The 144179-nt window shown below is 35.4% G+C and overlaps 7 protein-coding genes and 2 pseudogenes across 8 annotated transcripts in view; 3 read left to right on the forward strand and 6 right to left on the reverse strand.

Moving 5' to 3' along the window:
• Positions 1-1194: 1194 nt before the first annotated feature.
• On the forward strand, positions 1195-45938 carry LOC105143989 (hypothetical protein). Its single transcript, XM_087408090.1, has 5 exons — positions 1195-1285; positions 1358-2172; positions 27309-27474; positions 27941-28200; positions 31950-45938. Exons 2-5 carry the CDS (start codon positions 2150-2152, stop codon positions 32050-32052), a joined length of 552 nt encoding a protein of 183 aa, XP_087264216.1. The 5' UTR covers positions 1195-1285; positions 1358-2149; the 3' UTR covers positions 32053-45938.
• A 281-nt stretch (positions 45939-46219) lies between these two features.
• Positions 46220-58828, reverse strand: LOC105144013 (uncharacterized; annotated as a pseudogene). The gene is made up of 7 exons (XR_015545679.1): positions 55779-58828; positions 55287-55582; positions 54448-54507; positions 53557-53838; positions 53238-53475; positions 52225-52715; positions 46220-52125 (listed from the first exon to the last, which is right to left on the reverse strand). The product of XR_015545679.1 is annotated as an uncharacterized LOC105144013 (transcript).
• A 4370-nt stretch (positions 58829-63198) lies between these two features.
• LOC147908922 (uncharacterized) lies at positions 63199-64085 on the forward strand (annotated as a pseudogene).
• A 2977-nt stretch (positions 64086-67062) lies between these two features.
• On the reverse strand, positions 67063-67560 carry LOC147908923 (uncharacterized). Its single transcript, XM_087407807.1, has one exon. It carries the CDS (start codon positions 67558-67560, stop codon positions 67063-67065), a length of 498 nt encoding a protein of 165 aa, XP_087263933.1.
• A 16-nt stretch (positions 67561-67576) lies between these two features.
• Positions 67577-68728, reverse strand: LOC147908924 (uncharacterized). The gene has a single exon (XM_087407808.1). It carries the CDS (start codon positions 68726-68728, stop codon positions 67577-67579), a length of 1152 nt encoding a protein of 383 aa, XP_087263934.1.
• Positions 68729-69256: 528 nt separating this feature from the next.
• Positions 69257-70120, reverse strand: LOC147908925 (uncharacterized). Its single transcript, XM_087407809.1, has one exon. It carries the CDS (start codon positions 70118-70120, stop codon positions 69257-69259), a length of 864 nt encoding a protein of 287 aa, XP_087263935.1.
• Positions 70121-71515: 1395 nt separating this feature from the next.
• On the reverse strand, positions 71516-72106 carry LOC147908926 (uncharacterized). Its single transcript, XM_087407810.1, has one exon. It carries the CDS (start codon positions 72104-72106, stop codon positions 71516-71518), a length of 591 nt encoding a protein of 196 aa, XP_087263936.1.
• A 38401-nt stretch (positions 72107-110507) lies between these two features.
• Positions 110508-117895, reverse strand: LOC147908927 (histone-lysine N-methyltransferase SETMAR-like). The gene is made up of 2 exons (XM_087407811.1): positions 117249-117895; positions 110508-110643 (listed from the first exon to the last, which is right to left on the reverse strand). Exons 1-2 carry the CDS (start codon positions 117893-117895, stop codon positions 110508-110510), a joined length of 783 nt encoding a protein of 260 aa, XP_087263937.1.
• Positions 117896-140441: 22546 nt separating this feature from the next.
• The window catches only part of LOC147908928 (uncharacterized), a 6315-nt gene continuing 2577 nt past the window's right edge, over positions 140442-144179 (forward strand). Inside the window, exon 1 of the mRNA XM_087407896.1 lies at positions 140442-144179. This exon is cut by the window's right edge and continues 1250 nt beyond it. The gene's annotated coding sequence lies outside the window, so the exon portion shown is untranslated.

A 144179-nucleotide genomic window follows, 5' to 3' on the forward strand; every position in this document is an offset into this window, starting at 1 on the left:
GAATTTTTCATCTGTCATTTCTGCAGCTTTTAAAAATTCAGCAATAGGATGAATGCAGTTTCCTCAGGATATGCACGATAACCAATCATCACTAGGGATTACTGTTTTTGTTTTATAGTTCAATTGTGGATATTTATACTGAAATTGATGGGCCACGTAAATTAGAGCTTGTGATTCGATATCTTGTCTGCGATGATAGTCTTTAATTTATCCAATAACTCCAATTCAACATCAGTTGCAGAATAGTATTTTATTTGTAGTGCTACAAAAATAGTAATATATGTATACATATGAAAGGTTTAATTAAAGGATTAACGCCGAAAGAAATCAAAATCGAGTTGGATAATGTTCATAGCACATCTGCACCAGCGTTTGCGACTATATACAATTGGATGAATGAATTTAAATGTGATCGTCATCCACATGTGATACATCTCATTCGGGATGTCCAATTGAGGCTGCTATGCCAGAAATCATCGATAAAGTCCATGATATTGTTTTGATTGATCGACGAGTGAAAGTGCGCGAGCTTGTTGAGGCCACAGGCATATCACATGGTATAGTGATTTTAATTTTGCATGAATAATTGGGTATGAAAAAGCTATCGGCAAGATGGATGCCGTGTTTGCTCACTATGGACCATAAGCGCGACCATGTGACGATTTCAAAACAATGTTTAGAGATGTTTCAACGTAAGATGAATTTCTGCGTCGATTCATTACTGTGGACAAAACATGGATCCATTACTTCACACCCGAGAGAAGGAACAGTCAAAACAATGGACTTCACCGAGTGAACCAGCTTCGAAGAAGGCGAAGACCGTGAAGTCGGCCGGAAAGGTGATGGCCACAGTTTTTTGGGATGCGGTATAATTCATATCGATTACCTTCCGTTGAAGCAAATGATCAATGACAATTACTATGCGGCCTTATTAGATCTTTCAACAACATTTTAAAGAAAAAACGTTCTCATTTAGCGAAGAAGAACGTGCTCTTTCATCAAGACAATGCACTGGTTCACACGTGCCCGGCACCGATGGCCAAATTCAATGAATTCCGCTACGAATTGTTTTCCCTCAGTATATTAGCCAGATTTAGCCTCCTGTGACTATTTTCTGTTTCCAAATCTGAAGAAATGGTTCAGTGGAAAGAGATTCACCACCAGAGAGCAGCTCATCGCCGAAACAGAGGCTTATTTTGGACAAATCATATTATTCGGACCGCTTGAAAAAGTTGGAGAATCGTTGGATCAAGTATATCGAACTGAAAAGAGATTATGTTGAGAAGTAAAAATAAATCGATCAAAAAAAATGTGTTTTATTATGTTTTTCTAAAAACTTATTGACTTGCCCTCGTAGCGTAAACACAAGGCTATAGACAAAGATGGTGAAGATTTAGAGAAAGATACCAACTGAGCATATCATGGCAGGTATTCATAGATGGCTATTTAATCTTAAGTATAGTCTTTTTGGCTATTTAATCTTAAGATGTCATGAACTAATCAGAAGGCCGCATTAGCGACTTGAGACATTACTTAAAGTTCTTCTACATTAGTTGCAAGCTGATCGCAAGTTTGTTGCGACAGCCAATCTCAAGCTTGGATTTTGAAATCAACGTTTCATATTGGCTGTCGCAACAGAGAATCGGCTTAAAATGGTTAAAATAAAAAGCGACTATGAATATCGGCCTATGAGAGAGTGACAAATTGCATCATGTGAATGACAGCGTTCAATCAGAATGAGATCACATGATTCGTTTTCTTCAATCTCTTCCACTTCCATGCCTATGGAGCTGATAACCGCGCCCAATCAGAGGATCAGAGGAGACGGATCACGTGATGCAGTTTTCTACTCTCTCCCTTTAAGATTCTCTATTTGCCATACTCTTTAGGGGCTCCGCACAATAAAAAGAACAGGGAACAGAGAATAAGAATTTCAACCTATCAGAAAACTATGTATTCCATAATACATGATTTCATATTCTCTGTTCTCTGCTCCCTGTTCCTTTTATTATGCGGAGCTCCTTATTCTCCACTCTCTCGTGTTTCTCGTGAACGGCAATTGAGTTTTTGAATTTTTAGATTTTGGAAAGTGACCGGCTTCAAACGCGCAATTACAATAATAAGTATATTATATAATAAACTTGCAGCGATGCTGCAAGTTAACCAAGAGATGTAAGTATATATTTATTTATACAAACTTATCTTTTTAAAAAAGATAAAACCGCTGAGCGTGCGTGCTTTTCGTAAAGAATCATTTGGCTGGTTCATCATGTTTAGTAAAATTGACCATTTATGGTTAATAGTTAATCACCGATTCGACTTAATCAAGTTGGTGAAATCGGTCTTTTGTACATAATATTAAGTATCCAACCCATTTAATAGTAGTTCTAATTTTTTTCAAGGATATTCTTATTGAAGATTTTCTTATTCCAATCCAAGTAATGGCAACTTTAATTCTTTGTCAAAAATTATTATTCTTCGAAAAAAAATTAATGTATCAAATGAAAAATTAAAACCCAGATGCTACAATCTTAAACCAAGTTAAATTCTATCAAATTAAAAAATAAAACACAAATGATACTTGTTCCAGAATGATCGTTAATTTGAATATCTTCTCGGCGATAGTAAGCAAACAGCTCATAGACACCGAGCAGTCATCGTTCAAAACATGCGGATATCACTCCTGCTCTAATCACGCTATCTATCTCAGATGGCACACAACCCCCTTGCACGACATCCGAAAAGATGACGATCGCGCATACGTTCCGCGTGTGAACGTTCAGTTTGCTTCCCGATCCCGATCAATACGGATCATCTATTGATAGTCATTCGTAACGCTTCTTAATCTGAATCTGAAGAGCGAACCACATCAAAGTTCCATCATGTATTATCGCTGCATTTTGTTATCTAACGTTCTCAATATACGCGTACCACGAGGGCAGTCAGTACGTGAGAATTACGTGAATCTCCAGCAAGATTTGCCGGTCTCGTTGCTGCTCGCAATACACTTTCTTTTGAATGGCTGTAAGAAATTACTCGACGTCGTACCAAGTGCGAATTATCTGCACGCATCGAACTGAACCCATTAAGTATCGGTTTACAAGCATCGCTTACCACCCGCTTCAAACAAATCTTAATTCAAGTCAAACAATAAATTTCGAATTGTTACAACAAAGAAAATCGTCGTTATTTACACCTTAGTGAGCAAGCCTTCTATACAAGGTGACACCAGCGTCACAAACACATCTAATACTATCACACAAACAATACTATCTCTTATTATTTACTTAACTCTATGTATCATTCATATAAAAGATTTGATATCAACAAAATTGGCACCAAGTCAAATTCCTAAAAATTTTGTGTATTATTCATTAAAAAAGATTTGATATCAATAATTGGTGCCAAATTAAATTTCATGTAATTCGGATACCAAATTAAATAAATAACATTAACTTTAATGATATGTATCATTCCTATAAAGGATTTGATCAAGAACTAGTGCCAAATCAAATCTCATTTCTTTATACCATGCTAAATTAAATAAATAATGAATATTATTATTAACTTAATGATATATATCATTTATATAAAAAATTTGGTATCAATAACTGTGGCGCTAAATTAAATTCTACTATCAAAATAAAAAATAAAACCCAAGTGATAATATTTTTATTATTTACTTAAAAAATCCAAATGGTATTATCTTTAATTTTTATACAATGAAATATAAGTATACGTATATATCTTATTGAAGGATTTTTCTATTCTAATACAAATGGTTTAAATTCCTCTTAAATGAAATTATTATACCACAATTCATTCAAAGACATTTTCTTTTCCAACTAAAGTAGTGATTATTTAAGGCTCCTGACTAGTCGCGGCGACCATGTTGAAATCGTGACGTATCAGAAGCGAGGAATGACACGTTAATTTATTTCGTTATTATTTACCTAATTGTGAAAATGTGACTTTTCTCGTACTTATCAAAGTCGTAATTATCGATGAAAACTAAAATTATCTTGGAATTTTATATGTAAAAGCGTATATTTTACTCATTTCAACAGCTGTCAAACCGTGTATTTTTGTCCGAATATAGGCTCACTTTACGTGGCTTTTACGACCATTTACTAACTGTCAAAAGAGGAAAAGACAGTTTTCATCAATTTTTACAAGTGTTTTAAAGTGATCTCGTTTCATCCAAATTGTCTTTATTTAAACATAGCACGCAACATAAATTTCGTCGTCAAAACGTTACTTTTCCACGCCTATAAGTTTCATTTAACATGATGCGGCGTTGTAACACACAAACAAGCACGAGCCCATGTCCGTGTGCTCACCTGCGGCGCGCTGAGAACAGTGAGACAGTGAGCTCCTTCTCCCACTAGTAGCTTGTTTCAAGCGACCGAAAATGCTTTCTCGGCAATCTCGGCCGCTCGAGGGCTCTAAGCATCAATAACAGACGAGGAGCATTCTAAATAACATTTATAAGTTTTAATAAATTGTAGTAATAGTATATCCCTCCTATTAATCCAGAATAATATAAATCATGTTAAAACGCAACAGTTTATGATATTTAATTGTTTACGATTTTTCATGCGCTTATATAGTATATCAGTAGGTATACTAGGCGGGTTCTAACCCATGGGCTAGAGGGGAATGCGGGGTGCGGGGAAGTACTTGTAGGCGCGGGGGATACCTAACGCGGGCGAAAGAGGGGGAAAGGTCTAGGCTCCTACACAATAGGGCTCCTACACAATAGGACTCCTTTTTTTGTTATCAAAATTTGACCATGTTTTTCTTTAAATGTTTGTTTGGTTTTGTTTGTTTTTGATGAATCGGTGAGTAATAACTGTATTGACCATAAAGTCAATTCTACTAAACAGCAACACGAAACTGATCAAATAATTCTTTATGTAAAGATAAAAAAGCACGCACACTTAGCGCTTTTTTTACCTTTTTTTAAAAAGGTAAGCAAAGACCATAACTGTTATAATCAAAATGAAAAAAAGTCATAGTATGACCATTATATTTTTCTAAAATAATTTTGATTACCGATTAATCATTATAAATGACTAAAATTTTTTTTGGTGACCAATAACTGTTATAGACAGCAAAAATTGTTTTTGATTATGAATAATCACTATCAATAATAGAAATTGTTTTCGATTACGAATAACGATTACCGATGATAGAAATTGTTTTCGATTGCGAATAACCATTATCGACGATAGAAATTGTTTTCGGTTATGAATAACGATTATCGGTGATAAGAATTTTATTTTGGTTATTTTTTTATTATAATCAATATTGACTGTTAGTATTTGGTCTATTTACTTTTTTCTATCGTCACTTTTTATTATCATTACTAATTTACTAAAATGCAGATTTGTATAAAAATGTTTTCATAAAAACTTATTTTAAAAAGTTCAACGTACATAAAATTTTTTCCAGCCTATAAACTTCCTTATAATTTTTACTTTACTTTAGTGATTTTTTAGATTTTTGGACATTGCGTACATATTACGCACACACAGACACACACGCGCGCGCGAGCGCACATTAATGGAATTTTTGATCAGCCTATGTATTTTTATTATACCCAGTATAGTGTCCATTTCGACGGAAAATAAAATTAATTATATAACTTATATATCTTAAAAAGCAATGTAAGATACAAGTATTTAATAAAAGAGAGTAAAATAAAAAATGCCGTATTTTAATATGTTTAATGTTTAACAAACATATGTGTTAATGTACAATTAATTTACATTTACTTTTACAAACATAAGCTTTTCTTAATTTTGCTGATTTACATTATATCTTTTATCATCCAGCATTAGTTCCAGAGCTGAAAAAGCTCTTTCCACACTAACCAGTGTAGCTGGCACAGCTTGTATAATTGTAGTTAATTTAATTAGCTGTGGTAAAATGTACTTTTTTTCTTTCCAATATGACATTATATCTGCATCAATATCAACTCGTTTTTCTTTATAATTGTCAATTTCATTAAATATTTTTTACAGTTTCTCTGCGAAAAACATATCTTCTGCCTCATTATCCCTGTAGAAGATTCTATTTCCATGCCTTTTGAATTTTTTAACAGAGATAAATTACAGAGTACTTGTACTTGGAATCGCGTCAGTCGTTGGATTTTCTTCATGAGTGACTTCCTCTTCAATTATATTAATAGTATTATTAATTTTGGCATCGCTCTAAAAATTGAAAAAATTAATGAAAAAATTACCCTGTTGAGAGAATTAACTAAGCGATACCGTTGTGCAACACGTATTTGTTTCAATAATATCATTCAATAATATCAATAATATCAGTTGCGATATTTTTTAAATGTTTTTTGGCTTTGTCCTTTTGCTCTGAAGTTAAAATGCGTTTAAGATGCGGTTCTAAAAAAATTAATTGCTTAAAATTGTTTAAAATCTGCTCTCTATTATCCAAACGTAAAAGTACTTAGCTGCATCTGAATTACTTACTTTTACTTGCAGCTTAAGATTTAGCCACAATTTGTAAAAGTTTATCAAAAGCAATTGATTTTTTGTAGCTTCGTATAATGGGCACAGAATTTTTACCAAGTCCTGGATGGTAAACCACTTGTGTTCCGATAGAGTCATCATTGTCTTTAAATTATCATTACAAAATCGTTTATATTCAAGTAGTCTGCAACATATCATAAGTAGAGTTCCAGCGAGTTGGAACATCTAACTGTGGTTTTTTTCAGCTTTAAAAATTGAAGAGAATATCTGGAAAAATATACATATTACCAGAGAATGGAAAGTTTTTAAAAGTAATAAGTTATAATTACTTGTTACCTACCAAAAAAGTTAAAAACATAATAATTTCGTAATCCTGAATCCTATAAAATATAACCTGTAAAATTTAATGTATATATATAAATTCATTTTAACATATTATTACGCACGAAGAGCTGGGATCAAAATTTCTCTTTTTAAAAACAATAAGTATTATTTTAAATTTAATAATAAATAAACTAATCACAAAAGCATATTAATATTTTAAAACATTAAAACGGTCTTGAAATCAGTCACAGATTATGAATATTATCTAGAAATTAAAGATTGAATAAACAAAAATTATATCATAAATAGGTTCAAAATACAAAAGGTAACAATAAAAATAATTATAAAATTTATTATAATGAAATAGAATGTTAGTGCTATAATAATTTACTTCAATGTTGGACTTCTTAAAGTTTTTACTACTTATCGTGCACGACCTATGATGTCAATATTGGTTGTTCGAAAAAATCTTTTACTGCGAGTTGCAGCATATGTGCCGCACATTTCACAAATATAATATTTTGTTCTTCGAAATACAGATTTTCTACTACAATTTCAGCCAATTGTTCACAGTCGATAGTTTCATCATTTTTTTCCAACTCATCTATATTTTCATTACAAAATATTACTACTGCTTTTAGCAAGTTTTTTCCGTTGTCTGCTGTAATTGAGTAAATTTGATTTTTTTAATTTAAAATTTTTCCAAAACATTCTCGAATTCGTTTTTTAAATTAGCTGCTGTATATTTTCCTTTGAGCTCTTTCATTGCTAATGTGTATATGCGAATTTCATTTTTTTCAATAAATTGAACGTTAATGCTTAATACTGCGACCTTGTCCATTTTCAATGAAAGCATTCGGTCTACATTCATCGAATTTATTGTAGGTATGTTAAGTCTTGTAAAAATTCGTCCCGTAAGGACTTTAAAAGTATTGCAATCGAATAATATATCGATTTTTTCGTAACAAATGTGACACATGCATTTATCACTTCTTCTGCATTCAATTGCATCGAAAGTTTACTTCTTAATTCGCAAACTTTAGTATTTTCTTCCTGTTTCTCTATTTGTTCCATTTTCTTCCTTATAAATTTCCAAATGAATTGTAATCATATACCGTTTCAAATTGATAGCGTGTGATCCTTTAAATTTCGATTCACAAGCTTTGCATATTGATACATTTTGGATCACCAAATTGAAAAAAATTCTTTTATAAATATATTTCATTTTCGACCCATAATGCAAGTTTTCAGCTAAACTATAAACAGTAATACTAATACTAAATTAAACATATACAAGAGATAAACTGACAATAACTAGTAATTTACCAAAAATAATAAGTATAAGGTTCACTATTTATTGCACTACACATATAATGTCTAGAACTTGGAACCAATAGTCTATCGCGATTGCACATATATACTACAATGATGTACAACACTGATGGTGAGGTAGGAGAGGCAGGCTGCTCACGTATAAATACGTGCGGTTGCGTGTCTCCTCTAGTAATGATAATGAAAAGTGATGATAGGCAAAAGTAAGCAGACAAAAATGCTAACTGATATTGATTATAACCAAAAAATAATTAAAATAAAATTCTGATCATCGATGATCATTATTCATAACCGAAAACAATTTCTATCATCGATAATGTTATTCGCAATCGAAAACAATTTCTATCATTGATAATCGTTATTCGTAATCAAAAACAATTTCTATCATTGATAGTGATTATTCATAATCAAAAACAATTTTTGCTGTCTATAACAGTTATTGGTCACCAAAAAAAATTTTAGTCATTTATAATGCTTAATCGGTAATCAAAATTATTTTAGAAAAATATAATTAGCATTAAAAATTCATACAGGGTGGGCCATCTATTGGTACGTTTTTAAAAATGCGATCAAATGAGCATACATTGATATTTTTTATTAATTTTTTTTTTGTTGTGAAGCTAAAAGTATCCGCGTCAAGAATGAAAAACGATTTCGTTCATGTGGCTCCCTCTACTGGCCTTACAGTATGCCATTCGGTCACCCCAATTATTAATGACATTTTGGACTACCTCGGCGCCAATTTCACTCAAAACAGTCGTAATATAATGTCATCCACTAACATCCCTTTCTCACGAACTTTCCTCACCAATTTGCGTATAGCTCCTTCGGTGGGTGCTCTATCACGACCCATATTTCTTTTCAAAATTCGTACAGTTTCGGCGACACAGCACTGACTTTGAAAATAAGTTTTTAAAATTTCAAAACGCTCTTCAAGAGAAAACATGTTGTTTCGTGCCGCGGACGGTATGACTAATAAACTGTCAAAATTTCGGGTCTGTAGCTCGTTCGGTGTTGCCATACGACGAAATTCAAAAACGTACCAATAGATGGCCCACCCTAAACAATTACAATTAACAACGTTTCGATTCCAATCGAGTCATTTTCAATGTAGTCTTAATATATCAATATCGTTCTAAACCAAAAATGTACATGGTATTACAATACTATTATAATTTTTAATATCGTATTTTTCATTCCGTGTAGTACGTTGCGAGTTATTTTTATCAAGAATCAAAGTAGTCATAAAAAAATTCTGGAAAAGTGAACAAAAATAATTAATATTAACTACATACAAATTAGTAATATTGACATTAACAGATATCTATGCCGTAGGTATACACTTTAATATTTAGATTTGTAATTTTCTTATTAGAAATTTTAAATAATAATAGTTTAAAGATATGAATATCATTTGTTTTTATTATATCACTTTTATTATATCATTGACAAAAATCCAGAAACTGAGGTATCCACTCAAACCGTGATCAGACTGCATTGGAAATTGAGATTGAGATTAAGATTGAGATTAAAATAGAAGATTGCACTATTAATTGTATCCAACAGCAATTAAGATTGAGATTAATAAGAATATCGGATAGAATCCACGCATAACAAAAAATATTGAATACGTATTTAATTGCACTTACACGTTTTAATTGTGATGTGTTTGTACTTCTTATAACCCTTTATAACTTATTATTTTGTACATACACGATACATTTGATGAGGTTAGTCACGTGAGGTTAGTCAGTGACTTAAATACTGGAAGCTTATTGGTTGAGATTGAAATTGAAGATTGAAAAAATAGACGGAGCCCTATATTTCAATCTGCAATCTCAATTTCGACTTGCTCTGTTCTCATTGGTCGAACGTCAATCTTAATCTCAATCTCAATCTCTAATACATAGTCTGATCACGATTTTTAGAATCATTGTATCATCTATAAATAGTCCTTTATTAAACTGGAAGAAATTGCAATTGGAAGATTGCCTTGTCGGTTGTTATTTTATTTTCGATATGTGGATGACATTATTTTGCCTATTCTATCTGAGAGTGTAGATGATATTTTAGGAATTTTTAACTCTTTACACATTAGACTATAGTTTAGTGGAAGTTGGTATAGATAATAGAATAAGTTTTTTAGACACGTTATTAATTGTTGAAGAAAGAAAATTTGTTTTTGGCGGATATCGTAAAACAACCTTCTCTTGCAGAGAAGGTTGCTTCTTCCTCAATTTAATTCACATCCTGTTCCTTGTCATAAAAGAGGTGTTATCTATGAATTTGTAGACAAAATTGTCCTCGGTTCCATACAAATAATTTAATTAACGTTATTAATATTTTTTTGAATAATGGATATCCATTACAACTTATTTTTTCAACGATCCATAATAGAATTAAATTTTACATTCACAATAAGATTACTACTAATATTAATAAAGTTAAAGAAAAGTTTTTTTTTGTTTTATATGTCAATTCCATTTCGGAAAAATTTTCACCGCTTGTAAATATGTTCAATTGCAAATTAGCTTATACTATTCCGAATACATTGAAAAGTTTAATAAAAAAGGATAAAGATCGATTGGACCCATTATATAATCAAAATGTTGTCTACAAGATTTCATGTGATGATTATGATGTTAGTTACGTAGATCAAACTAAGAGGCAGTTAAAAATGCAATTACATGAGCATGTTTTCAACATTAATAAAATAACTAAGTCTCCATCGGTTATCTCTAATCACTACATAAAGGAAAACCATAATTTTAAATGAGACAATGTAAAAATCTTGGACATAGAACCTTCCTATAATAAAAGATTAATTTCAGAAATGGTACATATTAAAAGGCAAAAGCATGGAATTAATAAAACGACGGATTCGTTGCCTGAATTATATTCTAACATCATACAGTCTCTTTTCCCCTCTTAGTCCTTTATTATTATTATTCTTCCAGTCGACACCTTCCTTTGTCTATTAATCTCCTTTTATTATTGTGTTGCGATACACGTTTGAGTTACATCGTTTTTGGTTGAGACGCTACGTAGTCTTTGGCATATCTTTTTTTCTCGTTGCAATTGCTCCAATATAAGATGGGATTCTATAAGTGACTGTTACTTTTTATTCTTTTAATGAGATTTAAACTCTTCACTTAAGAAGGTACTTATATAATATTTTGCTAATTTCATTTTACAGTTGCATAATTGTGTGAACTCGGATTGTTACGGTTACTTTTTGGAGTTTCTTTATAGATTTTTTTATGTTAACGTCTACATTGCTGGAATGCTTTCAAAGTTTTATGATTACTATGAGAATTTTACCTTTGGACTTAACATTATAAAACAGGAGAACTTTTACAAGAACACACACAAAATGTTCTTACTATTCGTTTTTGGATTATTAAGAAGGACTAAAGGATTGATTACATCGTTGCAAGTATTTCAGTAATTAACACGTATTTATTATATTATACACGTATTAAGTGATAGATAATTTATATATTGTTTCCGTTTGTAATAATTTAACATTTATAAAAATTTTTTTTGTCAACATAGAGAATGACCCAATCGGTGTCGAAATGTTTGTTTTGTTGTATTTTCATATTTATAATTTTATAATATATTTTCTTTGTTTTGTATCTCTGGCTTTGCAGCCCTTAAAAAATTTTTGATTTTATTTATTATTATCGAGTTTTATTATCTTTTTTTTTTTACAGTTTTATTAGTTTTTTCTGTTGAGGAGGGATCGCGACGCAGGGAATGCTTGAACTGTTCCTTGTCGAATCAAGCACGCGGAAGATGAACGTGCCGGTGGTAGAAGCGCCATCTGTGGTCAGCGATAGCGTATCGTTAAAGCGATTTCCCAATACTTCCCCTCGATACGCGATCGAACCAAAAGAAAAACTATTACTCATGTTTCTCCGAGGCCGATCAGACTCCGGCACTTGTCGTGCTTAGGTCTCGGTAAACCTTTCGTTAGGACGTCTGCAGCCATTTCTTCCGTTGAGACGTGACGCAGCTGAAAGGATCCGTTATTTATAGCTTCACGAACAAAATGGTGTCGTATGTCGATATGCTTTGTTCTAGCGTGGAAGACCGGATTCTCGGCTAGTTTCAGTGCTCCTTGATTGTCACTGAAAACGATGACCTCTGGCGGGTCCTCTGAATTGAGAAATTTCAGTAGTCCTTTTAAATGAATGGCCTCTTTAGAGGCTTCGGTGAGAGCCATATATTCGGCTTCTGTCGAGGATAAAGCCACTGTCCTTTGCTTCCTCGATTCCCAGGATACAGCACCTCCGTTGTACATGAATATGTATCCGGTGTACGACCGTCTGTCTGTGAGGCAGTTTCCCCAGTCAGAATCCGAGAAACCGATGATTGAGCTTCCGCCATATCCGTAGGTAATCCCGATGTCCGGTGTCCCTCTCAAGTAACGCAAAACGCGTTTTGCAGCGGTCCAGTGTTCTTGTCTGTAGTTGGTTAGAAACTGGCTCAGAAAAACTCACGGCATGTGCAATATCGGGTCTCGTTGCAGTGGCCAAATACATCAAAGCACCCACCAATTCACGGTAGGGCAACTCGGCATACTTCTTCTCCATGGCGCCCTCAGGGCGGGTCAGTTTAACCCCAATGTCCATAGGCGTTGACACAGATTTCGAGTCGGCCATCCCGAATTTTTCAGGACGTCTAAGATGTAACCCTTCTGTCGAATCGAGATACCTCCGTTATCTCGATTGAACTCCAGTCCTATGCAGTACCCAATCTCATCTTGATCCTTGATGTCGAACTTCTGAGCCAAAAATTGTTTGAGGTTACGGATCTCCTTGATGCTGTCGGAGGCGATCACGATGTCGTCGACATATAGGGCAATTAAAAGTGTGATTCCCCCTCGATTTACTCGGAATATGCAAGGATCGGCGTCGGTAGGAATGCCTCCGTACTCCTTGATGGCTTCACTAATTTTATTGTTCCAGCTTCGTGCAGCTTGGCGCAGGCCGTAAAGGGATTTCCTTAGGCGGTACACCATGTCGCCAGTCCTGATCTGGTCTAGCATCTTCTTGACCTTATCCTCGATTCTTCTTATGCCATGCCAGAACCACTCGCTGCATGGTTTCTTCCAGAAATTCCGGTAGCTCCATGAAGATTTCTTCGTCAATGTCTCCATTCAAATAGGCCGTCGTCACATCGATCTGATGCATCGACATCTGATGTTTCGCCGCCACCGCGGTTAGAGCACGAATCGAACTCAAACGCGCTACTGGCGCAAACGTTTCGTGAAAGTCCACTCCTGGCTTTTGGGAGAAACCTTTTGCGACCAATCGAGCTTTGCGGCGTTCAACGACTCCGTTGGCGTCGTACTTATTCCTTAAGACGAACCTGCTTCCAATCACGTCGCGGTTTGTCGGTCTTTGTTCGAGTTCCCACGTGTCATTTTTGACGATAGAGATCACTTCTTCCGCCATGGCGCGGAACCATTCATCCGCATCAGAGCAATCCATGGCCTGACGTATGAGGATCTCCACCGAGAAGGCGTGTTCCATTTCTTCGCTGGCGATACGAGCTTCATGATACCTTTTGGGGGGTCTTCCCCTCAGTCCAGTGCGCACTATGGTAGGCCTGCCTCGGCCCCTTTTTGCCTGCGAGTCTCTCTGTGCAACGATGTCCCGCTGATTCGCCGCCGATTGCCTGTCGTCGAAGTTTTCCTCTGTCTCGTCTTCTGGTACGGTTTCGTTAATTATTGGTGGGGGCGTTAGCTCGATGTCCACTTCATGTGGCCCGTCTATTGGATCGTCGGCCTGCTTCTCACTGAACGTTCCCGGCACAGATTCAATACGGGTAGAATCTTTTGCGTTATTCTCCATGAATCTGACATCTCTGGATATCACGACTTTCTTTTCCTCCGGTAGCCAGACTCTGTAGGCTCTTGACGAATCAGAATAGCCGATGAATACTCGTTTCGTAGATCGAGATTCGAGCTTCCCCTTGCCGGGTGTCCTATCCAGGACATAGACTTCGCATCCGAAGTCTCTGAGATGGCTGACGTTCGGTGTGCGTCCTCTCCATTTTTCGAACGGTGTCCTCCCCTTCAGACTACGTGTGGGGCACCGATTTCGCAAATAGTTTGCCGTGGCGATGGCCTCGCCCCAAAATGATGTGGCTAATCCAGATTGCGTCAGAAGGCACCTCGCCATCTCCACTAACGTGCGATTTTTCCTTTCCGCCATTCCATTCTGTTTCGGGTTGTAGGGTGCAGTGAGTCGCCGCTTCCGTTCGCTTTCAGAAATTCATAGAACTCCGTATTCACGTATTCCAGATCGTTATCCGTTTGAAGATATTTTATCTTCTTTCCGGTAGAATTTTCTGCGAAGGCCTTGAATTCTACGAAGCAATTGAATACGTCGCTCTTCCTTTTGATCATCCTCACGTGACACCACTTCGAATTGTCGTCTATGAAGGTCACGAAATACCGGACCCCGCCGTTCGTTTCCACTCGCATGGGCCCGCAAATGTCTGAATGAATGAGCTCCAACAATTCCGTTTTTCTATTTGAGTTCTTCGGGAAAGGAAGCCTAGTCATTTTTGCTCGGGTGCAGATTTCACATTCAAGCGGTCCATGGAATTTATCCAAGCGCAGTCCTCGCACTCTATTCTCGCGATCGCACTTCACTAAGTCTTTCAGATTCAGGTGTCCTAGGCGCCGATGCCATTTCACGATCTCAGAATCCGTTGATATTCCGGTTTGGATCTTGCGGTGCAAAGTCAGTCTACACTCCGGTCGCGCATTTCTCTCGAGATAATAAAGTCCGTCGATACGTTTTGCGATGAATTTCGCATTTCCGCTGCGGTTCGCTACAGTCGCGCCTTCGGCGTCCCTCGGGAAACTTCGGACGCTGTCGCCGAGTGGCCCCGCTCGCGGCGGTCTGCACTCTCCGTCCTCGGCGATCGCTCGGGAAACTTCGCCTTCGGTTATCTCCGCGAGTCTTCGGCGCGTCTCGTGCGCTTCGTCCGTTTCGGATGCAGCAATGGCTTCGTCGCGAGCGTCGCAAAAAATCCTATATCTTCGGCCGTTTTGGCTAATTGTTTGTCTCGATGCCAGCAGTCGGCCGCCTTGTGCTCAGTTTTTCCGCAACTGTGGCATTTAAGCTTAGACTTTTCCTTGTCCACCTCGTTTTTCGGTGCCTTCTTTTTGTTCTTCCAATTTTTGTTTGCGTAAGGCTTGACCGCCATGGCGTTTTGCACAAGAACATTGTTGTCCTTTTTTCGAGCGTCGCTCTCTTCAATTATTTTAATTCGTAGTGCTTCCGGTGCAGGTAATTCATCGCGCGACTCGATGGCACATCGGAAGTTTTCATATTGCGATGGTAGGCTATAATAATAAAATCGCGAGCAGATCGGGATTTATGATCACTTTCGTTTCGGTCAGTTTATCCACTGCGTCGAAGAATGTGCGAATGTGTTCGCGCACGTCTTCCCCGTCCGCCATTTTTTGTAATGCGAGGCGCTTCAGCAGCGTTGCCTTTCGGGCGGGACCTTTGGATTGATATATCCCTTCCAATCTCAACCAAATTTCTCGAAATGATGTGCATCCTTTGATCTGCTTCAATTCGCTCGAGTGAATTGAAAGGATGAGATCCGACATCGCCTTGCTATCGTTGTCGTCCCATTCCGCACGAGCTTGGGCAGATATCCCGTCGTCGTCGGCAACTAGTTTCGTTTTCACGTTCGTTCCATTCACATATTTCCATGCGTTGTTCTTCACCAATATTGCTTGCATCTGCATTTTCCAGGTGTCGTAGTTGTCTTTATTGAGCGTTTCAATGCGGCTCATAGCGGACACGTTCATCGTGAGTGTCGTTTTCTTTTACGCACTTGATCACCGAGAACCTCTCTCGCTTTGTCACTTTAACACGAACACTTATCGCGAATCTTTGCCTGGGCCCATGTTGAGGAGGGATCGCGACGCAGGGAATGCTTGAACTGTTCCTTGTCGAATCAAGCACGCGGAAGATGAACGTGCCGGTGGTAGAAGCGCCATCTGTGGTCAGCGATAGCGTATCGTTAAAGCGATTTCCCAATATTTTCAAATATAGAATTAGCTACAATTAATACATAATTTTTCTACATTAATCCAATGTGAAAAATTATATTGTATTATTTTTCAAAAGTATATGATTTTTTTAAATTTTCTAATAATTAAAGTAGTAATATATAATTTGTATAAATTTCTATATTTATATAATTGCACTTATTACATCGCAATGTTACGTTTACTAATATTTTTTTTACTAATATTTAATTACACTTTATCAACCGAATTATTAATAAGATCTTTAATAAACTCACCAGCAATCTTGTTGAATATTTTCAAAATATCGATCATCAAATATCAATCTATGCACTGCATTTTATATTCAAAACTTCATTAGAGACATAAGAGTCGATTAACTTTCTAAATGCATTTATACGTTTAAGACAAAGTAATATTCTTCTGAGAATATAAGAATTGAATATACATACATTGAATATACCTGTACATACATTGAAGCATTAGCATAACACACGATTATCATTATTTGGAAATCTTCTTACCATGAATTTGATTCACAATTTCTTTATCATTAATTATTTAACATTTAGAAATATTTTTTTGTAAATCGTGTCCAAAGTAAATCGTGCACTTTTATATTATTCCGAAATATTAATATTTATAAAATTTGGTCTGTACTGCGTTCGTAATCTATTGTATTCCATTATAGATAATTCATTTATTTTTATAGAGAAATATCAATATTTCTTCTAATCATTATACGCACTCCTGATTTTACAATTATAAGTTGTGCTAATCCAGCTGTTCGAGAACTATCCGCATCATCATACTCTAATATCTTTGAAACTTTTCTTTCTAAATATGATTTTCTTTTTAAATAATACATAATTAGTTGTATCTTCCCGGTAAAAATTTTTCTCATAATTTTTGTACGTATATTGAAACATTTTTCAGAAATACTCAAAAATATTTGAAAAGTTTATATTTTGTCTTAGAACTTCTCATACAATTCTGAAATATTCTGAAATTTCTCATCTTATATTATTATAATTTTTTAAAAAGTATTTTTTAATTTTTTAGATTTTGTAACATTTCATCAAAAATTATACTTACAAAAAATCTTAAAAATCTTAAGATATTTCATAATTAACATATACAGGTATGAAAAATTCTGAGAAAAGATGTAGATTTTCTGAGAAATGTTCCAATCCAATGTATAAAAAAATGTGAGAAAATTATAAAATTATTTGAAAAATTCTGAGAAAAATTTTCACCAGAATTGAGCAATAAGTTCCATTTTGTCTGAAGAAATACGGTTTAACATAGCAGTATTTAAAGTGTCATATAATGCAAGTTAAAAGTAGTCAAACTGTATCCTCTGGCAAATTTTGCAAATAATTACATAATTCTTGTAACCGGCCATCACAAATAGTTTCCATAAATTTTATTTTCCTTCTTTCTGGAAAAAACAGTAGTATCTAAAATTGTCACTCCTATTCGAATTCTAGATAATGTCTCGATAAAAATTATCATCTTGCTGCCGTACATTAATTTGCAATTTATCATAACTAAATAAAAACCACGTATTTATCAATTTTTGCTTTTGTCAATTCAATAAAAGATCCTTATATACACGTGAAAGCTGCAAATCTCCGAAAAAAATTTTATATGTTTTCAAATCAAATCATCCGTTATCATAATCTTCAGTATTAAATACCTCTGTTAATCGAAGGTGTATATTCATTAAAGTAACATTTGATATCATTGAAATTTCATCAATAATTATTAATATACAACATTCTTAAGTTTCTCTCGTATAGTTTTAAGGACTACATCAGAAAGTTGTTTATATTTAGCAGTATATTCTATTGGTAACTGAAATAATCTATGGATAGTAAACTCATCGATATTAAAAGCTGCTATGCCAGTGCAACTACTGCTGTATTTTTTCCAATATTTCTCTTTAATCCAATATCAATTAACTTTTATTAAAACACTCTTTCTAGTGCCACCTTCACCGCTAACATAAAATCTAAGAATTTTATTATTAGACAATATATTATTAGAAACTCTATTAAAGATTCTGGTAATGAACTGTTTGACTTTTACAAGACATCACTTTACAAAAAAGGGGTTAATATCTTATATTTTTAAAAAAATTATACTTAATTTAAATATTAAATAAATATATATATAATTAATATTTAATATTTTCTACATTTTTTATAATAAATATTAAATATAGAAAACAAATATTTATTTGATTTTAAAAAAATATTTAAATTGAATAAATATTTATTTTCTGTAAAAAAATAATAATAATGTCAAATAATCACATTGGTACTATCTCAACAAATATTTATTCAAATTTTGTAAATTTTTTTTACAGTAACACAATCAATACTAAAAATTTAAAATGCTTATTACGATCGAAGTTGGATCTTCATTACTTTAAATAATTCAATCTTGAATTACTAATATACACTATATATGTATTTGCATATATTGCAGTTTTTTTGAACTTCGCGCCGAATTGTTTTTTTCGGACTATAAACGCAATTAAAACTAGTAGTCGCGAATTAAATTGACAAGCAATTGTAATAATTTGAAGTTAACATCAAACATCAAACATATTGTAAAGATGTTAATATGTTGAAACTGTTAATAAATTTATTACGAAAAATAATAATATTTTAGCAGAAACCGAACAAAGTCCTGCATAACTTGACGGCAGATTGAGAGCAGATTGAGTGCAGTACCTGATTCAAGCAAACTTTTGATTTCTGCCACCAATCTGCTGGCATAGCCTGTCAACAAACTTTGTCAACAAATCCATAATCAAATGCGGACGTAAACCATAATCTATAATCCATAATCAGATAGCTATGGTTTTGTAGTCAAATCTGATCGAATTTGCTGCCAATTTGGCCTCAAATTGTTAACATTTTGCTATCAGGGTAGGATAACTCCGATTTATATGCCTAACAAAAACTGAATTTATTAAGTATTAGGTGTTGGAATTAATTCGTAGCGTTTTACAAGAGATGGCACAAGCAGTACACTATTTCGTTGTTACCTATAGTTCTGTATACATTGTAAACATCTATCATAGGACGTCATTTGCCGTACATAACCTTTCTTGAAATCATAAATAACAATACTGTATAATTCATTGAATATGTCAAAATTTGTGCCAGATAAAGTGTTTTTGCGGGGAGTTTTGCTTCATTACTTTAATATGAACAAAAGTGCAGCTGAAGCTCATCGTATTTTAGTGGATGTGTATAGTGAACATGCTCTGGCTGAGCAAACGTGTAGGAAGTGGTTTGCACGTTTTAAAGCTGGTGATTTCGACTTGGATGACAAGGAGCGACCTGGTCAGCCGAAAAAATTTGAAGATAACGATTTGCAGGCACTGCTCAATGAAAACTCATGTCAAACACTTAAAGAATTATCTACGTCATTGGAAGTTGACTTCTCAACAATAGGAAAACGTCTTAAAAGTTTGGGCATGATCCAGAAGGAAGGACATTGGGTCCCATATGAATTGAAACCAAGGGATATTGAGAGACGTTTTCTCACGTGCGAACTGCTGCTTCAACGGCAGAAAAGAAAAGGTTTTTTGCATCGGATTGTTACCGGTGACGAAAAGTGGATCCATTATGACAATCCAAAGCGCAGAAAGTCATGGGTTAAGCCCGGCGAACCATCAACATCATTGGCAAAGCCCAATATCCATGGCTCAAAGCTCCTGCTCTGTATCTGGTGGGATCAGAAGGGTGTCATATACTACGAACTGCTAAAACCGCATGAAACCGTTACTGGAGATCTCTACCGACGGCAACTGATGCGCTTGAGCCGTGCATTGAAGCAAAAACGGTCGGAATACTTCGAAAGACACGATAAAGTCATCTTGCTGCACGACAATGCTCGCCCACACGTTGCAAAACCGGTAAAAACATACCTGGAAACACTTAAATGGGAAGTGCTACCGCACCCGCCGTATTCTCCTGATATTGCACCTAGCGACTACCACTTGTTTCGATCATTAGCTCATAGCTTGTGCGAGCAGAAGTTCACATCTTACGAAGATTGTACAAAATGGTTCGATTCCTGGATTTCATCTAAAGATGAACAGTTCTTCCGACGCGGTATTCATTCACTGCCCGAAAGATGGTCAAAAGTAGTAGAAAGTGATGGGAAGTACTTTCATTAATGTATTTTTTAATGCTCATGTGAAATAAATAACATTCTTTCATTAAAAAACGCTACGAATTAATTCCAACACCTAATATAATTTACTATTTTTAAGATAAATGAACTATATCAGTAAAAACAAACTTACAATCTTCCTAAATGTATTACAAATGTTATTACATGAGGTACATATTTTATGTACATAATGTTTATTATATTTAGTGCACTGAATTCAATATGAGCTTTGTATGCTTTGGGCATAAATCCTGCCCGCTAAAAATATATCATAAACAAGTGGAATATATAAAATAACAAACTGAACAAAAAATACAAAAGCAAAGCAGTTGTATTTCGCTATGCAACATGCTTTACTATTCCTGTATTACACTTATATATCACGAAATAACCATTAAATCTTTTACGCACCCTGCAGTAATCATTTTATGTAGATTATAATTTATGATGACACTACTTATTACACTGATAAATCGATTTAACTGACAATAATTTCATTAATATTGACAGTAAGAAACTGAAATCATAACACAATACTAACATAATATAAAGGCATGTAACAGAGTAATTGTGGAAAAATTATCCCCATTCCTATTTTTCTGACTTCTGCGGCGTAAATTCCACGGCATATTTGCCGGAGTTATCTTAATTAACAACACACTTTATTGCTAACATTGCTATTGTATTGTTAGTATTATTTTTCTATGTATTGCCATCTATTGCGCAAAATATTGTTAATGTATTGCTATGTATTGCTAGCATATTGTTAACGTATTGCTAGTAGCTATCAAGCTATTAGCTCTAGATACAATATGAGACAACAGTGACAAAAACAGCGATAGAAATAGCATAGAAATAAGCGATATATAATTATCGCCTCTCGTTGCACAATGCCGTGAAAGAAATAAAAATGTCAACCAATTTAATCTTATATATTGACTGCAGTATATTCTTCCATCTGCGCGCGCGCTTTAAGATATATAGCATATAAACAAAATGTAAAATCTGAACGCTGATAGGTGAGCTATAAGGCAATATAGACACAGAATTCCAATTCGTCGGAAATTTATCACTATTGCTTTATTCTGTGTTCCTATGTATATTGATATACAGGATGATTTTAATATATTTCGTCACTTATCATGAGCAAAGTGAATCGAATTGAGTCGAAAAATCCTTTCCCATTTTGCAATTTTCGCAACAGTTAAAAATTAATTACTAAAAATTGCCAAATATTGATCTTGAATAATTTTTTATTCAAATACTATCAACTTTATAGAAAAACTGCAAGAGATAAAAATCATTAATTTTCTTCTCATAAAGTTCTGAGAATTTTTTCAAAATTTTTTAATACCGTATTTTCTCATGTTTGTAAAAATAAGAAAATGCAGTACTAAAAAAATTGATAAAAAATTCTGAAAAAATTTTTAGAGTTCTATGAGAAAAAAATTAATGATTTTTGTCTCTTGCAGTTTTTCTATAATGTTGATTTGAGTAAAAAATTAGTATTTGAGTAAAAAATTATTTAAGACTAATATTTGGCAATTTTTAATAATTAATATTTCGTTAACTATTGCGTAAACTGCAAAATGGTAGATGACTTTTCGACTCAATTCGATTCACTCTACCTGTTCATGATGGGTGACGAAATAGAGAAGACCGGGGCTAATAGACTTATTTTTCAGTTTCGAATTTTTACAAACAAAATTAAGAGACTTATCGAAAAAATAAATTCTATACCAGTTACTACATACATTTGACTACCTAATATTTTAATAATAAAAGGAAACTGATAATATGAACAAAAATGCATTTTTCTAATCCATTCCATCTGATTCAACTAACCCCGAGATAGCAATAATTCGAGAAAAATTATTAAAATAAAAATTAATGTATTTTAAGCTACATCTTTGGCTACATATTGGGTCATTTATAAAGTATCCGCGGTTTTTTGTTCAATTTTTGAATGAAATTTTTCTTTATTGAAAATCAATTTTAATCAAATATATTGGCCATTATTATCTATAACCTTTTGCCATTTTTCGGGTAATTTCATAATTCCATCCGTGTAGAACTTTTGTGGTTTATCGGCGAAAAACTTTTTGTGATTTTCGGCAGCTCTTTTGTCGGCCAATGTTTTTCCATCAAGAGAATTCTGCAGAGATTGAAACAAATGGTAGTCAGACGGTGCAAGGTCCGGGCTATACGATGGATGCATCAAAACTTCCCAACCAAGCTCCCTCAATTTTTGGCGCGTCATCAAAGATGTGTGTGGTCTGGCGTTGTCATGATGGAAGACAACACCTTTTCTGTTAATCAACTCTGGTCGTTTTTCCTTAATCGCTTCCTGTAATCTATCCAGTTGTGAACAGTAGAACTCTGAATTAATCGTTAGACCATGTGGTAACACCTCATGATGGACGACTCCCTTCCAATCCCACCATACACACAGCATCACCTTATTTGCCATCAATCCAGGCTTTGAAGTCGTTTGTGGTGGTTCGCCGCGCTTATTTCATGATCTTTTACGAATAATATTCTTGTATTTCACTCATTTTTCATCGCCTGTGATGATTTGCTTCAGAAATGGGTCGATTTCGTTGCGTTTTAGTAGTGTTTCGCTGATGGAAATTCGATCAATCAAATTTCTTTGTGTTAATTCATGTGGCACCCAAACATCGAGTTTCTTTGCGTAGCCAGCCTTTTTCAAATGATTCCAAACTGTCATATGGTTGATTCTTAGTGCATTGGCTATCTCCTGATAGCTCACATGCCGGTCTTGCTTGACCAGTTGCAAAATTTCATCGACTTTTTCAGTGACTGGCCGACCAGAGCGAGGTCGATCTTTGACATCAAAATTTCCAGAACGAAATCGAACAAACCACTCCTGCGTCTTGCGTTCACTTACAGCATCCGCGCCGTAAACTTCACAAATTTGTCTGCATGTTTGTGCTGCGTTTTTGCCTTTTTATAGTAAAAAAGCATCACATAGCATATTTCTTCAGATATTTCACTCATTTCCAAACCAATATAACTTTTGACACGATTGATGAATCACCAAACTTTGTTTACAAAAAAAATGTAACCTAAAATGTCATCTTTCAGACGCGCGTTCGTTTGACACAATTGGATTAGTGTTGCCCGATATATGACCATCAATACCATCTAGTGACAAAAAATCGCGGATACTTTTTAAATGACCCAATATTAATAAAACTTTTATAAAAATATATTTTAAACACAAACATTTGTTTCGCAGGGCAAATAATACTTCTTTTTGCAAAATTTGTTCATTTCGTGCAAAAACACGTCGAATAAGCCTAGTTTTTGAGATTGGACATGAGAGAACTAAACTTATAACATTTACCACTGAGAAAAATCTCTTTAAAGGAATAAAATTTTGAGTAAGTATTATAAGAGTCGTCACTAAATGAGTCATACAGTTCCATGCTGTGGTTAGTCTACTATCTCCATCTGTTCATTTTTTAAAAACATTAACAATATATGATAACAGAGACACATAAACAAAAAAAATCTGTTGGACTTTATTAAGTAAGAACTACACTTATTATAAATAGAAATCAAATATCAGACAATCATAATGTTCGAGAGCGAGTCAGAGTGAGAGCGCTGACGTGAAATTTTAAAGTGACACGGCGTTTATCTAAAAATATTTCTTGCAAATCACATTCGGCGGTTTTCTAGCGGCGGAGCGTCTCCTTGGCGGTGCACTAATAGCGATGCGTTGACTTAGAACGGCGGAAAACTGAGAGCGGCGGAAAACTAATAATTGCGGAGAACTAAGAGTTGCGGAGAACTAAGAGTTGCGGAGAACTAAGAGTTGCGGAGAACTAAGAGCGTTAAGAGCTTTAAGAGTTTCGAAAAACTAAGAGCGGTATTGCTAATCGGTTTTGCCTTTTATACTCTTTGAGAACAAAGGCTTTCTTTTTGCATTCACCTATGAGATTTTTACACATTGAAAATTTTGAGATGATCCTCTGTGTCGGGACGATTGGCGATTTCGCGCGCAACGGCCAAGCGGCACGCTATTGTCATGCGCGCCCGTTGAATCTGGATTCTTGATTGGAATGAACGCGTATTACGCGTTTTGCGTCACGCGATCGCGCGTGCGCGACGACCGATCCGAATTGGTTAGCCGTTATAGCGGTTGAAGTTTGCGTACGTGCGACGTGCGGTTTGGCTTGTTGTTTTTTGACTTTATCGACGAGATGATAGCCGAGTTTATGTTTTGGAAACTTCTAAGGACTTCTTGAGACCCTTCTAGAAGCTTTCGATCCGTATGTCGCACGAACGCCAAATATGGAAATTATGTACATGTTGGCCGTATCTCGAACACATAGGATAGTAAAATAAAAACTTTAAGAATAAAAATATTTACTTAGGTATACGATTAAAGATACGACACTCTTTGAGGCTGCCAGGACAAGCCGAGTTGCTCGCTGCAATCATTTTTTAAATTGTGGCATAATTTCTATCATAGATGTGTTCGCAACAAGATGTTACAATAGACTTAGCAGCAGTCATTGCTGCGTGCTCAGATATGTTTACGCATGTCTCGCGTGTTTTGTTTTTAATGTAGCCTCGATTATTCTATTCTATTATTATTATTCTATTCTATTATTATTTATTCTATTATTCTACTTACCCCTATATTCAACTGACCCCGGTCTCCCTTACGTTAAAATCAGCCTGTATACAGGGTGCGTCATCGAAATCCGGACAAATTTCAATTTAAATTTTCCGCTATATTGTGCCTTCGCCAGAAGTTGTTGTTGGCGTCCGAGAAAGCCTGATGCTTCGAGTAAACAGTCATATTCTCAAAATGGCCGCGATGTTGAAACCAAGTGCGGAGTATAATCGAAAAGCCATGATCATCGAAGGCCTTCGCGCTGGGCGCTCAACAACGGAAATAATTCGGTTCTTTGGATACCCGAGTATATGTATCAATCGTTTATAACGTTGTGGCAAAATATACAGCTTTAGAACAGTTCAACGAAAGTTCCAGTATGCGAGGAAGAGTCACTCGGAAGAACGCACCGCGAGGACCCCCGCAGTCATTAAAAGGACTCAAGCGCTAATTTCAGATGACTCAGGGCAATCGTTGTGAAAATTAGCATCGATTATTAATGTAAGTGAGCCAACAATGTGTCGAATTGCCGAGGAGGACCTTCGATACAAATCGTACACGTTAAAGACTAGGTGCTCTTTGAGGCTACCAAGACAAGCCGAGTTGCTCGCTGCAATTTGCTATTGTGTTCTTTGAAAAACGAAACGGGACGAACCAGATTCTTTTGTGACGAAAAAATGTTGATGAAAATTTATTGTTGATGCCAAAATCAACCGGAGGAATGACCGATGGCTTGCCTACAATCTTGAGAATGTCCTTGTTGTTGCCAGAACGAAATTTCCGATCAATGTTCACGTGCTAGGTGTTGTGTCCAGTGAGGGTGATTATGCCATTATATTTCTATAAAAAAGAGAAAACTGTCACAAAAGAAATATATTTGCGCGCTTTGACGGATGTAATGAAGCCGTGGATGCAAACTATGTCCGGAAAGCCATATGTTTTTCAGCAGGACGGTACACTGGCTCATACGAGTCATTTGATTCAAAATTGGCTCTCGGACAACGTCGATATGTTTTGGTCCAAGAAATTCTGACCTCCCAACAGCCCAGATTTAAATCCCTTGGATTACTACGTACGGAGCGTAGTTGAAAGGGTCACAAACAAGTCTCGGCATCCCAATGTGACGTCATTAAGGATCGCTATTGCATTCGTCGGCATGGATACCGCTACATTACGCGTGCGTGCGAACGCTTCAAACTCCGAAAATAAAGGCCGTCATTCAAGCTAATGAGGGATATATCGAATAATTGTGCTCTACAAGGATCTCCCAAGGTCATGTAAAAGGATTTTGTAATATTTAATTTTTCATTAAAAACATTTTGTTTAAAGAAATTGTTCGATTTGTCCAGATTTTGGTGACACACGCTGTACATTCCCAAATGTTGAATACTTCTATTTCTATATACAATAACTGTTGTGTGTTTCGCGGGTTTTCTCCGTGTCTAGCTCCATTCTTGGAATGCCAACGTTTCGTGAACCTTGCAGTCCACTTCATCAGGGCAAGGAGCAGCCTGATACTGAGCTGTTCCTCGAGGTCCTTCCTTTTTTATATTACGCTGCTTGTTGGAGTGGGAATAGATGGGAAGAGAAGAGGGGGGAGAAGAGGTGGTGGAATTTGATTGGTCTTCAATAATCGGGAGAACCTCTATTTCTATCGCTATTGCTATTGCTATCGTTATTTCTATCGCTGTCGCTGTTGTCTCGCATTGTGTTTAGAAGTTTATTGCTAGTATTGCCTGTTTTATTATTGTATATAATGCCGCTATATATTTCTAAAAAAATGTACACTTATTGGTGCTATAGTGTTGATCCTTCGCCAGATTCTTTTTTTAGTGTACGATAAGGAACCTATTGGAAAAACTATCGTATCTAATAAAGCAATAATAGTTTCGGGATTTTGTGAGATTAGAATGGCTCGGTATTGTTTATTTTAACAAATAAACATTAACACGGAGAACCAAATATCTTATCTCAATGTAGATTGTTGGACCTTATAAAGGGGACAAAATATAACAAATGAAAATATAATGTATCCACTTATTTAATATGATAAATATTCGAAGTACATAAATTTAGTTCAAACTCGCAGCATATTGGAATGTCGCGAAGACAGATGCATCTTTTTACAACAGTTGGCACTACTATTATCAACCGTTGTAAAAATATAAAGGGTACTCATATTATCCTAGTCTAATTCGATCGTTGCATCGATCGTTTCTGCAACTTTTCATGTTTTCACATAATCTCGTTTCAGAATGATCACGGCGCTACCAGTACCTTCGGTGAAGGTCTTTCACAAAACTTATTATCAGGAAAAAAGTTCGCGGATAGGAAATAGTCAGCCGGGTAGTCCATTGGCGGAAAGCGAGGCAGTACTAACAATAGATAAGGAACCCCCAGAGTATTATTTCTGCGGACAGGTAAGAAACTTTGTCTCACTTTGCAATTCCTCACTATTGTTCGCTTGTTGTTAGGGGAGACGCAAATCGAACAATAACATGTTTTTCAATTGTTTAAGACTTCTTAACATAAACGTATACAGGAATGCGCAAAGTGCAGCATTGGAACAGAATATGTATACCTACGTTATGCAATTTCGATAGAATTCTATCCAATTTGGATAGAATTAAATTGTCTAAATGTAACTTGTTTCATCTTATTGAATGAAAAAGAAACAAAAGTATCGACCACTCAACATCCTCCAATCTCATTTATAGTCGCGATTAGTAATATTATCACTAAAAAACACAAGCTTATATGTATAGTCAATTAAAAGCTCTCGAGCTGTGTAGCGTCGATTATCGCAATTGGAATGCAATTTGTGTCGGCGTGTGCACAAAAATATCTAGAGATTTTATAATTAGAAAGCACCTGATATTACTCTAGGTCAATTCGCTGTACGTCGTCGTCGGTTCGTTACTGATGGGAGCGGTGGTGCTAGTCGTTGGTTTGGTACAACTCGCACCGGGTGCAGAGGCTGCTCAGAACTCAGCAGCTTTGATCGCCACAGGAAGCAGTCTTTTAGTAATAGGAGCATTCCTCGCACCGTTGCGAGCGATTTGTATCAAAAGGCAAAACATGGCTCAAAAGGAAAATACTCATCAGCGCAGCGTTACCAGTATAGACATGTTGCTGGCCCAGCATAGGTAAAGTGGTCAATCGGTGAATTGTTCTTTGACTTTTTATTTCACGAAAGTATACAAATCTCTTTCCATTCCTTTTTCTTTTCTCAAAAAGATATCGATCTTTAGCCTGTCAAACAGAAAACCTCTCATTAATTCACAGTCTTCGAACATCGCTACCTACATTAGGTACGTCGAAAATGTAGAAAAAAAATGTTTTACAGCTTTATTTGAACTCATAGGTTAAAAAAACGAACATACTCACTCACCCATCCATCCGCATGCACGCATGCAATTCAAATTTTATTTTATAAATATATGAAGATCAACCGACCTGAATTAAAAAAAAGTTATAGATTGTTTAAAGACTATTATGAATCATAGATAATCATAGAGAGATAATCATAAGAGATTTTTTAAAAACACATTTGTAAAATAGAACTCTGTAAAATATTACATCAAAAGTTGAGTAGTAATCCAGCAATAATCTATGAATATGAGTAGGTAATTAATTATCTATAAAATTTCTCGATCAAAGTTTAAAAATACACAAGTCTACAAAATTATAAGGGTCCTAAAAGATACAAAAATTAGAGTAATGACTTCCTAATTTTGATCGCTGAATCCGTCGGCGAAAAATGTTTACCATGTCAGATTTTTGAGATAAATAAGGTAATATGGGCTAAAAACAGCGAATTTTCCCATTTTTAAGGCGTTATTATGACTGATCAAATTATGTTTTTAACATTCTCTCAGCGATATCCTAAAACGCTATTTTTTGTCTTGAAATTGCGATTTTTTTTATTCCTGTACAATTTTTTTTTTTAGTTATGAGGAGTTATGAGGATTTGGAGATGGAAACTTTTCGATGATAAGACTATGTACTGCCAAAATGATGAAAAATCGACAACTCGGTAAATTATTAAGTAAATATTTTGAAAATTGATGTTCATGGGTTATTAACGTCAGAATTATAAAATTCAAAATAGTGAATTAAAAACAATTCCTGCCTAACCAAACCTAACTTAGCCAAATCAGCAGGTTATTTGTCAACGACAAAAATTACGTAGTAATAGGAAGTCACTGCTGTGTTTCTTTGTAGACCCTTGTAGGTCTGTGCTATTCAACTATGCATTTTACCGTGAGAGAATTCCATTTCGCTGCTTGAGGAATAAAAAAAGAAAAAAAAATTGAGAATTATCTATTAAAATATTAAAAATATTAAGTACAATATTAATGTGAAGTGTTATGTAATTATCATTTTGAAATTTTGAGATTGATCGCAGATCGTCAAAACGCAAAAGTCAGTCTCTACCTGAAAAAATATGGCTATTTTTGGACATTTTTCAGCAAAAGGCACAGATCCCTTTTATACCGAGCACTTGATACGCATATAGTATTAACTACAGTAATTTCATTTCTATTAAATTATTTTAATTTCAGCAATGTATTTGAAGAATATATTAAGAATGTATTGATACATTATGCATCAAAATATTATTAGGTGTACAAATGAGTTTCCGCCGTTTTTAATCAAAAATTAAGCATTTATTGTGAAAGAACGATACATAATGTTTTATTGAAAGTATTGTCGCTAGCCACTACTTTTTGCGTTTGGCACGAATCTTCATTCAATAATGCTTCCAATTCCGCGTCTTCGTACACTTTCGGCCTTCCGCTACATTCTTTGTCTTCGACGTCAAATTCACCGTTCTTAAATTTTTGAAACCATTCACAACAACTTCTCTCACTTAAGGCAGCCTCACCATATGCTTCTACAAGCAATCGATGAGCCTCAGCTGCAGATTTCTTCAAATTAAAGAAGTAAATCAAAAGTTCCCGCAAATGACACTTATTCGGCTCAAAACTTGGCATTTTCGCATAAAAAAAAATATATGATGCTGATACAAAATCGCTAGTATTTCAAGATTATGTTGTTGACAGATGTCCAACCTTACGATATAATGTTTTACATCAGACAATTTTAACCTAGCTTGCTAGTGGCGCCATCTTTTGTCAAACGGCGGAAACTTATTTGTACACCTAATAATTAAATACGCATATCATGTATATGTTTATATATATTGCGAAATTAACATAATTTAATAGAATGTTATTAATTAGTACTTTTACTAAGTGCACGCATATTAAAGATGATCGGTTCTTAGGGAAGTTCGCGTGACTGTTAAAATTTAAATGATTAAGGCTCGATTGTACTAACATTACTTTAAGAGAGACTTAAAACTCTCTGTCTGTCTCTTTTTCGGCTTAAAACGAAACGTTTTAAATACGAGTTTTAGGATTACATTGAAAGGATTACATGGTGCAGTTCGGCCAAACCACGTCTACTTTTGCTCCTCATCGTCAATAGTGCGGAAGGACTATCAACTATAAAACGCAAAATATGGGGTAATATTCATAGTTCGTTCTTATTTTAAAACCGTCTTAAAATGCTAATATGGTCCTCGGATTGACTTATGACATCTTAAGACTTAGGATAGTCTTAAATGTAAGAATCGATTATGGATACCGGCCTGTTTTGTATCATGAAATTCCTTATGCAAGGAAAGGTTCAGTACTAATTTCATGACGCAAACAGACCTATTCATAGTCAAATCTTACACTTAAGAGTCTTAAGATGTCATAAGTCAATCCGAAGAATATTAGCATCTTAAAGCATTATTTAAGACGGTTTTAGAATAAAAACGGATTATGAATAATCCGTTGTTTTTTTCGCGTTTCACAGTTGGTAGCCTTCTGCACTATGAAATCCATAAACGGAGAGAGCAGAGATTTAGAAAGAGACATTGTCCAACTGCACACACCATGTTATCCCTTCCACCGTGGTTTTAAATTTCGTTTAAAGTCAAAGTAACATTGGTACATAAAGCCCATTCTACAATGGTAGTAAGCAGTAGAAAGTAAGAAGTTCTTGCGCGCCTTATTATGCCTTTTTCGCGCCTTATCATAATAAATTTTGATTGGTTGGCAGTAAAGTAATAAGGCGTACGAAATGGGAATAACCCATTTCGCTAACTCCCGGTCTTAATGCTTTACGCCCATATTTTACTCCCTCTTACGACAGTTTTATTACTGCATTATAGAATGGACTTAAGAGTAAGAAACTGATAATACGGTATTAATTTCTCATGATTTATTAGTTTCATGGCATGTATATCATGGCATTTAAAACTTAATAATACTTGATTTTTATTTAAAACTGATTTTAATGTTATCATTCAAGTTGAATTATTAATAGAGATGACAACTGAAGAGAAAAATTGTAATTTTTCGACAATATATAAGATATTATAGTATTAAAATTATGCGTACTTATTTATACTTATAGCATTTACATAATAAAACATCACGAACTTAATAATAATATACAATCGAAATATTTATGTTAATCGCAAATTTTTATTAATTGTCGATAATATCATCATTTTTTATTTTCGAGCCCTCGGGGCTCCATAGATAGTCATGAAAATTTGCCCAAGATCGACATTTTTAATATCTTGTCGATGACGATGTAAATTAGATCATAGTTGACACAATGTAATACAGTGAATCATTTTATTCTTATTGTTTGATAATATTAAACAAAAATGAAATGATTTACTGTATCATTAGTGTTTCTTATTGCAAAACATTTTTTAAAAAGTCCATTTCGAAGTTTTATTTCGCAATGATGATCATGCTTTCTCACTCATGTGCTATAAATGTGATTCCCTGCGATGTGATTCATCACCGTGATCTTATTGTATCGGCAGGGACTTCACGGTCCTGACGCCCGATGAGCTCGAAGACCTTGTGAGCCGGCCGGTGTCCAATAATATGGAGAACAAGATGCATAAGCAGGATTACAACACCTAGGTACTAATTGCTTCGAGGAGGGCATTACCTTCCGCGTTGTCATCATTTTCGTGCTCGAACACCACTACATCACCATCGTCCGTCGTGTTGCCAGGACCAAGCTCCTCCATTTTATACACACATCATTACGATACGCGCGAGTATAGTTTGGTTTAATTGATGTGCATTCATACCGCCGTCATCGTTAGCGTCGGACCACAAGGAGCCTCCATACGTATTTTTTCTAACACGTGCATCGCGCAGCTGTGAGACCCGCAAGCGAAACGCGGAACTTTCGATATATTTCGGTATATTTTACTTACTTGCCAACACGAGCGAGAAGATAGCCGATGCATGGCACATAAATTTTATCGTTTCCCAAAATATTCTGGTGACGATCAGAGAAGTTTTGTCGATTCATTCTGCCATCGAGATGAATCAGTCGTGCGAAATGGTTTCTACACATATGTACGAATTCGAAATCTCATAAGCGTTTTTGTAAAACATATGTTTTTTATTTTATGTATGGCCACAATCGTTTATACTTGTATTTTTTATTCGATTGCGAAAGTTTTCGAAGAAAATTAGTTTCTTTCGAATCACACGCTTTTGATTATCTAAAACACGATTATTATTGTGGATATTTGTGTGATATATATTATTATATTATATCATTATATATTATATATCATTGTAGACGCTTTGCTTCGATTTAATTATTGCTGAAATTTTATTGATATTTTTACACTACAGGAAAACCTGCATCTTAATGTCTTCAAAATACGATTTCTTACTAAAGTTGTAAAGGGTGTTATTTCTACAAAGACTAAATTGTGTTCAATTTACGAGTAAATGAAGTATGATAGCGATTAACTTTGTCGTGAATTTCCATACCTCCTTAGGATAGAATTTGGAAATTTTCACGATTTGTTCAATAAGGCGCTAAAGAAAAACGATATCACACGCGTATAGATGTTCTCACAATATCTTGCGGTTAATTAATTGTTCGTTAATTTAAGAATGTGCTTGTCGCAAACGTTTTACAGAGATTTGCGCGATGTGTGTAGCCTTATGTCGATAGACTGTGCATAATATCAAGATTGTTTGTTCAGACGAAAGATAAAACGACATAATGAGCTAGGAATGAATGAGTAACGATGACTCAGGAGTAATGAAATATACCGAGATCGATATATACTTAGAGTGCAAGTATAGAAGAAGCAGGTCTTTTGCTTTTTGTACAATCAACGTTGATCGGTGCCGATCGATATCAAGAAATATATATGTTATCTTATGACATCGCACACAGTAAAAGCAGATTTAGACTTGTCCGCACATATATCGGCGCGAATGAATTAATCGGAACGAATTTTTAGTTTTCTCGATTGTATATAAATGGTTAAATCTTCAAACACTAAAATGGACAATGATAATTTAATTTTGGCAACTTTATAAGATCTCTCATTGGGATAAATAACATAAAAATCATTTCAACAGATAAATTCTTTAAAAATATTGGAAAATAGTAGCAAAGAATTTAAAACTCTTATGACGTATTGTGTGACTTAATATTTAAATTCAATATTAAATTATTAATTATGTTAAATTAAGTTTATAAATAGTAAAAAGGAATAGTAATTTGTCAGAAACATAATTAATTAATTACAAGACATCGATTCAGAAAGTTTAATAGGCATTTACTGTGTCCATCTTAAACCGATAGCTCGCGTCGATTCAGAAAACAGAAAATCTGCTTTCTTTGTGCTGATATCCTTATATAGAATGATGTGCAAAAAATAGAAAGTATCAGTAGAACGGACGTATGCATTATGTGTATGTGTGCGCGTCTAACCCATTGAGTTTCAAAGTTTCCAGCAAAAATTTGTGTCAGGTGCAATTATAACTCTCACCTTCTAAATTTCTGAGTTTCTAATTGCTCGTCTGGGATTTGGGATTTTGATTTATAAATTCTCAAAATGATGTCAATACGAGGTTGCGAAAATACTCGAAAATACCGATTTTTATTTTTTATGTGAATTATCAGATGTGGATGGTTAAAGGACAGATATCAAATGGCAAATCTTATTAGGAAACTAAGAAAGAATTTCACCCATTTTAAGCCATCCGCATCCGATCATTAATAGTCCGGTCATATATGATTTTGTAGATAATAATGGTAGTATTCAAGAAAAAGTAAGTTTAACTTCTCAACTCTTCGCCGAAAGTAGTTCTGTATTGTTCATTCTGTATCGTTCATTCTGGTTTTCATTTTGTTATCTATACTTTCACGATGCTTTCATGCCTTCAATCATCTAAGATTTTTTATTCTACAGTTAAATGTCACTTCTAGAATTTTTATTTTTATTATTATCTTCTAAAGGTTTTTTCTTTGCGTCGTGATATAGGAGCTGATAATCTCGCTAATTATAATATTGATATTGTTAATCCAACATTTCTTAAAGCTCGAATACAGTTCAGGCATGTTAATAAAACATGATACTATGTCTATAACTGTAGCAGAACATAATAGTGAAGGAAAAGATGCTATTAAAGAATGTTACTGAAGATGTAAGAATGGTGCTCGTAACGCATTCGTACACATCTGTAAAGCAGACTGCTTTGCTCATGTTATGTCAATTATTTGGTACTTAGGATACGCTAAATGCTTTCCCAATGACATACGAATATCTTCTGAGCATACCAATGACAAATTTGTAGTATTGGACAATTCGAATGATAAGCCATCGATCAAATAAAATGACATCATTAAGAAGTCAGAACTACTTTCAGCAGGGATTAAAGATCTAAATTTATTTTTTCTTAAATACTACTATTATTATCTACAAAATTATATATAATCGATGACTGGACACGGATGATCCTTACAAAATTGGGTGGAAATTGGTTCTTTTGACATTTATCCTCGCAATTTATCGATTCTTTATCGATTCATTTATGATGGAAATAATATTTCCACCATGGATTCACCTTTGACAAAATCTCCAGTTTGGGAGCAAGGAACTCCTATTCCGTGGGGGCTGCGAAAGAGAAAGCACGCAGACAGAAATGATATCATAGAAATATAAAATCATAAATATCAAAACATTGTAGGAGACTAAAAATAAGATTCCGATCGCATTTATTTATTTTGTATATTATAAAGAGAAGTTGTTTAGATTTATAAACTGTCCGCAAATATTTCGTAAGGTTATTATAAAAAACACAAAATTTTAACATATATGTTTATTGCGTTTATAGATTAAACACAATCTTATCAAATTCATTGTTTAATATAGAATTGATAAATTGACACACAACAAAATACACACTAATGATACGTCGACAGAATTTACAATAAAATATTGATTGAATTTTTGTTATTGCGATAGTCTCTTTTTACGTAAGAATATTTATTTCAAGTGAGGATGAATGCAATTTCGAGGAGAAAACATATCTACCGACTCATATGAGTTATACGCGAGTAAAGATATATTTTTATTGTCATTCTATATAGCGACTGCACATAACGATTATGAATGAAAATTATTATCCATGTTGTTGAGCTAAACAAGATTCGCATAAGGATGCCATAAGGATGTGTTGACACCTTGAGGGAAAAGCAGAAAGCGAAAAAGTAATGACTGATCAGAATTCGTGCTGATAGTAAGTAATACAAGAAGCCGAAATTGTAAACTACCAGCTCGAGTTCATTGGTTGCTGCTTTTCCACTTTCTACTTTTCCGTCAAGGTATGAACGCGCTCTAAGATTCCTATTGAATGTTTACCTTAATTTCAGAGATTAGAAGTTAATAAATCGTAAATTTTTTATTAATTTATTATTAATACGTTAAACACGCAGCTAATTTTGTTTTAATTTCCGTTTAAGTGAGGGGAAATGCTCAACCAATGCGTAAGTTTAAGAAATATAAACAAGAGTGGTAAAAAGATGATTTACCAAGTCATCTAGAGACCATTGCACGTAAAAGTTTTAATCGTAACCGTAAGTCCATAAGAAGATAAATTGATTGCTACCGCATCCTTATGAATCGACGCTATTTAAACGGAAAGTTCAACATCAGTCCTCAGAAACAGACATCGCGTTTAACGTATTAATAATAAATTCTATTTGCAGAGAAATTCTAGTCACGGACGCAGAAAGACGCGTTTGATTATATTTTAAAGTTACTCTTAAATTCGTCGCGTATATTTTCGATCACCGTTTAAGAAAAACTAAGAGAAACCTAACTTTCTGCAAGGAAATCTGCAAGCGAAATCACCACTCTGTTCTCGCCGGAATATATCATTTTGCTGCGGTAGGATCCGAAATATACCGCGATTTTGTAGGATAAAGTACAACAGGGAAATATATATATGAATGCGCAGATATCGCCGCACCAGGATCAATCAAGAACAATAAAATATTAAAGATCCATTCTACCTTGTGGCCCGAAAAAAGGCGATTTTTTTGGAATTTTTTTCGGAAAAAGTAATGAAGATACATACTTCATTGGGTGCTTTCCGAGTTACGCATAAAGCGCATGATGTATCGTTTTTTCCTTCTTTATTATTTGGAGAACAACAAGAACAATGACACATCATGCGCTTCATTCTGAACGGACCTATTGTTTTTACATGTTATTTGTTATATTCAGTGAGAAATGATAATGGAATCGACATCGATTTATTGTCATTTCTCACTGAATACTTTTCTTTTTAATTTTAAATTTTATAAAGTCAATTTGTTGAATTATTTTATGAATCTACATAAAATTTCGGGGAAGAAGCCTCTCCGATTTGAACATAGCGCCAAAATGAAAATACTGCAACCCCTGTATTTTGTAACTTTATGACAGTAAGGATATTGCTATATTTCGTTGCGCAACGACAATATAACAATATTGTTACTGTCACAAGGAGTTACAGAATACAAGGGCAGTCGCACCAGTCATTTCAAAAGAATTCAAAAAACGATTTTTCTATTTAGAAGGAATGTGTCTACTGAATAGATTATGATAATTGATTTTGAAAAAAAAATTAATAAAACGGAAACTATTTGAAAGAAAAGTTCGATTTTTTAATCTTAAATTGTGCTCTTGTTTTTGCGATAGAAAAAGTATTATTAATATTGATATAATTGTAGCCTATCCAGTAGAAAAAACATTGCTTTATAATTGTAAAAATTTTGAAAACAATACTGTTACGCTCGATTTACGAAGTCGCACTCGCAGACGCACACATTTCCGAACCGCCAAAACAACACGAATGTTAAGAAGAAGAACAAAAAGCATTTATTAATGTAGAATACAGAACAGAACACAACGAAAGATGTTAGATAGAGTAATCAAGAGATATGCCCGTACGCGCCGACTACTCACATTCAAATCTGACGATTTTGTTGTTAGACAGACGAATACCTAATCGTCTCGGCAACGCGTGCTCTTCGCTACACTACGGGCGTCGGCAAAACAGGTATAACAGTACAATAGCTTTTGCTCCATCAGTTCATTCCGTTAGATCGAAAAATGTTGTTTCGAGAAAAATGCGTTTAAAGTTTCAAGATTATTTGCCATATTGTTTACGCCTATATTTTATTATTTACAGTTAATCAGCTAGTCCAGGCTACATAATAACCTCTGATAAAAAAAACTTAAAATAAATACCTAAACTCATTTTGAGTTAAATTTTGCATTACAATGACAAATAACTTCCATAGCACTCACGTCACAATAGAATCACAATAATCAAGAAGAAAATATCATTGTGAAATTGTCATAACGAAATAACACATGTTACAAAGCATTCGCATATCATCATGACATTGCTGTAACATCACATTTATGATAAAGCGGACATTCGCACGTCACTATGACATAATCATGATGTTGTAATGTAACTATGACGTTTTTTTGCTATGGGGAAGTCTATTGTAAACCGTCCATTACATCTATGGCGCGCGTTTGTTATGTATAAAGTAAATCGGAAGAAGGTGGCACAAGGGAGAAAATGCCACTTTATTAATATTTTTATATATAGAACATATATTGGCTCTATTCTGACTGCAGAAATATGTAGTAAAAGTACATAGACAATGGTGTAATTTAAAAAATTTCATGTCAATTGACATTGAAAAATATTTAATAAAGTACGAAAAGATAGGTCATGAAATGCTCTTTATAATATTTGATATGCTAATAGCTAAAGTTTGTGCTTCGATGCTTATTGTAAAATCGAACAAATGATATACAACAAATGATATACGATAAATAATAGGTTTTGATCAGTGTTTTCTGACATGTGGCTTATATAAATTATAATTTGTAATATTTTTATACGCGTAAAAGTTGCAATTGAATATTCCTATTACACTTGGGGATAAGATGACAGTAAATACAAAATACAATTTTTCCTGCTTAAAACCGACATTAAAACGATTTTGTGAATTAAAATGTTGGATATTTATATAATTCGAAATATTTTAAGTTCATGTTGTTTAAATAAAGTAAACAGTTAAAAAAAAACAAGTTAAATAAAGTAAACAGTTAAAATAAAGTAAACAGTTAAAAATATGTCCAACTTATTTCCTAAATTACTCTCTTTTATATTTCCTTAATTTATGTTTTATTATACTTTTATGCATTTTTATAGCTTAAACTTTTAATTAGGGATTGTAAGTAAGTAAAATATGCAAGTTTATATTGCATTACATTATTTAATTGCTTCTCCCGTAGGGAGTAGCATCTTATCCATGCATATATATAAGGGGAAGATGCAATTTTTGCAGGGTATAACCAGTTTTTTGGAATATCAATAATCTTAATAATATGGAATATCAAAAGTTTAATTCGTATAAATAAAAAAAGTTTCTAGAATGTAAATAATATTTTTTGTAGTTTAATTCAATAACATTAAGAAGTTATACGAGAATAAAGCTTAAGTGACATCTTCCTCCGATTTACCTTATATCTGCTTGTGTATGATCTCTTTAATGCTTCGTAATTTTTTTGTCTCTCGGAATTCCCCATTAAGACTTCAACACAATATTCAATACACTTGAGGCTATCAAACTATGCAAAAAAAATTTCAATTTTTTGAACCCAACAAGATAGAATGGACCCTTAAACATCAAGAAAAGAACTCAGAAATCATTTTACTGAGTGATCCTACACTTCGAACAATTATATAGATGGTTTCTTGTTGTAAAAAAAAAGAAGAGAGAGAGAGAGAGAGAGAGAGAGAGAGAGGAAGAAAAAAGGAGATGAGGGGAGCGGAGAAAGAGAGAGAAGTCGGACATAATTTTAAGAGATTTAACGCACAGAATTAGTCGTAAGCATTTTTATAAAGGTGTTTATAATGTACTGTATTAATATTATTGTTAATATTATACTATTACCCATCACGCATACACACACACGCATATCTACTTAACAAAGGAAGACTCGGAAATGTATTTCATGGATTTTGCTTTAGCGTGATTATTCTTGGGCACCAAACAATAATCCCTATAAAACCGTAAATTGTACCTTCATATATTTTTCGAAAAAATTGTGATTATAGATCACGGTAACGGATCGCTTTCAAATATAGCGGAATCAATAGATATTAAAAAAACAATCAATTTTTATTTATATATTTTTATGAATACATTTCAAGTCCGAAAACTGTTAGTTTTTAAAAAAATTAACATTCTTTGATTTTAATCAAAGCTTGAAATACTTCGCGAAATGAAATACGGTTGCCACTATTGGAAAACGTTCAATGTCTGATTGTCATAAGTTTTGGCAGAAATACTTTAAATGACGTCAAATAAATGCCCTTAAATGAATTTTTCACCGATCAAAAAGTTTAATGTCAAATATGTTTGAATAAAGTTATACAGGGTGGTCCACTTAAATCGATCATCTGAAATATCTCGCTTATTTTTAATGATATAAACAAATGTTTCAAATTAAAGTGGAAGAGGGAAATATATTTTAGTCATGTTTTTTTTTAGGTAAAAAGATGTCAAAAAGATATGAAGGTTACTTTCACTTTTTTAAATGGAATTGTATGATTTTTTTACACAATATGATATTCCTCTAATTATTCTGTATATAAAAGTATTAAGGTAGCGATATAAAAAACTAATAGCTGATGAGATTTACACTTTATTCTTATTGACATAAAATGTTAAATAACTCGTTAACTCTTAACTTTCAATAATACCTTTCATGAACAGAATAAGATGAGATGAATCAGTTAATGGGAAGAAAACATAATTGCTTACGAGTTATTTAACATTTTATATAAATATGTGCCAGAATAAAGTGTAAAATATTGGGTAGGGGAAAAAGTTGTATTTCTTCGTATTTAAAAAAAATTTTTCACATTTTTTACAAAAGTTTTTTATTTGTTTCGAAATTTTCGTTATATTATATAAGATTATATAAGAATCTGTTTTTTAAATTGCGGTATGATGATTTTTATCGAAGTTATCAAAGTCAGAATGCTTCTTTACTTAACTCGCGAATAACTCAAGAACAAAAAATCATAGGAACATTTTTTTTTAATGATTTTGTAGAGAAAACTAAGTAATGATAGTCGAAAATTTTTGTAAATTTTTTTTGGACACGTAAGAGACCTCTAAAGTGAAAAGAAAATTTTTTTATCTTTTTTAGCTCGTAGTTTTTTAAATGTAAAAATTACCAAACTCACAGAAACTCAAAAAATATAGTAACTTTTCGAAAGTAGAGATTTCAAACTTTAAAAGCCTTTTCTTAAATTTAAATTTCGTTTATTTTTCATAAAGATGTTGTATATAAAATTTTTAATTAAAAAATACGAAGAAACTTTTTCCCCGACCAAATATCTCGTCAGCTATTGGTTTTTTAATTGATGTTACTATCTTAATACTTTTATGTGTAGAATAATTAGAGAAATATATCATATTGTGTAAAAAAAATCGTAAATTCGATTTAAAAAAAATGTACGTAATCTTCATATCTTTTTGACGCCTTCACTTAGAAAAAGAATATGACTAAAATATATCCCTTCGAAATCCTTCTATTTTCATTTAAAACATTCTTTTATATCATTAAAAATAAGCGAGATATCTCGGATGATCAATTTAAGTGGACCACTGTATACTGCTGAAATAGAGTTCTAAAAACAATATATTATACGTCCAATTTCAATGAAACGTTGCAAAATGCTTTGTAAAACATTTCTAGACGTAAAGGAGGTGAAATTAGACCTCGCTTCGCATGAAAGTTGTGCGTTTCTAAGAGGGGGGAGATAGGATGGACCAAGGTAGACCTCGCTTTACATGGAAAATTGGATGCTCCTAGACAAGTGGAGTAGACTTCATTTTGTAGAAAGTCGGATCATAAATAGATAGACCTCGCTTCGCTGCGATTTATAACTTTATTTAAACATTTTTGGTATTAACATTTTTTATCGATGAATATCCATTTAAGGGTATTCATTTGATATCATTTGAAGTATTTTTGCCAAAATTCATAACACTCGGACGTTGGACATTTTCGAAAGTTTACTCTTATAATAAAATAAATCATATACTTTCAGTAAAGTAAATCATACTTACAGTAAAGTAAATCGTATTATTTTCAAGACTGATGAACACAAACAAAAGAGTCTGAAGACTCTTTTTACATATATATATTTTTTACTACGCAGTAAAGTAAATTTTATCAATGCTAAGGAAAAAAATACTCATTCGTAAAATAAATTCTATTGAGATGTATGATAATTTATAAATTTATTTTATTAAACGTAAAGAGTATCTTATAATATAGCTATGTCGTACAGGTGTATACAATGGTCCTGCCAATTTCATTCAAAATTTACTAGAAACAATTTTTAGCATATTATTTTACATTGTTTTTCGTATAAAAAGAAATTTACTAGAATTCTAACGTATATTACTTTTCGATATTCCTTCGTACAAAACAAATTCGCGTAACGAGTTGAATAACAATCAAATGCCAAATTGTCTACAAGGGTGCGATTGTAATTTAACGTTAACGTGTTATTATCTAAAGATCTTAAGTTAAAAATCTTAAGTTCGAATTTCGTCGATATATGGAGGAAAATATAAAGTAATATATGCTAGAATTCTAGTAAACTATATGAATATTGTAATAAATTAGTATATATGTAGGAACAGGCGTTCACTTATATAAAGTTTACTTTACTTTTTTATTAACTGAGCAATCATCGTACAGTTATACTGTAAAATACTTTTTACATTTCATAAAGTATAGATTTATTAGATAGGATATCTGGAGGTACGGGTAATGTCTCGGCGCTAAGCTACGCGCAGCGACGCTATCGTGGCTACTTTACGCGAGCCGGTGAATTACGCCAGATCGAGATTATTAGATCTCAATAAGGGAACATAGAACATAGAACTTGAACCGATCAAGTTCTAAGTGTGCTCAATCAATTGCAACCGGGATATAATGAAAGTGTTTTAATTTTTTCTCTACGAGCGGAGATATTACGACGCAAAATACGAATCTGAAACTTTTGTTAAGAAAAAATTAAGAAACGTCATCGTCGTCGTCGCCGCTACGAAGTGGGTATTACTTTACATTATTCTCTGTGTAAAATGAAATTCATTATAATAGAATTCTTTTAAAGTAGATTTACGAAATATAAAAGGTACTTTACAAAATCTAAAAAGTACTTTACGGTATTACGACTGTAATCGAAGATCACTCATTTACCAGAAATAAAAAGAAAATTGTACATGAATGAGCGCTTGTCCTTTTAACGGATCTGCCAATTCTATACAATTCTACTATACAAAACTAGAATTTGAGTATATATTATCTTTTTTTTTTTTCGTTCTTTTGCTTAGTTTATAAGCAAGAAACATAGACTCGCGTCACAAACACAATACATAAAAAATAAATCAATCAAGTTCTTCATTTCCTTCCTTTTCATGAAATAAAGAATTATAATTGGTTGATTTTCTTATGCCTTATATGTTAAGCGTTTTGCAAAAATCCTTGTTTCTCGCTTACATATTCGCGCTCACTAGAAATGTATTTTTCTAATTTTCCTAACTTTTTTTTTCTTGTAAATTTATTCTGATTTTCAAGCTAACGTTCTTTTCAACTAAGCTATCTATTTATAAATGAGGAGTATAATTGAGAGAAAAAGTAAATATCTTTTTTTTTAAATTTTCAATTACAATAAAATCGATTTTATAATATCATACAGCATCGATTATTGCATAAAATTTTCAGAAATGTTTCAATCTTTCACATCTCATAGGCAACAGTTTTGAAAGGATTCTATCATATAAAATGTTAACAAAAGTGTTTCTAAAATCTATCGTATGCAATAAATTGAAAAACATTATGATGTTAAAATTCAATAAATAATAACGGTTCCAATAATTAAATAAATTAAACAATACAATATAGAGCTAAGAACCAACTCAGGATAATATATGAGTAACAATATTATTGTAAACAATATAAAAACGTACAGACGTTTCAACCCCTATCCTTCTCAATGTTAAAAATTTGAATGTAGCGATAACTACACAAGATGTTCATCAATATATATAAAAAACGTATGTGTACTCGCATGTTGGAAATAATAATTATGGCATGATACAGCCTAGATTCAATCGGTTTCCCATCAGAACTTGTTGTTAGTCCATTCCAGAAGTCACATAATCGTATTAAGTCTAATATTGTAAGCTTCCTCTCAAATTTACAATAGGTTGGTCCAGTGAAAATTAATTTTTTCATAATTTTGTTATCATTTTGAAAATATATATAAAACATTCTTAATTGCGAAAAACTTTTATATATGAATGATTTGTTCTGCTTTAATTGCGAAAAGTTTTTGTATATGAATAATGATTGTGCTGAAACTGCAGGTGTGATTTTTTTAATAGTGATTATGTATATGTGCTTTTATACATATAATATGATTAATTAATCAAAATAATTGATGATATAATAATTATTTTTGAGAAATGCTTTAAGTTTATTTCAATAAGTTTTGTAATTTGTAAACAAATCAATCTTAATAAATTTTAAGTATTTTAGAAATGATATTTAAATACATGTTTAATTAATAATTAAACAATATTTAAATTTATTATGTTGACATAATAAATTTAAATATTGTTTAATGATTTTTTTGTCTACGATAATTTTTCACTGAGTTACGATGTTCTGAATATTATGCTATTTTGAGTGTGTTCTAAAGTGTTCCCTATTTTTTGTTACTTCGTTGGAAAATTACAAATATGAAATTATTCAGTTAAACTTAATAACTTAGCTTGAAAATCATCAGTGTAAGTTTGCAGTAAAAAAAAAAAGAGAAATTAGAAAAATGAGAAAAGTATATATCCGATGGGCATGAACGTATAAGCATATATTTCGAGTATGGACTCTGTAACGTTCTACCATGTGCGCCGACTCCTACCGTTTTACGAATAGTAATCGTTTGCGAGGTATTTCAAGTTTTAGTTGAAATCAAAGAATGTTAAACAATCCTAAAAATCTTACTGGACTGTGCATTTGGAAATTCAACAATAGAGAATAGAAGTAATGACTGTAACGGTTAAAACTAGAACTTTAATGATTAAATAATTAAATCTGAATTGCTACATACTATATAGAGGAAAGTCGCCGATACTGACATAAGTCTCTTAAAGTGACACCTCCTTATTTCTCTGAAACTAACTATTGCACTTTATTAATACTAATAAAATAACGATCTGTTTAGCTAATTAAAGAAATACAAACTCATAATTCGTGTGTTTGTGGCTCGTTTTATACCAAATCAGTTAAAAACGAATTCTACGAATGCGAAAATAAAATTCTTACGATTTTCTTTTGTAAATTGTGTAGTTTAAATAATAGTGATTATATTATTGATAATATTACGACATTTTAAATAATTTCATTAATTAATTTTATTTATATTATTTTTTTCTTAGTTTTTTCATAATACGATTTTAAATTTAAAATTGAGGTATAAAGCGCCACACCTGTTTGTGAAACAGATCATGTGCTAACTTAATCTTTATAATATTAGATATATTACTTTAAATACGAAGCGCCACTACAGTCTGAATGTTAAGATGTTGAACTATTATATATATTCATTTAAATGAATTAATTTCAGAAATTATAATTGCGTGCCGATATGGTTGTCAGACTTTTAACGCAATCAATCTGAAATATTAATAATCCCCCAACTTTCCCAAATTTAATCTTAAAAAACTTATTATAAAAAATATTGCCTCAGCCGGGAGTTAAAGTAATATATCTAACATAAATGGTCTTATTTTCAATCTTATTATTGTTTATACACGCTCGCCTACAATGAGTAACTCTCTACGTATCGGTTATTGCGAGAAATATTACTAAGGTCTCGATAGTCTAAAGACTTAGGCGCTCGCACTGAATGCAAGAGATCCGAGTTCGAAGATTAAATTTGGGAAATTTGGAGGGATTAATAATATTTCAGATTGATTGCATTGAAAGTCCGACAATCATATCGCAATTATAATTTCTGAAATTAATTCATTTAAATAAATATATATAATAATTCGACATCTTAACATTCAGACCGTAGTGGAGCTTCGTATTTAAAATAATGTATCTAACATAAACGGTCTTATTTCCAATCTTATTAGTCTTTATAATATTGCTTTATAGTGTGAAATGTCTATTGGAGTTGAAGACAATCATGCATATATGGAAAAACTCTTGAAAAATTATCATGTTACATATTTGTATCTTGCAAAATAGCGTAAAGTAAATATGCATATAATTTTAATAAAAATATTTTAAAACGAAGTGAAAATATTCTGGAATATCTTATATACATTCACTTGTAGGTACTTTATACAAATAATTCTTGTAAAAGAAAAAGAATAGGAATACTGTCCACTGTATCAATTTGGACCCATTTTATCAGACGCTCATTTTTGCTTACTTCATGAAAAAATTAATTATTGCAAATAATATTATAAAAACTATACTATTGGAAGACACTTTTTAGTTTGTATTTATGTTTTTAAAGTTTTATTTTGACTTTTTTTAAAGAAATATTGTCTAAAAATAAAGTGATATGTCGGTATCGGTGACTTTCCTCTATGTACACAAGCTCGGCAACTATATATAGTGTGGAATCGTGGAGCACTTCATACTTTCAAAATTTAGTTTAGTATGGAAATCCACACCAAAGGAATCCAAGAATTGGATTAAAAATCAACTGTGAACGGTTTAAAAGGAGCAGATGTCGACCGATATTTGTAATGGCAGTACAACTGCGCGTAGCAGAGATTCAACTTTTAGAGATCATTTATACTGACCGTAATCGTATGCTATTATCTGTAAGAATCAACTAATCACAGTCGAGCATTCCTCTTTTACAATTGAATGAAAGGTGAATACTCGAATGTGATTAATCAATTCTTACAAATTACGACATATGGTTATGTCCAATATAAATGATCCCTTACCGACTATTAGACAAATTCGCAATTGTAAAAAAAGAGTCGGTAACAAAAAGCACAAAATAAATTAAAAATAAAAAAAAAGTTGTTATTTTATACTCCTTCCTTCCTTTCCTCTCCTTTTGTCAGTCAAAAATTCCACACCCATAGGCGAGGTAAGTTGCCAGCCCTGTACATACATACGTACCATATTTATTATATAGTCATTTACACTGCGTGCCAAATTAGTTTTTCGGACTTATAAACACAATTAAACTACTGTAGTAACATCACTAATTAAATTGACAAGCTATTTTAATAATTTGATACTCAATCATTCTGTTAAAAAGATGTTAATATGTTGAAAAACTATAAATAAATTTATTGCAAAAAATATTATCTCGGCCGGGAGTCGAACCCGGATTTCTTGAATTTCGTACAAACGTCCTAAGCCTTTAAATTACCGAGGCCTTAGTAATATTCTTCGTGATAATCGTATGTATGGAAACAACGTCTTTCTTTCAGACGACGTAATATAAACAATAAGATTGGACTGCATTTGAAAATTCAACAATAAAGAATAACGTAAAGAGTAACTGCCTTAATGGTCAAAACTAGATCTTTAATGCTTAAATAATTCAATTTGAATTACTATATCTGGAGACACGGTAGTGTCTCGGCGCTAAGACATGACACGAAACACTGACGTGCCTCCTTTACGCGAGCTGGCGAGTTGCACCAGATTATCGAATCTCACAAGGGAACAACCAAGTGAAACCAATCTTTTCGATTTTAATGAACTTTTAATATGAAAAAAATAGAATACGTATTTTCTTATAGGTGAAAAGGCTGAAATCCTCTCTTGAAAAAAGTCGATTTTTTTCAAGGGAGGGATTTTTCACCCTCTTAACGTGCGACTCAGCATGTATAAGAAAATATGTATCTTCTATTTTTTTCCATATTAAAAGCATATTTAAATTGGAGAGATTTATTTGATTGTGTTCCCTTGTCAACTATCCCGAGTTTTAAGTACACTTGATCGATAGCTTACACTCAGATTATACAATATTATACGTGCTTTTATTTTTTCTCTTCATAGCCCTATTAGCGGAAATATTGCGATGCAAAGTTTGGATCTGTCACTTTTCAGATTCAGATACGTCGTCATCGTCGACCACATGTCACGCATTTCTTTGGTGTCCATTTGACATTTTTTACGCAAGGAACACTAGTGGTATATATAATCAGCGAGCGCTGCGATCTGTACTACGATAATGTCTCGATCGATTCAAAACATCAGGATCGGTAAAGTTGGTCTAAGTGTTTCAGTAATAATAAATAGGTAATTGTTGAGTTTAGCCTCCTCTGATGATAAAATTGGGCTCGTTTTTACATGAAACGAATGAATCTGACAAAAAATTGCTCTGCTCCGTGGATCGAGGTATTAATCGTTAAAATCGACGTCTATTCAGGTTAGGAAATTTGTCATCGATGGCATAAAGGGACATAAGAACATGTAAGGCTACAATAAATATTTTCTGCTTCAATTACACACAAATTTTGTACTTTAAAACACATTCTTTGCTTCATGAATACAAAATATTTTCTGTTATAATTTTTGTTTTTACAGCAGAGAATTTGTTTTGGTATCTATTTGCTTTAAAAAACACAAATTCTCTGCTTTGAAAACAAAGTTTCTATTGTAAAAACAAAAATTATATAGAAAATAACTTGTCTTTTAATAAGAAGACGTCAAATCCAACATACATTGTCTGCCAAAAATATTTCAAATTACTTTTCTCTACTAATGTTTTTTATAGGTTTGTATATTTCTAAAAGCATTCTTTCTTATTTAAATCATATAAAATTATATATATAATTCAAACGAGGTAACAAAGAAATGGCTTCTTTACATACATGATGAGAATGTTGAGATGGATGAATATTATGTCAGTAATCAAGCAATTATTAAGTAATGGGGTTGCTATATGGATTTGTTAATTTATAATTACATCGCATTACTAAATGTGTAAATTATGTTGGATTGATATAATATTAATTGAATCAACTAAATACGAAACTACGATAAAAATTAGATGTTTAGAGTAATACATCAATATGTATTTTAAATGCAATTATCTCAGAACTATGATTGCGTGCCACTTACTTTTGGATTAGTATGTCATTTATGCTAATAAAATCTGAGATGCTAATAAAATTCCTCAAAATTAAATTAAAATCTGTAAAGAATTTATTGCAAAAAATGCAATATTACCTAGGCAGGGAATTGAATTCGGATTTTACGTATACCATGCAAGCTCAGTTGTCCTCAGAGACTAGCGTTCTCACAGATAAAAATATTTTTTGCAATAAATTCTTTACATATTTTGATTTAATTTGAGGAAGATTACTAGTATCTCAGATTGTTGCAAATTCAAATATAATCGGCATATAATCAAAGTTCTGATAAATGTATATTTTTTATATATAAAGGAATATTTCAACTGAGTCAAAACCCATCTAGTAACTTATCTATATAACTACACGTTTGTTGGAGTATAACCCATCGGTTACTCCCTAAGTGGTTTTGAACAGAGTGCTCTTGTTTTTGACAAGAGTTCTCTTGAGTCTTCTTATTATGCTCGTTCCGTCTAAAAAGCAACGAATCCCAGCTCTGTCACTGTAATCGTTCCCCATGTTTTACATACTTTTTTATTACATCGTTAATGTATTTTATTCTTAGATCTCTATGTATAATAAGTTGTCGTTTCTTATATATTATAGGGCATCTACCTCATTCCTAAGAAAAACTTTATTCTGAAATCTCTAGATACTATCTGTATTCGTCTTTTTGGCGCAACTCCAGAGTTGAACACTATACGTCCACACCGATTTCAGGATCTATCGATATAATAACAGTTTATTGCTCAACTTCTTCGAGTTCTTTCCCCATAGTAAGTACATGGTTCTGTATCTGATGTTTAATTCTTTTGTTTTTTTTTTAACATGCTCTTTCCATTTAAGTTCAACCTATTCAAACATCATGCCTAAGTATTTGACAATATTCGCATAAGGTATTTTCTGCGAGTTAATTTCAATCAATATCCTAGTAACTTCACGATTTGTAAAATTTATATGTCGATTTCGCTTCATTTAATTTGATTCGCCATTTATCCAATTATTTACGGCATTGATAGTTCTTTGTAATTTGTAGATTCCTCCACGTAATCACCAGTTTCTAGAATTGCTGTATCGTCAGCAAATATAGCTGTTCTTACTTCTCTCAGATTTGGTATATCATTTGTGTAGAAGAAAAAGGACGGGTCCCAAAATATTGCCCTGTGATACTCCTGCTGGTATTTTCATTAACTCAGAATATTTTTCTTCGCACTTAAAATATCTATCTGCGATATAGGGTCTTAATATCTGATAGTATTGTTATGATAGATCTCGTCATAGTTTATACTCCAATCCTCGATGCCACACTCTATCGAACGCCTTGGCAACATCCAGAAAGATGCAAGCATATCTTTTTATTTTCTAGTGCATTTTTAGTCACATTGGTTATTTTGTGCACCTGATCTATAGTGAAATGCTTCTCTGAATCCAATGCGAGGGAATAAAGTTCTTTTCCTTTATTATCAGCTTAAGCCTTTTCATAAATAGTTTTCCGAAAAATTTTGAGATTATGGAAGCAGTGATCTGTACGATTTTTTATCATTTTTTTTTATTGAGTGATTTGCCTGGTTTAGGGATCATTGTTATTTCTGCCACCTTTGACTACCTTGGGACATATTTTAACTTAAATGCCGCATTTATTAAGCTGTTACAGCTTCCTTATCCTTTTTTCAGGCAACTTCTTAATTATTTTTTCTGTAATAGAATTATACCCTTTTTTAATACTTAGGTTATTCTTAATTTCTCTCTTTAATTCCCTCAGAGTTATCGATTGTATTTCTTGCTCACCCTTTTTTATTACTTGTATTACATATGTTTTTATCCTGTTTACTTAGGAAGAGATTAGAATGTTTCCTAAGATTTTACAAATATGTCAGCGTTTTATTTTGCACTTCTTGTCCATGCATTATTGTCTTTTTTAATCAACGATATTTGCTTTTTAGATCTTTGGTCGCCTGTTAGAATGAATAATCTCTTTTCCGACTGTCAGGTTCTGTAAGTTTCTAAACAATTAATTGTCTCATTCTTAATTTTTTAAATATTTTTTAATATTTTAAGCTCATTTAGCTGAATTTTGTTTTCTGCAGTACGATCTTTTCCTCTGCTTTTGTTTTCTACTAAGCAGTTCCCTTACTTCTAATGAAATGATAATATCTTTGCTTATTTTCTTTTGTCCAGCAGGAATGCTCCCCCACGTCGCCTATTGTATCTTTTGCATTAGCAGATGTGTTTCGTCTTCCAGTTGTTGTGGTTCTTAATAGACTTTTAGAGTTCAACGTTATCTTCAATTATCTGTCAAAACTTATTCCATTCAGTTTTGCTATTTGTTAATTTTGGATTCTCCTTCTCAATTATGTCATTACTGATCGTCATAATTACTGATGAGTGATCTGAGATGAGTTCTTGAGCATTCTTAGTGTTACGTCCAGATTCTACAGTTCTTTTCTTCGATTAGAATTTTCATCATCACCATAAAAGTTATTAACAAGTAACACCGGTAGAACATCAGTTTCTACTTCCCATAGAGAGGACAATAGTGAGCCGAATAACATTCGCCTTTTTAAGACTAATAATCCACTCTAATTATCCACTCGAAGTTACACACATTGTATAAACATAAAATAGGATATAGCATAAAGAAAACTACTACATTTTTATGATTTAAGATTTGTTTCTACCAAATGACATTTTTTTCAGAAATTTAATACTAAATATTGATTTCATCATAAAATGTATATTATAATATTTGGCGCTTTCAAGTCAACAAAGTAGAGCAATTAAATTTGATTAATTGAATCCTATGATAGGATTTAAAAACCAATCACATTTACTTGCTCGACAAGCGTGCTTTTAGTCACTTTGTCGACTTGAACTCGCCTACCTATTGATACCGACAAGTCGATTGCTGTCTGATTTTATACTATACGTCATAAAATTTTTATTCATTTGTGTTCGATGAGTCATTTTTTACGGATTCGATCGGCTCTGCTATGATAATCAGATTGCTCCTCCTTGTGCAGAGCTATCATTATTTTTTGCTCAGTGGAAGATTGACTGTCAGATGAGCCTTCCTGCGTCGAAGTGGCAGCTTCCTGAAATTCAGTAAGTGATAATGCATCGCGTGCGATGCGTTTCGAATTTGCGTTACTTACGTGCTCCGTATCTTCGTATGCGTTTTGATATGTTTCGTTAGGTGATCCGATCGCATAAATTTCTTTGTACATTCTGGATATTGAAAAGGTTTTTCACCCGTATGAGTTCTACGATGCCTTTGGAGTTCATCGGATCTAGTGAACTTTTTACCACAAAATATCCAAGTATAGATGAAAGGACGTTCACCAGTGTGCCAGCGTAAATGAGCACGTAGATGGCTCGTTTTTCCATATACTTTATTACATCCAGCAATATGACATACATGTTGCCGTTTCCTGATTATATCCCTATTTCTAAAGAGAAATATGGGGACATATATATCAATGCAACATACGACTATTATTCATTAGTGACACAAATATTTGATATAGTTGAAAGAAGTTATTGCTCACCTGTTGCCATCGCCGCAATTGGGACATGTACATGCGACTCTTCTACGGTGCTGCTTATTAGGATCGTCACTGGTAGGGGTAATGGCCAGGTTCGATATTTGTTGTTGATGAGATACAGGTGTAGCGGATGTTGTCAAGGTCCCGTGCTGAAGAGTTTGAAGAATCTGCCATTTGGTAGAATCATTTGAGTCGAATTACATGGTTAGTGTTGTCGCAATGATAGGTGTGGTCGCGGTGGTTTGAACAGTGGCCGGCAATGTTTGAACTGTAACCGGCTGCAATGCGCTCGCCGGTATTACTTGCACATTGCCTAAGCCTGGGATATTTTGCACGGGTATCGATTGTAAGAAACTATTGGTCGTATTCAGTCCGGGGGTTGGCTGAATTTGTATTATACTTCCATTGCTCACATTCCTCATCATGTTACCTTGTTGCGTGATCAAATTTGCTAATGCGGACGCAGGAATAAGCTAACTGTTGTCCTTGCGTTCCTGTATAAGGATTATTTACAACATTAATTGTTTGCAAAATTAAAAATTATGAAGAAATGTATCAGAAAATGTATAAATTAAAAGTAATAATCTTTCAATATTCGGGAGACAAAATCTATAATACAATTAAACAGGAGATGATTTCTTGTACAAAAATGAATTGAAAGTGCAGAATAAACTTTTTTTATTCTTTACTGTAAGCAATTTCTCTCTTAATGAAATAAATAAAATTTAACTATTTGTCACATTTTCTTTAATCTTGCCACTCGTAAAGTTGTTATGTAAATATGATAACGTTTTCTTTAATGTCTTTCTACAAATCAAATGTTCGTTAAGTGTACACGTACTTCGTGATTTTCAAATTTGATTTCCTTGGAAAAAGGCTTCGAACAAAAAAAAATTATTCTGCACTTTTGATTTATTTTTGTATAAGGAATCGCTTACCTTCGTCTGTTTGTACTTTAAATTTATTCTTGTGCTCGTCTTGTGCTTATTATTGTGCACACATAACAATTCCCTTACCTGTAATCGTAATAGGTTGTACTGTAGGTTGAGCCGATCGTGTAGCAGGGATACGTATTACTTGTCCACTAGTTAATTGGCTCGCATCGATATTAGTTACTTTGATATCACCTTCTACCGTTTCGGGCGGTCTCGTCAAACTAGATAACGTCTGCACATCGATTTTCTGGCTATCTTTTATAGTAATAACGTTAGTATTTCCCGTTATGTTTCTTCCTAACGTACCTATCCCAAGTATCTAAGAAACGTATAGCATATCACTTAGAATAACTTTATGTAAATATTATTAATATGTTAATATTGAAATTTAGTATATTACTTGAACATTGCTGGGAGATGCAACTGTTGTGCTCCAAGTCGCTACTGTCGATGATGGAGTGGAGGACTGTTGCATCTGCTGCTGTTGCAACTGCTGCTGCTGCTGCTGGGACGATGCTGGTTGTTGTTGTATCACCTGCTGTACCACTTGTTGCACTTGCTGCTGTTGTTGTACTTGGGCTTGGGCGACTTGTTGCTGTTGCAACGACTGTACTATTTGAGTTTGTTGTTGGATGATTTGTTGTTGTGCTTGTTGATGTGCAACTTGCGTTACTTGCTGACTCTGTAATAAAACGTTAAATGTTTATCTAATAAGATCATGAAAAAATAATGTTGAAAGAATAACTAATAGTTCCTTGCGAAAGCGACCGATTTGTAGTCGGCAAATCCTGAGTTCGATTTCGATCTCTCTAGGTCCATATATTTTATAGGAAAGTATTGATAACCGATTCGTAACATAAACAATTTTATAACATAACAAGTATTTTACGTAATCAATCAAATGGACAAGATTCGATGCCTATATAATTGATGTAAAGACGTTATTAATTTGTAAATTGCGATAATAACATTTTGGTGATAGGAAAATTTTTTATATATGTATATACTGAAGATGGCCTAATTAAGTGTTGAAACGTTTATATTTATATTATACATAATTACGATTTAAAATTAATAAATTTAAATATTATTCGCTTCCAATATCTTGTGTAGTGGTATATGCCCTTTAAAATATTGTTTTGAATAATAATACATTCCAGATTTTCATTTATTGTTGAATTTGATTTATATTAGGTGTAATAAAAAGAAATCCATTATTTTTCCAATAGATAGATTTCTTTTTACTACACCTAATATTTATCTGAAGGTTTTGTAATTGCGGTAAACTAACAATTTGCACTTGCTGAATTTGACCGCTCGGCATGATAATCTGCGCCACTTGAGGTATTTGCTAAAATTAAAATAATTAGAATGTAATTTCATATTATTATAATTTACAATATTTGTCACATATAAAAATTATTAATTGGTATTTCAATTGTTATATAATATTGATTATGATGAGACGATCTCTTGCGTGAGACTTTGTCATACCTACTGAATTACTTACTGAATTACTAAAAATAAAATACATACATATAGAAAATATATATCACTGATATATATTTTCTATATGTGTACTTTATTTCTTCAAATGTTTCCTATATTATACGCAAAATTATAAATAGAATTCTGTTTTGAATTTGATCACAAATTATAGATTATCTAAAGTAGGCTTTAAAGAATAACGAATTTCAAAACATGCACTGAGAAGAAAAATTAATCATTTAATTATATTAATTTAGTTCGTCATTTATTTCTTTCATTGGAGATTGTATACGTATTTAATGAAAAATTCGATTGAAAGCACTGGTGCATATTAAAGTCGTTGTACACTGATTTAATTTGAATATAAAAATGAAATGCAAATATTTCGAATTATAAAATATATATTTTACCTAATAGTATATTTAAAAAAATGTATTGAGTACTTTACGATTTAATTGATTTCTATGTTTATTTATAAACATATCTTTACGTTATTTTGTGTACGACTTTAATGTACATCAGTTCATACTGAGTGCATCCAATCAAATTCGCTATAAATTAAATATAATATATCAAATGTATAATTTTTTTTTCAGTACGATTAACTGTTTTTTTAATATAAATAATTATGTCTTCTCATACTTGCAAGAATTGATGAGCGATTGGACAGAGATTGCTTGCGTTCTCTGCTGTTCATGTTGCGGCTGTTGAGTTTGTAAAGGCACAAAGTTTTGCAGGGTAATAACTTGTGGCTGTTGCTGTTGCTGTTGCTGAGCTTGCTGAACATCTTGCTATTGCTGCAATTGCTGCAACACATTAGCGCTTAGAAAACGAATCTGCGGCTGGACAGTTTGCTGCTGTTGCTCTAACTGTTGTTGATCTGCATCATCTTGCTGTTGCTGTTGAGATTGCAAAGGATCCTGTTCTTCAATTTCTTTCTACAAATAATTATATCATTTATTTTCTTATCTTGTGGATTTTTTATAGTATAATAACATATATTTTAAGTTAATTACTGTGTATAAATATTGTATGTATCATATTTATATACAAAATATCATTTATCAACATCAATTTCAAGAAATAATATTAGTAAAATAAAAGTAAAGAACTAGTAATACATAATAATCTTACCTGTGAAAGATTCCTGCCGTCTATGCTCCGTTTCATGATGAATAATTTCGTTTTGCACTCTATACAATTTATAACAACGAATCTAATGTTATTTCATGTCGAGTGCTAGGAATTTATAATGTAACAATCATACATTGGCAATCTTCTTAAAGCTACAAGAAACGAATTGTCCACAGAAATGCTGGCTCTCCTACAAAGAAATATTATTTTTAGAGAATTGTGTCTATTATACAATAGTAACTAACTCTATAAAGCTTATATTATAGGGAATTATAATAATTAAAACAATTGCAACAATTTTGCAGTTGTTCTCGTTGCTTCCGTCTCTGGTCGGGACTGCAGGCTGCTGTCACTCTTCTGCGAGACCGTGCTGCTCTTCCGCTGCCGGGTTGCTGCTACTGCGACTGGGCGGCGCCTCTGCTGTTGGGTAGCTATAACTCTTCGGCCGGTAGGCACCTTCAATCGTCTCGGGATGCGTTCCAGCTTGGTTAAATATGTGCCACACTGGTTATACACGTGCTCGGAAGTGCAAGTGAGCGTGTCTTCCTTCGTTCCGGTGAATTTTATATCTCCCTCCGGGCGAATCTCGAGCGCGGGTTTTTGTTAGGTGCGCCAGTCCTCTGGGGACTGAGCTGCGGTACTCGCGCTTCGTTGCGCGTGCGTGCTGTGTATAACTGTGCGGATGGCGGGCTTGTGAGGCATAAGGAACCGCCCCCCCCCTTGATAGTAGCGGAACCATCACGTACTGTTGAATCTGACTGGAGGCTTGCTCTGACGTCCGCTCTTGATTGCTGTTGGCGCCTTGCTAGTTGTGTCCTCTAGGGTGTACGCTGGCTTTAATCTGTCTATCGAGATGTTAAGTGACTTGTCGTGTACTCGTATTTTGTACATTTTTCGCCTCACTAGAGTACTTTGTATGGTCCGTTGTACTGTGTTTGCAGTGCGCCGGTCGATGCATCGTGTCAGACAAAGACCTTCGGCATAATTTCGAAGTCCCTGAATTCGAAGATGGACGATATTTTATTAGCTGCGCCTCCTGAATTTCTGAATTCCATCACCAATTGTTTTAACTCGATACATGAACGATTAAAGTTCATCGAAGTTAGTAGTAATAATAGAACTTTCTAGACGTGACTATCATCGTTCACAATGACATTATCATTTTTTTGATAGCTACGACCTACATGTTCCAGTAGATTTCTGAATTTTCATTCATATCCCCCGTGTCAAGAATGATGTAATAATTAATCTTATTGATCACTAGCTACTCCCCCATAGGACGAAACCCGCTCGAGCATGCCCCCGTCTTCATGAAGGGAATGCCAGGATTCTCTTGCCTCTTCTCTTGAGGTCTTGCGCTCTTGGTTCTTCTGTTTTCGGAAAGGAGGGGGGGACAAAAAAATGATGTACTGTAGTATTTCCGCCTCCAATTCCTACCTCGGCATTCGTCTTCCGTTCCACGGAAAAACCACGGTTCAAAAACCGCCGGCGAGGCGGTCTTCTAAAAAAAAATAGGGCCGGTTGAAGCGTGTTCGTTGTTGACTTCTGATTTCGTGGAAGATGAGCCTGCTGGACTGACTGTAAGGCGTCCAAAATGTTTTCATTAAAGCTCCCGGGAAGATCCTTTCCGTCCGAATCCGCATTATGTGCCGCGCGAACGTGAACTCTGCAACTAAGAAAGAAAAATAACTCGCGTAGCTTACATAATAAGATTACAATTCTTTTCAAGTGATAAGGTTTCGATTTGTTAACTCGTTTCTCTTAAACATCTTTCTAAATATGATGCCAGCCTATCCGAATGTACAATTATATTTTTATGTTTGTTCAACTTGTAGATACAGTATCGCTAAGTTTCTTAATTACAAAATATAGTCTTTCCCAATTGCTCTGCAACTTAGGAGTTCTCTCCTTCTTTCTTCGAGGATTATATTAGGTGTTGGAATTAATTCGTAGCGTTTTACAAGTGATGGGAAGTACTTTCATTAATGTATTTTTTAATGCTCATGTGAAATAAATAACATTCTTTCATTAAAAAACGCTACGAATTAATTCCAACACCTAATATAATCACACTTTCTGTCCCTCCTCAAAATAGATTTGTCTGGCTTTAAGATCATACCAGGTTTTTGTTTATGAAGATTTGATATCTATTGGTTTCCTTCATGAATTTCTTCCTTTTTCCAAGTAATCTTCCGGAGAACTAACCTCCTCAGTTTTTGATAGATTACCACGTAACAAATCAGTCGATAGACAGAGATCTTGAGCAAAATAAACCTCCGCTGAAGTCATTCCAGTTCTGTGTTTGGATGATTTTTACGCCAACAGATATAATGGAATCTACCGATCCCAGTCTTTTTGATTTTCGGAGATGAATTTTGTCAAATAGTTCAAGATGTTGACGTTCTACCTGTCCGAATGTAGGTGCAAAACAGTTGTCCTCGTTTTCTTTATCCCTAGTAAGCGTGATAGTTCGCGAAAAATTCTCGACTCGAAGTTCTTCCCCTGGTCAATATGAACTTCTAGAGGTACTCCATACCTGGAAATAATTTTATTTGAAAAGGTTTCTGCTATAGTTTTAGATCTGACATTTTTTAACGGGAAAGCTTCTACCCACTTAGTAAAACAGCGACGAGCAAATACCTATTTCCAGCAGAAGCATCACCAAATTAGACGGAATTCTAGCAACCGCAATACTTTCTACTCGAGCGCATTCAATATCAGAAACTGATCCCAGAAAAATGCAATCAAAAATATTTTTTAAATTAAGTAATTTAAGAAAATCGACACCCAAAGTACAATTATTATTTATTTTGGCTATTAACATTGATATCTCAACACAGTATTTTACTACAAGTCGAACTTTGGTTTTGTATCTGATTGGAACTTGTTCCCCGTGGGATATTTAACATTTGTCGATTATAATTTTCGGTTTACACGATTCAACTAAATTATTATTGTTACATCCTACAGACGCCACGATTTATTTTTCTCTTCGCCGCGACTATGGTTGGCGTCTACAAGACCCGAGCGGGGCCTTCTGATAACGGATTGATAAAATTGAAAAAGGACCGGACAGGCGCCGCAAAAACTCGTAAACGTCAATCAACCTAAAAAGAATAATAACCTTAATGTAGGCTCAAAAAGAGACAAGATTGCTAAGACATTATAAATGTACCGAAGTCACGCAATAGTAAAAATCTAGGCTTTATCATCCGAGACTGATAATTTTATCTTCTTAAAAAAAAAACAGGCGCCATATCGCACTTAAAAAAGAAAAAAAAACATAAATGCATAGAATAACTTCCAACAAGAACGTTATCTGAAACCAGACTCGGACAACTGACAATGATGGCATGGTAACCATCTGCTTATCTAGTCACATTTTCCGCGAGAGTAACAGAATTCATCATCCGTCTCGGAGCAATCTTGGCTTTTTAAAAAAAGAAAAAACTATAAATCACTTTCTCTTCTTCTCAAAACTACTCTATGTACTTTAGATCAACTACGATAAAACATTATAAAAAATCGTAAATCTCGCGTGATATTTACAACTAACTTTAGCATCCTAGACAAAGGCTCAACACCCTTTTTTCGGGATATAAATACAGGTCCCACGGAAGCACAGAGTCAGTACCAAATTTTGAAGCACTCGGTTCACGTCAGTACAGAATTTTACTCATTGTCTCGGGCAGTCCGAAAAATTACTATAACGCGCTAATCACGCCAGTTCGCGATCCCGTCCGAGTGCGAACTTGTAATCAAATCGCAACTGAAGATACCAGCCTTACGCCACGGCAACTGCTCATCGGACGCTCTTCGCGGACGCCGGATCTCGTTGGGCTCGCACATAGACTCTCTACTCGATATCTTGGGACAGCTAAATAGTAAGTTATAATTATTTATAGTTCACCTCGCGTTTCCCCGCATGGAAAGCCTCAATTATTGAGCATTAATATACATACGCGTATTCCAATTTTAATTCGTCGGTTCATAGTACGAATCAGCAAGAAACGCGGACGACTCCCTTATAACGGAAGGAGCAGGCGGAACCGCTCCCCAGGCTCACCCACAATCGCGTCGACAATCAACTGTCGAACAATCGACAGAAATCTCATACTCACCAACAGAAACGTTGGACCTCACCTCTTCTCTCGTAATAGACTTCGATATCCAAGAAATCCTTGATTATTCCTCTCCTCCTCTCGAGGAACGATTCCCTCCTCCTCCTCCTTACGAACAACGATTCCCTCCTCCTCCTCCTTTCGAGGAACGATTTCCTCCCCCTCCTCCTCTCGAACAACGATTTCCTCTTTTTCCTCTCGAGGAACGCTTCCCCCCTCTCTCCTTTACGAACAACGATTCCCATTCCCTCTCCCTCTTTCAGATCAACTCCCGCCCCTCCCATTTCGGCTAAGTTCAGAGCCGATCAACAGGAATCGGATGTTCTACCCGCCCCCCTCCCACGAAGGGGACAGACTAGTAACAGTGTATACCCCCGGAAATCCCGCACCTTACACCGTATTGTTTAAACACCTCACCCTGATGTGCTCCCGTAATATGCTCCTCGCCGCCCGTACTCTCTAAGCCTTTCTCATCCACACACACACACACACACACACACACACACACACACACACACACACACACACACACATATACGCATTCACAATGTATGTAAAAGACAAGCTAATGTACAAAACCTTTTTATTTTGTTAATAAATGTAACGTAAGGTATTCTTCTGTTTTTATTAAAAATCACCCCTCGTATTCACTTCCCTCGAATACTTGAGATCGCACGAGGTTCAGTCCCGGGTCAAAGGGATTAAATTCCTTGACCGAAAAGATAGGACCGACGTTCGCACTGTCCAGTGGAACAGGTGTCATAGCGTCCCTTCGGACGTTGGCCTACATTCCGGGACTTAAAAGGTGCGTACGACTCACAGGTATTCGCCTCCGTGCGTATAGTATCTGTGAGATTGAGTCTGACCGTCCTTCCATATCCTCTCCATTCTCTCTCATTATCTCCTTGACCAAATTATCAAGGGTTTGGACGTAATACTATTTATAATTGAAATATCGAAGCCTGTATCAATTCTAAGAAGACAAAGTTTGTCATTAATTTTGCCTTCACAACAAAAATCTTTCACGTTATTCTCAATTCTATTTTTCCTGAAAGAATATTGGTTAATATAACAGTTATAAGGACAAAAATTAATACATCGGTTATTAAAACATTGTTTATTTTTAGTAGAATAAGAATATTTTCTGAAAAAATGTTGATGCAGCAAAGAATGTTAGCACAACAATTATCACAACAAATATATGGCTTATCTTTAATATCATCAAAGCATAAGCCATTCAGGTGATGAATATTTTTTGGGAATTCTTTTATTTTAATCGAGTCTTCCCCGTAAATGTCGACTATTCCTTGTTCCCCACTTTGTCAGGACACTCAGAACGGAAATGTCCGTTCTTTCCATATATTCCCAACGTTCTTTATTATTTCTATTCCTCTCAAAATTTTTATTCTTTGGAAATTTTTTATTTCCATTTGATTTGTTCCCTTCTCTCTCTCCATTTTTTTCTTCAGTTTGACTCTTTTCCTTTTTGATAAAATCATTTTCTTGTTTTCTTTCGAAATTTAAATTATTCTCTTTTTTATGTTGAAAATTATTTTCTTGAATCAATTTAATTGCATTCCCTCTTTCGATTGTTATCCTTAACGATGTTATTCCCTCCATTTGGAGAGCCCTTTTCACAAATCCGTCGGAAAGAGCGGAAACAAATTGTGCATGCGATTTTATCGCGAACCGAATCGGGACATGCTAATTGTGATAATTTTTCTATGTCAGAACCCAAAGAAGCGATATTTTCTCCGAATTTCTATTAGATTGAATTGCACGAAAAATTCGCGCAAGGGCGCACTTCCGTCGTAAACGTCTGGTTTCAGTTTTATGCATGCCCCTCCGCGAAGCAGCGCAGGCGGATCGAAATGATCGACACTCTTGACCGAATGCGCGAACAATTCACGATGATTCACAATATTAGAACGGCGACATTTACATCGGAGTTAATAAAGTTGGCAGCGCTCGCGACCGGATGCGTGCGATTGACAATACTCTCGACGGAATCAGGAAAATTGCCAACACTCGCGACAGGATTGACATGCACAACATCATTCGCGGCAACAACGCAACGACCACACTGCAAATCTAAATGTTTTATTTTAAAACATTTAAAATATTTAAACCCTTGTAGTTTTTAATTGTTTAGAATTTTTTTATCTCTTTAGAACACTTTTTAATTGTTTAGAAGCATTTTAAGTTCTAAAAACATATAAAGCGCTTTTTTTAAAACACTTTATATGTATTATTTTAACGGGAATTTGAAGCATTTAAAAAGTTTTAAATATTCAAGCATTTCAAACGCATTAATATATTATTAAAAATAAAGTGTTAATTTTAAAAACTTATAGTGGACTTCCTGGGACATGCAGGAAATTAACATTTTTTTGTACAAAAATTTTAATTTTAACATTTTTGCGTCTCGGAAAGTCCATTCTAAATTTTTTAAGTTACAATTAAAATTTTACTTTTAACAGTGTAGGATGTTATACACTTCACATGTTTGATATATGTAAAATAATAAATTTATTTTCGAATGTGAATTTTTATTTGAATATTATAAAAACTTATGTATATGTATATCCAATATCTAAAATATAAATGTATCTTACTTATAAAAATATATTTTGAAACTTTATATTATAAATGTTAGTCTTAATTCTTAATAATTCAATTGCAGAAGTAAAAAAATAAAAGCTTTTTTGAACTATCAAACTTTTTTAAAACAAAAAAAATTGACTATGTTTCTTTAGTTTTTTGTGTTGTCAATATTTAAAAATACTTCAATTTTTGTCAGAAGTGATCTTCTATTCGCATTTTTCTCCATCTCTGTGTCGCATAAACTTTAGCAAAACTTGATTGTTTTTAATTGGAGTTTCAATCATTTCGTAATCTAAATATTCCAATATTTTGCGGTAAGGCTTAAAAAATACAATATGCCATAGTATGCAACTAGCAAACAAGTAATCACTTTTTTCATAGAAGGATTATCGATTTTTATATTAATCTATATACATCTTGATCTCGGCCGATATTCGCCTGCGAGACAGAAAAGGCCAAGAGATCCGCTTACTACAGGTGTGTAAATCAATCCCGAGTATTCTGTATTTGCAGAACAAGTGATAAGACGACACAACCTTTTCCGATAAATCGAAATAACCCTTCTTCTGGTACAGATTTAGATAAGTAGCGAAAGCGAAATTTCCTCTACGCCTCCGCCAGTCAAAGAGGTCATGGTGGCGGTTCCTCCCGTGTCTATCTCACAGAACGAAGGTTTAGATACCTTATCTAACTAATTATTTAGTATTGAATCGGAAGATTTAGATGAACACTCTTGGAACGATCGAGTTATCGCCAAGTGGCGTGAACTCTCGAGCAAGGGTACGCAGGCAGAGGAACGAATTTTCCTGAAAAAGAAATACGCTTCTTCCGAGACTCTCGCCTTTTTTAAAAGCTCCTAGATTAAATCCTGAAAAACAAATCAGCTCTAAAAAGTAACATCATCGTTAAAAGAGACGAGTACAACGTATACCAACGTAGACCAAGACCAGGTAGGCATTGGCCTATGCGCTCTCAGAGAAGCTATCTCCGACTTCTTCAAGCCAGAAGTTCAGTATTCGTTGGGCTCTGAAGCATGATCGACAGTAGCAAAGGTCAATGAAAGGACAAAGATCTTTTTTATGGTCTGTCATTGTCAAGAAGAGCGCAGATTAAACCTGCCTTTAACCTTTTGACGAAGACAGTAGATCCTGGCGGATAGCTTGCTATTCGGCACCTCGTTTGGTGAGGAAATCAAGAAGGCGTCAGCAATAGAGAAATCTTCAAAGGATATCGTTAAGACGCCTCTAGTAGTAAAAGGTGTTGCAGCCAATTAAGCTTTAATCTGACCAGGTCAGATAACTTCCTCTAAGATGGGAAAAACTCCCGCGCTCCTGCACCGAGAACAGGACCAGCGAGGAGGGCAGAGGCACCGAGCAGCAATCGCAGGTCATCTCACCGTTCCAGATTTCGTTCGAGGAGACATTGAATGTTGACCAGGTAAAGTCCGCCGACAGACTGGCCTTTTTTTTCTTTCACAAATGGAAAGAAATTACTTCGAGCTCAGTATCCTAGAAACTATTTCAGGATACAAGCTTCCATTTAGAGAGTTTCCGCTTCCCCAGGAGAATGAATTGTCAACAGTTCTGAGTTAAAAGAAAATATTTGTTATCGAAAAATTATTAATCTTACTGAAAAAGGAGCGATTGAGCTTGTGTCAAATTCCGGAAATCAATTTTTGTCATCATATTTTGTAATTAATAAACCCTCAGAAAGTTGGAGGTTTATCTTAAACCTTAAGCGTCTCAATGAATATATTATGGCACCGCATTTTAAAATAAAGGATTGGAGGACGGTTATCAATCTTCTGTCGCCAGATGATCTGCTTGTCACCACTGAAGGACGCGTATTCTCTGCTATTCATCAGAAGACAGAAAATTTCTGCGATTTTGTTTCCGATCTCAAATTTTTCAGTTCAGAGCTCTACCATTTAGCGTCAGCTCCCTATATTTTTTCAAAAATATAGTTTTTCATACTCTTAGAGAAAAAAGCTTCTTCTCAGTAGCTTATTTAGACGATTTTTTAATGATCGGTTTTTCTTACGGCCAATGTCGAGAGAACGTTAGGGAACGGTAAAGCTTTTAACTTCTTTAGGTTTCGTCATTAATTGGCATAAAAATAAACTTATTCCAACAAAATCTGCCCGGTTTTAGGCTTCATTTCTAACACAGAAGATTTTTTAATTGCAATTCCACAAGATAAGAGAGATAAATGCCACCTTGTTTATGTTAAACAAAGAGTCGAGATATAAGATTCGAATCTTTGAAAGTCTTATTAGTTCGTTAATCTCGGTCTGCCCAGCATTACACACTAAGATAAAAAAATTCTAGCCCTCTTAGCAGCAAATAAGAATTTCGAGGCCCGAATGGTTCTATCTAAGTCAATCAGAGAAGATGATGGAAAAACATCGTTATGGACTTCTCAACGCAATAAAATTAAACCATCTATTTTTGATCTAGAAATTTTCTCAGATGCATCATTGACAGGATAGGGAGCGGTTTGTGATGAGTCGCGAATCCATGGGTTTTGGTCACTGATGGTAAAGCATATTACCTACCTCGAGCTTTTGCCAGTTTTTCACGCCTTGAGATGCTTCGCTTCCCATTTAAGAAGCTGCAACATCTTATTAAAAGTCGACAACGTAACAGCTTTATCTTAGTTAACTGCATGGGTTCGGGGAAGTTTCCAGTTTTTATCGGATCTCGAGAAATATGGAATTGGTGTGTAGAGCGAGATTTATTCATCTACGCCTCGTACATTCCTTTTAATATCGAGGCGAATGCGGAATCTCGCGTTATTTCAAAAGAAATGGAATGGTCTTTGGGTCAGAATTACTGTTTTTTTTTTAATTGAAGCTTCTGTCGGTCGTTTTGATATAGATCTGTTTACCACATCAATTAATGTTGAATTTCGATACATAGGTGTACACATTTTATTAAATTTCGATATGCTTGTACGTCTATTTCGTTATGTCGAGTACGGTTCGAGTACAGCTTGAGTACGGCTCGAATACGATTGTTTCGTTACGTCACGTAATTATCTTCAGAGGTAAAGACATTCCCGCTGTTTGTAAAGAAATACATATCGCGAAAAGTTTATGCCCAGTTTGTGCCCATTGTGAAATCTTTGTAAAATATGAATTTTACAAATAAAATATATTATGACATGCTGACATTGTACGGAGAATGCAGAAACAAAACAACTGTAATTGTTCGAGAGCGAGTCAGAGCGAGAGCGCTGACGTGAAATTTTAAAGTGATACGGCGTTTAGTTGTATTTCGCTTCAATCCAAAAATATTCTTTGCGAATCAAACTCGGCGGTTTTCTTTGCGAATCAAACGCGGCGGTTTTCTAGCGGCGGAGCGTCTCCTTGGCGGTGCACTGATAGCGATGCGTTGACTCAGAACGGCGGAAAAACTAAGAGAGTCGGAAAACTAAGAGCGGCGGAAAACTGAGAGAGTCGGAAAATTAAGAACGGCGGAAAACTAAGAGAGTTATTGCTTCTCGGTTTTGCCTTTTATGCTCTTTTGAGAACAAAGGCTTCCCTTTGCATTCGCCTATGAGATTTTTACACATTGAAAAATTTGAGGTGATCCTCTGTTTCGGGTGGCGATTGGCGATTTCGAGCGCAACGGCCAAGCGGCACGCTATTGCCATGCACGCCCGTTAAATCTGGATTCTTGATTGGGATGAACGCATATTACGCGTTTTGCGTCACGCGATCGCGCGTGCGCTGTGACCGATCCGAATTGGTTCGCCGTTATAGCGGTTGAAATTTGCGTACGTGCGACGTGCGGCTTAGCTTGTTGTTTTTTGACTTTATCGACGAGGTGATAGCCGAGTTTATATTTTGGAAACTTCTAAGGACGCTTGAGATCCTTCTAGAAGCTTTCGATCCGTATGTCGCACGAACGCCAAATATGGAAATTATGTACATGTTGGCCGTATCTCGAACATTCCGCCCGCCTTGTCACGCAGTGATGATCACGCTTGGCAAGTATGCAGATGTCGCGAGTTCTGTGGTTACTTGGGAGATCGCGGCGTTTCAGATGGCGCAGGCTGATGATGTGTGCGCGTTCCGTGCACGATATCGGCAGCCTATGCGTGCACCTGATCGGATGCGCTCTGAGTTTAAATTAAGAAAAAGGTATTTAGGAGATGGAATGGCGCAGACGCGGTCATGTAATTTAGCTACGACATCGATCAAAGTGAATTAGTCGTCGATCGCGATTGCAAGGCGAAGGTTGCGCAATGGTTGCGAAAATAGAACGTAGTCAGCATATTTTCGAAACGAAACGGCGAAAATGTAACAGAATGACACATTGGATAGTACATTGCATCGAACGGTAAACGTGCTATTTTCAAAAAGGAGAATAGGAAAATTCGCATCCTCGAAGAGTGCGAAAGGTAAACAAAGCAAACGCGAACGTTACAACGATTGCAGGCGCTTTAACCGACGCAATTACATTGACGAAGATCGCGCGGTTCTTCACAATGAGCGGTATACTATTCTTGCGAGTCCGCGTGTAGAGTTGGCGAGGCAGCAGGTCCAGGCAGCATCACTAATTTGACGATGGGTCGGATGACGCTGTGCGGACTGTTGCCACTCGGGTCACCCCGTCCTCTCCTAGGTGCAGCTTGGTGATGCGAGCAAGAGGCCATTTACTTGGCGGTGATGTCTCCGAAGCAATAAGGCATAATGAGCCAATCTTAGGCGCGGCGCTGACCTTGCACCACTTCAGGCGTGAGGTCAAGGAATGCAAGTACTCTCGCGACCACCTTTCCCAAAAGTGGTCACGCATTGCCTGAAGGTGCTGCCAACGAGAGAGTGAGCTCGTTGCCGTCTCTGCGAGCGACCGCTCTGGGATGGCTAGTAGCGGAGCTCCGATGAGCAGGAGTCCTGGCGTGAGCGCTGAGAGGTCGTCGGGATCGTCGGATAACGCCAGCAATGGCCGAGAGTTCAGGCAAGCTTCAACTTGAGCCAGAAGAGTACTCATCTCCTCAAAGGTGAGCGTGGTGTCGCCGATCACTCGTTGAAGATGGTACTTTGTTGACTTCATCGCTGCTTCCCAGAGGTCACCGAAGTGAGGTGCGGAAGGTGGATTGAAGTGCCACCGGATTCCCTCTGTGGCCGCAGCATCCGCGATGTGGCTGTCGTTGGTGGAAGATTTGCGAACAAGCTCCCGTATCTGGGATACGGCGTCGGTTGGCGCCCACGAAGTTCGTGCCACAGTCGGAGTAAATGTCCGAGCAGATTCCTCTCCTTGATGTGAACTGACGAAGCGCGGCCAGGAAAGTGTCCGTCGTGTAGTCGGACACGACCTCCAGATGCGTTGCCTTGGAACAGAGACACACGAAAATTGCAACAAAGGCCTTGTGGGACCGGTGCCCGCGCCCTCGGCTCGTGCGAATGAAAATTGGCCCGACGTAGTCGACACCGGTTCTGAGGAATGGACGTGCAGGAGTTACGCGTCCTTGAGGGAGGTTGCCCATCGGCGGCTGTGGCTCTCTCCATCTAATGCAAGTGACGCACCGATGCAACCAGTGTTTCGTTGTGGCTCGTCCTCGAGGAATCCAGTACCGCAGTCGCAGCAGTTCTAGAGTCAATTGCACCCTTCCATGGAGTGCTCGGCGGTGACACGAAATTATTAAGAGGCGTGCGAGGTGTGAGTGCGGCGGAATGACTGTTGGATCCGGAGAGAGAATCGCGTGCTTTAGGCGACCTCCGACTCTCAGCACTCCTTGCTCGTCGATGAACGGACTCAAGGTCCGCAACTGACTGCGAGGTGGTACCGGGCGTTGATCCCTTGCAGCAGTGACCTCGCGTGGATAATGCAGTGCCTGAACCGCTCGGATCCATCGTCCGAGTGCCGTGTTGATTTCGTCGGGTGTCAAGGTCGACCTCAGACTCTCTTTTGTTGCTGGCGGTCTCCTTTGGTACCGCCAACGCAAGCACCACGCTGTGACCCTCAGGAGCCGGTGAAGTGAGGAGAATCGGAGAAGGAGCTCCGGCTCCGTGACCACCCTTGACGTGATGGTGTAAGCGTGGGTGCGTTGCTCGAATACTTCCTCCGATGGAGTTTCAGGCTGAGCGTTAGGCCAAGTCGAGTCGTCCGTGAGCAGCCAAGGGGGGCCTGACCACCAGAGCGGGTGACCTATGAGCTCTCCTGTGTTATTCCCCGAGAAGCGCAGTCGGCAGGGTTGTCCTTCCCAGGGACATGACGCCATCGTCCTTCTGGAAGCGCTTCTTGGATCATGGACACACGGTTGGCCACGTACGTCTTCCAACGAGAGGCGTGACCCTGGATCCAGTAGAGTGTGACCTTCGAATCGGACCAAAGAGTGACTGGAGCTGTGGACAGGCTTAAAACGGTACGTGTGTGCGCGACTAATTTTGTGAGCAAGGCGGCAGCGCACAGTTCCAGTCGCGGCAAGGACACCGGCTTGATTGGAGCGATCTTACTCTTTGCTGCCAGCAAGAGAACTCTGACCTCGTCAGTGCTGATGACACGAAGGTACACCACGACCGCGTACCCTCGTTCGGATGCGTCGGCGAATCCGTGCAGTTCGATCTTAGCGTCCTTGGCGCCCGTGTTCAACCAGCGGTTGATTCTGAGCTGTTCAAGCCTTGGGAATTTCCTTCAGAAAACGGCTCCACTGGCAGGCGTCTGCTTGCGGGAGCGGGGTGTCCCAGTCCAGCTTCTGCAACCACACTGATTGCAGCAAGATTTTTGCTCGAATCATTACTGGTGTCAATCATCCGAGCGGGTCAAACAAGCGCGCGGTCTCCGAGAGAACTTTCCTCTTGGTGAAACTCTCAATGGTGCAGCCTTGAATTGAGAATGCGAAGGTATCGTCCACCGGGTACCACTGCAAGCCCAGTGTTGCATGATCCTCGTGTTCCCACGACCGCGAATCCGCGAGACAATGATCCGACGGAATGCCGACGAGAATTTCCGGATGATTGGCTGCCCATTTTCTCAGCGGGAACCCGCCCGCCATGCACAGCTGACGGAGCTCGGATTGCTTCGCGATCGCCTCTTCTCTCGTGTGTGCTCCGGTCACAATGTCGTCGACGTAGCAGTCGTGTCTCAATACGGCGGAACCTCGCGGAAATTTCGCGTTTTCGTTATCGGCGAGCTGGCGAAGAGTACGGATTGCAAGAAACGGCGCGCACGACAGATCATATGTCACCGTGTTCAATCGGTACTCGCAAACCGGATCGTTGAGTGAGTGACGCCAGAGAATGCGTTGATAATCTCTGTCTTCAGGTGCTACGAGGATTTGGCGGTACATTTTCTCGACGTCCGTCACGATCGCGTATCGGTGCCATTGCCATCGGGTTAGCACATCGGCGAGCGATGGCAACAAGTTAGCACCGATCAATAGTTGAGAGTTCAGTGACTTACCGGATCTTGTACTCTGAGATCCGTTGAACACCACTCTGAGTTTGGTCGATGAGCTCGATTCTCGGAGCACTCCATGGTAAGGCAGGTAACATCTTGCCTGAGATTCCGATGACCTTGGTACTGCCTCCATGTGATGCAACTCCTTGTATTCCTTCAAAAAGGCGCGGTACAGACTTCCTAATCGAGCATTGCGGTCGCATCGTCGCTCCATGGCGGTGAGCAGTCGCTCGGGTGTCGCCGAGTGCTGCCGGCGGCGCGGCAAATGACAGTCGCACAATGTACCTTCCTGCAGCGGTGCGGCTGTGCGTCTGAGCAAAGAATTCGTCGCATCATTGCTCGTCTGGCGTGATGGACACTGAAGCGGAAGGTTCCTTCTCTTGTTCCCAAAAACGTTGCACGAGCGCAGTCAGCTCGTGGTCGGCGGTGCACTGGAAAGAGCGGTGTGGAGTCGCTGGGAGATTCTCGCCGCAGCCTCCCGAGAGAATCCATCCGAGCAGAGTATGCTGAGCGACGGGAGTGTGCGGACCGCCTTTTCGCAGGCCCTCTTGCAGAATGATGGAGCACACTTCCGCGCCGAGCAGCATCTCGATGGGATCGGCGGCCGAGAATTGCGGATCGGCTAACTGGAGACCTTCGATGTGAGGCCATGTAGTCTTATATGTCGTGGCCGCTCCTTGATATAACGAGAGACGTGGCAGGATGAAAGCAACAGCGGTGACTCGAGCTCCATTGATTCTGGAGGTGAAATTGAGAGACACCTTCCCGCGACAGGAACCCGAGGATGAGCCGCCGATGCCAAAGATTGAGATTGCCGCGCGAGATCGCGGCAGGCGCAAGCGCTGGACTAGCGCCTCGGAGATCAAGGACACTTCCGATCCTTGATCGATCAGGACTCTAACCGGGTGTGGACGGGGTGACGATCGTCGATGGTGATTCTCGCGGTAGCAAGCAGGATGGCCTTGCACTCGTTGTCTTGGCGCACAGCGGTCAACACACTGGCGTCGGCGGATTTCACAGCGATTTACGCTTCGTGCAAGAGTGTGTGATGTCTCGCCTTGCACGAGAAGCACGTCTTCGTTGACTGGCATTTCGCGACAGGATGTGAACCGAGGCAATTGTAGCACAGTCGATGTGTCTCGGCGACGGACTTTCGCTCGAGCACGGATTTCTTAAATTGTTCGCACACCATTACGTTATGCCGACCTTTGCACAGGACGCAACCGGGAGCGTCAGCCACTCGTTTGATGACGTGCGACTTCGCGGTTCGCAGCGAATCTCCAAGGACTTTAGTAACCCTTGGTTTGGCGGCCTTGAGAATCAGCGTTCTCCTTGTGATGAAGTCCAACAACGTGTCGTGGTTTGGCAAGTTCGTGGAATCGCTCGTGTGCGATTCACACTCGAGACGCGTTTTCGAGTCGAAAAGCTCGATGACTAGGTGATTCAAAAGGTCGAATCCATGTGAATCAATTGGTCTCCCTATGCTTTCTTGGCCGTTCACTGATCGCGGCGTTGTAGATGCGACTAAGTTCCTCGGCGATATCGCTTTTCATTTTTTGCACTGAGGTGAACGTGCAAAAATTGAAGCGCGACAACTCCCGTTTATTCTCTAATGCTTGCAGAGCAGCGCCCACGCGCGCGAATAGTTGTTTCCGGTTACGGCCAGCGGGCGTATCAACGCCTCCGTGGATCCTTCCAAGCAATGTTTTAAGTGGTGAAATCTCTCTACGTTTGAGATAGACGGATTGTTGCCAACGATGGACAAGAATATATTCCGAAACGATGGCCAGTCTTCAAACGCGCCCGAAAACGATCGGATTTTTAAACGCGGCAGCGCCGTCTTGGTAGAACAATCGGTTCCCGATTCACTCGGAGGAGCTGTATTTGATTTCTCAGCCTTGAGCTTTGTCCGGTAATCGTTCAGCATGCTGCGCTGCTGCACGTACGTGATTTCGGCGGAATCGGCAAATTGAGACGTATTGTACTCACTCTGATCGAAGGCTTCCTTGTAATGTGCTCGAATAAGCTCGTGTTGTTTTTCAAATTTCGTCCACAGCTGGTCGAGAAGCGCTGAGCGGGTTTCGACAGCGTGGAGGGTGATGTTGGCCATCCCCATTTTCTTCAAATTGGTCACTGACCTGGCCATGCGACCGTGGATGTCACTCTGGGCGGTCAGCAAGGCGGTTATTTCGTCACTCATGATTTCACTTGCGAATTCTTCTCTCTCTGATTCTCTGGATAATGTTCCCGAACGAACAATAAATTCGGCGAAGGCGAATCCGGCTCGAAGGATCAACAATGTTCGAGAGCGAGTCAGAGCGAGAGCGCTGACGTGAAATTTTAAAGTGATACGGCGTTTAGTTGTATTTCTCTTCAATCCAAAAATATTCTTTGCGAATCAAACGCGGCGGTTTTCTAGCGGCGGAGCGTCTCCTTGGCGGTGCACTGATAGCGATACGTTGACTCAGAACGGCGGAAAAACTAAGAGCGGCGGAAAACTAAGAGAGGCGGAAAACTAAGAGAGGCGGAAAACTAAGAGCGGCGGAAAACTAAGAGAGTCGGAAAACTAAGAGCGGCGGAAAACTAAGAGAGTTATTGCTTCTCGGTTTTGCCTTTTGCTGCTCTTTTGAGAACAAAGGCTTCCCTTTGTATTCGCCTATGAGATTTTTACACATTGAAAAATTTGAGGTGATCCTCTGTTTCGGATAGCGATTGGCGATTTCGAGCGCAACGGCCAAGCGGCACGCTATTGCCATGCGCGCCCGTTAAATCTGGATTCTTGATTGGGATGAACGCATATTACGCGTTTTGCGTCACGCGATCGCGCGTGCGCTGCGACCGATCCGAATTGATTCGCCGTTGTAGCAGTTGAAATTTACGTGCGACGTGCGGCTTAGCTTGTTGTTTTTTGACTTTATCGACGAGGTGATAGCCGAGTTTATGTTTTGGAAACTTCTAAGGACGCTTGAGATCCTTCTAGAAGCTTTCGATCTGTATGTCGCACGAACGCCAAATATGGAAATTATGTACATGTTGGCCGTATCTCGAACAGTAATAAACATGTAGTTCGGTTTCCTCGCCGTCAACGTCCAAATAGAAATGTAATTTTAAGACTTATAAATCGCACAAGACATACAGGTCACATGTCGGTAATACAACCGCACTCACGAGCGTGGCGCAACTTCGTCGCACATTCATAGCTAAGGTTCTCGTAGGCGATCGGATGACGAGTGGCGTTAAACGAAACTTGACCGAAATGCGTCTTCCCGCGACCGCTCTTAAGGGCGGCACATAATCACAAAACAATAGTTGGGCACCAGGCACGAGCGAGCGTGCCACTCTTTCCAGAAATTACGCGATTTCTTTATGCCATCTTTAATGAGCTGCGAATGTCGACGGGCTCTCAACCGGTAGCTCAGCCTCGGAAATGGCAGAGGGGGCGGTTCGCGGTCGAGAATAGCAGATCGTTTGGAGGAGCAAATAGGGGCGAGAATAAAGTACACACGAATTAACAATAACAAAAGTAACAAATATATTAAGTAAGTCTTCGACTCTCATTCACATCTGGCGATACAATCGAGACAATAAACTCTACTTGAGCGCAATAACTGATTTACATAGTCTCCGCGGTTTTACGCTAGGCGTATCAACTTCGTTAAATTCCCGCAACACGAGCTCCGCTAATCGCGGGAACCGCGTCATGCCTGTCGCAAGTCCTGGCGCGCGAAATTCGAGAGTTCGCGGGAGTCTTTTTCAGGCCGCCTCGTGGCCTCGTAGCGCCTATCCGGGGCTCTCGCCATCTTTGGGGCGTAGAGTGGCCTTCCCCGTCATGCCGTACCGGCTCTCGATCCGCTTTGCTCCTGGAAGAGGGTGCAATAAAGAATGCTTTGCGATAATCAAAAGGGCGTGACAATGAAGGAAGGATATCACCTGCGTGCGACTCGGGGGTCACGTGTCGTGCGCCCCCAGCGGGTCTGTCATCAGCGATCGTCTCTTGATTCCCAATCCTGGTCTTTCTTCCTCCTCTTCTCTCCGGTGAGGTGGCGTCACTCCGCCAAGGTCGCGGGAGTCGCCGGCCTCTGTAACCCTCGGTACGGGAACACACAGAAACGGGAAAACGAAAACGACAGCGCGGAACGCGTAAGGTACGCAAACGACGACGTGGGAAAAGCGCAGGTGGGTCCGCCCCCAAAATATGAAAGGACCCAGGACGCTATACTGCACTGTTCGGTCAGGCCATGCGGCCCTTGTGACGGACGGAAAACGTCACAGTAAATAGAAAAGATGTCGGTGGTGTTGGATTACTGAAAATCAGAGAAATCAAGAAATTATTCTTCGAGCATTCGACAATAATCCAAAAATGAGTATAAGAAATAAATTTTGTATGGTTAATTCAACAACACCAAAATAATCCTGATTTTATAAATAAAATATTATTTATGGATAAAGCAAATTTTTCGAGGGAAGGAACATTTAATGCACATAATTATCATTTTTGGGGAGAAGAAAACCCTTATGTTATTGGTAAAAGAGATTTCCAAATGAAATTAAGCTATAATGTATGGGCTGATATTCTTGGTGATTCCTTGGTAATTATTTGTTCATGTTTGCTTTTTGGAAAATATTTTAAGTAAATTACACTTATACGTATTAATTACAATACATAAAGTTGTAAGAGTATCAATTATTTTTATTTTTAGATTGGATCAGTTGAATTACCTTCTCGTTTAAATGGCAGACATTATGTAAGTTTTTGGAAAATGATCTATCAGAATTTATGAAAGACATACTTAGGTATACGCAGGGATATGTTTGACCAAAATGATGGTGCTCCAATACATTTTTCCATGTTAGCACATTTTAAATGAAAAATTTCCTAATTCGTGGATAGGCCATTGTAGACCTGTAAACTGTCTAACTAGATCGCCTGATTTAAATTCCATGGATTATATTTTGTGTGGGGAAAAAATGACATGAAAGAATTTGTATACCACGAGCCTATCAATAATTATATTAAATTACTAGCAAAATTAATTGAATCATTAGAATTAATTACACCACGAATGATATAAAGAACCTATCGAAACTTAATAAAACGTACACATCTATGTATCAAAGTTCAAGATGGGCACTTTGAACACATACTATAATTTTATGTTCCTTATTTTATTTCAAGTTATTTAGTTTAATAGAAATCAAGAATGTTGAATTTAATTTAATCAATTTAAATAATGTTTAATAAATGACTTCTTAAACATTAAATGATTATTATGTATTTATGTATTTATTATAACAAAACGATTTCAATATTAATAAACAATTTACAGCATTTTTTAACATATTTAGTATTTTTAAATTGCAGATTACAGTAATAACTTAAAACTTTTAAAGCAATTTTAAGGTATTTTATATAATTTTTCGATTTTTAAAGTAATAAAAAGAATTATAAGCTTTTGTAACAATTTTTAACTTTGTAAACCATTTTAAAATATTTTAAGCAATTGTTAATTTTTAAAAGTATGGTATTTTAATCAATTTTCAGATTTTTGTGGCAATGATAAGATTTCGTAAACAATTTTAAGATTGTACTGAATATTTTTAGGATTTTTAAAACAAAGCATGCAGAATTTTGAAACACTTTTACATTTTTAAAGCAATTATGAGTTATTTAAAATTTTTGTATTTTTGAAGCAATAATAAACTTTTTAAAATAATTATAATATTGCTTACATAATTTTAATAATACTTTTTTAATATTCGTTAAACAATATTAACATTGTTTTTGTTTTTAAATAATTTGTGAATATCTTAAATAATTTTCAAATTTTTGAAACAAATTGATGCATTTTAAACAATTTTACAATAACTAATTAGTTAAATTAAATGCTAAGAGAAATACACGTTGACACAATGCAAGTGTCTGAAGGACCCCGCGCTAGTCTCGGTTGTGCCGACCCTGACCGCGCGAATTCCACGCGCGCCCATTCGTCATCTTTAATATCTCATCATTCAAATTCTACTTATCGTATTGCTTTTTTAGTACAGAACTTTTCGTCTTAAAATTTCACGGAGAATAAATTGATAACTGATCGTACGGGAGTTTTGGTACACCCTGCATAATATCAGAAACTAAATTATATCCACTTACTGCACTCTATCTCTCCATTGCCTAGTGGCGCGCGACTTTCCATGCAAACACAAGTTTACTACTTTAGCAAAAAATTTGGATAAATATGTAATTTAGGGGAAAGTTATTTTTGTTCTTAGAACAGAAAATTTTTTCCTGCTTTACTCTACATACATGGTTTACGATACATGTTAGGTTATTATACACCCATAGGTATACAGGGTGTTCCGGAAAGTGCCGAGACACCTAAATAACTTTTGAACGGATAAAGATAATTGAATAAAACTTGCAGGAAACTTATTACATCAGAAAGGCTATCTTTTAACATAAGGAATAACCCCTCTCCCTCTAGAGATGAGAAACACGTTCAAAAATCTTAAATGGGATAAGGGGTCAAATAATGGCTCGTATAAAAGCTCTCGAGAAGACCTTTCCAATAAGATCTCTTGCGAGACCCCCCGCCCTCCTTCCCCTCAGAGATGCAGGATAAAACACATTCAAAAATCCTAAATAACATAAGGGATCAAGTGACTTTTGAATAACCTCGGAAAGAACTGTTGAATGAGACATAGCGTAACACGGTACTGTAGTTATCAGCACCTTTTATTAAAATTATGCGCATGTTTCCGTTCTACTCTTAACGTAACCCAAAATCAACGACGTGGACGATGCAGATAACTGACCTCTTTTGGGGTGCTTGATTATTGTAAATCCTCTCGCCTCTCACGTTTGGGGTGCTTGTTTACAACAAATGTTCAAAATGCTCCTCCTAAACGGCCAGACAATGAGCTAATCGGTTGTAAAAATTTGAAACCGCCTTCTTATTGTGTATCCTGTGATATGTATCTCGGTTCATCAACTATTCGGCGACACAAATCATCATTAGGTTTAGTGATGTAGACCTTATTTTTTAAATATCCCCCAAAAGAAATAGCCAAGAGGCGCCAAATCAGGTGACTAGGATGGCCACTCAATCGGACCTCTTCTTCCTATCCATCTATTGAGGAAAAATTCAAACATCGTCGTGCTTGTAAAGCGTAGTGAGCCGCTGCCCCATCATGTTGGAACCAAACATCATTAAAGTTTGAACTAATGATCTATATTGCCGACACAATCTCATCTTGAAGCATATTTTTATGTTTTTGAGCTGAGAGGTTGCCATCAATAAAGAAAGGCCCAAGTACTTCATCTAATACACTTCATCTAACAATCCAGTCCATACATTGAGTTTTTGCGGATGTTGCGAATGCGCTTCAACCATCCAATGAAGATTTTCATTATTCCAGTATCTGCAATTATGTTGATTTACCTTATCAGTCAGCGTAAAAGTCGCCTTATCCGAAAAAACAATTGCTTGAAAATTGAAGATCTCTGATAATTCTGTCTATCATCAAATCGCAAAATTCTATGCGACGATCGAAATCGTCGTCAGATAATTCCTGATCAAGGAGAATTTTATACGGGTGAAATTTATTTTTTTTTCGTCGTTTTACATATTGACGTTAAATCGATTGTTTTGTTGTGCTACATCGCGAATAGAACTGTGCGGATTTTCGACAACACAACCTCTAACGCTTTATCAGAATTTGTTGCTGTAGCAAGCCTATCTGATTTTGTATGATTCTTAACTACCTGTTTGCTCAAAGCAATATATAGTACGCTCCACTGTAGATCTAGAAATGCTGATTTGCCCATCGAAAAGTTTCATTAAATAAGAGAGCCACTTCCTTATAAAATCTTTGGTCACCCCATCCACGCATCATTAAAAGAGATATTCGTTCACGCTCATTAAGTTCTTGCAATTGTAGATAAATCGTATGCAAGCCATTTATCATTAACCGCCTCAGCCTGAGCCTCTGCTCCCCAGTTAGATCAGTAAAAACTGCGCTGCCATAATCGAAGATGGGAAAAATTAGTGATGTAACAAGTTGAAATATTGAGACTTTTCTTATAGTATTTCAATCGCCAAAGGACCCTGTTGACTCGATTTGAAAACCAACCTAACCTTTTCCGCCCAGTTTTATTAGTTAGCTGGACTTCAAGGTTGGTAACCTTAATTGACATGCCATTTAATTTAAGCTTGATGTCGCGAGTTAAGTCCACATTATTAAGGTACCTAACAGTGCCCAGCAGAATGGCTTGAGTTTTGCTAGGATTAAATTGTTAGAAGCCCAGAGTTCTATAGATGCTATGTCTTCTGTTATCTTATTCAAGATTTCCTCAAGGTCTTGAGTGGGAAATGGATATAGATCTGGAAATCGTGGCATTTCACCAGGGAGCACCCAAGTCGTGGAGTATATACTCCCACCTTCATGGTCCGATATACTACTTAAAGCTATTTTTCACGGCTCTAATGTCGACGTATTCCGAAATCAATGATTTATTAGAACTCGAATTGAAGCACGTAACTTCTTGTTCAAATACCAATATATAATTACAATGTAATTACTCTGGAGAAGAGTTTTTTGCTAATATTACCTCTACAGTCAACATTAAAAAGGAAAGAAGGTGTCACTCTGTAAACTTTGATTGATTTATTAGGTGTTGGAATTAATTCGTAGCGTTTTTTAATGAAAGAATGTTATTTATTTCACATGATGATTAAAAAATACATTAATGAAAGTACTTCCCATCACTTGTAAAACGCTACGAATTAATTCCAACACCTAATAGAATTTTCGAAATGGGAAATGGCATTGTAACGAATGTAAGGGTACCGTTCTGAAAAGAAAACAGTAATCGAATCGACTTTATTCGTCTTAGTAGTATAGCTCAATTTATACACTTTTCTAAACGGTGCTTCTAAAAAAATTATCGACAATTGGATTAACGCCGTACCGACGAGTACTGTCATGATTAATAAAAAAAGTACAAAGTAATAAGCGTTATATTTCATGAGGGCGAAGAAATGAATCGTGTATGTTGAGAAAAAGTTGTGTTACTCTAATGATTTACAAGTTATCAAGAAGAAATGGCCCAAAGGAACACAAGGGACATTCATGTTGTTCTTCGAGCAGATTAGGTAAATTTGGAAATAACGTTTACATATAATGACACTATCTTGTAATAGAACGGATTCTTCTGGTACGTTTATGTGAACCTTAATAAACTATTGAGGTTTATAAATTTTATTTTCAGAATATTGAAACAATTAATCAGCGTAGAGAATATGACAACAGTGTTTTATGGAAAACTGAAGGTCATTGATAAATAGGATAAACAATAGAGACCCAAGGAGGATTAGAGCCCTGCGGCACATCCTCTGTAACAGCAGTTACAGAGGACAGTCCAGGACGAAAAAGTGTATCATGTCCTGATCTTGTACATGTTGAAATCTATCTTGGAGATAAGATTTAATCTATCATAAAACAGAATGGGAAATAAAGAAGAAAGATAGTTTGCGGAGAAATAAGGCATGACTAATTGTATCAAAAGCTTTGGTAAAATCAAAAAAGAGCTATAGAGCACTAGCAATGTGAGCATCTTGTTATCAATTGCATGTCAAATATCGTCAGTCGCCTTTATCAGTGCAGATTGAATGCTGTTGCCTCTCCAGAAACCTGTTTGGAAAGAATCAAGAAGTAGAGAACGGTCAAGATAAGAGGAAAATTGATCAACGACAATAAGCTCAAGGACTTTAGAGAGGAAACATAGTATGGAAATAGGACAATAATCAACAGGAGACTGAGGATTTTTTTTATTTAGGGAGAGGGATGACGTTGAAAAATTTTCAAGAGAAAGGGAAGGTAGAGGAATTAAATGAAAAGTTAAAAAGGTCAAAGGTGATAAGAAAAATAACGGGTAAGCTATCGATGATAAGACGGCGATTAAGGCCGTCAGGGCCAGTGGAATTAGGAGAGGAATTTCATTGGGCGATAGTGAAGGCTATCATGCATTCTCCCAAAGCGTGGTCCGTTTTTGCGGATTTTAGCGAGGCGGTTATGCGGCGGAAGGAGGAGGATAAGCGTGTTCGCGAATATGAATTTGCTTCACCTCGGGGTGCTCTCCTCCGATTCTGCGTAGATCCGATGAGGAGCTATAGCGACTCGGCGCCGCTAACGCATTTGTATACGTTTGTATATTTTTGTATATAAATTTGTATATAGTTTATGCGCGATGAGTGAGTCGCCTATATGCTATGTATTCGCTTGGAGTATGCTGTTATTCTCTTTACTCTGCGGATAGGCAGTATTATAATGCATTATTGTACTTAGATAATCCGTTTGGCGGTAGAGATCCTAGTAGCTCTAAAGACTGGGGGGAAGGTACCCTGACAATATGCAAGAATGCGGTTCCGTGGTGCCTTCCTTTGTCTGTGTTGTAGTACGCAAAAGGAGGGAGTTTTTAGTCGATAAGCGGCCGCTCCGGTGTATCCCTCGTGATCACGGGGCGCTTGAATCCGGCACATCCAGTGGTGCGGGCCGCTGGGCGTCTTCCCTCCCCGATGGGTGTCCCTTTGGGGTCCCCTCGGGTGAGGGCTTGTAAAGATTTTCTCCTCCCTCGTAAAACAAAAAAAAAAGGAGAAGACCTTCGAAGGACTTTATGTAGTATCTTTGCAGAGATACATTGAAAGAAAAAAGAGTTTGGATAAAAAATATGATAGGGAGGAGGAAAAACAGAGGTGAAAGATGAGGAAGTATAAGAAGAGCTAAACGGTAAGGGATTAGGTACGATGGGGAAACAGAGAGAGCAGAGTCAGAAGAAGGTTATGAGGGAAAGGATGAGGTAAAGAAGGAATTAAGATCGTCGAGAGGAAATCTAAAAGATGTATTAAAAGACTTAGATTTTGCTAGGCCCAGGGATCTAAGTTCAGACTACAGGCGAGCAGAACTAGTAATGAACTCCAAACGACCTCTCAAACAGTGACTTTTGGCCTCGCCATTGCGAGAATTAACTAAATATCGAAGAGAGAAAGATTTCCCGATGGCTTTAGGAGGGAAAGGAACGATAGGCTCTCTTCGCGGCGTCACGAGAATGCATAAGAGCTTTAATCGAATCATTGAGCCAGGGTGCGGGAGGTCTTTTGGTTATAAATGAGCAAACCGATAGATGACGATCACGTGCGTCGATTAGGCTGGTTAAGAATTGACAGCTTTTCATCAAGAGAAATAGAAGAATATAGGATGGATCAGTCAAGAAAGTCGGAAGTCAAAGAAGCGGAGAAAGAACTCAAGATTAAAAATAGAGGATCTCTAAAGATAACCACTCTGGGGAGCAAACGATGCACGAGATCCAGGATGACCTCGAGCATATCATGCATCAACAGAAAAGAGAGGGTTTGCTGACGATAAACCAAGAATTAATCACTGATTAGTGGTCGATCCGAGAGTAAGAAGTTAAAGTAAAGTAAGTATTCCCAAAAGGGACGAGGAAGAAATAATGGCAGGAGTGAAAATTGAGCAAAAAGCTGGCGTCAAAAAAAGAGCGGTCAAGATCAATATTGAAATTATCAATCACAATAGCAGCAGAGAAAGAGAGAAGGAGAGCTTCGAAATCGGCACAAAAAACGATAGATTAGGGGGGCGACAGATCACGGCGAATAGAGGAGCGGACGCCTCCACATGGCCGAGACACTGAGCAACAAATACTTAGGCCGAGCACAATACGAATCCTCCGACGAGACCAAAATCTCCACACAAAGATCATCGCGCGCGTTCAAGCCTATGCCTTTTCTTTCTGTCCTATCTTGCCTTATGAGTTGATAGCCCGGTAAGTCTACAATGTCATCTGGAATATGAAGTTTCAGTCAGATTTCGGACATGGCTGTGATATCAAAAGATTCGTGAAAAAAATATCATGGAATTTGAATGTGAAGTGCGGGAGGACTGGCAATTCATGTGACACAAGCGCAAGTGTCCACTGGATACTGGCGCCACGATATAAGCAACATGATTGAGCGGACGTCATTCCTTCCCTTGATAAAGGGGATTCTTCCCGGAATAATATTCCGGCCGGCCCCACTCTCGTACACGCAGAGCCAGTAATCGGTCGAGACGCCTGGGAGCCAGATCCAGGAGCGCTAGACGAAAGAGATCGACGGAAGAGATATTATGACCAAGATTAAAACGGCGATCCCCCTCAGTCACAGTCAACACAGTCAAGCTTTCCAGCCAGTGGATCCCAGGAATGCCCGAAACGAAAGACGCAAGATGGTCGCGATGACACGGGCGAATCGGTGAAGCTGAAGAACGGTGCCTGACGAAATAAAACCGTCGCTAATCCAGGTATGTAAGAGACAGGTATGTAAGAGTTGTCTCTGAGGGCTTCAGAGAGCATCCAACGCGTGAAACCTAACAGTCTCCCGTTGACATCAATATTATGGCCCGCGAATGAATCAGAAACGTCCGATCCGCTGAGGACAAGACGTCTCTGACCTACCAAGTTTCACTTATAACTGATTTCTTTGTTTTAGAAAATTATGTGCTTTGATGGTACAAAAAATAAACTTTAGATATTGATTTTTATAGAAAAACAAATATCTTTTATTAAAATAATGTGTAAAACTTGATAAAATTACGAGTATGAAGCGTACGTCTTTTAAACAATGTTTTTCCTATTTTATACAGTAAAATTCGTCTTAATTCAGATAAAAATTAGAACAGTTTATAGGGTTTATAAAATTAAAATAATACTAAACTAACATTAAAATATGTAACATGAAACGTTATCAAATTGATATACTTTGAGACATTTGTATTGTTTGAACGCCAAAATAAAACAGTCCAACATGGCGGCTGCGAATATCCGATCTCTTATATATACTCTGATTTTATCTACAGAGAATCGATAGAGAGTAGAACGGACTCACTCGGAAACCGCCATTTGTAGTGCACCGTTGAATGACACCGTTCAATGAGTAAGAGATATGATAGGAGCGTGATGGAACATACGGTGCTTCATAGAAATATTGTACTTCATTAATATTGTGTGTATGTATATATATATGTATATATTAGGTGTTGGAATTAATTCGTAGCGTTTTACAAGTGATGGGAAGTACTTTCATTAATGTATTTTTTAATGCTCATGTGAAATAAATAACATTCTTTCATTAAAAAACGCTACGAATTAATTCCAACACCTAATATATATATATATGTATATATGCATTATAAATGACGGAACCAATCAGAGAAACGCTATCCGCTCCACTCTCTCTTGATTCTCTCTAGTTTTATTGAATACGTTGTTCATTAATCTGTATAAATTTTTCTCAAAATCATTTTTCGCGCGCGTTCTAAACTGTGTTTTGAGTTCAATGTGTATCGCGGAGCCAGACGGATTGAGCAAATTGTAGCACCCTATGAATCTTTGTTACGCGAAGACCATGACGACTACATTGTTGCAAGTTGCGGTAGACAACGTAACGCTATTTATAGTACAGCAAGAAATTTATCCTGTCACGTATCGGGCGGCTTATCGCGCGTTGGGCAGAAACGGTTGGTAAGTCAGTCGGTCATGCAGATATTGTGAATATTCAAAATCGACTTTGGGAATATATAGGCGAATCTAGAGCAATCGCACTCGCGTCAAAATTAGCAGCGTCTTCGAAATTCGAATAGGACAGCGGTTGACACATTGCTCGTTCGATTCTCGACAGATTATTTATGTCATAATACATTAAGTACGACGACAGTTTCGACGAGTCGTACGAACGTACGTACTTGTTATTGACCTGCGCATATCGACGCATATCAAAAGCATCAAATTGACATCGAATCGATTCGATGTCGATTCCATTATCATTTCTGACTGGGTACCGCAACATTGACTGAGGCCGTTGCGTATACCGCGCTCGATGAATAACAATGAACAACTAAAACTTTACGCGCGTATGTTTCAGCATGGTGAAACCAGGCAAGATGCAATGTCGAGGCAATGCGCGAGATCGAGACCGTAACTTGTGACTTTCGCGAAAATTTCAAAAATGTCAGCCAATAATAAGACATCGGTTTTCAAGTACAGGTCACTGTACTCGCCAAGCATTCGAATAAAGAATCGCTGCCTACGTTCGCGGCATAAACGTAATCGCTCTCGGTATCGCCTGTCAACGAATTGTAAAATGATTCACACGATGGTAATTCGATTTCCTTTGACTTTTTGACGCAGTCAACGTAGTCGTAAAAAAAAACCTTTACGAATCAGTAATTCGAATTCTTCATCCGAAAGTTAAAAATTCGGAACATACAATTTTTAATTTGTCTGTATTTAAAAACGATGCTAGTTTATCAAAACTTATATTTAGAAATTTATACGAATCGAACCATAATTTTACGCAATTTCGCGAGTCTGTTGTTTCGGCGGTAATGTGTTTGGTAAACAATATGTATTTTTCTGTGATATTTTTCGATAGTACATCTACTTGTCTTTCGTACACGGTTGCGATTTCCTTGAATAAAATGCGCGTCGTAATCAGATAAATTGTGAAATACTACCGGAATATAAAACGAATTTTTATAATTTAGATTACAATTTGAATGCGTTGGACCACGGTATCTATCGGTAAGATGGCAATGATCACGTACTCGCGTATCGTTTAGTATGAACGGTTTTTCGCAAATGTGACAATGCGTTACGGTACATCTCCCATTGTTGTTTCGATAACGTTTCCATTAGGGCATTAGCGGATACAATATTTTTCACGCGATGCGCTAAGTCTTAAAATTGGCGAGCGAACCACGCTACACTGTCTTTATCGTGACGGAACCGATACGACGATAACGCGTCATCGTAGTATCTTATGTTAAATACTTCGTGCTGTTGGTTATGACAGCGCATCTTCCCTCTTGGGTTCCGTCTTCCGCAGAACGCACTCCAGATCCATGTATACAATGAACAGCACTTGTTTCTGATTATTATAGTTTCCAAATTCGAGCCACTTGTCGTCGCTCGGCAATCGGATAGCACAGTCGTTCATTTTTCTGCAGTCCACTGCGTGCGACTGCAATTTTTTGCTCAAACTGAAATAATGTAGGCATCTGAAAAAAAACAAAAACTATTATTATTACTATTATTATTGTTATTATTGTTATTTTATAAAAATTATAATTTTTCATGTGTATTTATCAGTCGCAGAAATATATCCTGTTCTTGTTTCCAGTAATGCGATCTTATGACAGATTATTGATCCACGCAAAGTGATCGAGACTGTCGTTGCGTGTCGACTGTCGATCTTGCACGTATACGAGGGCAAGTCAATAAGTTCTTAGAAAATCTGTCAGAGAGCACTCGCAGTATCATGTCACATTACTTTTTGACAAGTAGCATCTTTCAGCTGATTACTGTTAAATTTTGAGCGGAATTCATTTCTGAGGACGATTAAAGCGAACAACCTTTGTATTTTTTGCAAAATGGAAAAAAACAAGTTTTATGCAGTGATCAAACATTTACATATGAAAGGTTTAACGCCGAAAAAAATCAAAGCCGAGTTGGATAATGTTCATAGCACTCATCTGCACCAGCGTTTGTGACTGTATACAATTGGGTGAATGAATTTAAATGTACTCGTACATCCACATGTGATGAACCTCATTTAGGACATCCAATTGAGACTGCTACGCCAGAAATCATTGATAAAGTCCACGATATTGTTTTGACTGATCGACGAATGAAAGTGCGCGAGCTTGTTGAGGCCACAGGCATATCACATGGCACAGTGATTTCAATTTTGCACGAACAATTGGGTATGAAAAAGCTATCGACGGGTGCCGTGTTTGCTCATTGTGGAGCGCGACCATGTGACGATTTCAAAACAATGTTTGGAGATGTTTCAACGTAATCCAGATGAATTTCTGCGTCGATTCATTACTGTGGACGAAACATGGATTTACTTCACACCCGAGAACGAAGGAACAGTTAAAACAATGAACTTCACCAGTTCAGAGTGAACCAGCTCCGAAGAAGGCGAAGACCGTGAAGTCGGCCGGAAAGGTGATGGCCACAGTTTTTTGAGATGCACGCAATATAATTCATATCAATTACCTTTCGTCAAAGCAAACGATCAATGGCGATTACTATGCAGTTTTATTGGACCGTTTCAACAATTTAAAAAAAAAATGTCCCGTTTAGCGAAGAAGAAAGTGCTCTTCCATCAAAACAATGCATGGATTCCGGCACACGTGCCCGGCACCGATGGCCAAATTCAACGAATTCCACTACGAATTGCTTCCCTATCCAGCATATTCGCCAGATTTAGCCCCCTGTGATTATTTCCTGTTTCCAAATCTGAAGAAATGGTTCGGAGGAAAGAGATTCATCACCAGAGAGCAGCTCATCGCCGAAACAGAGGCTTATTTTGAAGGGTTGGACAAATCATATTATTCAGACGGCTTGAAAAAGTTGGAGAATCATTGAATCAAGTGTATCGAGCTGAAAGGAGATTATGATAATAAAAATGAATCGATCAAAAAAAATGTGTTTTACTATTTTTTTCTAAAAACTTATTGACTTGCCCTCGTAACATGTTGACGTGCTTCTTCTTCTTATCGTCGGTGAGCTGTAAAGGAAGAACCTGTGCATTTTCGATACCGTATACATTGATCGACATTGCATTCAAACGTTCAAATTTTTGAATGTCCTTTAATATCATGGAAAACTCAATGTGAGATTTAGCACTGTAGAATAATGCGGATGAAGATTTCCAATCCGCATGTCTTTCAACTGGGTACAGAGCGGCGAGCACCGACCAGGCAAAACACCCATTGTCCATGGATTGTACGTTGATTATCATCCTTTTCAGCATAATTTTTCGCGAGAGTTCGATGTGACATCCCGCGCGCAGAGGATTTAATTTATTCACGTTGACGTTAAGTTGAGAATTTGTGACAGCGTCCATCTGCTGTCGCGTTCCTGGAATTCTTGGAGGATGCCAGGATAGTCTCATACTACTCACGCAAATCGGTGCATTGAAAGAGTTCAAAGTTTCGGGCAATAATACTTTTATTCGCGCGTTTATTAATTGCTATGAATTCATTGTTAAATACAATATGTGTGTTTATCTTGATAGAGTCATAACTTTGCATAACGCTCTGTACACGCTCAACCACAATTTCACTCGCGTTTTCGAGCAATTTGCGGGGTTCGATTGGAGTTTATTATCGCGCCCGTCAGAATACGGCTTTCGAACGTCGTTTTGATCTCACATCATAGGAGTTCCGCGATGTAATCGGTACCCATATGCACGAATCGACGCACTGATTCCTTCAAACTTTTCAGCCGCGCGATCAGTGATTGTCTATTACCGATCGATAATCGCGTTTGATACGGCTCTATTCCTTTAGATGTTCGATATATTCATAGTTCAACAACATTGTTCCCACGCGATATACTCTTCTCTGGTATTCAACTGAGCTTGCTCTATCAAATCGTGCTCCATGTTGTTGCTTACGTTATTTGATTGATTAATGACGCGATGCGCCTAGATCTTTTTATTTTATATCATTATGCATATTATTTAGCAACGTCGCAATTGTATTAAAATCACATTGATGATGTCCCATCGCCCGGACATGTCATGATATGTCATGACATGTCGAATAGTCTTGAAAAAACAGCGCTTGCGAAACATTGCATTTTTATTGTATCAGGTTACATTAATAATAATGTCATAAAGGCAACTGCCTGTGAACTGACGATATCGATCTTCTCGCATTTTTTATTTGATTTATTTTATATACAACGGCTGCCGATGTGATAAATCCTCGCTACAGCAAAGGATGTTTCTCAGCGTCAGTGCGCGCAAAGTGGTGTGATTTTGTGTATTATAAGATCTGTTTTCTGTTATTCAACTAGAGTACACGTCGTTGTGTATTATTATAACTTAGCACAAATGCTTAATTCGGTAAGAAAACTTTATTATTCTCTTAGACAATTGCAACATACATTACAGCTTATTCAAAAAACCGACCTAAACTTTTCGATGCCTTTCACGTTTGCCAATCTCACAACAACCAAATTCAAGGCTTGTAGTACGCAAACGAAGGGACTCATAAGTTCAATTTACTTGGCGATTTAATGATCCTTCCTGTGTTTTACAAATCTTGATTGTTGATATGTTTAATTCTTTTTTTGTTTTTTCCTTTTCTACTCGAATATTCTTCAGGGCTCCTTCTTTAACTGTGAGTTAGGTTTTCCTTTCGATTTGTTGGCTCTTCTTTTCTAATGTTGAATCTGAGATTACAATACTAGGGAGTATAGGGGTGTTACTAGTGCTTATTCGACTGACGAAACCCGCTTCAGGATATAATACTGATTGATTGACTACATTATTACTTTAAACTGAAACGTGTATCATTTGAATGGATTTTATATCTTCCCCTATTTGCACTAAATAAATAAATTTGCACAAAAAACTTAAAACTTCGACTATTTTATCTAACTGCCTGAATGTTTTTAACATAAATAATTTGATTTATTGAATATAATTGATTTTTGGATCCTTGACTACTCTTTATTATTTCCTTTTTAAATACTGAAGGTTTGAGGAGATCAAATCTATTGTATTTTGAATATGTCTTGTGCCGATGATATACTCGTAACGCTTGACGGCGTCATTCTTTAGGTGAGTAAGAAGTTAATTAGTCGCGAGATTAATTAGTTTTTACTAACGTTTATCGGAGTATTGTGAAAAAGGGCTCTAGTAAGGCTCTTTTTGACCGTTTGTACCGCCCTTTTCATTATTGCATTACTTTGTGGATGATGCGGTAGAGATTTTATTAATGTTATACCATTTGCTTGGCGAAACTTTACAAATTCAGTAGATCCAAAAGTGGATCATTATCCGAAATTAACTCCACAGATAATCCAAAAATTGAAAAAATTTCTTTTAAGTGCATAATGGTTTCTTTTGCACTCATATCATTTTCTATTAACTTGACTTCTATTCATTTTGACTTATAGTCTACTAAGATTAAAAATGTGTATCCAAACTTATGAAAAAAATCTATGTGAAATCAATAAAAATTACATGATGCCTTTGGCTAAGCCATAAGTAAACTACTATTTGTAAAGTTTTGTGTCTATTAACAAGTTTCACACAAACTAATAAACTTCTTTATATCTTCATTGATACTGGGCCACTAGGAATACACTTTCATGATTTAGTTCTCACAATACCGAGGTGTTGTTCATCAAAAATTTTCAATGTTTTAACACTTGGGGTATTACAATCTTACTACTCATTAAGAGATAGTTATTTTCTACGGTTAACTCATTTCTTCTCTTGAAATACAGTTGCAACTCGATTCTATTTTTAATGGAATTAGGCCAATTGTCAACTCCTTTATTAGTGTTAATTCTTTGCCTTTGTTATGGCCTATACAATGTTGTTTACATTAAACAGTGCTTCGTTGACTAGATTAAAAGCATATAGATGATCAGAAACTTCCGTTTTTCCTTTCATAGGCACTCTAGATACCCCCCCCCCCCCCTCGGGGTTTGTTATTAATTTCCTTGCTTGTATTCTATCTCATAATCATAAGCCGTTAATAATATGCTCATCTTGTAATTCGTGCTGCTGCTGTAACTGGAATTCCTTTATTTTTACCAAAAATAAACTGTAGCAATTAGTGATCCAATCAATGTAAACTTTCTGCAATATAAACGTATTTATGGAATTTTTTTAATGCAAAAATAATTTCAAGACTGTCTCTTTCCATGTTTGTATAAAGTTGCTTTGTTTCCGATAAAGTATAATACTTGATGCAAACAGCACAGGTTTAAGATCGCCCTCAAGTTTATGGCTTAACGCCAGCCCTATTCAATATTAGGTGTTGGAATTAATTCGTAGCGTTTTTTAATGAAAGAATGTTATTTATTTCACATGAGCATTAAAAAATACATTAATGAAAGTACTTCCCATCACTTGTAAAACTAATAATTGCATCACAAGTTATATAAATTGGTAGATCTGAATTAAAATGTGTAAGAACGTTATTAGAAGTAAGCAACTTTTTATTTTCTTGGAATATTCCTTCACACTTTTTTGACTAAGAGAATTTAACATTTGAATTCTTGCTATATACAATGGCTTGACTCTCGACGATAATATGGATATGAACTTGCCGTAATAGTTTAACAATTCTAGATAAGATTTTAACTGCATAATATTTTGCGGGATAGGAGTTTTTTTATACATTCTATTTTATCATCTAGGGGATGAATATTGTTTGCATCAATATTGTAACCTAAGAATTCAATACTTTTTTGAAAAATTTACATTTTGCTTAACTTTCACATTATGAAACACTCACTTAGCCTTGTCAAAACTTGTTGCATATACAACACTCTGATAACACTCTGTTATTGAAGATCCGAATATTAAAATATCATCCAAATAACATTTAGCATTCGGAATGCCTGCGAAAATCGTTTCCATACACGATCGAAAAATTTCAGGAGTTGCATTGACCCCAAAAGTCAAGCGATTAAAATGAAAAATCCTGGATGTGTGTTGTAAATAGTTTTTTTGAACTTTCCCCAAATAATAATTGCTTATATGCTCCTTTTAGATTGATAACACTAAAGACTCTACTCTCATTCAAGCACGCGAATATATTATTCGGCCGATGTAAAACATAATGATTTCTATCGGTGGCCCGATTTACAGTTTTTTTGAAATCTACACAAAGTCTGATATCTAAATTGTTTTTCTTTGGTACTATTACCACAGGACTGGCCCAATCGCTATGTATTACTCTCTCCAAAATACCAGCTTTGACTAATTTTGTTATTTCTTCTTTTACTTTAGATTTTAATGCATAAAGCATCTCATACGCCCGAAGAAAGATTGGCCTAACTCTTTTTTTTACAATTTCTGCCTTGAATATGCAAGTTTGGTTCCTCTTTAAATACTTTAAAAATCTTCCGTCTTAGTTCTGCTATTAACTTCATGTTGTTAGAGCCCTCCTTTAGCTGAAAGAAATCACTCTTAATTGGTTTGTTAATTGCTATTAGGTATAGTAAAAAGAAATCCATTATTTTTCCAATAGATGGTTTTAGTAATCTGTATCACGCGTAGACGAGATACAGATTACTAAAGCCATCTATTGGAAAAATAATGGATTTCTTTTTACTACACCTAATATTAATATCTTGAGTCCTAGCAATAATGTTCTCGTCTATGATATTTTTCCAATTTGGATTAAAAACATTCAGTCAATTTCTATCTAATAAAAGTATAAACTTATTCTTCCAACTCACTATTATTAAAGGTAGCCTAAATTGCTTTTTTCTATATCTCGATAGTCTAAGGCTTACGACGCTCACACAAAATGCAAGAGATCCGGGTTCGACTCCCAGCCGAGGCAATATTTTTCATAATAAGTTTATTATAATTTTTTAAGATTAAATTTGGGAAATTTGGGGGGATTATTAATATTTCAGATTGATTGCGTTGAAAGTCCATATCGGCACGCAATTATCATTTTTGAAATTAATTCATTTAAATGAATATATATAATAGTCCAATATCTTAATATTCCGTAGTGATGCTTCGTATTTAAAGTAATGTATTTTTTTATGTGTTTCTTTTACCATACACTGACCTATGATTGTTACATTTTCTCCCATGATTACTTTTAGCTCAAATTTAACAATGTCTAACTCCATGTTCGTAAATAATTCTTTATAATTATAATTCACTAACGTGAATGACCAATCGACACGCTTCTGAATCTACCTCTATTATTATACATTTACTTTCTACTAGAATTTTAAACTTTCGAAGTTTTTGATGTGACAAAAGGCTGCAAATAATATATCCTACCAAGCAGCGCCAATGCGCATATAATGCGCTTTTAATTCAAGTACGATTGCGTTGGTTTCAAAACCGCATTAATTATGCACTTAAAATACGCGTATTCTAATACAATGTTTTTATGCATGGCATTTACGGGTTTCAGGGTGCATCTATACTTGGCGCTATAATATTAAGTAGCAAGCTGATATTATTTCGACAAATAATGTTAGCTTGGATTTTAAATGGAATTATTTCATTTGACTGACCAATTAAAAGAAAGAATGTTACTATAATAGACCGATCAAAGAATTTATAGCTTTAATTAGTATTTAAATATTGTAGCATATCATAGTGGACCTAATCCATAAGCACTTGTACGTTTTTTTTTGTAAGTGTTCGCATGGGGATCAATCCTACATATATTTGAATTCATTTTCATTGTACGTCTAAATAAAATTTTCTATTTTTATTTTTTAAATAATTAAAACTGATCGAGGTATGTGTTGGTTTTTTATAATAATATAAAATAATATCTTTTAATCATTATAAATTAAAAGTATCAAGAGACGCAGTAGTGTCTCCGGCCATGTTAAAAAAAAATAAAAAACATAAAGACACTACAAGTCTTTTATCCCGAGCCACCAAAGTCCATTTTTTAGAGGTACAGAATTACTAAAATATAAAAAATTTTGAATCGTATATCCTGAAAGGCGGCATCGCTACGAATAAGTTGAACCAAAAGAAATAAAAATTAAGTCGTTCTGGACATACAAGCGATCGAAAAGTGATGATTTTTAAAAAATGAACGTCTTCTTCTTCTTCTCTGTCTGCAGTCACATGTACCTCTCTTCTCTCTCACTTTTCACTCACACCTCCCCCAACTCTGACCAACTCCACCTCCCCTTCACTCCTCCTCTCACCCACCATCCCTCTCTTTTTCGCCCTATCTTACTCTCTTTCGTCCTCTCTCACCTTCATCTGCTGAAAATGTCCGATGGTCATTCAGGGTCGTGACCTTGACAATGTGAATCAAGGTCGTATTAATTTTTTTTGCATGATTTCGTAACGCGTGATAAGTGACTGTTACAACCTTCCAAAGGTTGTTCGATGTACTAACCTTCAGAATATGTAGGAGGGACATCGAAGAAATGAATGGTCCATTTTTATTTTAATAGTTTCTCAATGGACAACGATTTGTTAAAAGTGATCCGATGGTCATTCAGGATCGTGACTTTAACAATATAAGTTAACAATATAAGTTAAGTCATTTTAATTTATTTGGATAGCTTTGTAGTGCGTGATGGGTGACTAATACAATTTTCCAAAGATTGTTCGATGTGATGATCTTCATAATGTGTGAGAGGGTCAAAGTCATCGGAGATGAATTGTCCTTCGATGGTCACTAAGGGTCATTACTTTGACTATATATGTCATAGCATTAATTGAATTCCCTATTTCATTTTTAATAACTTCTTAACGTGAGATAGGTGACTGCTTAACCTTCCGAAGGTTGCAAGAAATGTAATGGGAAGACAAATATCGTATACCGCAGGTCTATGTTAATAAGTAATAATTCCAGAAAAAAGTAATAAAATTAAGTAAAAGTTACCGAAATATGATGAAAAGGCTATCCAAAGTTTGTAAATAATTATAAAGAACTAAGACAAATTAAAAATAACAAACAGCTTTTCGAGCTCGATTAGATCATTCTCGATGTTATAATTACAAAGTGACAAGTACATATATATATATATATATATATATATATATATAAAATAATTTTAAAACTGGTCGACAAAGAGATAAAAAAATATATGTATAGACTTCTACTGACTTATTATCGCAACCTGTCGTTATAGCTGACATTATGTCTCAGTTGATGTAGCGCATCATTATGAATATATACTTAAAATAAAGAACCTATCGCCCATTCTTGTGAGAACGTAATCATATTTTCTTCGTTTCTCTAATTTTAACACAACTTTCAATATTTATTTCGATTGCAACAGAATGAATTTTTAATATTGCATGAATATACTTTTTTTTTGTTTGCGAGGAAAAGAAAAATTTTCACATAGCTCCTTATCCGGGATGCTCCCGAAGGAGAACCCAACTGGATGAGAGGAAGACACTCAGCAGCCAGTCTCCTGATTGTGCATGATTTGATGAGTCTGTGTCCCTCCTATACGGAAGGACAGCGGACATCTCCTGCTAAAAAAACTCCTCCTATTCAGCATCTCCGCACAAGACCACATGAGGCACATCTCGGAACTGCTTACTCGGCATTTCATCAGGGTGCACCCAAGTCGTGGAGTATACGCTCCTACATCCATGGTCCGGTAAATTATTGTACTTAAAGCTAGAATTCTATATATATTAAATTCTATATATATTAAATTAATTTCTATATATATTAAATACTATCCTAAATATGTACATTATATATACATTTTTACACATGATTATCGTCAGACCCCAGACAGGCCCGAGCTAAAAGAGCCCTTTGCCTCTTCTGCCTGACGCTTCCACTCGGCCCGTTCCTTCTTGCGCATGACGGCCTCGCAGAAATCCGCGAGGATCGTCCAACATGCAGCGGAGCATATAGCTGCCCTGACAATGGAGCCATATGTCCTGTCAAGGACATCGAGCCATAACCACTCAAAAAGTGACGTCCTCTCCGCGACAAAACAACAGCATATGCATCGCCGTATCCGCAGTCGCACGACGATGCGCACAAATCGGCAACGCGTTACGCTGTATCTCAAAAAGATAGGCCTCGAAGCATCCATGACCCATTAAAATCTGGGTAAGTAAAATGCGGATTGTACGAATATAAAGAATGAGCCCCTCCATCGCCCATTCTCGTAAGAACGCAACCACATTTTCTTCGTCTCTCCGATTTTAATACGATCTTTGACATAGAGATTTAACATAGAGATAAAAATTTTTTTGATTGATTTCTTAAATCATGGTATTCCAATCATTGATTATTTTGGAAGTTCGCTGCCGTAAAGTGTTCAACTTTCGCTCGAAAAGGGAAGTGCCTTAAGGGTTGCAGATTATAATCTGGCTATCAAGTTAGCCTGGGAAGGGAATATGGACATACATTTATTGGAGAAAAATCAGAGTTTTTAAACTCGCACTTAACAAAACACGATAAAGTCAGAAAAATGCAATATAGACTTTGCAATGATAGATTCCAATAAGCCCTTAACATCGAAATGTAACATCGAAATAACATCGAATGTGGAAATTTTACGATGCGTTCATTGAATAACAGAGATTGCAGTACTTTAGAAGCTATGGAAACACTACTAGGAAATCCCTTGTATAGTATAAACCAGTGATACCATTGTCAAATGGATTGACGTTAATGAGATGAGAAACAGAAAAGTTGAAATATTTAATGAAATTAAAACTTTCGATGAAAATTCTACGAATATTTATTGTTTGTTGCTCATCGATAATTATTATCCAAGCAAATCTGAGGAATTAGAATCATTGAATTTGTATGATTTTGCCAGATTTTAGGAAATTACGAAACAAATGTCAAAAAAATAACGAATGTTGCAAATTTGTATCGGATTTATTTAAAAAAAAAAACAAAAAAAATGTTAATTAACCATTATCAATTTAATGTAAAAACTGAACCCGAAAAATATTTTTATTCGCTGCTTCTTTTGTTTAAACCGTGGAGAAATTTGAGTGAAATCAAAGGTGCATACGAGACTACATTGATGTCTTTAAGAATTTAACGTTTGTTTTGATGAAGGCGATAAAATATCACGAAAGGCTCGAAGAAATACAGTAGGCTTTTGAGCACGTTGTTAAATTAATCGAGAAGCGCAAAGATGATCTGAAAACAGCAGATAGAGACAAATTCAATGACAATGAACTGGATTGCAATCCGATAGAAGCTGACGATGCGATGAAAGATCTAATAGATTTTGGTAAGATTGATGCCCTGATTGATTTATCACAAATGATATCGCGATTGAACGAAGACCAGAAAAGAGTCTTCGATAGAGTATGTCAAGTTTTACAAAATAAAAATCAGATTCTGCGACTGTACGTAAGTGGCGAGGGTGATATAAGAAAAAGTTTTCTTATTGAAATGATTAAACATTGGATCAGAATACATTTGAAAAAAGCGACTGTCATATCTACTTCCACGGGTATCGAGGCATTCAATATCGATGGCTTGATGATCCATAAAATGTTTCAGTTACCCATGAATCTACGGCAAAATATACGCACTTGTCAGACATGGTTTTGAAAAACTTTAAGACAAATTAAAGACTGTCGAATTATTTATAATCGATGAAGTATCCATGATCTCGAATGTGACATTTATGTTTATCAATCTATGATTATGTGAAATTTTTGATACGACAGATACAGATGATAGTTTCTTTGGCAGAAAACACATTCTTCTGTTTGGAGACTTGTTGCAGCTTCCCCCTGTAAAAGAACAATCTTCATTCGTGAAAATGTCTTGATCAGAAATTCACAAGTATTTACCATGAGTGGATCTGATTTGTGCAGATTGTTTGATTACGACGAACTCTTGATTAATATGCGACAACACATATCGTGATATACTTTCTAGAATACGAATAGGTTTGGTAACGGATTCTGATATCAATGTTCTTCAGTCGAGAAAAATTCACTTCAAAAGAAGTAGCGGAGAGCGGGGATGTAAAAAGAGGAACAAAGCTGTTGTTACGTTCTATAAACGCCACGATTCTTTTTTTTCGAAAAAATCGGCTCGCGACTATGGTTGGCGTCTATGAGACTCGAGCGGAGTCTTTTGATGACGATCTGACAGAAAAGAGGGACCGGACAAGCTCCGCGAAAACTCGTAAACGCCAATCAACTCGAAAGGAATAACAACCTTAATGCAGACCTGAAAAGATTGCAAAAGACATAAATGCACCAAAGTCACGCAATACTAAAAATCCAAGCTTTGTCATTCCAGACTGATCAACAATTTCTTAAGAATATCTTAAGAAAACAGGCGCCACGTTGCGCTTAAAAAATCATAAAACGCATGAGATAACTTCTCACGGTAGCGTTACCTAAGATCGGACTCGCGACTGACAATGGTTGCCCTGCATGCAAAACTAGTTGTATACGGTAACCGTCTGTTTACCTAGTCATATTTTCCGCGAGGATAACAGAATTGGTCATCCGTCTGGAGCATCCTGCCTTTTTAAAGAAAAACGTAAATCATTTCTTTTCTTCTTGAAACCCCTCTAACAACTTTAGATTAACAACGATAGGACGCTATAAAAATCATAAATCTCGCGTGATATTGCAAGTAACTATCACATCCTAGACAAAGAGCACTACGCCCTTTTTTCGGGGTATAAATAGAGGTCCCACGGAAGCGCAGAGCGTCAGTACGGAATCAGATTGCCTCAGTTCACGTCGGTCAGTACGGAAATCGGGCTACCTCGATTTATGAAAACTCACGATAGTTTACGCCAGTTCGCACAAGTGCATACAGAAATTGTGGGCAACAATTATCATTGGGATCACCCAGTCATTGGCCACTGCGACAGCCCTCCTGGCGCTCTTCCGTGGACAGCGGGTCTCCACGTACACTTCCACCGATCTATCTACCCGAGATTTCATGGATCAAGCAGCTAAATAGTAAGTCGGCCATTCCATCCAGTTATACACATCGTATAAAGAACCCCGTATAAAAACACACACATACACACATATACACTCATACGCGAGCAACAGGCATACATATATATTTACCCTTCCGTTCGGTTATGGTGCGCGCTCGTATATTAAAAAACGGAGACGAACTCCTTACGTCAGGAGAAGTGGGCGGAATCCACATAATTAACTTGTGCCGCGACAGCCGACCGACGACAACTACCTCGAAATCTCGTACTCGCCAGTTTTAAACCAAACACAATCGTTAGACCTCACCTCTCCCCCCGTCATCAATCCCGCTATTCAGGAAATGGATTATTCTCCTCCTCCTCTTGAAGAACGATTTCCTTCCCCACCTCCTCTCGAAGAATGATTCCCTCTCTCTCCTCTCTTACACTAGCTCCCAACCCTTCCATATCAATCAGATCTCGTGCCGATCGATTGGGATCGGCTTTTTAGACTGTATTTTTCCCCCTCCAATGAAGAGGATAGAATAGTTACAGTCTACATTCCTGGAAACCCCATCCCTTACATCGTTCTATGCAAACACCTTATTCAAATGTGCTCCTGCACCACCTTGCTCGCCTCCAATACTCAATAATCCTATTTCCTCTTCACACACACACACACACACACACACACACACACACACACACACACACGTGCGCGCACTCACACATCCATAACTAAATGTCAACTATTTTACCATAACTAAATCAATTGTAATTACGAATAATGATAAGTTTTTCTTATATATATATATATATTTAAGATTTTCTACCCCCCTCGTGCCCCATGTGCCCCATTGGGGGCGGGGGGTCGCAACCCCTCTCAAAAGGTAGATTTTTTGAAAAATCGTTTCAGGTGTTTCGGCGTTTTTTCAAAAATTTTTTGTTTTTCAACTTATTCACCCGATCCGGGACTTTTTGAACACCCTGTATATACATATATATATATATATATATATATATACACATATATATATATATATTAGGTGTTGGAATTAATTCGTAGCGTTTTTTAATGAAAGAATGTTATTTATTTCACATGAGCATTAAAAAATACATTAATGAAAGTACTTCCCATCACTTGTAAAACGCTACGAATTAATTCCAACACCTAATATAAGTAAAAGTAAAAAGGGCTACGAGCCTAAAACATAAATTGACAAATTGTATGAGTAGTTAAAAAAGTTTTTTTGAAATAAAACTATGTCATAAATTAAAAACGTAAAATATAATTTGACAATCAGAAGTTGAACAAACGTTTCGATCCTGGTTGGATCATTTTCAATGTGACAAATAAATTAGTGTGACAAAATAAATTAACAACGGTAATTAACAATAGAGTTATAACGTCAATAAAAAACATATAAAAGATCAAGTAAAATTCGCATTCGGACGCAAATTAACTATAAAACTCGCTTCAATTTGAGAGGAAATCAAATAAACGATTATAGTTGACAAAAATGTGCTGCTCCGAACCGTATGTGTGTATAAGGACGAACATGTTTCTGTTAGCAAGTATAAATTGTAATAATAAATTAACGGTAGAAGTAAATAAAAATAAAAATAAAAATAATAAGAACAATAAGAAAAGTACGAATCGAGTCGCAAACAGTAAAAAGGAAAGTACAAATAAGTCGTAAATAATAAGTCAAATTTAAAGAAAGAGGCAAAAATTATCTTTGATATTATAAGGCAAGCACATAAGAAAAAAGAGTGAAATCGCCAACATGCATTGCATATGTATGATAAGTTTAGAACAAATAAATTCACAATAAATACCTTAAGTGTGTGTGTCGAAATGATGTATTATAAATTAGGCAATGCGAATGGAATCGAAATTGATCCTCTCTCTGAGAAGCTAAGATATAAAGTACGACATATAAAGACAAGAAGGTTGAAATGGAAAACTAGAAAGGGAAGGGGGAAAAAAATAATAAGAAGGAAAGAATAAAGTGGAAGGGAGAGAAAGTAGGGAGAGAAGAGAAGGATGAGGAAGGGAAAGCAATCAAGAGGGAGAAAGAGACTGGATGATCTGTGAATAAGTATCGGGTAAAGATTCGGTATCGTTCTGTCTATTAAGGCCTTGTTTCTGTCTTTTAATATGAATCATTTCAAATACCAATCTCTTATTGTAAGAAGATTCGCAGTCCAAAATTCTCACATCGTTCCATTTGAAATTATGATCAAAATTGATTCGATGATCAGTTATGACAGTAGGAGAACCTGTATTCTTTTTGATGTCAGAGATATGTTCGTGTAGTCTCGTGCTCAATTTTCTCTTTGTCTGACCAACATAACTCGCCTCACAATCATCACATGAGATCTTGTAGACAACATTCTGACTGGATAGAAGGCTAAGTTCGTCCTTTCCTCTCTTTATGAAGCTTTTTAACGTGTTGGGAATAGAAAAGGCCAATTTACAATGAAACATACCAGAGATTGGAAGGAAACTTTCGGAAATGGATTTAACATAAGGAATCGTAAAATATTTGTCTTTATTGCGTGAACAGTGTGTAGTATCTTTGTTGTATTTATGAAACTTTAATCTGCGTTCTATTGTAAAAAAAATAAAGGGAAGAGGATAACAATTATTTAAGAAAATATGAATAGCATCTATCACATTTTTTTGTTGGAATCGTAGATGTGATAATAAGATGATTTTGTCAATAAAACTGATGATGGTGCCTTTTTTATGGCACAAAGGATGATTTGAATGGAAATTAAGGTACCTTCCAGAAAATGTCTTTTTATGGTAAATGTCGAATATAATTTTTTGGTTATCTATAATCAGTATTGTATCGAGAAAACTCAATCTGCCATTTGCACCAACCTCCAAGGTGAATTGTAATCTCGTATGTAAGGAATTGAAAATGTTCAAAGTGTCATTGACAATGTCAGATGGAAGCGCGAGCAAAATATCATCAACATATCTAAAATAGAACAAGGGTTGTGTTGATAGTTTTTCCAGTGCTACTTTTTCTAAATCCTGCATTACAATGTCCGCGATTATTGGAGATAAAGGTGAACCCATTGGAGTGCCGAACACCTGTCTGTAAGTTTTATTGTTAAAAGTAAAAAAGGTTGAATTTAAAATGAATCTGACAGCCATAATGAACTCATTTTTTAATATGCTTGTCTTCGCTGAGATGTAATCCCGTCCTTATACACACATACGGTTCGGAGGAGCACATTTTTGTCAACTATAATCGTTTATTTGATTTCCTCTCAATTTGGAGCGAGTTTTATAGTTAATTTGAGTCCGAATGCGAATTTTACTTGATCTTTTATATGTTTTTTATTTACGTTATAACTCTATTGTTAATTACCGTTGTTAATTTATTTTGTCACACTAATTTATTTGTCACATTGAAAATGATCCAACCAGGATCGAAACGTTTGTTCAACTTCTGATTGTCAAATTATATTTTACGTTTTTAATTTATGACATAGTTTTATTTCAAAAAAACTTTTTTAACTACTCATATAGTTTGTCAATTTATGTTTAAGGCTCGTAGCCCTTTTTACTTTTACTTATATATATATATATATATATATATATATATACAGGGTGTTCAAAAAGTCCCGGATCGGGTGAATAAGTTGAAAAATAAAAAATTTTTGAAAAAACGCCGAAACACCTGAAACGATTTTTCAAAAAATCTATCTTTTGAGAGGGGTTGCGACCCCCCGCTCCCAATGGGGCACATGAGGCACGAGGGGGGTAGAAAATCTTAAATAGCAACATAGGTCAAGTGGGGGTTCATTTGAAAGGTCTTTTCGAGACGAATCCAAAACACTGCGCATAGAGGGCGCTGCGATCATTTTCGGCGGAGTTATTTGATTTTTAAGATGTGCGTGTTCTCTGCTCTCGGCATCACCCAGGATCAACGACGTGGATGTAGCAGGAAACTGATCCCTTCGGGGTGTTGATTTAACGTGAGTAGTCCCCTTGCCTCTCATGTGTTTGTGCTGGTATCAATCCCAGCCAGTTAAGGCAAGACTGTGCTCGGCCATTGAAGGCAAAGCCGATATCGAGTCCAGCCAGTTAAGGTAAGACCGTGCTCGGCCATTGAAGGCGAAGCCGACATCGAGCCGATAAAATCCCGTTAAAGCAAACGATTGCAGCAATTCCAATGATTTGAATTCTACTTCACTAAGTGTTCAAAGTTTTCGCCCCCAGCTGTCTGGCAATACGCTATACAGTTATAAAATGCCAACTTAGCGAATCGTGTCTGCATCAATGGCAGTGATTTCATTTCTTATTCGTTGTTGGAGTTCTGCGAGGTTTGCTGGTTTCGTTTGATACACCTTATCTTTGAGGTAGCCCAAAAAATAATCAAGTGGTGTAAGATCAGGGGATCTGGGTGGCCATTCTATGGCCCCTCTTCTTCCTATCCACTTTTCTGGAAATATTGCGTTTAAGTAGGCACGAACATCTCGGCCATAATGAGGAGCTGCGCCATCTTGCTGAAACCATGTCTCATGAAAATCATCGCCTACAATTGCCTCAATCGCCGATATGATTTTATTTCGTAACATATCTTCATATTTCACTGCATTAAGAGTTCCATCAAGAAGGGCCCAACTATTCTGTTATTAATAATCCCAGCCCAGACATTCAACTTTTCAGGATATTGAGTACTGCGAATATCAGACATCCATTTTGGGTTGTTATCGCTCCAGTATCTAAAATTATGCCTATTGACATTACCATTAAGTTCAAACGTACGCTTCATCTGAAAATACAATTCTATTCAAGAAATATCCATTAGCATCTATTTTGACCATCATCGTTTCACAAAACTCAAGGCGTCTATCATAATCGTCTTCAAGCAGTTCATGTACAAGTTTAATTTTATAGGGATGGAACTTTAATTTTTTTTTCAAAATATTATGTGTAGATCCAACACTAAGGTCATATTGCTGATTTAATCTCCTAACTGTACTGTGACGATCTTCAGTAATTGCGAGAGCAACATCCAGCTGTTTTTCTGGTGTAGTTGCTGTAACAGGCCGACCCGATCTAGAGAGATCCTTTACACTTCCACTCAAGTTAAAACGTGTAATTGTCCTTTGTACAGTCGACTTGGATATCTGTTCAGCTCCTACCCTAAATGTATCGTTGAATAAAATCTTCACGTCTTCATTAGATCTCGTGAGATTTCCATAGCCTTTCATCATCAGAATAAATATTCGCTCACGTTCGGTGAGAGGAGCTATGTTATCTTAAATGTAGGAAAAATCCACGACGTTGAAGGAAAAAGAAAATAACCACAAAAACAGCGATAAAGACGCTTGATTTCAAAATTACAGAGATGAACTACGACAAAACAGCTTTATCAGGGAAGAAAGTTACATAAAGTGTAAAATAATAATGACTCAATGATTTGAACTTTTGACTTCAAGTGTCTTTATCGGCATTCAAAAACGCGACCATTGATGTACATGTGTGACAACAAATACGGTGTGTTTCATGTGCAAAAAGTTCTGCGTAGTGTTTTGGATTCGTCTCGAAAAGACCTTTAAAATGAGCCCCCACTTGACCTATGTTGCTATTTAAGATTTTCGACCCCCCTCGTACCCCACGTGCCCCATTGGGGGCGGGGAGTCGTAACCCCTCTCAAAAGATAAGTTTTTTGAAAAATCGTTTCACGTGTTCCGATGATTATCGAAACACTAAATTTTTTTAATGTTTCTGAGTCAAAAATCTTCAAAATTGAAATTTCCCCCCAAAAGTGAACGCAGCGCCCTCTATGTGTAATGTTTTGGATTCGCCTCGAAAAGACCTTTCAAATGAGCCCCCACTTGATCTATGTTGCTATTTAATATTTTCGACCCCCCTCGTGCCCCACGTGCCCCATTGGGGGCGGGGGGTCGCAACTCCTCTCAAAAGATAAATTTTTTGAAAAATCGTTTTACGTGTTTCGGCGTTTTTTCAAAAATTTTTTGTTTTTCAACTTATTCACCCGGTCCGGGACTTTTTGAACACCCTGTATATATATATTTATATAAATATGTATATATATTCTCTATAACCTTAATTTTTTTTTATTTTAATAAATGTAAGTCATTATTATAAATGAAGATTGTCAGGTTTCATTTATTTGAATCATCACTCGTATTCCTTTCCACCTGAACACCTGAGATCGCACGAGGTCCAAAAAGTCCCGGATCAAAAGGATTAAATTCCTTGACCCAAAAAGGACCGACGTTCGCACTGTTCATTGAAGCAGGTGTCATAGCGTCCCTTCGGGACGTTATATACCCATATTCCAGGACCGAAAAAGTGTGTACGACTTACAGGTGTTCGCCTCTGCGCATATACCTGTGAGATTGAGTTTAGCCATCCTCCCATACCTTCATTCTCCCTCATTGTCTCCTTGAACAACTTTCCTAGGGTTTGGACGTAACACTGTTAAGACGGAGAAAGAGATTGAATAATCTGTGAGTAAGTTTTAGGTAACGATTTAGTAATATTCTTTTTATTAAGACCTTGTTTCTTTTGATGTGAATTTCAGATACTAATCTCTTATTAAACGAAGACTCGTAATCCAAAATATTCACTTCGTTCCATCTAAAACTGTGATAGAAATTGATACAGTGATCAGTTATAATAGTAGCAGAACTAGTATTCTGGTAACCCATTGAGAGTGATTGTATCCTCTATTAACAGTCCACTATATTATCTTTCTCTTTTTTTACACAATATAATTAATGATAGCAGACCAAAAGCTCTTAATCATATTAAAAACAGTTTCTATTTAGTTGAGAAATTAAATGGCAGTTTTTGATTCTCAATATGTTTTGACTTCGTTAGATGTAGTATCTCTTTTTACTAATATTCCTGTTGATCTAGCATTGAATAGCAGCGATAGGAGATGAATTTACATTTCAACGAAACATCACTAAAAACGAATTCATCATTGCAGTTAAATTTATTCTAGATTCAACTTTTTTTGCTTTTAATAATAAAACTTATAAACAAGTATTTGGTACTTCAATGGGTTCACCGTTATCACCGATAATCGCTGACATCGTAATGCAGGATCTAAAAGAAATAGCAATCAATAAATTATCAGTACAACCATTATTTTATTTTAGATATGTTGATGATATCATTTTTGCATTTTCATCTGATGCTATCAATGACGATTTAAATATTTTTAATTCTTTACATATGAGATTGCAGTTTACTTTGGAGGTTGGCACTGATGGCAAATTGAATTTTCTTGATATAATGCTTGTTATAGATGATCAGAGAATTATATTTGACATTTATCAATAAAAGACATTTTCGGGAAGGTTCCTTAATTTCAAATCATCCTCTTTGTCACAAAAAAGGTACTGTCATCAGTTTCATAGATAAAATTATCCTCTTATCACATCCACGTTTCCAATAAAAAAATTTGATAGATGCTATTCATATTTTCTTAAATGTTATCCTCTCTCATTTATCTTCTCCACAGTTGAACAAAGATTAAAGTTCCATATGCATAATAAACATATTACACGTAATTTACAAGTTAAAAACAAATATTTCACGATTCCTTATGTCAAATCCATTTCCGAAAGTTTCCTTCCTATTTTCAGTATGTTCATTGTAAACTAGCCTTTTTATCCCTAACACACTAAAAGGTCTTATTAAAAGAGATAAAGATAAGTTAGATTTTCTATCTAATCAGAACGTAGTGTATAAGATTTCTTGTAACGATTGTGAGGCAAGCTAGTCAGATTAAAAGAAAATTAAGTACGAGATTACACGAACATATCTCTCTGATATTAAAAAGAATATTGGTTCTCCTATTGTTATAACATCATATCATTCATCATATTTCGAATTGATAAATTTTAGATGGAAACGAAGTGAAAATTTTGCATTTTCGTTTACAAGAGATTAGTATCTGAAATGATTCACATTAAAAAACAGAAAGATCTTAATAAAAAGAATGATACTGAATCGTTTCCTGAAACTTATTCAATCTCTTTCTATGTCTTAAGTATTCTTTCTCTTTCTACATCTCCATTCCTCACATACATTTCTCTTCCCTCTATTTTATTTTCTTCCTCTTATGTTCCTCTTCCTTTCTAGTTTACCACTTCAACCTTCTTGTCTTGATATGCAGATTTTATATTATCTCTGAACATCCTAGAGTAATGACTATATTTTCAATCTCATCGCATTGTCTAAGAATAGACGATGTTTATATTACTGTATATTGACACACAACTAGAGGGTATTTATTCTCATTGATTTAACTGTTATTAAATTAAAGATATATAATTTATCTATATGACTGTTCATCACACAATTACAATTTGTTTTAATGACTTTAATGTACATTTCTCATAATATTAGATTACTTTTTTACTTTTTTGTATTCCTTGCTTCTTAGATTGTATTTCTCTTATTAGATTCTATTACTTATTCCGATTACAATTTTATATTATATTTGTACTTTTTAATAGAAACATGTTACGTTTGTCTATAATCTACATACACAATCCAAAGGAATTGGTATCGATTACAACATTCCTGTAACATTTATCTTACATTGAATGAGATTGATTAATAATACTGCGATCGAGATCAAATTTTAACTTTTATATGCTTAGCTATGTAATATTTCCGTTTTTGTTTACATTGATAATGATCCAACAGAGATCGAAACGTTTGTTTTGTTTGTTACCGGCAAATTAAAATTTATATTTTAACTAAATGACATGTTTATTTATTAACGGTTTAAAAAATTTTTATAACGATTAATCTTAGGCTCGTAGCCCTTTGTCTTTATGTTTTTAAATTTATTGAGTCTTATTACTATTATAGTTCAAATTATTTAATTTAATATAGAAATCAAGAATGTTGAATTTAATCAATTTAAATCAGTTTAATAAATAATTTCTTAAACATTAAATAGTTATTATTTACGTATGTATGTGATTTATTATACCAAAATGATTTCAATATTAATAAATATTGAAATAGTATTTTTTAACATTTTTAGTATTTTTAATTTGCAGATTACAGTAATAATTTAAAATTTTTAAAGCAATTTTAAGGTATTTTATATAATTTTTCGATTTTTAGAGTAATAAAAAGAATTAAAAGGTTTTATAACAATTTTTAACTTTGTAAACCATTTTAAGATATTTTAAGCAATTGTTAATTTTTAAAAGTATTTGTATGGTATTTTAATTAATTTTTAGATTTTTGTAGCTATGATAATATTTTATAAACAATTTTAAGATTGTACTGAATATTTTTGAGATTTTTAAAACAAATTGCAGAATTTTGAAACACTTTTTACATTTTTAAAACAATTATGAGTTATTTAAAATTTTTTTATTTTTGAAGCAATAATAAACTTTTTAAAATAATTGTAATATTGCTTACATAATTTTGATGTTTGATAATACCTTTTTAATATTCGTTAAACAATATTAACGTTTTATAGACATTTTTTTTTGTTTTTAAATAATTTGGGAATGTCTTAAACAATTTTTAAATTTTTGAAACAAATTGATGTATTTTAAATTCTTAAGTAATTAGTCAAATTAAATGCTAAGAGTAATGAGAAAAACACGCGCCAGTTTAGGTTGTGTCGACTCTGACCGCGCGAATTCCACGCGCTTCCATTCGTTAACTTCAATATCTCGCCATTGAAATTCTATTCATTGTATTACTTTTTGATACCGAGCTTTTTGTCTTCGAATTTTACAGAGAATAGATTGGTAACTGGCGGTATGGGACTTTTGGGACACCCTATATGTAGCGAAATCAGACATTTTTTCAAATTTTTTTTGTTAATAACTTTTTATTGAAGGATGAGCGACGGCTAAAATTTGTTGGAGGCCACTCAGAGTCATAATCTTGACAACATATGTCAAGGTCAAGGCCATTAGAGTTTCGTCTCCTAATCGAAATTATTTTCTTGTGCGGATCGTGATTTATATGCGGAGCGCCTGTTAAATCTGCTCTTTATCTTTGCATTTATATTACTTTTGTATATACTTTGTTCTATCTTACATCTTATATAATATTTTTATTACTTTCTTTCATTATTACAATACTTTTATTATTTTCTTGTACAGACTTTGGTCTATTATGCGGAGCGTCGGCAAGATCTGCTTTATATTTGTATATACCTATGTATCTATATTATATCTAGTAATTTTTTGTATCTTTGTATTCATCTTTTATCATTTTTATTTTACTTTTTGTATATATTTTCAGCGCTATTGTCTAAGTTTTTTATACAAAGTTATCTTTGTATCCTTACATTTACTTTTTACAATTTTTATCTTACTTTTGTATGTATTTTCAACATTATTCTTTAGCTTATCATTTCGTTATAACACTTTACTTATCTCACTTTCGTATATATATTAGGTGTTGGAATTAATTCGTAGCGTTTTTTTAATGAAAGAATGTTATTTATTTCACATGAGCATTAAAAAATACATTAATGAAAGTACTTCCCATCACTTTCTACTACTTTTGACCATCTTTCGGGCAGTGAATGAATACCGCGTCGGAAGAACTGTTCATCTTTAGATGAAATCCAGGAATCGAACCATTTTGTACAATCTTCGTAAGATGTGAACTTCTGCTCGCACAAGCTATGAGCTAATGATCGAAACAAGTGGTAGTCGCTAGGTGCAATATCAGGAGAATACGGCGGGTGCGGTAGCACTTCCCATTTAAGTGTTTCCAGGTATGTTTTTACCGGTTTTGCAACGTGTGGGCGAGCATTGTCGTGCAGCAAGATGACTTTATCGTGTCTTTCGAAGTATTCCGACCGTTTTTGCTTCAATGCACGGCTCAAGCGCATCAGTTGCCGTCGGTAGAGATCTCCAGTAACGGTTTCATGCGGTTTTAGCAGTTCGTAGTATATGACACCCTTCTGATCCCACCAAATACAGAGCAGGAGCTTTGAGCCATGGATATTGGGCTTTGCCACTGATGTTGATGGTTCGCCGGGCTTAACCCATGACTTTCTGCGCTTTGGATTGTCATAATGGATCCACTTTTCGTCACCGGTAACAATCCGATGCAAAAAACCTTTTCTTTTCTGCCGTTGAAGCAGCAGTTCGCACGTGAGAAAACGTCTCTCAATATCCCTTGGTTTCAATTCATATGGGACCCAATGTCCTTCCTTCTGGATCATGCCCAAACTTTTAAGACGTTTTCCTATTGTTGAGAAGTCAACTTCCAATGACGTAGATAATTCTTTAAGTGTTTGACATGAGTTTTCATTGAGCAGTGCCTGCAAATCGTTATCTTCAAATTTTTTCGGCTGACCAGGTCGCTCCTTGTCATCCAAGTCGAAATCACCAGCTTTAAAACGTGCAAACCACTTCCTACACGTTTGCTCAGCCAGAGCATGTTCACTATACACATCCACTAAAATACGATGAGCTTCAGCTGCACTTTTGTTCATATTAAAGTAATGAAGCAAAACTCCCCGCAAAAACACTTTATCTGGCACAAATTTTGACATATTCAATGAATTATACAGTATTGTTATTTATGATTTCAAGAAAGGTTATGTACGGCAAATGACGTCCTATGATAGATGTTTACAATGTATACAGAACTATAGGTAACAACGAAATAGTGTACTGCTTGTGCCATCTCTTGTAAAACGCTACGAATTAATTCCAACACCTAATAATATTTTCAGTGTTACTCTTTAAGTTTATCTTTACGTATCATTATAATTTTTTTACTATTTTCTTTTACAACCACTCCTGTTTTTCTCAATTTAAATATTGTTATGCATTTCTTTAAACTGCTTGTATTATAATTACTAGTTGTATCCTTAGAGGGCTTGCCCTAGGCTATAAATAAAGCTCTCTCTCTCTCTCTCTCTCCCCCCCCTCTCCCTTCTCTCTCTCTCCCTCTCCCCCTCTCTCTTTCTCTCTCGTAAATTGTCTACATTTTTAATTTTACGATTAAAATATAAATGATATTAAATTAATGAAATGCAAAATTTTTGTACATATTTGCAACTGTAGTCTATGAAAAATACACCTTGTACTGTTTTAATTGCAATTAATATTTTACTATTTGAAAAGCTATTTTCTTTAGAGAAAAGCAAAATGTGACAATTTTTTTAGACTTTTGTCTTTATAGAAAAATACAATTGTTATCCTCTCTTTACTAAATATTTCTTAACAATATTTCTTAACGTTATCTTAAGAGATATAGGATATTTAGAGAAAGAAGACATTATTAAGATAATATTTAGAAAATCTGCTAAAGAAGTTATGTTTTCAATAGGATAAGTATAGGGATTCTAACTCACGGATATAGCAACCAGCAGATGGCTCTAGTGTCGCGCGGGTAGGGAGGTCACAGATGCTGGGTTCGAGAGAGGGAGAAGCGCGTCATCGGGGTCCGTGTTAGAGGGAGAAGGGTTTTCCTTCTTTCTCCCACTCGTTGTAGGATGCAATTCTCTCTGTCCCACCCGTTGCAGTCTATACTTATTATTTGCACTCTCTCTTTCGCCCGTTGCGCTCTCTCTTACTTTCTCTTTTCTTCTTTCGACGCGATTTTATTAAGATATGGTATCTACTTTATATTTCTTTTAATGATATGACTTAGCAACTAATTTTAATAATATTTTATATAATAATATAGACGAGCAACCGAGCGCACTATCTCTTACTATCTATATTTATTATCTTTTTTCTCTCTTTCTCTCGTTGCATTCTCTATTCAACTCTCACGTTTTGTCTCTTTTCTTGCACGTAAAGATTTAAGATTTTTATTCTACCGAATTAATGAGTGCAAATCGAACATTCAATGAGAGCGCGATGACACCGTTAGATCTTATGATAACGTCGGCACGCATGGTGTAACCATGGTCAAGGAATGAGCGAAGGATGAACGAAGGAAAAGAATAATAGAAAGGTAGCCGAATAATTCCATACCCCGGATATACATAGCACAGTTTTTACAAAATAGAATAAAAAATATTTATTAACTTATTTATTTCTATACATATATGATATAATTATAAATTTATATTTCTTTCACGAGAAATCCCAGATCTCTCTACACCATTATCGCCATCTTCTTTCCTATTTTCAATGTACGGCTCATTGCCATAGCATCGTTCATCAAACCCTTTAAATACCTCTGACATTCTTCTACTCTATCGATTGTTTGTATAATTGCATCTGCACAATCCCTGAAACATACAATAGCAAGACTTAAATAGCATAAATTAAAATAAATTTCACATGAAGCATTTATCGCATGCAAAATAATAAGAACTTAATCATGCTCAGAACACCGCTGCGAATGAGTGCATGAGACTTCATACATGTTGATATCTACACCCCGATTATCATATCGAGCCTAACGCGAAGTCATCAATGCTCCACGTCAATGTCTATCATCATTAATATATGTACTTACATTGTTCCTAACAACTGATATTCCTGAACAACGCGAACATTAATTTGCAATGAATCCGGTGCATTTCGGGTGATGTTAGTCGGGTGATGTTATTCGTTACACAGTAGCTGATAATGCTCCAGTTCTATTGATAAGAAACTTTCGCATGTAATATACCCATAGCATCCGAGAGATTATGTATGTTCTCCGTACATAAGACCAATCAATAATTGACTGATTTGATTTTAAGAAAAACTGTAAACGATTTGATTGAAATCTTCGAGTCTACTGAGAGAACGAAAAAAATTATTATTGTCTAGAATTTAGGGGATGTAGAATAGAGATATACGCTTGTAACAAAAAAGTCTAGACTATCGATAAGTATATATATAATAAATATTGTTTTTGTATTTATACGAAAAGTATATTGTTTTCATATCTGTTCGTCTATCGTTTTTTCATTACCAAAAAAGGTTAACGAAAAATATATTTCTTTTTCTTTTGAGAAATTCCAAGTTACCTGACATGAAAGAAATAAGTCATCTATGAAAATGAGCCACTCTCACTGTTATTATTAAATATACATCAAACACTTTATTGAACTAAGTATATATCGTAATAATACTGAATAGCTATCATTATTGATAGATTCTTAATTAGAGAAAGGGGAAAGAAATTAAAATTTAAAAAATCTCATACTATATTTTTAAACTTGATGTATTTTTTTCTTGCATTAGCAAGAGAATGAGTTCAGAATATTGTTGATACAGTATTAGGCTTAAGGGGATGCTGGAGTGTCCTGTTTTATCATTAAATTTTAAAAACGCCTTTCTCATAACTGTTTATGGATTGAAAAATCCTTCTCCACAATTAAAATATCGACAACAATGCAAGTCGCCAGCTACATTTGAATACGAAAAACGAAAGAAAATTAAAGACTTACAGTTTTGTTATCGGCTTCTGTAGTCAACACATCACAATATATGTTGCATATAAGAGTTTCAGATCTTGCACGTTCATGAAAAGTAGCTGGCGAATTGCGGAAAACCTAAACGAACAATCCTATGCTTTTAGAAACGCGTTAGGAGTTTTAGTATAAGAGAAAAGCGTGTACAAAAATTTCGTTTGTATATTACGAGTGAAATTGACGTGTAGCCATGAAACTGAGCAGTATTTTAGTTCCGCGATATTCCGACAGCGGCGCTGTCATGAAAAGTGCGTCGCTGAACCATAGAAATGATCTGAATTATCGACCTATTCAGGCCCATATCAATAAACGTGCCCTGATGCCCTCAAAGTTTTTTCTTTTGAGAGGAAAAATAATAAAATAAATATGATATTAATTATTTCAATTTTGTTGAAATAATTTCTTCCTAAACAAGAAACATACCATATTATTTACATATGAATACAAATGAAGATAATTATTTTAATTACACTGTTCTGTCTTTTACATACACTTTATTTAGTAAATTATTGATGCATATATATATAATGACACATATATATATATATATATATATATGTGTGTGTGTGTGTGTGTGTGTGTGTGTATATGTATGTACGTATGTATGTATGTGTGTGTATATATATATATATATGTATATAATAGCATAAATACACACGCGTGTGCGTATGATGCGTGCGCACGCGCGTGTGTGTGTGCGTGTACATATATACAACACATGTTTAAACTTTATTTACTGAATTATTTACACATGCATATATCAAGGTTCGGAACGTGATGTGTTTCGGTTGAGCTTTCTTTCTGCTCGGATGTCGGAACGACAAGCGGCAATCTCGTAGCAGACGTTGCATATAAATGAAATTTTTGAATACACTTTGCTCTTATACTAAAGCTCGTAACTCGTTTCTGCAAGCATAGTATTGTTCTTTGAGGTTTTCTGTAAATCACCAGCTACTTATGCAAGGTCTGAAATTATTGTATACAGCACATTTTTGACTCGACTCGGATGTCGAGTCTTAGTAAGAAGCGCCATTCCTCCTATCGGTCGCGCGCAAACGAAGTAGTATTGCTATTCAACTATAGAAATGGATTGAATCATTGTAAATAAACCAGCAATATTTTATCAGCCGGAAACGCCATAATAATATATTTTTGTATATATAAAAATATATATCAGGATCGTTGTTTAGAGAAGGAATCGTGCGTCCTTGCTGCATCGACGATGATGCCAGAATCGATAGAAATCACATTCTTGAATTGCAGAACGAATTATTGAAACAGAAGTACGACAGAGTGAGACAGAGAAAAAAAAAAGAGAAACTCCGATTGTAATCGATGAGACTCCGCATGCCGAGTTGGGCTCGAACGAAAGCGAGTCTATTCTTCAGAGTCTCTCTCTCTCTCTCTCTCTCTCTCCCTCTCTCCCTCTCCCTCTCTCCCCCTCCTCTACTCTCTCTCTCCTCTCCTCTCCTCTCCTCTCCTCTCCTCTCCTCTCCTCTCCTCTCCTCTCCTCTTCTCCCCCCCCTCATCTCTCTAAGGTCGCTTGTTTCTAGCGACCGAAAATGCTTTCTGGAAAATTTCGGCCGCTCAATGTGTATAATTAAGAGGAGAAGGAACATTATAGATAACATATAAGTTTTAATAAATTATGCTAATCCTATATCCCTCCAATTTATGTATAATAGCAAAAATAATTTCAAAACACGATAATTTACGGGATATTGATATTTCTATGATTTTCCATGAGAGTTATATACCACGTTCATAGAAATGATTTGCAAGACCTCGGCGTGGTTTCACGCGTAAGATGCGAGATCTGAATGTTAGAGATCTTATGATCAATTACTTTTTTCTTTTTTCATAATTTTTTTTTTTTTAAATAAGTGACATTGTTAACAAACATATATTACAGGCTAAATATATTTTTATTTAATTATTGAAATTATATGTGTATTACTAAACGTTTTAATTTATCTTCAGAAAAAATCCAAAAAAAAATCATGTTCCTGTAATAATGTTACGTCGATCAGTACTTTCTGTGAAATGTTTTTTTTATAATTATCATCCGAAAGAAAATTCTGATAATCAATCAAATCGCAAAAGTGCGATTAATATAATTATAAGAATGATTAATATAATTATACGGATGATATCAATATAATTTTATAATTAACAAATCAAAAAGCCTTTATATGTGCCTTTATATGCAATATACAAATAATTTTTTATTTATCTATTAAAGTGATTCGGTATTCTTCCTATAGTTATTGGAATACATGTTAAATTTTGGGTCGACTTTTGAAGCATCGCCTTCTTTCCCCCCGCCGCCGCCGCTCAATGCTCGACGGCTGAGCTGCACCGGATCGCGCGCGGATGTGTATCTCAGGAGCGTTGCACTAAGAAATATGCTCCGTATCTTCTAGCAAATTAAATATCAATCCTTTACTTTCCTTAGTCTTCTGTGATGTCTTCTTTATTCAACATGCCTTCTTTATTCACATGTTGAATAAAGAAGACATTACGGAGTTATTGAAGTTGAATCATTCTAGTTTAAAATTACGCATCTCGTTCTGTATCGACTCTTATTAGTCTTAAATTGATATTATCAGTATTCTATATTAAAAGATATTACATTTTGTGGCATATAAGCGTGGTCAGTAGCTCTTTGAAAGAAAACCGAATGTATCAATGTAATGTATTAGGTGTTGGAATTAATTCGTAGCGTTTTACAAGTGATGGGAAGTACTTTCATTAATGTATTTTTTAATGCTCATGTGAAATAAATAACATTCTTTCATTAAAAAACGCTACGAATTAATTCCAACACCTAATATAAAAATAATAAAGTAAATATTTTATAAGTACATAATATTTAGTAAAATGTATATACTTATTAATATGATGTTCAATCACTATTATTAAGAAAATAATAATTATGTAAGAAGGAAAATATTTTTATGATAATTTTCATGCTAAAATGTTGTCATGATAATTTTCATGTTGGAAGGTATGATAGCATATTTCTTATACTGTGACGCTCCTGAGATGCACGTCCGCGCGCGATCCATCGGTTCATCTGTCGACTGTTGAGCGATTGTAAAGGAAAAATAGGCAGCACTTCAGAAATTGGCTCGAAATGTGTAACTAGTTCTGAGCACACTAAAGTACACATATAATTTCTATAATTTTATAAAAATATATTTGGAGTAATATATTCATTAATAACGTTATTTGTTTAAAAAAAAAGGAAAAAGCAGGATTGAACATAGGATCCTGAACATTCTGATCTCGCACCTAACGCCCAAGACCACGCTGAGTTTTTGCAGACTGCCTTTATGAACGTGGTACATAAAATACACGGAAAATCTATGTCTCGTAAACTATATCTCGTTAACTATCACGTTTTGAAATCATTTTTGCTATTATATATTAATGAGAAAGGTATATGATTAACTCTTTCACTAATATCGTGTGAGACTCATGGTAAAAAAATCGGGCCAAACATAAGTATCATTGATAAGATGATATGTCTATCGTGGTATGTCTATTGGGCCAAACATAAACAATATGTTCCAGACTGTTAATTATGGCACGCGCTATCGTAACTTAAATCGTAAGGCAAAAGATTAATATAATTTAATAAAAATTATGTATTGTCTAGAATGTCTCTTTCCTCCTTATGATACACGCCAAGCGGCCGAGATCGTCGAGAAAATATTTTCGGTCGCTAGAAACAAGCGACCACAGAGAGAAGGACAGAGACAGACTCATTGTTTTGTTAGCGGGCCCAGTTCGGCGTGTCCGCGCGGAGACTCACCGATTATAATCGGAGCTTCTATCCGTTTGTTTTTTCTCTGTCTCGCTCTATCGAAATAACAGAAATTGAAAGAATTTTAAATCACGAACACGGTTGCCAGTTCTCCGTTTTTTTTTTGACAGATTTCGGTTTCTTGGACTAATATTCAATACTCCAGCAGCTGTGAAAATCTCCAATTTTTGTCGTCTGCTGGAGTATTAAATATTAGTCCAAGCAACCGAAGTTTGGCAAAAAAAAACGGAGAGCTGGCAATCATGTTTGTGAATTAAAATTCTTTCATTTTCTTTTTATTAAATTATATTAATCATATATCTTTCTCATTAATGTAGCAAAAATGCAAATGCAAAAATGATTTCAAAACGTAAACATTGATGAGATATACAATAGTTTATGACTTTCCGTGCACTATATGTATCGCGTTCGTCGAGGTGATCTGCAAGAACTCAGCGTGGTCTCGGGCGTTGGGTGCAAGATCAGAATATTGGAGATCTTATGTACGATTCTGCTTTTTCCTTTTTTAATTTTTATTTAATAAATAACGTTATTAATAAACATATTACTCCAAATATACTTTTTATAAAATTTCAGAAATTATATACGTGTACTTCAATGTGCTCGAAATTAGTTGCGCATTTCGAGTCGATTTCTGAAATGCTGCCTACTTTTCCTTCACAACCGCTCGACGCTTGACGGCCGAACCGCTCACGCGTGGACGTGTATCTCAAGAGTGTCATAGTATAAGAAACATGCTGCGACCATACCTTCCAGCAAATTGTCATGAAAATATTTTCCTTCCTACATAATATTGTATTTTCTTAATGGTGATTGAACATCATATTAACTTAATGCATTTTACTAAATGTAATGTACTTTTAAAATATTACTTTATTATTTTTATGATACATTCAGTTTCAAAGAGTTACTGATCACGTTTTTGTAACACACAGAATGTAATATAAAATTTTACTTTACCGCATCATACATCTAGTCATCTATTTGTATTTTTTTTTAGTGGAATAAACCTGGAGAATACACTTAAATGACGTATCAATAATAGAACTTCAAAGATAATAGAGAGTTTTTTTACAATAACGTGGATTTAGATATGGTGAACGCCTTTTCTTAATTAGTCGCTAAGGAAAAGATAATGTGATCATGATATCGATTATGTATTTTTTTTCTTAGAGTGATAAATAAAAATTTTTTGTATGTATGTGTATATACTAGCTTGATCAAAAAGTTTCCGGAATTCATTCAGAAAATTCAAAATACAAGTTTATTCATCAAAAGTGATATTGTCCCCTTCAAAGTACTCTCCAGCAACTGCAACGCACTTATGCCAACGCTTGATCCAGCTCTCGAAACATTTCTGGAACTCTATTATTGGTATAGCCATCAGAGCCGTCTTCGATTTTTCCATTACCTCCTTTCGGCTGTTAAAACGCGTTCCCCGCAGTGATTTTTTGACTCGATCGAACAGAAAAAAATCTCAGGGAGCCATATCGGGTGAATTCGATGGCTGTTGGATGATATTCGTTTTGTTCTTGATCAAAAATTCACGGATAATGATGGCACTGTGCGACGGTGCGTTATCCACGAGTTGTTTACCCACAAATCCTTTCTTTTTTGGCGAATTGCTTCACGCAAACGTCTCACAACGCCCAAATAATATTCCTTATTAACTGTCTGACCTTCTGACAAAAATTCGTGATGTACAATATCGTTGTAATCCATGAAAACCGTGAGCATCGCTTTCTTTTTCGACTGAAAACGACGTGGTTTTTTTGGTCTTGGCTCATTTGGAGCTCTCCATTCACTCGCCTGATGTCTGGATTGCGTGTCGTACTCATAAACCCACATCTCGTCTCCAGTAATGATGCGTTTGATGAATGTTGGGTCGGATTCAGTCTTGGAAATCATGTCTTTGGCGATGTCAACGCGGTCCCTTTTTTGCATGAAATTCAGTTCCTTCGGGACCAACTTTGTAGCAACACGGTGCAAACCCAAATCATTAACTACAATGTCCTGAACGGATCCATAAGCAATGTTTAAGTCCTCTGCCAGCTCTCTGATAGTTAATTTGCGGTTATTGGCCAACATTTCTCTCACTTTATTGATGTTTTCATCGGTTTTCGATGTCGACAGCCTGCCACTGCGTTCGTTATCCTCGACGGATTCACGACCACTTCTGAAGCGTTCATGCCACTCGTAAACGGTTGTTTTCTTTAGAACATCACTGCCGAAACAGTTTCCCAACATTTCCAAGGTTTTCGCACCATTGAATCCATTTTTAACGCAAAATTTAATACAAATTCGTTGTTGCAAATTCAATTCCATTTTTAAAACTGTAAAAAATCGGAAACACATGCAGAGGTAGATGTACTCAAGACGGCGTAATTTTTACAAATGTCAAGCTATGGCGATAAAATTTGATGGAAATGTCAATGATAGATGTGGCAACCTAGCCAAAAAAAAGAACTCAAATCAGCTGACTCAGAGCATCACCTGGTGGTCTCTTCCGGAAACTTTTTGATCAAGCTGGTATATATATATATATGTGTATATATATATATATATATATATATATATATATATATATATATGCATACATATATCATTTTGCGTGACGCTGTATGTGTAGAAAACAACGGCGTTATACGAGTCAATCAGCTGTAACCAGTATGACCCGCGTTCACAGTATCATTGCCGCAACAGTACTATCAATGTAGTGTAGTGTAGTGTTCTACACACAACCATATATATGTGTGTGTGTGTGTGTGTGTGTGTGTGTGTGTATATTTATATAGTGTTTTTTGTCCACAAAATAGAAAAAATGTAGTAGCAAAATATTGTCTGCCTTTGATAAGAGAAGGTTATGGATGCTTTATAACAAGCGACTCAGTACAATACAGTACAATATCTCATCCTTGTATTATCGAACAAGATTGTAATGATGCACCGTGTCGCACTGTGTCTCTTGTTGGAAGGCACTCTAGAAGGCCAAAATTGATTATTGTGATGTGTGTTTCTTGTTGGCATCCTATAAAGCCAGAATGAGAAAGGTTAGCATCTTTATGTTATTCGTGAAAATATCACTTTTATTTATCATACAAGTGATATGATTAAATTTATTGTTATAACAATAAATTGCGCTTTGCCTAATTCCAATGTCAGAGGCGTTCATCGTGGGCTGACTATTTTTAATTTACTACCAGAGGCGTTAATCATGAGCTGGCTAGCTATAACAAAATGTCACAGCCATAAATCATATTTTGGCTAGTTATAGACAAATGTCAGAGGCGTTCATCGTGGGCTGACTATTTTTAATTTACTGCCAGAGGCGTTAATCGTGAGCTGGCTAGCTATACCAAAATGTCACAGCCATAAATCATATTTTGGCTAGTTATAGACAAATGTTAGAGGCGTTCATCGTGGGCTGACTATATTTAATTCACTGTCAGAGACATTAATTGTGACCTGGCTAGCTATAACAAAATGCCACAGTCGTAAATCGTGCTTTGACTAGTTACAGATAAATGTCAGAGGCGTTTATCGTGGACTGACTATTTTTAATTTATTGACAGAAGCATTTCGATTATTAAATTTGGTGAAATATAATTACGGAACCAATTTATAGAATTTTGCGTCTACAATTAAAGAAATGCAAATAGATGCATTGTCATGATGGAATCAAAAGCTAATTGCTTGACATAACCGAAACAAAGAAACAAAAAAACTAAAAAGAAGAAAAAAAACTGAATATCAGTAAATAGCTTCTTTGAAACCTTCCAACTTTTGTCTGAAGCGTTTTTTCTAAAAACGTTATGTAATAGCCTTAGCACAAGGATGGTCGTAATTGAATCGTAGAACGTGAATCATAGGGCAACGCATTATATTTTGGCGTACTATGCATGCCGATACAAGTTCACATTCCTTTACGATTAGTTATAATCACTTTTATATTCAGCTCCTAAATCCGGAGTCTTTTTACACCCTATATAATATATATGTTATACATATATGTATATATATATATATATATGTATATATATATATATATATATATACAATATACATTACACAGTCAATAGTCACATGCATAATTTTTGTACGATGCTGTATGTTTATGAAATGTATGTAAGTATATCATATTCAAAGTGTTTTAGCAAATATATACACTTACAGGTCAATGTACGTTGACTAATAGCAAGTTACAATAAGTATATTTTTACTAAATGAACTCTGACTGTGACTTAGATATATTTTCGGATGCAACCATGTATTTGAAATACATGTATACACGTGTAATGTAATAGCACTTTTTCCTTTATTCCCAATCATTTTAACTTAGGTTGTAACATGTATTGTCAGTACGTAAATATATTGCACATACATATGTAACTATTCCATCTCTTTTTATTATGTTTAATGGGCCTTTTACAATTATAAGCCATAAATCAGCCATAAATAAGAAGTCAAACGCTAAAAATTGGCTGTGATTGATCAATTTTTAGTTTAAAATAAAAAGAGATAATTTACAATATAATAATAATTTACAATAAAAAAATTATAATTTACAATAAAAAGAGATAGAAGTAACTCATACTTAGCTTTTCATGCAGATATAATATAGACACAGTCTATTAGTGAATATTAGAATTATATTTTATGTGCATTATGATGTGTACACACATTATAAAATATATTTCTAATTCATATTCACATATGTGTGTAACTACTTCATCTCTTTTTGTTACGTATAACAAAAAGGTGTACTGATGTCCTCTTTTTTCTACATTTAATAAAAAGAGATATGTTTTTTTATGATCAAATATTAGTGATATATACTTTTATATTTTCAATATCAAAATATACAACGAATATAAATCAAAGCTAACGATAGTCAAACGCAGACGATCAGACGTAACATCTTAAAAAAAAAATAAAATTACGAATTCTCTGATAAATCCTCATTTTATGTGTATATATATATATATATGTATATATTATATATATATATATATATATATATATACATATACATGTATACACGCATTATATATATATATATATTTTATATATGTATATAATTTTAATATTGCACATTTAAACACAGAGAATGCATAAACAGCTTAGCATTGATAACTTCTATCTGCAACGTATGTATATTCACACATTATAGTACATATATGCAATATTGTACAATATTGCCTATGTGTGTATTATATTTAAGTACATCACTAATATTTTAACATGATTAACAGTAGATATACTAGGCGGGTTCTAACCCTGGGGCTAGAGGGGAATGCGGGGTGCGGGGAAGTACTTGTAGGCGCGGGGGATACCTAACGCGGGGGAAAGAGGGGGAAAGGTCCAGGCTCCTACACAATAGGACTCCTACACAATAGGGCTCCTTTTTTTGTTATCAAAATTTGACCATGTTTTTCTTTAAAAATGCATTGATAATAAAGGTTTGAATTTGAGTAATAGTAAATTTGAAACATGGAATTCAGTTTGTTATTTAATAAGGCTGTGTAACATAAATGAATACTGATTAGTTTTATAAGGAATTGCGGTATCAAAGAAATAGGAATTAAGAAAATAGAAATTTCAACCTTCAGAAATCATGTGTTGTGAAATACACAGTTCCTAATAGATTAAAATTCTCGTTCTTTGTTCCATATTCTTTTGATTGCGCGCAGTATCACATATATTAAATATTTGATAAAAATTTCTAATTTGTGTGTATATTACTGCAATAGATTTTGAATTTTTTTTATTGTACTTTTATAATGCTTAAAAGTGCAAATCATATTTGACATGTATCAAAAATCTGTTTAATAAATTTTCTTAACTTTATTTGAGTATATTTGTTTGCGTTACATTTTCTTTAGCTGACATTGCTATTGATCATTTTGCTATTATTAATTTTACATTCTTCAGTACGTAAATAAATTTTTTAATTTATAATACTTCGAGTACACCTACTTGTGAATACGTTTTAAATGCTTCTTGAGATTAGTTATTGAACGGTACTTACTGTTGAGTCACATTTTTTGCATATTGCCTCTCTATCGCTTTTTGCGATATAATAATCCCAACACCAATCGAATTTATCTTCTCTCTTCTCTTCTTCTAATAATATGTCTGGATGTCTCTTCACCAAATGTTCATGTAAAATAGCTAATCTATTCTTATGTATAGTGAATTTTACATTACAATAGTTGCATCTTGCAGCATTACTCTTTGGTAATTTTGTGTAATGTTTACGTAAAGACGAACTGGAATAAAATCTGTCTTTTTAGTTATATCCTCATTTGCAATGATGTCATTGTCAGTATTGCTCTCGTTATTGCCTTCTACACGATCTGAATTTGGATTGAATATCCTATATTTACATAAGAAGTTATTAAAAAAGCAATAAAAAATACGTTGAAGCTATTATTTTCAATTATGCTCATCCTCCGTTATGCGGACTAAATTATAATTTTTTTAAAATCTATTATTTGAACATTTAGTAGTGTTCAAAAGTGTAGTGATCAAGCAGATTTAAATATTCTGTAAATCTGATAATTATCCGGTAAAAATTGGAATGTTTCACATTTTTTTTCACTAATTTTTTAAACAGTAATAGTAAATTTGAAACATGGAATTCATTTTGTTATTTAATAAGGCTGTGTAACATAAATGAATACTGATTAGTTTTATAAGGAATTGCGCTATCAAAGTAATAGGATTTAAAAAAATAAAAATTTCTACCTTCAGAAATCATGTGTTGTGAAATACACAGTTCCTAATAGATTAAAATTCTTCTTCTGTGTTCCATATTCTTTTGATTGCGCGCTATATCACTACACATATATTAAATATTTGATTAAAATTTCTAATTTGTGTGTATGTTACTTCAATAAATTTTGAACTTTTTTTTATTGTACGTTTATAATGCTTAAAAGTGCAAATCATATTTGTCATGTATCGGAAATCTGTTTAATAAATTTTTCTAGTTTTATTTGAGTATATTTGTTTGCGTTACATTTTCTTTAGCTGACATTGATCATTTTACTATTATTAATTTTACATTCTTCAGTACGTAAATAAATTTTTTAATCTAATTTTTGTACACCTACTTGTGAATACGTTTTAAATGATTTTTGAGATTAGTTACTGAATGGTACTTAATTGTTTTGTCACATTTTTTGCATGTTGCCTCTGTATCGCTTTTTGCGATAAAATAATCCCAAGTCCAATGGAATTTATCTTCTTTCTTCTCTTCTTCTGATAATTTGTCTGAATGTCTCTCCACCAAATGTTCATGTAAAATAGCTAATCTATGCTTACATATAATGTTTTTTACATTACAATGATTACATTTTGCCTCTTTACTACTTGTTAATTTTGTATAATGGCCACGTATCCAACGACGAACTGGGATTAGAATATCGTCTACTTCTTGTTCTGCCATTATAACGTTTTGTAAGGATTATTGGTAACTAATCACAAAAGGCAGCAACGATGTAGAAAGAATCGTTTGCAAAAACTGTTGCTAAACTGTTTACAGACAGAGATATGTACATGATTCTTTGACGGAATACATATAAATATTGATGTTTGTATTTTTGAATCTGTTTGATAACGAGATTTAATAGATCTATTTATATAGCTCTTATATATTACAATATCTAGCTCTTATATTACATTTTAAATATTATATTAAGTGACAACATTTCCATTCTGAAATGCTCTGTCAATCGAATTTTTATATTTCGTTATTATTCTAGACAACACTAATTAATCCACAAAGCACAACGAAACGTAAAATATAAAATAACTATTTATTTATTGAAGCACAAAAAGCATAATATACTCTCTAAATCTTTTGAGATGAAAACTCAATCTTGAAAAAAAATGAATTAAAACTTTTCATTCTTGATTATACAAAAAGTAGCAGATTTTCATTCTTTTGAAGTATGATTTCTTTTGGAGTGAGATTTATTCCAAACAAAATCTTACTTCTTTTTTTGAAATTGGAGACTTTGTTCTCTAGATTTTATTCCAAAAATGTAAAATCTTACTTAAAAAGAATGAAATGTCACTCCTCTTAAAGACTGAAAATATTCTCATTTTTTTTCAAGACTGGCTCACTTTTTAATCTTTTTGTAAAATTTTACTCCAAAAAATTTAAAGAGTATATTCAGCACTATTTAATTTTTATTAAATATTGAATATTTATTTTGAGATGATAATTTATCGACATTTTATAGACGCTTTACACGCTGTTTATTATTACGGTCTTCGTTGTGCTTAACGCTGTGCATAAGCAAGATCGTGCTACTACTTCTTTCATTCGTTCAATGAAATTCGAGTTGGCAGGCGTAGCGCAAACTGTTCCGTGCATTACCTCTTGAAACGTGGTCGCGACAAGTGCTAGAAGATATACGTCGTAATAATACTTCGCGCTTATTAGAGTAAGTGATTGCTAACTCGCGTAATTAAAGTTCCATAAACGAATTAAGATGACGATTGCTTTTTGCAAAAAGATATTTTACTTAGTAGAAATTATAAAGACAAAAAATAGCAATTATTAATTATTTTTTTATTTTATTTATGCATAATAACAATATGTTTTTAATAATATTTAGTAATCATTTTTTTTTCATAAAGTAATTTTTTTCATAAAATAATTTTTTTAATAACATTTTGATTTGAATACATCTATTGCATTGAACTTTAAATTTTGATTTAAATATAATTTACAATTGACAATGAAGTATACTAGAAAAAACGCTAATAAAGAGAAAAAACGGTATTACATCGTATATTGATAACTGATTTAAAATACAAGAAAAGAATATTTAACATATTTGTTTCACAATTTGTAAAATATTTCATGTCGATGATACTGATTTGTACACGGCTCTGTGGTATTTGTTTTGGTATGCCAAACCACTGCTTCTCATTCACGTATCGAATTTCGAGTTGACAGTTAACGCATACTGTTCCGTATCTCTTCGCATTACTCATCGAAATGCCTATCAAGTACTAGAAAATATGCGATTATTAATTAACAATTAATTAGTATTAGCGTGCGCAATTAATTACCTTCTACGGTTAATAATTACAAATTTGTTGATTATTTGAAGAAATAACTAGTTTGTACAATTTATTTATTTTACGTAATCGAATCAATTGAATTTCTTTTACAGAATCGAACGGATGGGAATCGTAAATTACTATTTTATCGCGATATTTATACAGACAATAATTTCTATAACGATTAGATTATCTTGCAATGAAATTTCTTTAAATTTTTCTGTATATAATCGTTACTTATCATTTTTAGATTGAAGCAGGAAGTTTGCCGCGGATCGAGTGATTTAAACAATAGAAAATGCTACATTGACTGTTAATTAATAATACGTATATCTCGTTGAATTTGTACGATGAAAATATTTCGACTTTATTTATTATATAATCATACCATATCGCACAGTATTAATGATATCGAAATGGTGTTTAATTAATAAGTACGATCGTAATTAGATCTTTATTTTAATATTTTTCAACCGCATGATATTGATTCAGCACGATTATTAAAACCTCCTGGCTGTTCCACATTTCGTTCAATTTTGTGAAAATCGCAGATGTCGGCAAATCATAGAGCTTCGTATTTTTTCTTTGCGTTATTTTTGCAGTTATTTAAATCAGATTCCGTCACAACGTACAATAATAAAATGCGCATTACGTGTGACATTTTAAATGACATGCAAAATGCCCTGTAATTATCTTATTCTAGTGATTAATACGCGCGATTATAATTAACCGTGTTTTCGAGAGTGTTATATTACACGAGTGTAATGTAACGAACCTTTTTGAGAGACAGAAATGATTGTAAAGCATCAGGCATTGGCAGAGCCAATCGTATGGTGTGTGGAAGTAAATTATTATTTTTTATTTAATTTGCGTAACAGTCCAATATCATTTTGCTTGTGTAATATTACGGAATATTTTACAAAAATTACATAATATTTTAGTTTTACATGAAGAAATAATTGTTGCGATTTTTTATAATCAATTGCATATAACTCGATTGATTTCTAATCATCAAAATATGTGACTATTGAATTATCTGATATTGAATTATCACTATGTGATATTTATTGTTGGTTCTTATTCTAAGACCATTTTAAACAATATCTTAAAATGCTAATACAGTTCTGTAATTGGATTATATATACCATCATAAAACTGTAGATTTTAAATACTTAAGGTAGTCTTAAATATAAGAATCGACTATGAATTCCTGCCTATAAATCTTTATTGATTTATCTCACCCCCCCCCCTTTACACTTTTCGTAAGATTTACTTAATATTATAATTATAGATACAGGCTTTAAAGATGTAACGACATTCTTCACGTATTCACGGTGTCTGAAAAGATATACTATATTTCGTTTGCAATCTGTCTTCAGCTCTAGCTAGGAAGGATGCGGAGATCAAAATGAGATACTCGCAAGAATTTAATATTTTTCGCATTCAGGCAACAGCCGTGAAGCGACAGCACTCGTCATCGCCACAAAACTCCTTTCGCACAACTGCGTTTGTCGTCGTCGCGGTGGCGAAACGAGCGTCATATGTGCAAATTGAAACACGCTCCGCCAGTCTTAATTAAGTCGCTTGCAATCAGGCGATACGAGCTCGCAACAGCCACTGACTACGTTTACACGGTCACCCTTAATCGGATTTAATAACATCCATAGTTAGAGACTAATCAATCACAGCTACTTCATTCTTCAGAGGAGTAGCTATGATTAGTCAGTTTTATAACTATAGATGTTATTAAACCCGATTAAGGATTTAAGCCGTGTAAACGTGGTCACTGTCATGACAAATATGACCGACGCAGTTGGTACCGGATCTCGAAAAATGCACGTATATTTTGACACGGCAACCAGATATGCTGTAATTGCCTCAAGCTGCGTGGCTCGATGACAACGCATGAATTGTTTTTTAAAGCAAAGTATACCGACTTTGGTGCTGCGACAAGCACACGACTCGGAACCACCGGAAGTATCAAACACAGCGATCTCATTATCTACCTATCATATCTGCTTCGCTTTCATCATGCGAGATATAATTAAGCAAAGAGTCGACTCATTAAAATTGTCGCTTTATAATTATCATTACTCGCTCCTCAACGAGTGTCCTTCTCGTAGCTCTCAGAGGTAAAGAGAAACGTTGCTCTTTGCGTTTGATGCACGTAATGATCGACTACACGTTTGTTTCTGATCATACTTGCGTAGATCGCGTCAGTATCTAACAGTATGTTTAAATAAGGTTCTTTTCCAATTAATGCTATTGTTTAATTTAAAATAATGTTTGTTTAATCCTCAATATACATGATGAGTCGCTATTCGTATCCTGGAATAATTTTCATCACTTGTACAAAAATTATATTATTAATGATTCTTACGTATAATTTAATATTAATTTAATATTAAAAAAATATTTATACCATTATGTACTAAAAAAAAAGTTGTATACGTAAATATTATAATTGATGATTCGGTACTCTTAATATTTTAAAGAAAAGAAACGCACTGAACTTGAATGCTTAATCGTGTGTACTAAGAATGAATTGTAATAAGCATTTAGTAAATATCGCGCCAATGTGTTCAAAATCTCGAATTTGTATAAAATGAATCGTACAGGACGGAAGATACAAGTTTCGTCTTTCACGTAATCGACTTGTTTTCGAGAGTCCGCAACCAGAGCGGAAATCTCCTCGACCACGCAATAGTCCGTCCAAACATACCCCGCACAAACCCTAACCCCTAGCTAAACCCTTAATTAGCCCTTTCCATAGTTTACAAAATCACTCAAGAGTCGGATTAGTTCCGCGACACACCCGGCAACCTTAAAATGAGTTTCTACGGAAGTTGTAGGCGTGCCAGTAACCGATGGTAGGACCACCCAGTGTTCGCGCGGTCGTTTGCGTGCGCTTTCTAACCAGAAGCCCCAAATAAAACCGTGGATATCTGTATGCGGGGTGCGTATCTGTCGCGGCTCGTGCTGATTGTCGTGTCCTGCTAGCCTTCAGATTGCGAGGGCGGAGAATGAGAGGGTGAGAGGAGACAGAGGCAGGTGCTGATGGTAGGGAATGGTGAGCGAGCGCGAAGGGAGAATCGCTCGTATCTGTATCGGGGGAATGGTTTGTATGTTTCTCCCAGCCGTTCAGGGATGGCTTGCAAACAAATCGCGTTCTGTTATTTGATTCTGTCCGTTCGTCCGGTGCGGCGCGTCACGCTATTCGGCGCGTCGATTTCGCGCGTACCTTTCCCAGTTGGATAGAGTATTTCGCCGCGACCAACACAACACGTTGGCGACAGCGAAATACTCTATCGAACTTAAACTTCGATACAGAATTAAATCGGTAACGAATCCAGCCATTTTCTGCTCGATGTAGTCGTGGAATTTTTAGATGTACTATACAATTACGCTTGGTCTTTTAGAATGCGGTAGGGAAGCTTAGGAGAATCGGGAATGTTAAATCGAGATAAAACAGTTCACGAAATCTGATTTAGCTGTGCGAATCGAGCTTTTGTAGTGGTTCAGCTGTAGAGCAATTCAGTGCGATTCGCATATTTAATTACGAAAGTTCTGTTTTTAATTACGAAGCTATGCTGTTTAATTATAAAAGTTCATTGTTTCTTTGATGCGCTGCGCAGTCTCTGAATTGGCGAGCTATAGAAACTATCGCATAACACAGTTTCTACATTCTACAAACAATCAATGTCTATAGACATGAAATGTAAACAGTTACACTGATGGAGATATGTAGATGTGTGATCAGCGCAAACCAACCTAACTAATTAAGGTACGGATATAACGCGTAATGTACTACTAGTACAGTCGTTTCGTAACGTTAATTACACCATTTATTTACCTAATTTGTTGTCATTAATTAGATGGAATCCTTGATAAGCCATATCCTATTTATAAAATATACCTAATGATCTCACATCCGCCGAATTAATCGAATCGAATACTAAGTACTAGTCCAATACGTGACAATATCCATATAAAATACATAAACAATCGATCGAATAATAAAAACATTGAAATAAAATGTCCTCTGCAATATATATAAATTTAAAATGCAAAACTTGCTATAAAATAATAATTAATTTTTCATTAAATCAAATTATTACAGCGTAATTGATCATGGATATTTATCCGTGAATATTGATTTAAACTAATTTTTATACTTCCCGAGCGATAATACACTTCTCCGCGTGTTATTCAACGCGTCACAAAGTCGTCGAGAATCTGCACGCTTGAAAGGCATGGAAATCTGATTCTCACGGGCGTCACAGTGGAATTCATGGTTTTGCTCTCGATAGCAGTACGAGCTGTACCTGGCGGCGAGTCGACCGCGATCTCATTTATCTTCAGACGGAATGCGGCTGTGCCTAGGGCTAATAAGGTGCTATTAATGTCGTCACGCCATAGCTATCCAACTGCGTCCTAACTTTGCAAACTATTCTCCGCCGGCGGCTCGCTGCTATTCTCGCGTATCCCTGCTTCATTTACCTGACAGTTCGGGTAACCCTACCTGTCTATCTCTCCACCCCAGCCCGATAGACACTGTCATTCCCATCGAAATGTACACCCCGGAAAAACGACATTGCGTAATTATCACGATTACATGACGCACTGTGGTATCACACCATTAATATGAGAGATACGTTTAAAATGTCAGGAAGAGACATATTTAATTTTTGCAAAATCATTTAATATTATAATATAAACTTATCTAACGCATTGAATATTTAAATGTATCCAATATGAATTCACTGCGTTACAATATGTAACACCGCGATTAGCAATGGTGGGTTATATCTTTTAAGTATTATTTAGTAAATTTAGCTATACGTGCGACTGGTACGTCAAAGGTATCCTTTCAACGTAGATTTAATTAGAATCCTGGAGGAGTTTCTATCGAGTTGTAATAGAAAGGCGGATGAATGGGGAAATCAGCGTCTGAAGTAAACCGAAGGTTATTTCTTCTCCGGCCCTTGCGTGCTCGTGTATCGGCGCGCACCTGAGAACGCCGACGAAGTATACGCGAAACTTCGCGTTTCCCAAGCGCCATACCTCACTTTGACGTAACTGCACAGAGCTTATCACGGTACGTTTACCGGGCAAAGGCCCGCTTTAAGTAACTCAATAACAGGTTGCACTTGACAGGTGAGGAGACTCCCTCGACGCGCTCACCCGCTCCCGCTTCATCGCACTCTCAAAGGCAAACTTTGGCTTCAAGAATGAGAAACTTTCGAAATGCCACTCCGTCGTTTCTCTCTTTTTCCCGAACCCCTTTCGACGATGTTGCCATAAATATCGTCGAAACTTTTAGTCTGTTCTAGTGTATCGTTGAAAAGGAATCCTACTGGACTTACATCCAACCTCGATATTATTGCCATCGGTCGTGATTTACCGAAAGAAACAACTGAGTGGCAATAAGAACTTATAGACATAATAAAAATAGACTGCGCATTTCTATAAGTTGTCAGTGTTGTCACTATCGACTTAGAGAAAGTAAAGTATCTTGAAGCATATTTCTCCTCTCCCCCCCCCCCCTCTCTCTCTCTCTCTCTCTCTCTCTCTCTCTCTCTCTCTCTCTCTCTCTCGCTCTTTCAGCACTTAAGAGGATGCATTCTTAGAACATTCAATAAATGGTGATATCTAATGTCTATCTTTTTCTTTAAAATATTGAGTTGAAGAGAGATCGGTACAGATGAAGAAAGATGCTGATATTTTCAATTCTTTCTAATCGAAAAATTAAGATAAACTCAAACAAACAATGTAATTTAGAAATCTGATTGCGTGAGATAATCTACTTAGGGAGGATATCGAGAATTTCGCCTCTGCTTTTCGTCGATGTCGTTAATTCTCAAGTGCTTATCTCAGCTTACATTTACACACTGATGCAAACACATGCGTGAAGAAGTCTACGGAAGAGCGACGACCTGTTTTACCATGCAAAACTTTTTTAATTAGAAAAGTATCACACACACACACACACACACACACACATACACATACACATACGCACGCACGCACGCACACACACACACACACACACACACGCACGCACGCACGCACGCACGCACACACGCACACACGCACACGCACACACGCACGCACGCGCGCGCGCGCGCACACACACACACACACACACACACACACTTTCCTAATTAGAAAAGCATTGCAAAATTCAAGGCGACACTGTGCCACGAGTGTTCCCTTAATTAAAGACCTCGGGCAGCGGCGTGCTAACCGCATCCTCGAGATATTACTTACAATCGTTTTTATCGGTCACGACGTGCTTCGATAAATCCCTTTTTACGCCACCTTCATCGATCTTCTTAGATTATCAAAGAAGACGTTCTATTCGCGAGTTTGATAATTCGCCTTCGGTTCTTTTAGCTTTGCTCAAAATTATTTCTTTGATCGATTATCGATTCCTATAGTCGATGGGAAATTCTATCAAATTCGATGATCACTATTGATAATCGCATACCGTAATTTTTATCAGCAACTAATCATTCAAAAAATTAACTCATTTTATTCTCCACATGGAATATGCAGTATAAGTATCACCAGCTTTATAGATTCGCTAATTACATTATTGGATATATTTGTGCAAATTACTTCATAACTTAAAAAAATTTGCATTTATCACTTTATCTAAAAAATGTATAGAATATTATCAATCTTTATTTAATTGTGAATCATCAAAAAGAGCAACAAAAATTGAAATATAATTGAGGTGTAAAAAAAAATAATATTGAGGTGTAAATAATTACGATAAAAAAATACGCAAGTAATATAAGATTAATTAATAATAGAATTTAAGTAAACACTTGTTTCATATATTGAGTTCTCTCAATGTTGTAATCACATTTGGCATTTTCATAAACATTAAAGTCATTATCATTTAATGGTAGTACGTTCAACGTGTGTTCTAATAGACTTGCTAATTCCCACAGACGCAAACGGTTGCGCTTATGGTGATTACGAACCTCACTGCAGCCCCGCAATTTCAATTGACAGTCAGATGCCACGAACGTCGGCAACCCGACGTTCAATCGGAAGTTACTATCGTTGTCTTCGACGTTCCGCATCGCTGTACCTGTAGAATCTATTGCGAGGGTTGGACGGCATTGATTAAAGGGCGTACAAGCCAATAAAGCGGAATTCGAGCGACACTCTCCCCGAAATTAATTCAAGTAATTATGGCAGGGCTGCAGTTGTTCACATCCCGAATGCGCCAAGCTGCATCGTGAACGGACCACGAAATCTAGTTACCTCGGATTTTATGGCGACGATAACTTTTTCACTCGACGTATACGCCGTCGTCACGACGAGTGGCCATAACTTTTTAGCGAGACCCGCGACGCGGAACAATGAGCAGCTAACTACATGGTCCGCGGATAGCACAAAGAAGGCAAGGACAGCAGGAAAAAATCAGACGGTTGACAAAACCGACGGTTGATTAACTGTAATTCGACAGTGTTTTTATTGCTCGCTATGTAGAGGCGAGAAGTTCTGTTTCTCAGACTCGAAGAGCGAAATGTCAGAATAATGACGCTCTGATATCTCGAAATATCACCGCGAGCTATACGCATGCTATAACATTACTTCCTGCAACTTATCTCTCGAAAGAGGAAAAGCACTTTGAGTAGACACAATCGAAATCTCATGCGCGATCCCCAGTGGCAGAAGGGCGACAATCAATTAAATATATTTTCGGGACGCCGAAGGAACCAAAACAGATCCAGCAGCTCCAGATATCTCCATCCACGAAACTGGAAATGGACTTCCGCAAAAGCTCGCGTATGTATAGAGTGTCTTGAAACTATCAACAGTTATTTCATTATAGGATTATAGGTACGCTGTTAGATATCAAAGGAACAGTAGCAACACAATCTCTTAATTCAATAATATTTTGTTATTTATATCAAAATGTACAACAATACATTTTTGTATAATAGGTTTAAAATAAACACATGTATATTAATGTATGCACTTAATAAACGATAAATTAAATTTGAGTTAAATTTAATACTAATTATAATAGTTTTCTTGAGTTTAATCCTTCGTGGTCACACCTCTTAAGAATTTTATATTAGTCACACAAGCGGCAAAATGGCCCAACATTTTTATTGATTGCCGTATTTACAACTTTTGTTCTTTAAAATCTCAAAAATTATTGAACATACTTTAAACATTGTAGAATATGAAAATACAGTGGCTTTTTAAAGTTTTTAATTTAAAAAAATTCGCAATGACTGATGTCACAGGAACAATATGCGGCTAAAGACGCAAAAACGATATTTTGAACTTCGGATAAACGACACTTTAAGTCCCGTTTTAAAAAAAGATCTTAGAAATATAAAGCTTCGCCTTTTTGGAGTCTGTGGACCTCATATTCAGTAGGAGCAGTAAAAATGATTAAAGATAACACAAATTGAGTAGAAGTTGACATCATGAATTTAACAGTGTACTGAAGTACAAACTAAAAAAAATAATTATTCTTTGATAGCAGATAGAGAGATATGTTAATTACACGAAATATCTTGTTTCTCAGTAATTTCAACTTAATCTGATCCAGTCAAGAATTAAATTCGAAGTTTATTCTATCGAGATATTTTTGAGAATTAACCGCAACCTTGATCGCGGAAAAACTGAGGCTCTAAATCCATCATGAGATTCCCACCCCGGAAATTACATTTGGCGATACCGGTGCACCCTATATATCGTATAACCGTCCATAAAATACATCTTTCGCGCGCGCGTTCGTCGGTGGGAATCCAAACGGCGCATTTGCTCAATGGGACGTGGAACCAGAGAGTGCACAGAAAACTCGCCGATATACTATATCACATCGGTGATCTTGCAGGTCGACCTGAACCCTCGGCATGAGTTCGGACTGCGAAATCCGCGGTGTAGCGAAAGCTGATGCTGCGCTCAATTTATAGGATTGCATGAAAAATTCCACACGCATATTCCACGATGTTCCGTTTCCTTTGCTGCTGCGGGCTCGTTATCGTCGAGCCGACTTTGTCTCTAAAGCGATTGGTCGTGCGCGCTCGTTCGTACACGCGCGTGTATCCAAGCGTGCACCTCTCGTATGTGCAGTGCAGCCCGCGGATCTCGTATAATATCCTACATATACAGCATATATACAAACGGCAACGTAGCAACGCTATATTAAATGAGATTCGAGACCACCGCGCTTTCGCCTTACGGAACGAAGAGTTAGTCTGAATGTTCTCGTTTCCTGTCCTATCGCCTCGGCCGTTCACGCGAATGAGTTTGGTCGTGCAACTCTGGATTAAGAGCTTTTTACCCGACCGTAATAAATGTTTGCTGTCCGATTTAAGTTTCAGGATCTAGCTCGCTATGCAGAAAAACTAATATTAGTTAGGCAATGTAATATAAGATAACCGCATCTTATATAGTCTAGTTTAAGCTTTGCGATTTTTTCGAATTTTTTTCAGTCGTAAATATTGTGACGAAAATATTAACTAAATACAGTGTTGTAAAATATAAATACAGAGCTACAATAATATGTGCTACGAAATTAGTAATTATTTCTTAGTAGTTGTAGAAAGCAATTACTTACCTATGAAATATACATCACGACATTCTGCATTTTACCTTACTGACAATACTGGAACAAATTGAGCAATTATAACATGTCTAAAAACAGAATATATTAAAAACGTTTTAAAGATGCATAAAAGACGTTTTATTAAAGACGCCTAAAAGACGTCTTTATAATGTCTTATGTTTCAACTTTGAAATTTTTATTTTTTGAGATAAACTAATTTAACCAAATCAGATGGACTGCCTGCACGACTTATTAATACTATCTGTTAAATTTACTATGTAATTAAATTACCCATAAATAGTGAGGAGATTATATTAGATATTAGACTATTTGAAGTTTATTATCTCAATATATCTCTTTTTTTATTTTTGAATATATTAAAAATTTGTAGATGTTGGTGTTAAAAATATTCTAAGATCTACGATATCAATCTTTGAAAACAAAGAAGAGATATTATCACGAGAAAGGGACCTTTATAAGACAGAAGATAATCGGCTTGGCGAATATTTGTCGAGTGAACGCCAAGGTCTGCTTTCAGCCATGTCGGAGCACCGTGCAAGTCAATTATTAATATCTTTATGAATGCCTCAATTCTCGTGCGAAGTTTCCTTGAAGGTAACGTTCAATTTCATAGATGCACAACGGTAATAACAGAAAACTCAACTTCTGCAAGCACCAGACCCCTACTGAGTTTCTCTTCCCATGGAGAGTGGCTTGTACGAACGAGCACCTCGCTCCTCTCGACATCCCTTTTAGCAACGTCCAACCAATTTAGTCATACAAATAGTGCTCGTTCGCGTAGCGACGATGTCGCGAATGTTTGATATTAAAGGCATCATTAAGTGAGATAATGAAGCTAACTCTGTGCCGACCAAAAACGATGAGCTCTGTTAAACACTACATAAAAAAGAATTTTATATATGTATAGTTAAAATATAAGTAAAATACTTTTCTTTTCTATCTTTAACTGTTATCTTTCAGAGAATATTAATTATCAGAAGATATTTCATTTAGATACTTTCAGTATTTAGACTTTCAAAAAATATTAGGTGTTGGAATTAATTCGTAGCGTTTTTTAATGAAAGAATGTTATTTATTTCACATGAGCATTAAAAAATACATTAATGAAAGTACTTCCCATCACTTGTAAAACGCTACGAATTAATTCCAACACCTAATATAAAAAAAAATAATTCAATATTTTTAAAGTAAATTAACAAATTAAACTTAAGTACATATTTTCTGTATAAAATATTAATTTCGCTGTAGGAAATATCAATTTAACAAAAAGATGAAGATTATAATTGACGTTTCCTCATTTGTAAATTACATAAATAAATTTATTTCGACCTAATAGTTACTTTGAAAATTCTGCGCAAATTCTTCCTAATATATCGTGGATTTACTTTATAATGCTGGTCGTATTAAAAAACCCAGTAATATTATCGTAGTTTATAATTAAGATTTAAGAGTATCTTTTAGAGCTACGTAAGCCCAAGACGAAATTGGCTCGCGAAGAATATTACAGCTGAAAATACGGTTTCAGGTGTCTAAAATGCCTTATTACGTCCCAGACGCCTGAGACGCCGTTATTAAAAGGAACACGCCGTCATATACAAGTGTATATATGTGTATATATATATATATACATATACATATATATATATACATCGACCGCACTCATAGGGGAAAGCAATAAGTATACTCTACCCCCTTTTAATTTTTGCCTCCGCGAAAGTAAAATATATCGGAAGCGGAAAGGAGCGTGGGTCAGCCGTAATAACCGCCGCAGGAGGCGGCATTAAAATTTTTCGCAAAGAATACTTTTTTACCATATATCCGCGGTCAACCCGTAAATCACCAAATGGATGAATATTTATAGCGCTTTATTAATGGGGTTACGCTGTTGCCAGGATTATTCGTAGGGTACGGTGGAAGGGAGAAGAGCTGTGGGTACAATGAGGGCGCATAATGCACTACGCGCCCTCCCCACCTCTTTCCTTCCACTGGATGTATATACGTACGTCGGTGCCATTAAAGGGAAACACGTGCTAGGAGAGAGAGAAGGATCCCCTTTTCACTATTTACAACCCCCGTTGCTGATTACCGCTCGCGGATTATCGCACTGTTTCTGTCGTGCACGGATTACAGTAACATCAGCGACGAGCGCTCGAGTGTATCGTCGAGAATCTAATTCGCTTTCGCAAAACGTTATTCGATCATTCCAAGAGAAACAGTTGTATTTCGCTTAATTCGCGAACGTTAGAACACAAAAGCTCAAGAAACGTGAAACTGGGGAAGAGTTTATGACGCGCGACGCAGAGAAAGGTTCCGGTTTTCCGACGCGACGACAAATTTTTTTTCCATTCGCTACTCACTCATCGTTTTTCGAATTCGTTAGTCGAACAAAACCGAGTTGACGAGTTTCCCGGCCCTTCAAACGCCATCTACCTGCTCTTACACGAACGTCGGTAAACAGTGAACCGGGCACATTGTAACGCGAGCACGGTCTAGCGATCGTTTCGCCTGTCGAAATTGACGGTGTGAAATCGAAATGACGCTTTTGAACGTGCTGTCGCACCACATCGCGTGCGGAATAGCGCGATAGCTACGACCCCATTTATACCGAACCCATCGATAAATCGCGAACAAAGCGAGTCGTGGTTTGTCCGATCTGCGAGAGGCTTGTGCAAAACTGATTCCCCCTATTGCAACCGAGCGTGTTGTTATTGATGTTATTCGCATTAACGTACCCGTTATTAATGCAAACAGCCACAATCGCTAGTGATCGCGTGGCTAAAGAGATAGATGGATCTAATCTGATATATATCAAAATGACATAAGACTATGCAAACTTCAGTGAGGAAAATTTTTCGAGATTATCGGAATCAGTTATGAAATATTGGATACGTCGTTTTTTGTTCGATATTATTGAAAATTTTTACAAGTTACAAGCTTATTCCCTTGCGATTACGGCAAGCCGTCAATTTTAATTTCCATCGTGTGTAAATCGTTGCGCCTAACTTTGATCGTTAATTCGAGCTAACACATATTTGCAAAATGGCGAAGCATTTTGTTTATTCCGGAATTAATTAGAAATGTTGTTCGATCAACGACGCGGTTGCCTGTGATAGTAACGAATTCGACACTAAATCGATTCAGACGACTGCTTGTGGCGCTCCAACGCATGCAAACACTCACACAAATACCGTCATTTTTATTTAATTGATGAAATGTGTTAGGATGCGTTTAATATTTTTAATCAGTACAAAATTGAAAAATATTAAAAAGCATTTATTATGAGAATTTTTTAATTAAAATTTTCCATTAGTAACATTAAAATTTATTAATTATTTAGAATTATTTAAGAATATTAAAGAACACTTATTAATAATATTAATTATTGATTATTAATAATAATATTAATTATTTTCTAATTTGGAATTTTTCTTTTTTACTACTTCTTTTCATTTTTTAAATATGTGAATCTTTTATAGGTTGAACATATGTGTATAATATATGTATTATATGTATATGTATATATATATATATATATATAACATATTTTTCTTTTCTTTAAAAATGTATCGATAATAAAGGCTTGCATGTTAGAGAAAGATTTTTTTTTTTTTAACTCCCATTTATTTACAATCTGTCAATAAGACACTAAGTAAATGTTATATTTTACAAAAGTCGAGTAACATGTAAGTAACTCTCCCACTGGAAAGCACTCATTTACAAAATTATTATTAAAATGAATAATATAAGTAGTTATAGTATGAGACTCCGATTAAGAATAAATAAATAAAATATAAATTATGAATTTATGAAAAATGTCATAATCGTTGGAATTTCTTCAGTCTTGAATTTTCCCTATTTCTGTGTAATACTGCAGCCAATTTATTTGGGTGGGTTTTGAGTCTATCTTTATATCTTGAGCGGATCCTTGTTATTTCCTCTTCAACGGTTTTAATGTTCAGGTCATTCCGAATGATCTCATTCGGCACAAACCAAGGTGCATTTGTGATTATTCTTAAACACTTAGACTGGAACCTTTCCATTATATTAATATTGGACTTAGAAGCACTTCCCCAGAGTTGAGCTCCGTAAGTCCAGACCGGTTTAAGGGTACATTTGTAAATGAGAATTTTGTTAGACATTGATAATTGAGATTTCCTGCCAAAGAGCCAGTATATCTTCCTTAGTTTCAGATTTAACTGCTTACGCTTAGTCCAGATATGTTCTTGCCATGTAATACGACGATCCAAATGCATCCCGAGATATTTAACACGGTCATGTTGAGGTATTGTTTTGTCGTTGAGAAATATTTTAGGGCAAGTCATTTTACAAAGAGTGAAGTGACATATGTAGACTTGTTTTCATTGATCTTAATTCTCCACAACTGAAACCATTTCTGTATTTTGTGCATATATTCTTGTAAGTTCTGTGAGGCTAGGATTGGGCTCGAGTTAATGGATAGTAATGCAGTATCGTCTGCATATGTTGCAGTTGTGATGTTATCTTGTGATGAGGGTAGATCAGCAGTGAATAACAAATAAAGCGTGGGACCCAGGACGCTGCCTTGCGGGACACCAGCTTTAACAGAATACAGATTAGATGTTGTGTCTTTGATTTTAGTCTGGAATGTACGATTGCTCAAGTATGATCTTAGGAGTAAATAATAATTTTTTGGGATCCAGTTTTTCAATTTGAATAATAATCCATCATGCCATTTTTGTCGAAAGCTTGTGCTACGTCCAGAAACACGGGCAATATTTTTTTCGTTCCACAGCTTCAATGATTTTAGTATTCGATTCACTTGTTCAATGGTGCCATGATAGTTACGGAAACCAAACTGATGATCGGAAATAAGATTTCTATTAGTAATATATTTATTTAATCTATTTAGAAAGAGCCTCTCTAATATTTTTGAGATTATAGAAAGTAGGCTAATAGGCCTATAAGAAGAAACAATACCTGGATCTTTTCCAGGTTTCAGTATCATAATAATTTGTGCCACCTTCCACTGATCTGGGAAGTATGCTAAGCGAAGGCAAGCATTAATTAATATTGCGATGAACCTTACAGCTTTAGTTGGTAGTTCCTTGATGATCTTAGCATCAATATTGTCATAGCCAGGAGTTTTTTTAATAATACCTTTAATTTCGTTGATTTTAACTTGCGGAATGGATGAATCATCATCCGGGAAAGACTTAATTCCTAGCATTAAGATACTTTCTTCTTCTTCGGGAACCTCTCTTGACGTGGATTGAAAGGTTGTACATAGGTGGGTAGCGAATGTATCAGCTTTTTCAGAGTTCGTTCTTGCCTAGTTTTCGTCGCTCTTCCTAATAGGAGGAATAAATTGTTGAGGCCGTTTAATTTTTTTTGTACACTTCCAAAGCGAGTAATCGCTATCCCTGGTGACATTTAAGGACTCGATGTAATTTTGAAATTTTGAGTTGTGATATTCAGGCAAAACTGTTTTGAGATCTTCGATGGCCTTATTCAACTTGGCTTTATCAGCACTGTTTCTTGTCATTTGCCAAATTTTCCTGAGTTTTCTTTTTTCCAAAATCCTAGTTTTAATACTGGTTGGAACACCTTCCTTACTTTTATTATTATTATTATACGTATCTTGAATTGAAGTAGAGGCACGATGTATAAGAATGTTGAATTTTTCGATTTCGTCTTCAAGTTCGTCAGGCTTCTTTAAGGATACGTTGCAGGTTAGATTGCTATTTATATAAGTCTTGTACTCAGTCCAGTCAGTATTTTTATTGTGCAATTTGTTGTTTATGTCCATAAGAGAAATTTTGGTTTCTACAGTGACAAAGATTGGAGAGTGATCAGATGTTAATTCCAGGCTAGATTGCGCTTTTACATGAAACGGATTTAACCCTTTTGATACTGCGAAATCAATTAAATCGGGAAGTTTATTAGAATCCGAGGGCCAATAAGTAGGTTCACCAGTTGATATTGTACTTAAATTATTAGATAATATAATTTCATACAGCTGACGCCCCTTAGCGTTGGGAGTAGGAGACCTTGAACCCCACCAGGGATGTTTGGCATTGTAGTTGCCTCCTGCGATGAAACGGTGTCCCAGCGATTCGAAGAATTCGGTGTATAATTGCTATGAAATTGCATATTTTGGAGGGGAATAAATTGCAGAGATAACTAAGGGCCCAGACCAGTCCTCACAATCATAATGCTAGTAGCTTGCAGAAATTCTTTGTGGTATTTATCAATTTCGTGATGTTTAATTGATGTTTTGATAATAATTGCTGTACCACCGTGTGCTTTATTATTTGGATGATTTGTTGTGTATATACTGTAATTAGGAATTCGTATGTAGTTCTTATTAGTAAAGTGTGTTTCTGACACAAGCATAATATCAATATCGTGGAGTTTAATGAATAATTGCAATTAAATATAAATCCACGTGTGGACGAGATACAGATTACTAAAGCCATCTATTGGAAAATAATGGATTTCTTTTTACTACACCTAATATTATGATATTATTTATTTATTATTTTAATATAATAGATAAATAATATTGTATGTGCATGTAACCGTATAAAAATTAATTTAATGTACATACAGTTATACAGGGTGTCGCGAATCAGAATATATAGGCTGCTGGAAAAGTTTCTGCAATCTAATACTTCCAGTGGCGCCAATGTTCTGCTACTATCACATCCGTAAAATTAGACGTTTTAAACTTATAATTCAGTTGACAGTTTGTACCCAAGCCAACTAGTTTTGTTTGCATAGTATTTTAAAAGAAGTTACTTTTGTGAGAAAATGGAAATTTCGCGTAAAAATTTTTGGGCAATGATTTTTTTACAAATGTAATCTAACTCCGAAACAATGCATCGATCGACTTCATTTGGCTTTTGGGGATGAAGCATCCAAGGACTGTTTAAAATTGGTTTGCCGAATTCCAGCGTGAACCTTTCTTTGTAACGAATTCCGTGAAGGTCGTCCATCCACGTCTGTTATTGCCTAATGTTGATGCTGTGGGTGAAATGATTGAGCAAGACCGGCATATAACATACCGCGAGATTCAGGCATCCTTAGGCATTGACATGAGCAATACATATTTTGCATGATCACTTGCATGAGCGTACGGAAACTTTGCAATCGTTGGATCCCACACAATTTGACCGAAGCTCAAAAACAGGCTCGTGTTAAATGAGCAAAGAAATGCTCAAGAAATTCAACCGAGGTCGATCAAATTTGGTCTACAATATCATTACTGGAGACGAAACATGGATCTATGGATTCGTATGAGCCCGAAAGTAAACAACAATCCACTGTTGGGGTATTTCAAAATGAATCGAAACCAACCAAAGTTGTTTGTTCACGCAGTGCTGCCAAGCAAATGGTTGCTTGTTTCTTCAGTTATACCGGACATGTGGCAATCGTGACTTTAGAGGATCGAAGGACTGTAAATACAGATTAGTATACAACAATTTGTTTGCCAGAAATCATAAATGAATTGCGTAGAACAAACCGAAATCATCACATCATCCTTCATCATGACAATGCCAGCTGTCACACAGCACATCAAACTGTTGATTTTTTATCCAGTAAAAATGTCGCATTGATGACTTATTGTCCGTATTCACCTTATTTATCACCTATGATTTCTTTTTGTTCCCAAACATTAAAAAGAAGATGCGTGGTGAGCGATTTGAGTCACCAGTGCCTGAAGCAGCTGTTGAAACATTTTGTACACTGATTTCTGAGGTTACAGTCTCAGAGTGGAAAAAATGCTTTGAAAATTGATTCGAGCGTATGCAAAAATGTCGATCTTAAAGGCGAATACTTCTAAAAACAATACTACTAAAAACCATTTACCGAATTTTACATGTTTTTTTTCATATTGTTTGCAGAAACTTTGCCAGCAGCCTACGTACTACAGCAAGAAAGTTCTCGAAAGATTAAGTGAAAAAGTTACTTGTAATTATTTATTTTTAACAGTAATTTTTGTAATAATAAAGGTTTAAATATGGTTAATTACAGACTATGCTTAGAGGGCTACCTGCCGATGAGTTGCATATGCGGTAATATATATTATACAGTAAGTAAGCATATATTTCAGCGCACTCACTAATTCAAGTGATCATCTAAATATAGGCTGTAACTCGTTATATTTGTATCCTCATATTTCAAAAATTTCTGCTTAAAATAAAAATTTACAAATAACTTTTTAACTTAATTTTTCGAGATCTTTCTTGCTATATAATACTTTGATTCGAATTTCAGAACACCCTATATATGTGTATATGTATGTATATGTACATATACAGGTTATAAAACTGAAATAACGCCCTATTAATCATATAGTGTTATTTCTATAAAAAACTGAGTCCTCTACCATTTTGCAATTTTTTCAATATCTTTTTTAGTTATCCAATGAGCAAATGTCTAAAATCGTATAAAACAATTAAAATATTAATAATATAAAATATACATAAAGCAGCATTTATGTACAATAATAAATCTAATATGATATCTAATATATTTTAAGATGACTGTATGATTTAATAAAAATATTCAGAACTGCACAGATTTGGAAATAATAAACGTTATTAAAGCATAGCTTGTTAGAAGTGAGGATTTAATAATAATAATAAAAATACTAATATATAGCTGAGAAAATATAAATACCTAATAATAAAGAAAATCTGTACAAGGCCCGCAGCGTGAAAATTAATTCACAAATCTTTGTGAAAGGAAATTTGCATTGAAAGTGACTCGATTAAAATCCAGACGTTTGTAATAAATTGCTCCATTGATATTAGTGTGTCAGTTATTTAACTTTGAACTGTAATGTTAAAAAATACACCAAAGGTTATGTCAGTCTGACCGACCACTGTCATATTTCTGCTAATTTTGTAAGTCCTTAAAATGAAGAATGTACGCTATGTGTAGTATGTATGTACGTGCATACGTTTTACATACGCGTGACGCGATGTTTAATCATACTCGGGTCAATTTCGGACATCTTGTCGACGTTGATATGGTTCTATTCGTTGGACACGACTACATGGCGGTACCGTTCGACGACTGTTGGTTCAAAGAAAAAGAAAAGAAATACGAAAAGATCTCGATTTAGAAATTGAAGTTGAGGTTTCTGGGAACTCAGTGTGTATAGTTAGGATTAAAAGTGCGATAGACATTCGATAACGGTTCGATAGATGTTTGACATTAATTCGAAAGATGTTTTTGACAGTGATTTGATAGACGTTCGACGATGGTTTAATATCTGTTTGATAATTGTCATAAATGTTTTGATTGTAGTTCACTAATACTATCAACATGTGTTAGTGGGTACACGATATAATAGTAAAGCATTTTTCGGTTGATAATTTAAGTTTAACAGAAAGTGCATAAATTCTTCTCGGTGAAACGTCGATGTGCGGCAGTTGTGACCACGTTAGATACGATTTTGCATAAGTGTAATATAAAAATTTTTATCTATGGAAAATCGATGAATCTCAACATGTTTTGCGGTAAGATTACTCTGTTGGATACGTAGAAACACAATTTTGCAGTTTCGCATAAATCAAGCGTGCCGACTTCAGCAATACTTGTCGCCAATGATTATAAATAAATGAACATCCGTTTGATCAACAACTAATGAATCGTGATCAACAACTAATGAATATCGTTTTTAAGGGAACATGTATGAACACAAAATTGTAATACATAATTTTATAATACCACTGTAGTTACATCCATGATTGCGTTTCAAGATTGAAAAGGACTTTATTGCGTGGCTTATAGAATTGTCTATGTACGTATGTATATAAATTCAAACCGAAATATTTAGGGAATAAGATCAGCTTTGAT

This window comes from Acromyrmex echinatior, chromosome 7, assembly GCF_024713525.1.
Source record: "Acromyrmex echinatior isolate Ae372 chromosome 7, ASM2471352v2, whole genome shotgun sequence".
In the NCBI taxonomy this organism is placed as follows: Eukaryota; Metazoa; Arthropoda; class Insecta; order Hymenoptera; family Formicidae; genus Acromyrmex; species Acromyrmex echinatior.

Bases quoted from the DNA above. Each gene is read 5' to 3' on its own strand.
- LOC147908924 (XM_087407808.1), bottom strand. From the start codon at position 68,728: ATGGCGTCATGTCCCTGGGAAGGACAACCCTGCCGACTGCGCTTCTCG.
- LOC147908925 (XM_087407809.1), bottom strand. From the start codon at position 70,120: ATGGAGCGACGATGCGACCGCAATGCTCGATTAGGAAGTCTGTACCGC.
- LOC147908923 (XM_087407807.1), bottom strand. From the start codon at position 67,560: ATGAAGTCAACAAAGTACCATCTTCAACGAGTGATCGGCGACACCACG.
- LOC105143989 (XM_087408090.1), top strand. From the start codon at position 2,150: ATGCTGCAAGTTAACCAAGAGAT. The intron at 2,173-27,308 runs GTAAGTATATAT...ATCTCGTTTCAG, and splicing joins CTGCAAGTTAACCAAGAGAT to AATGATCACGGCGCTACCAG. The intron at 28,201-31,949 runs GTAAAGTGGTCA...TTGTATCGGCAG, and splicing joins ATGTTGCTGGCCCAGCATAG to GGACTTCACGGTCCTGACGC.
- LOC147908927 (XM_087407811.1), bottom strand. From the start codon at position 117,895: ATGTTGGGAAACTGTTTCGGCAGTGATGTTCTAAAGAAAACAACCGTT. The intron at 110,644-117,248 runs GTGGGTAAACAA...TGTATGTTTCAG, and splicing joins CGCCAAAAAAGAAAGGATTT to GGATTGTGCAGATGCAATTA.
- LOC147908926 (XM_087407810.1), bottom strand. From the start codon at position 72,106: ATGAGTGACGAAATAACCGCCTTGCTGACCGCCCAGAGTGACATCCAC.